General features: G+C 52.5%; 1 protein-coding gene across 3 annotated transcripts; it reads left to right on the top strand.

Moving 5' to 3' along the window:
* Positions 1-10,831: 10,831 nt before the first annotated feature.
* On the top strand, positions 10,832-75,319 carry ACTL8 (actin like 8). 3 transcript variants are annotated; one of them, XM_070601046.1, is made up of 3 exons: positions 10,832-11,061; positions 71,030-71,446; positions 73,679-75,319. In XM_070601046.1, the coding sequence occupies exons 2-3, from the start codon at positions 71,099-71,101 to the stop codon at positions 74,429-74,431; spliced, it is 1,101 nt and encodes a 366-aa protein (XP_070457147.1). In that variant the 5' UTR covers positions 10,832-11,061; positions 71,030-71,098; the 3' UTR covers positions 74,432-75,319. The 3 variants fall into 3 exon arrangements, with proteins under 3 accessions (XP_070457147.1, XP_070457150.1, XP_008536117.1); XM_070601049.1 differs by lacking the exon at positions 10,832-11,061 and adding an exon at positions 14,066-14,279 and having other exon boundaries at positions 73,679-74,960; XM_008537895.2 differs by lacking the exon at positions 10,832-11,061 and having other exon boundaries at positions 70,835-71,446; positions 73,679-74,961.
* Positions 75,320-131,334: the final 56,015 nt, after the last annotated feature.

Genomic DNA, 131,334 nt, shown 5'->3' with positions numbered 1-131,334 from the left:
CAACAACAATGGGAGACCCAACAAAGTGCCTGAGGTTGGGACAAGGGTCTGAGCTGTGAGGCAGGAGGATTAGGAGGTGCTGGATTTAAGTTAGACTTAAGGAAGGACTTCCCCTCCCGGAGGGCGGCTGTGGTCTTGCTCTCGTGGGTGATTGGTCAGAGCAGAGTAGACTCTCCTCCATGGGGACTGGGGGCAGGGGACGGATCCAATGGCCTCTGGATCCTCCGTGACCCAGGATTCTGTGATGTCCAGATCACCAACCTGTACATGTGTTAGAGGCTCCTGCCTCGGTGCTGGACGTGGGCTAGCTTTTCCTTCACAGTTATGTTTTTCTAGACCAGGCCTCCGCAAACTTTTGCTGTAAGGAGCCCAATAGTAAATGTTTTTCTTTTTGCAGGCCTTATGATTTCTGTCACAACTACTCGGCTCTCCGGCCCCGAGGACTAGAGGGGCCATAGACAACAGGTAAATGAGTGGGTACAGCTGTGTCCCAATAAAACTTTATTTATAAAAACAGGTGGCAGGCTGGAGTTGGCTCCCCTGCCATGATTTACTGACCCCTGTTCTAGACCTTCGGTTGTCAAGCTGAGCCTGGGCCAGTGGTTTCTGGATCTTGTCTGTGTTTTGAAACAACCCCATTTTGTTTTCCTGATTAGAAAAGTGATGTTTGCTTATAGTGAAAAATTAAAATAATATAGAAGGTGCAGATTGTTTGTAACTCTCCTCCTTCTCAAAGACAACCGCTGTTCATAGTTTAATGTCTGTATAGTGTTTGTCCTAACTCCGTATTCTTTTTAAAGGTCATCTTGCACAGATCACATTTACTGAGGCTATTATATTTTGAGTCCCAAGTTGACTCGGGTTGAAAAGAAAGCTGGAGATGGCCGCTGGGAAATCAAACCCAGGGAGATGGGAAATGAGTGTCGTGGACTTTTCTTTCTGGGAGGCTTCCCTCCCAGGGAGCTGCCTGGGGCCCTTGGCGATGATGTCTGCTGTGAGCCGTACTGATGGAGGAAGAGTGGGTGGATGGAGGAAGGGACGGGGGAAGCAGCTAGGCAGCTCCTCCTGGCCAGCAGGAGGTCAGAAGTCTCTAGGGAAAACTTGCCGAACCCTGCGGTGGACAGCCTGACACGTCCTGGGGGTGCTCTCTGCAGCGGGAAGAGGAATCCTGAGCCCCAGGGCCCTGCTCCTTGGCTGCCCCGAGGGTCTCTCCCAGCTTGGGGCACTGGGATGTGGGCTGACCTGCTCACTGCTGGAGGAGTTTCCAGAAAAAGCCTTGAATATGGTGGAAAAGTGCTGCTTGCTCTCTCCACCCTCCCCCTTGAGCAAAAATACATGAAAACAACAGATAAAAGAGGGTACAGAGAGGGAGAGAGAGAGAAGTTCAATCTCTAAAAGGCTCTGATGGTCCCACCACGGCTCCATGCTCCCAGAGGGTCAGGGAACAGGGAGCCTGACTCCCTTTGTGGGTCCTAACCCCATTTGTGTCCTGAAACAGGAGACAAAATCCCAAACACTGGCTTTTCTTCGCCCTCACTTCCACAGAGAAGAAAACATCCTTTCCCGACAGTGACAGGATCAAGAAGAAAGGAGAAGGGGCTGGCTCCGTGGCCGAGTGGTTAAGATCGCGTGCTCCGCTTCGGCAGCCCAGGGTTCACCAGTTTGGATCCTGGGCGTGGACCCAGCACTGCTCATCAGGCCATGCTGAGGTGGCGTCCCACACAGCACAACCAGAAAGACCCACAACTAAAATATACAACTGTGTGCCGGGGGGGTTTTAGAGAGAAGAAGAAGAAGAAAAAGAAGACGATTGGCAACAGATGTTAGTTCAGGTGCCAATCTAAAAAAAAAAAGAAAGAAGAAAGGAGGACAGCAAAATGCCCCCCAGGCCAGCTGTGCGTCTCCATATGGGAGGCCAGGAGGAGGAGGGGGTGCTGCCCCCTGCCAAGACCAGACCCATGCCCACCAATCCCCACTGCTGCCAGCACACACCTTGGCCCTCCCTCTCTCATTTCTGGTCCTCGGTATTCTAGGATCACGCCCAGGTGATCCGGGCACAGGGAAGGGCCCCGTGTGCCACGGTTTTCTGTGAGAGGCGGAACAGCCTAGTGGTTGTAAGAACGGGTTTGGGGATCATTCTGGTCTGGATTCAAGTCCTAGCTTTGTCACTTCCTCACCATTGGCAAGTTTTGCCCCTTTGGACCTCAGTTTTCTCATCTGTAAAATGGGTATAATATTAGCAGCCTAAAGATCACATGAGATGGTTCATGGGAAGTGGCTGCCTCCATGACAGCTGTGGGCGTCATCCTGGGTCATTCCTGTGATAAAATGTAAGTGGGGATGTCAGCTTCATCCTGTACTGAATCTCAGGCTGATGCGAGGGCTGGAGAGAACCCTGACTATGAATGGTCCCACTTCTTTTCCTCTAGAATCTTACAGTTCTCAGTGACCAAGTCGGACTGCAAGCTCCTTGGATAGGACCCTTGACTGGCTTGTTCACGGCTGTCTCTCTAATGCCCAGCCTCGCACCCAGTTGGTGCTCATGAGAGTAAATACACCAAGGGTGCCCAAAGGAGGGCTTTCTCCCATTGAGAGAGTACAAGGCAGAAAAGCTGAGCAGGGACCCCAAGCCCCCTGCTCCCCTCTGGCCTCTGGGCTTAGGCCCGGCTTCTTGGCTCTCTTTCCCCGGCAGCCCGAGAGCCGATGGCCCAGTTTTCCACACCACCATGTTATGCCATAAATTAATTTCAGGTTGACTGGATCCAATTTGGCTCCTGAGCTAAAATAAATAAGGAGGTGTAATTAAAAAACAATCACAACAATACAACAGAAGTTCAGCTATCACAGTTGATTTTTCACGGAAGCTGATGGTGGGCAAGCTGGAGCAGCCCTGCGTGGTTCTGGAAGCTGCGCCAGGCGGGGAGCCGGCCGGGCGGCCCCGCCTCCCAGAGCCTTTGCAGTTCCTGGAGGGGCACTGAGGCTGGGCATCTACTCCCGCCCGTCACGCATGCCCACCCCTAGGACAGAGCCTGCTTCCCTGTCAGCCAGGCTGACTCCTGACCCTGTGCGTCTTCTTCTGCAACGCTAAACCTCCAGTCAGTGTTCTGCGGCCTCGCCCTGCCCTCCTCTCTCTGTGAGCCACTGAGTTCCTCAGTCCCCAGGCCCCTATCCTGCAGCAAGCCTTCCCACCTGCCCTGTCACATCCCTTGGGGAACACAGAGCCCGCACGCAGTGTGGAGCTGGAAGGGGCCTTGAGGAGTGTGGGCTCCAGCCCCTCATGACAGCTAATGATCACAGCTGGCCATTGCTGCGCACCAACGATGTGCCCGCATCTCCTCCTTCCTTGTGACATGGTGGCGTAGGCACTGTTATGCCCCCATTTTTATGGATGGGAAAACTGGGGCTTAGAGAGGGAAAGCGCCCTGTCCAAGGATAACAGCTGGGAAGGGGTTAAGTTGGGTAAGACTGTGCTAAAGACCGTGTTGTGTAACAGTTGGGAATACAAGAACGGGTAAGGCAAAGCCCCTGGAAAGTGAACTTTTAAGGAGTTCACAATCAGAGCAGACCTTGAACCAGGCTATTTGGCTGGCTGAGCAGATGGATGGATGGAAGGATGGATGGAAGGATGGATGGATGGATGGATGGATGGATGGACGGATGGATGGAGGGGTGGATGGGTGGATGGATAGAAGGATGCATGGATGATTGGATAGATGGATGCACGGATGGATGGATGGATGGATGGACACAGAGATGGGACGATGGACAGAAAGCCAAATTTGGAGACAGAAAAAAACAGGGGATGAAGAGATATAGACAGTAGACCCCCAAAACAGTAGATCCTTTTGTCCTCGATTTGATCAGTGACAGTAAGCAAGTCTCATTGGCCCTGACATTAGTTTGCTGTGTGACCTCAGTGAGGCATTTAACCTCTCTGAGCATAGTGGTGCCATGTGTGAAATGAGGGCTTGGGTGCCACAGTCTTTAAATTCCCACGGGGCTCCAAGTTTCTCTGATTCTCTGTTTCTAAATCCACCGTTGTAAGATCCACATTCATACTGGAAAGCAGACGGAGTTGTGTGGGTGGTGGTGGAGGACGAAGTTTTAATTCTGACTTGCCAGAATTCTCTAACAGCAGTAATCAGAAGCTGGCAGCTGAGAGTTAGACACAGGTATCTTTTGTTTATGCTCATAAATATTACTTTTTTCTCAATTAGCAGCCAGCCTGGTTTAAGAACCAGGCTATTTTTCAATTTCCCTCGGAGAACTGAAAGGTCGGGCCACGTGGGCTCTCACGGCAGCACAGCGGTGAGGAGCCGAGCTTTGCTCCCGGACTCACGGGGCTCCAACCCCAGCGCTGACAGTCTCTGGGGGAAGTTACTTAACCCCTGTGGGCCTCAGTTTCCTTATCTGTAAAATGGGGATGATAATAGTACCTACCTCGTGGGGTCGTTATGAGGATTAAATAAATCAATCCGTGTAGAGGTTTAGAATAGTTCCTGGGAACACTGAGGCCTGTGTAAGTGTTGACTTCCGTTACTATTATTTTTTCCCTGCGTATGTTCGTCTGCTTAGGATGTTATAATGAAATACCGCAGACCGGGTGGTTTACAACAGAAACCTGTTTTCTCGCGGTTCTGGAGGCTGGAAGTCCAAGATCAAGACGTTGGCAGGGGTGGTTTCTCCTGGTCTCTTTTCCTGGTTTGCAGATGCCCCTTCTCGCTGTGTCCTCACATGGTCTGTCTTCAGTCATGAGCACCCCTGGTGTCTCTCTTCTTGTAAGGACACCAGTCCTATTAGATTAGGGCCCCACCCTTATGACCTCCTTTAATCTTCATAACCTCCTTCAAGGCCCGTCTCCAAGGACAGTCACCTGGGGTAGGGCTTCAGCATGTGATGGGAGAGCACAGTTCAGTCCCTAACGCCACGTGGGAGCTGTCAGCCCGAGGTGAGTAGCAGCTGCTCCCTCAGGATGTCTTTCCTGTTCACGACAGTCCCAGCCAGGTGACCACCCCTCATGGTTTGCCCAGGACAGACCGCTGTCCTAGGATGCCAGACTTTCAGTTTTAAAAGCAGGCAAACCAGGACAAGTGGGGCGTCCGGCCCTGATCATGGCCCCCTTCCTTCATTTATTTGACCTGCCCAGCCCCTGAGTTTTGACCTTGCCTTGGAGCGACCCCTGGACCCAGGAGGGCTGGTGGGAGACGGGAAAGATATGCTCCCTGTGCTTCGTGGCACGAGGCGAGCTTCCTGGCCGAGGGAGGGAGAGCACATCCGCCGGGGACTCTGCGAGAGCCGGGCTGCCGAGGGTTAAACCCACCTCGAGACAGACTCGCCAGCACACACCACGGGAGGGAGCCAGCGGAAGCCTTATCGTGATTAATGTTATTTCAGAGACTTAAATTTTTCTCCCTCTTTCCAAAATGTGTGTGCGCTGTGGTGCTCTGCGCTGTCTCTTGATTCTGAGTGTCCTTCCCCTGGAGTAATTTGGAACAAGGTCACCGTTCACCAGGAGGGCCTCTTCGCCTCTGGCCTATCCGCTGACAGCCCTGTGAGGCTGAGGGGCTGTGAGCAGCAGGAGGCAGACTGACGGAGGAGGCGACAGGACCAGGCCCGATGGAGGAGGCGACCGGACCAGGCCTGATGCTTTCAGGGCTGGGTCCTGGCTGGCTGCAACCTCACCTCACCCAGGGGCAGACAGACCCTCCAGCCGCTAGGGGAGGGGAAGAGGGTGAGGATTAAGACCTTTCTTCTGGCTCTGCTCCTCGTTGGCTGGGAAACTTCTCCAACTCTCAGTTTCCCCATCTGCAAAGTGGGGTCAAGAATGGTACCTCTGTTTCTGAACGGTTGTGCTGCTGAACAGTCGTGCTGGCTCTGGATTCTGAGAAGTCTGAGCAATCCTCAAACTCGGCCCTGCACACAGATGCCCTGGGGGAGGGGCGAGACGGACTCCGCCTCTCGAACGGGTGCTCAGGGGGTGGCCGTGCTGCTGGTCCCTGGGCCACGTTTTGAACGGCAAAAGTGGTGAAGATGAAATGGAGTGTAAGTTCTTGGCATCATAAGAAGCGCTCAAGTACCTATTACCTGTCATCGTCGCCATTTCGTCTTTATCATGGGCACTATCGTCATCATCTTCCTATCGCCTTCTTCACTGTGGCTGGATCATCATCAGATCTTGTCTACGCCTCCCTTCCTCCCGTTCTCCAGAAAAGGTAACCTAGACACAGAGATGGTTTGACACTCGCACCAGCCGATTGTGTACGGAAAGGAAGCTGCCAGGGGTTGAGGGCCGCTTGGTTGAGGTGGACAAGAGCCTGGCGGCCGGAAGTCAGGAGGGTGAGGTTCAGGTCCCACTCCTGTACCTGCTAATTAAGCCTTTGAACTTTCCAAATGGAAGGGCCCTTAAAGATTATCCAATCTAACTCCTTCCCCTGACATTTGGAGAAACTGAGGCCAGATAGAGGAGAAGATAGACAGTTAAAGGTATAGATGTTGGAGCTGGAATGCAGGACCCTGCATTCAAGTCTCTACTCTGTCATTTGCTGGTTGTGTGACCTTGGGCAAGTCACTTTATCTCTCTGAGACTCAGTTTCTTCATCTGTAAAATGGGTGTGATAGCCAGTTTCCAAGATGGCCTCCAATGAGCCCCACCTCCGGGTGTTTACTCCTTTGTCAATCTCCTCCCACAGGGTTCAACCGTGTGACCAATAGAATATGGCAGAAGTGATGGTACTCACTTCCGAGGCTAGGAGACTAGGTCACGCAAGATGCTGCAGCTTCTGTCTTGGCGTCTCTCTCTCCCTCTCTCTTCCTCTCTGTCTCTCTGATCCCTCACTCTGGGGGAAGCCAGCTGCTGTGTCCTGAGGCCACTCACGAAGCCCACGGAGAGGCCCCGTGTCAAGGAGCTGAGGACAAGCTTGGAAGTGAATTCTCCAGCCCCCGCTGAGCCTGCAGATGAGACGGCAGCCCCAGCCGGCGCCCTGACTGCAACCTTGTGGGAAACCCAGAGCCGTCCAGCGACGCCACTCCCGGATTCCTGACCCTCTGAAGCCACAGGAGATAGTCAATGTTTGTTGTCTTAAGCCGCTAGGTTTTGGGGTAATTTGGCACACAGGGGTGGATAAATAACACGTGGGGATAGTATCCGTCTTGTAGATTTTGTGAGGCTGAGAGCCATGGAAGCACTTTGCACAGCACGTGGTGCATGTTGAAGGCTGCGTGAAATGTACCAAGGCAGTGACAGCATAAATAATAAGATCACTGACAACTCCCAGGGTCACAGAGCAAGGGGGTGACAGCATTGAGGATCCTGTGGTTCCAGCTGCCCAGTTTTAGCCCTTTGTGCTTCTTAAACCTTCCTGACCTTGGTGGGCACTGAAGGCTTTGCCAAAAAGGAGACCACAGGGTCAGAGGGTGGAGGGGCAGAAGACGTGATAGTGGCGGTGACAGTCACTGGGCCTCGGGGATGGGGAGCAGCCACCGTGTGTGCTGGAGGTGGGGAGGGCTGAGGCACAGGATTGGGGTGTGCGTGTGCGTGTGTGCACGTATATATGCGCACATACATGCATATGTATGTGCACACACGTGTGCACACGTGCACGTGTGTTATGTGCGCGTATGCATGTGTATCTGTGCACATGTATGCATGCACGCACATGTTTATGCATTCCTGTATGTGTATATGGTGTCTGTGTGTGTAAATGTGTGTGTGTGTGCAGGTCAGCTCTGAAGACCCTTCAGCCCAAGATCAGTTGATTATCTGATTCACGGCTTGTTTCTGGGCCTGCTCTCTGTGGAAGGCTCGGAAAAACCATGGCAACCATGGCTAATTAATGAGCGGGGAGGGAGGAGGCCAGGAACCTGGGCATCTGTGAGGCCACAGAAAGAGAAGCTTGGGAGGAGTGTCTGCCACGTGGGTCTTCTTTGGTAGACAGATATCAGAGAGGGTCTGAGTGGGAGATAAGCCCCTGGACCTCCAGCCCCAACATTCCAGGAAGCACAGGGCTCTTTGGGCCCACCAGAAGGCTCCTTTGGGGTCACCTGCTCCAAGGTCCTGGACTGCTGACGTTAGATGCATTGTTCTTGGGAGGCTATCCATGGCTTCTACTAGGTTCCCAGATAGGTCTGTGACATGAACCGTGGAGACCTCCTGGATATTACTCATTGTAGAGACAAGAGAAATGGAGGCACAGAGAAGTTAAGGGACCTGCCTGAGGTCACACAGCAGGCTGTGGCAGAGTCAGGGCTGGAATCCAAGCCTCCTTGCTGAATACTGTCCCAGAGTGGGGCCTATGGTGGATGTTCCAGAACATGTGGGCCCAGAGGGGTCCTGTGCGTGTGGATCCCTTGGGCTGGTAGAGCCTCTGCCAGGAGAGCTGGCCCAGCTCTGCTCCCTGCCTGGACCAGACAGGCAGCCTGCTCACCCCTCATCTTCTCCACCCTTGCCTTTTCACAGGGAAGAGCTGGGGCAGAAAATTCTGAGGGAGCATAAGGTCTGCCAAGCGTGAGCCTGGCACCAGCCTGGCCACCTGGATGCCAGGTGGGTTGGAAATAGACCTGGTAAGGGGGGTCCCTGGGAGGCTGAGCTCTGGGAGCAGCTTGGCCACTGCCTCTCCTGGATCCTGCCAGACCTTCTGTTCCAGGGGTGTCTCCTCCTGCCAGATCTGGCCCGCCATGTGCCAGGAACACCTGGAAGAGATTTTCCTGGTAGATCCTGGGGACAGAAATGGGTTACAGGGGTCTCAGTCCTGTGTTCAATCACAAATGTCTATCAAGGAAAGGGAACCGGTGTGTGTCTGGAGCACCTGCTTGTGCAAGGCCCTGGGTGAGGGCCTGGTCCGTCCTTCGCTTCACTTCTCGTCATGGGATGCTACAGGAGTCCCCATTTTACAGATGAGGAAACTGAGACTTGGAACTCTAAATGACTCGCCCACGGTCATCCAACTTTGAACTGGTGGAGCTGAGATCTGAATCCAGGTCCGTCTGACTCCCAAACTATCCTTTTAGAGTCTCTGAAGCTCTCTCTGAGTGTCCTCGACACCCACTACCTCCAGGATCCGTCTGGATACTGGACGTATGGAGGGAAATGAGCCATGGGCCTTGCCCTCAAAGCACTCATAATTTCGCAAGTGTATCAACTATTGTGATTATGTTAACGCCGCCTAACAAAGAGCCCCCAACTCTCATGGCTTACATCTCATGGTTACAACTACAAGCTCCCAGAGGCTGGGTCAGCTGGGGTGGCTCTGCTTCAGGCTGTGGTTGGATCCGGGTCGGCTCACATGTCTCTCATTCTTGTACCAATGGCTACTCAGGGCCTGCTTTCACAGCTGGACAGAAATATGCTGCATCTCCTAAGGCTTCATCTTGGAAGTGGTGTGCTCTCCTGGCCAAGGCAAGTGACACGGCCAAGCCCTACATTGGTGGGGCGGGGAAATTTTCTTTGCCTTCTCTAGTGGGAGGCACTGCAAAATCATGACAAAAGCACAGATGTCTATCTCTAACCGGGAGGCCGGAAGAATAGGGAACAATAATCCAATCGTCCGTGGTGGGGAAGACAGACTTGAGATGATAATAGTGTAGTGCATTTCATCAAATCGAAAGAAGCCATCAGCTGTAAGACACACCATTAATTTATGTGCCACTAAGAAAGAAGGGCGGCTGCCAGCTGAAGAATGGCACCCTGCTTTTCAGCTCATCCTATTTGCATTTTATTCATAATGAAAGGGCTATTTGATGCTTAGACATGGAGGTGACAACAGGATGGACTGTTCTGACCAGCTTTGCTCTCGCTCAGGCAGTGGTGTCCGCATCACAATCGCCACTGCCCAAGGGGATCATGAGATGCCTTCAACGGTGGGACACATTCTGATCTTGGGGATGTTAAGATGTGAAAACCCATGTGGATCTTTTATGTGGATAAGCTCACTGGTACCCCATGACGACCCACGGGGACAATCTTATTATCCCCATTTCAGAGATGAGTCGAGCAAGGCTCACAGTGGGGGGAGCCGTTGTCTTGCCTATGACCCACAGTCAGCGAGGGGAAGAGCTGGGGTTGGGACCCAATATAGTTTGACCCCAGAGACAAAGCAGTTGAGAGTGTGGACATCGAGACAAACTGTATCTCAGTTTCCTCATCTGTAAAATGGGGATGATAGAAGCAACGACTGCATTGGTTGTATGAATTAGAGTTTTGAAGACAGTGTCAGGCACAGAGTGCTCAAGACATGCTGGTCACTCGGGTGGTACCTGGTACATTTTTCCTCTGAAGCTAACGCCAGCATAATAAGAGCTGTGCCTGGACTGAGAGCAGAGGGCTACAGCTCGGTGATTTGGGGAAACAGTCAGAAATTTAACGTGAGGAAAGCAAAATGAGTGTGTGACTCATGAATGTGTTTCTTTGCTCAAAAATATTTGTTTGCCTACTGTGTGCAGGTAGTACACAGAGACTAGGCTGGAAACAAAAAATTGGGGGGCTAATTTTTAAAAATCGAGGTATAATTTATCTACAATGAAATGCACAGATCTTAAATGTTCAGATTGAAGGGTTTTTGCAAATGTATACACCTGTATACACTGCCCAGTTCACAATAAAGAGGAACTTGCAGAATTTGCTGTTTGGTGTGTTCTTTCACTCAACATCATATCTCTAAGATTAAGTTGTGTATCAGTAGCTCCTTCTTTTTCATCGCTGAGTGATATTTCATTGTTTGCTGGTTATTGATGATTACATCTCAGCTCCCACTTCACCCTTCTTTGTCTGCTTCGTGGAAATGGAGCTGGGCCCTTTAAATTTCTGTCCCGGCCGGCTGGCGTGCCGCTCTCGGCCAGCAGAGGGCGCTGGGGGCCCGCCCCCCCCGGGGGCCCTTTCCTGCTCCGCGTGCTCCCAGGCGGCTGCACCCTCCAGGGCTCGGCTCCCGCGGCGCACGGCAGTCGGCGGCACCCCGCGGCCAGCAGCAGCTCCCCAGCACCCCCTTTCAGGCAGTCTGGCAATAGGGTGCCTCTTCTGACACCCCTCCCAGGAGCAGCTTTTGTGGCATCCTCCAGGGCTGATTTCTGGTAAGTTCCACGGGCTGGAGTCCTGGCCGGCTCCACCGTGTGGCCCCAGACCTGCTCTGGCACGCGTGAGCCGTGGGCCTGCCCTGTTCCGCGGGCTCTGGGGGTCAGCCCTGGAGCAGGGGGTGTGGGTATTGCTTTGGGGGTTCTGCCTCAGCCTTGGGGGGGCCATTCCTTGGGAACTTTATTCCAGCTTTAGGACAGGACCCTTCCTTGGGGGCCCTATCTCAGCCCTGGGTGGGAGCTCCTCCTTAGGGGGGAGGTCTGTCTTGGTCTCGGCGGGGGGTGGTCTCTTTTTTCAGGCTGTATGCTCTCTATCAGCCCCGGGGGCTCCTCCTTGGGGACTCTGTCTCACTTTGGGGAGATGCTTTCTCCCCACCTCAGCCTGATGTGGGGGGCTCCGTCTCAGTCCTGGGGTGGGGTCTCTTTCTCCGCTCTCTGGGTTGTGGCTGCTCCGTATAGCTGCGCCTTTTACGTTAGTTATAGTTGTCCTTATTCTCTGTTAGCCAATGCCTTGCTCATCCAATCCCCTATTATAAGCTAGTAATTCTTCATATGAAACTTCGCCAGTTAAAATATGTGTGGTTTCTTTTTTCTTGATTGGACCCAAACCATTGCAGCGTTGGTGTCAGGAGTGGTACCAGGAGGTGGGCCTGCTAAGCTGAGCCTTGTGGACTGGTTTCCTCAGCCTTGGGGCTTGCGCGTGGTGCCGAGCTCCTTGCCAGTGGGCAGTGGGGTGCTAGGAACCCAAGGCGTGTAGCGGCCCTGTGGTTCGTCAGGCCGTCACCTGTGGTGGATCGGGATGAAGTGCCACTGAGGCACGTCCCTCGGGAGCTGCAGTCACGCTGCGCTTGACTGTTATGGCGGTGATGATGTCCGTGAGGACCGTGGGGTGGGACGGATTCTGCTGAGGGCTCTTGAGCACTTACAGAGAGAAAACGACAAGTGCAGGTCCGTTAACTCTCACCTCAAGTCACGGTCTGAGGACCAGAGAGCGTCCACGACAGCCCTTACGGAAGCTCTTATTTCTTGCAGCCCCTGGGCTGATACTGCGGAGAATCAAACACATAATTGAATTGTGCTCATGGCTGAATTATAACCACAACTGAATTCACATCTCGACAGATTTCTCATGTGAAAATTAGGGCATTAATTGGGAAAGAAAGGGGTCCCGAGAGGTGGATTGGTGACTCTGTGGGACCCAGATGACACTGATGGCCTTAAACCCCAAGTGGCTCTGAGCCTCCCGTATCATGGTGATGGTTTAAACTCCAGTGTCTTCCTCTGTCTAAGACCCTGTGATAACCTCAGCGAGGGCGATGCTCGGAGAGGGGTTGCCCGTTCTCCTTAAGACTCACCACGACCACCCCTGTTGTCACTAGATGCTAAGGGTCAAATCTCAGCATGTTCCCTGGTGACAGGGACACACTAGGACCTATGAGGAAACACCAAAAGAATTGCAAGACTTTGCTAACATATCAGCAGAGACCGAGGGAATGTGGGGGAGTGGATTCCAAGGGTTTTAGAGCAAAGAGAGCAGCGTGTGGCACTGCAGTGGGCTGACTTCATTGCTGTGGGTGCACTTGCTGGAGAGTCTGGATTTGGTTGTTAGCATGTGCAGCTGGGGGTGGCTCTAACGACTTACCTGGCGGGTTGACTGAAATTTGGACTCAACAGTGGCCTGTGGTTAATGAGGCTGCAATGTCATGATGTGGAAGAGGGAATCCAAAAGCTTGGGGACAGGAATGTTGGGCTGGATGTGTTGTTACATGTCATCTGCACACCACTGTCCCCACCAGCTATGTTCCACGAGAAGGGGCAGAGGACGGCGGCAGGGAGAAAGCCACGAGTGCGGGGACCACCTCATCCTTGCAATGCTCTGTGGCTGCTCTTATTGTCAGGGGGCTGTGCCTGTAGAGGTCCCTCCAGGAGGATGGGCTCCTGACTTTGGTGGGGATCAGGGCATCCTGGGGGAGCAGAGACCAAGCGGCAGCACTGCCCTGCCGTGGTCAACGTGGGCGCACCTCCTGTGAGGCAGTAGAGATGTGCAAGTGACCAGAATACCTCGGTCTTGGGGACCTTTGGTGGCAGCTAGTGGATCACAGTGTCCCTGGGAATGAGACACACAGGCAGCCTACTAGGGGGTCGCTGGAGATATACGACATCAAAAGCTCTGGGTGTGGTAGCCAAAACCTGCCTTGAGCTCCTGCAATCCTGGGGAGGCCAGGCTCCCTGCAGGAAGGAGCCTGAGTCATTGCTGCAAGTACTTGCTGTAAATCTTCCTCCAAACCTCCCCCAAAGGGACGTGCGGCCGTTTATCAGAGAGATTGGGCCCCAAGGAAGAGGGAGCATCCGATGGGTCTGTGATCAGGCAGCAGCTCTGAGTAAACATGAATTCCTAGGGATCTACAGTGCCCCCCCGTAAGTCAGTGGGGGCTGCTGAAATCAGGTGGTAGAAAGAGTCTCAGCTTCCGTCTGACTCCCAGTGGGCCCGCTCAGTCCACGGACCCACCGTGAGGTTACCTTCCCTGTTCCTGAGTGAATAATTAGAATAAACACCCCTGGTAGTGAACCATTTTCTTCTCATTCCTTTCCATTTTTATTTCATATGCAAGTTTTTGGAAGTTAACTTTGCAAGTTAGTCTTCAGGGGACAGAATATTCTGTGGAACCGTGGCTGAAGTTGGGGAGTAATAAATGCAAGTCAGCAATGACTTGCGGGACTGCCGTTCATTTTATGCAAAGGATGAGGATGTCTCCGGAACGGATGAGAGCTGTGTCTTCTTAGGTGGAAATACAGAGTTGTGTTGTCATCCAGGAGTTCAGTTGTGTGCGAGGGGCTCGTGTGGCAGCTGAGTTGTCCAAGGGATGGAGTTTGCTGGTTATTGATGATTACGTCTCAGCTCCCACTTCACCCTTCTTTGTCTGCTCCATGAAAATGGAGCTGGGCCCTTTAAATTTCTGTCCCGGCTGGCTGGCGTGCTGCTCTCGGCCAGCAGAGGGCGCTGGGGGCCCGCCCCCCGAGGGCCCCTTCCTGCTCCATGTGCTCCCAGGCGGCTGCACCCTCCAGGGCTTGGCTCCTGCAGTGCACGGCAGTCGGCGGCACCCCGCGGCCAGCAGCAGCTCCCCAGCACCCCCTTTCAGGCAGTCTGGCAATAGGGTGGCTCTGCTGAGAGCCCTCCCAGGAGCAGCTTTTGTGGCATCCTCCAGGGCTGATTTCTGGTAAGTTCCACGGGCTGGAGTCCTGGCTGGCTCCACCGTGTGGCCCCAGACCTGCTCTGGCACGCGTGAGCCGTGGGCCTGCCCTGTTCAGGGGGTCTGGGGGGTCAGCCCTGGAGCGGGGGTGTGGGTATTGCTTTGGGGGTTCTGCCTCAGCTTTGGGGGGGCCATTCCTTGGGTGCTGTCTTGGCCTGGGGTGGGGGATGTCTCCTGGGGGGCTCCGTTCAGCCCAGGGTGGGGGGCCCTGTTCCTCAGGGGCTCCATGTCAGCCCCGGGGGGGCTCTTCCTCCGTGCTATTCTCTAGAGCTCTCTCTGCTTCCTCTAGCCAGCCCCTTGTTAATTCCATGTCCTGTTAGAGTTAATAATTCGTTATATGGAGCTTTCCCTGCTCCGATGACGGTGTGGCTTCTCCCTCCTCATTGGTTGCCAAGAGATTCGCGTTGTGCGTACAGATCAATTTCTTTGTCCATTTGTGTAGTGAGAGTGCTAATTTGGGGCTATGAATAGTCTGCTGTGCATATTCTCGGATGGACAGGCTTTTTGTGCAATGTTTCTCTCTCTCGGACTGGTACTTCGAGTGGGTTCCTTCATGACGGCCAGGCTGAGCGGCTTTGCCTCTGTCCAGTGGGTGCTGCGTGTTACTGGGAGTTTTGTGGGTTTGTTTTTGCTGCCGTGATGGGGTTTGACGTGGGTTTAGAAGGGTCCCCCGGCCTTGTGTGAGCGGGAGAGGGGACACCGGCTGTCAATTCCCCAGATGAAGCTGGCGGCTCAGCCTAGTGACTCGGGGCCTGTGACTTTGCTCTGTCATCTATTTGCGAATCTGTGAAATGGGAATGTTCACGTGCATCTGTAGGATTGTTGGCAGACTGAAGGGGATGAGGCCCACAGGGCAGTTGGCACGGGGCTGGCACGGAGAGGCGCACAGCAGATGGCAGCCAACGTTCTGTTATTATTGGGTGTTGAAGCCAGGACGTCCCAGTTTCTCCCTGGCCCCAGCCATCACGCGTCCAGAGACCAAGGCCTCCGGACCCAGAAAAGGCGGCACAGCTGTCTGTTGCTGCCCAGCGCCTGGCACTTTCCAACGCCTTCTTGTGGCTTCCCTCTGAGGAGTGGACCCTCAAGGTGGCCTGGGGGCCTGGGCTCTTTGCCTGGCCTCCTGACAGTCACCTCAGATGGCGCCCTGCCAGTCTGCGCCCCGAGCCACTGCACCCCGGCAAGTCAAACGGCCATGATTAGTCAAATAAAATTCCCATCTGTTGAGGAATTTACGAGAGTTATTACCGGCTATAAAAGTGATTGGAGGAGAAGGATGGATCCGAGGGCTAAGTGCCTCTAATTAGGTGCAGTAGTGACTTTTAAATAAGGTTGCAGATGTCCTTATCGGAGTGAGGCAGATCCCTACGCTGTCTGGGCCGGAGCGGGGTGGGCTGGTGGTGGTGGGTCCTCCACCGCGGGGGGAGGGAGTGGAGGGGCCGCTGTCTTCGAACCTTGGGGGTCATCGTGGGGTTTGGAAAGACGCTGGATGCAAAGGGCCGCGTGCAGGGCCTGGCACGCTCCAGGTGCTTAAAGACTGCATGTGTCTGCTTTCCCTCCTTCCTCCCCTGGGGACCGCGCCGGGCTCCTGGACAGAGGCCGCAGTCTCTCCGGCCAGCTTCTTGCTGTCACAGACTCTGTGTGAACAGTCCCTGTGACCTCGCCAGGCCTCTACAGCTGCATCTTTAAAGTGGGACAGATGATTACCAAGTGTCCGTCCCAAAGAAACAGTGGGAGGGGAGGTTTTGGGGAACGTGGACCCAACCTTGTTCTGCTATTAATATAGGGCTCTGCTCCAGCGCCCGACTCGTTTTACCCCCTCTGCTTCTGGGGACAGAGGTCCCCCATCTGGGACAGGAAGGTTTGGGGTGCTGAGGGGCTCATCTGGGGTCACCTGGACCCCACGTGCTCCTGCTTTCTTGGAGGGACGTGGCTTTGGCTTTAGAACTCCAACCCCTCCTTCACCGCACTGGAGATGCTGAGAACAAGACTGCACTTTGGGGGCACATTCGGGCTCCTGGTGGCTGGGGAGGGCCAGGGAGGTGGTCCTGGGGGAAGGGGTCAAACGTAGCTGAGTCCCCAGGCTGAGGGTGGAGGGCGTGACCCACCCCAGAGAGAGCCGCTCACAGGCTCTGAACCCTCAAGTGCGGGGCTTGGGCCTGAGGGTCTGAAGGCACAAGGTCTCCAAGGTCTCCCGACCGCTAGGCCAGGGGTCTTCTCACGGCCACTCTCTGTCCCTCCCCTGCCTCCCTTGCCCACCTACCCGCCAAGCACAAACCAACCCCCGCTCCCCTCGGGCCCCTTAAAACCACGGGCACATGCCCAGGCCCCCCCGGCCTGTCACATGCTCATTCCTTAGAATCGGCCATTGAAAAGCCCACACCTGTGGCCAGCAGCCACCGGGAGACAGTCGTCCCCAGGCCCCGGCTCACCTCCGGGCAGGTAATTGCCCCCTGGGTCCCTTTCCCTCTGCTGGGTGGTTTGGGTGTTACTGTTTAGCAGCGGTTTGCACTATGTCTGGGGTCCCCTGGTGCCTGACTCGAGAGCCAAGGGCGCTGGGGCTGGGGTGGGAGGGCAGGGCCTGGCCAAGCCGGGGGGCTGGGTTTGCAGCCGGGTTGTCTGAGGAGCTGAGCCCTCCGGCCTGGCTGTGCCTGGGTGGGGTGCGGGTGCTTCTCCCTGCGCCTCCCCAGTCTGTTAGTCCTCCCTGACGACTTGGTCCTCTGGGCTGATGGCAGGCGTGGAGGGGAGAATCCGGCCATGCCGGGCTCTCCGCTCTGCTGCTGGCTGTGTGACCTGGGCAGATCCCCTGACCTCAAGGGAACTCAGTTTCCCTCCCTGTGAGTGGGGATGACAAGGCTGCCTTGCAGGGGCCGGGCAACAAGGAAAGGAGAGCGTGTGTGTGAGGGACCCCCAGCCAGGAGCGGGTCTCTGATTTCTCATTCGCCTTTTCGGGGCAGGCCTGGAGGAGGGGCAGGGAGGTGCCTGCCTTGTCTTAAGCTGATGTCTCTGGGGACTGAGACCCATGGGAGGGGAGGCTTTTGGGGCTGGAGTGAGCTGAGTCTCTGGAATTCTCCCTGGCACCCTGTTGAGGATGAAAGGACCTGGAACGAGGCGGGCACCAGGGAAAGGCCGTGGTACCTGTGGGCTCGGGAAAACAGTGGGATTTTTGTCTTTGGGTGAGCTTCCGTTGAGCTGATGACTTCATTCCTGCCTGGGGTTCATGGTGTCCAGTGGGTGGGAGGTGGGGTGTGTGGGGCCTTGTTGGTGTAGCTCTGTGGTTGTCCAGGGCTGGGCCCGTGACACACGTGTGTGCGCTCACTTGTGTTTTCCCCACCTGCCCCCGACCTCTTTGACTTCAAGGTGGCAACACAGCATCGTCACTCCTGTTTTACAAATGAGGAAACAGATGAGGGGTTCGGCTGCGTGGAGAGATGGTACCGTGGGTTTCAGGCCTCTGAGCTGGGACTTCCTGTCACTGTAAGGAATTCAGCACTTGTTTATGGAACTTGCTGTACCAGGGGCAGGAGAAGCAAGGATGGCCGGAAGCCGGCCCTCGTGATGCCTCTGGTTGGGTCTCGAGACAGACGATGAGTGAGCAAACCCAGGCATAAAGATTCCAGATAATGGTCAGCGCTGTGACCTCTATGCCTGGATGTCATACAGGAAGCGTGGGGGGCTGGGAGGGGGTGCTTGGTGCTGTGGTCTTCAGAAAGGCTCCCCTGGGGAGATGACGTCCCTGTCATAGTATCTTTCGCATGTCCCTCCCCCACGGTGCTCCCAGCTCAAACTCGGGAAGGATGGGCTCCTGTGCACCTGGCCTCCCCCTGCCCAGGTGCTGGGAGCCCCAGGCCTGGAGCCCGGCACCTCTGAGCCCCCACTGGGGCCTCCCCCACCCTCCTTCCCCATCGCTGAACCACGGAAGAAGGACCCTGGCCCCTCCTTCTGCCGCGGCCAGGGCCCTTGCCTCCAGCCTGGGGAGAGAGTCTGGTGATTTCCCTCCCAAAAGGATGGCTTGGAGAGGCTTTTATAAGCTGCTGATTTCATTTTTCTCTTCCTAGGTCCTCACTAGCCAGAGCCCTTCCTTCTCTGTGAGGGGGATCCCCGGCCTCGGGCATGGGGAGGCTGGAGCAAAGTGTTCCTTAGTCTCTGCCCCGGATTCCCTCCACCCCCAAAGAACGGGAGGCTTGGAGCTGATGAGGTGTGTGGCGTTGGGGGCATCTGCCCTCAGGAAACCTGGGGCTCTGGTCTCACCAGCCGGGAGTGGGGACGGTGACCTCGCGGGGTTGTCACCAGGGCTGTGAGACAGTGATTCCTCCGATGCTCTCTATCATCATCGTCGTGATTTTATGATGTGTCCCAGACCCACACAGCCAAGGATGCAAACAGGGCCATACGGGGTGGCGCTGAGTGAGGTGCAGGGAGCCGGTGGCGGAGCTGTTGAAGGTGCTGGCCCCTTGATGTGGGCACGAGCCTCTGGCTGGCCCCCCCCTCGGGGTGCAGCTGTCTTTCCCTGAGAGTCTGGGTCCCCTGGCCCCATCGGCTTTGCAGTTCAACAGCGTCCCCTTCAACTCTGTGTTTCCCTTCTTGACCACAGGGAGGAATCAGAGCCCTTTCAGTAGGAGGCTGACAACAGCTGTTCTCTGACCAGTTCCCTGAGGGCGAGGACTGTCCTGAGCAAGCAGGTGACCACACAGGACCAGGACCGCGTCCCGCCCACAGAATGCTTCGGGGAGCTCTCCAGTGGAGTTCGATGTGGAAGCACAGAATGTGCTACTTCCCCGGGGGGTGGGGTGGGGAGCAGCAGGGAAGGCTTCCTGGAGGTGATTACATCTGGCGTCTTTCAACACAGACAGAGAGAAGCCAGGCAGACAGGGGGGTTGAAAGAAGGACAGGCCAGGAGGCAAGAGGGCCCCCTGGGCAGGGATGACCTGTGCTTTGTTTTGGCTGGAGGGTCAATTATGGGGCAGGGAATGGGGAGCACTAGGCAAAGGAGCCAGGTCACATGGGCCTTGAATGTCAGGCCAGGGGTCATGGGCTCAGGGAAGGTTTGAAGCAGGGGACCAGCCAGTTCAGGCTTGTCCTTTAGTTGCTTTTGTCTCTTTAGCCCAATAGTTTTTTACTGGCGACAGTTTTATCCTCCAGGGGACCTGTGGTTGTCATAACCGGGGCGAGGGGAGGGCTGGGGGATGGAGGGTGCTACTGGCATCCAGCGGACAGAGGCCAGGGATGCTCCGAGCATCCTACGGTGCACAGGCTGGGCTCCTAACAGAGACCGATCCGGCCCCAAGTGTCACTAGTGCCGAGGTGAGGCATCCTCCAGCTCCGGGCCTGGCACACCGCTGGCTCCTGGTGAAGGATCGGGGGTGATGCCAGGGGACGGCTGTGCGGTCACCCTGGAAGCTGGCAGTTTCCTTCCTCTTCGAACGTCGTTCCTTCCTCCTGCTCTGTTGGTGGGGACAGGAAAATTATGAGATTCCGACAGACCGGCTCCAGCCTGGGCATCCTGGCAGGGGGCAGGGCTGTGACCCCAGTGACCCGCTTCCTGGGGCTCCTCTGCAGACACCCATCCTGATGCTAACGTCCCATGCAGCCTCCTCCTTGTCTCCTCCACCTGCTGCTGGCAGCCCACCAGCCCCACTTGGTATGCAGGCCCAGGGTGGCCCGAGCTTGGGTTTTAATAGCTGAATGTTTCTTTAAAAAAATTCTGCTTGTCTGGAGGCCCTTATTCCTCCAACTCCACCCGCCCGGCTCCCTGGGGGAGTTCGCGCAGAAACTGGTGTGTTAATAGGCCGCAGAGGCTCTCTCCATGCCTCCCCACTTGGCCTCCTGCGGCGAGGGTGGTGGCCTCTCTGCTCGCTCGCTGCGCCCCTGCTCACAGCCCGAGAAGGGGCTTGACGTGGGTCCCTGCGTCCAGGCAGCGGGGGCTGGGGGACATCAAATGTCAGAATCTGCCTAGGAAAAGCTGCCTCATGGAGACTTTCTCAGCCGTGTTGGTGGCGTGAGCTGTGGCCACGCAGGACTGCCAAGCTCTGGTCCGTTCTGGGGTGTGGTCATTTAATTGTAACTTGTCTGGCCAGCCCCTGTCTGTGAGAGAAGTGCAGGGAGGCCCTCATGGCTGTTCCGAGGACAAACCCGCCTTCCTTACCCCAGCGTTCAAGGCCCCGGCGCCTGCTACTTCCTACCCCTCCCCTCTCCTTGTGAAATTCCCCAGGCACTTAACTCGCGTGCTCGAGGCACTGCGCTGGGCCCTGGCCTGCCTTATGGTATTCAGTCCTCACGACGACCTTCCATAGTCACGGGCAGGCTATTTGCCCCATTTTACAGATGGGGCGGCGGAAAGTTGGAGGGTCACTTGCCCCAGGTTGGGTGGTGTTGTGGGGCTTGGACCCAGCTTGGTGCCTATGGAGCCTGCCGCTTGGGGCCATCTTTCGTGCGTCAGTCCTGGCAGGTTTCCTGTTTCATCCCGTTGCTTCAGTTGGATGCAACGAAGAGCAGCCTTAATCTGTGGGGTCAAAGGGCACGACTGGCTTCCTGAGAGAGAACTTTCTAGCAATAGACCAGCCTGCCTCACGTTGTGATGGGATTTCTAGTGAGGTGGTGAGCATCCCATTGCTGGGAGTATTCAAGGAGGAGCCGATGACTATTGTTCAGGTGGAACAGAGGGGACCCTTCTCAGGTGTGAGGGGGCTGGACTGAAAGGTCTCTGCGCGGCCTTCGTGTCTGAGGAGCAAAATCCTCTGAGCCTTGAATTGTCCGAACCTTAGAGGGGATGGAGTCAATGCTCCCATTCTCAGGATGAGGAGCTGAGGCTCAGATGCAGGCATTTCTGTGCCCAGGCCGCCTGCCCCTCCCCTACCTTCCACTCGCCCAGGTGGCCAGGTACAGAGCAGGTCACCCTCGTGTCTTGCTTGGTGGCAGCACAGTGGACCATTGGTGACCTGAGGTGGGGGCAGGCGGTTTGATCTGGACAGATTAGTTCTCGGTCCACTCTGCTGAGCATTCCGCTGACACCTACTGTGCGCCAGGCCCTGGGCGCCGGGCTGAGGGGAGGTGACTTCTGCGCTCAGCGGCTTGTGGTTGAGTGTGCTGGATGGGTGGGTCTGCTTGTGGTTCCCGAGCATCAGAATGAAGTGTTGGCCTGTCCTCAGGACCGCAGAATCCGTCACCTGGGGCAGGGCCCCGGCATCTACATTTTGTCACACGCTCCCCAGGGGATCGCAGCTGAGGCCCTGATTCAGGAGCTGGGACACACAGCTCTCAGTGGGCAGCAGCTAGGGGCTCGGCTGCGGGGGAGATGGGAGGGTGCCACTGGGAACTAGAGTCGGTGGAGGGTCGGGGCTGACTGGAGGTGCTGGATGCTCCCCACCCCGTGGAGCGCAGCAGCAAGGGGCAGCCAGCTGGGGCTCTGGCGGGGGCGTGGCGGTGGGGGGTGGTGCTTTCCTTCTGCCCGGCTCCCTGGGGGCCAGGATTTTTATCTGCTCTGGTTCACTGCTGTCTCCCAGTGGCTGGGACGGGGCCTGGCAGCCAGGAGGGGCTCATACCTTTGTGGGGGTTAACTTCATAAGGCAGCACAGCCCCTCCTTGTCCCCAAACCACAAATCTGCTTAAGCGCTGGGGACCAGACCCCGTGCTGCGTGCTTTGAAGTGGGCACCATAGTTATACCCATCTGATGGAGAAAGAAGCTGAGGCTCGGGGAAGTGGGCTAACGTGCCCAAGGCCCCCTCCGCGGCCAGCTTCTCACCATCCCTTGGGTCTCAGCTGGGATTTGCCTCTTTGGAGGGGTCTGCCCTGAGCCCTGGGCCAATTCCACGGACATCCTCCTCCTCGCTTCCTTCGCGTGTATAAATGTCTCGTCTCCACTCCCCTGGGATGTCAGGTCTCTGAGGACACTGGCTGGCGCAGGGAGGGCAGGGCCAGCTGGTGACTTGACATCTGTGTTCCCAGCCACTAGGCTTCCTGCCGCTTGGCTTGGCAAGAGCCGTGAGTCCGTTAGATGACATTGGCGTCGTTTCCCAGGGACCCTGATGTAAGGTGGAGGTTCCCTGCGTTGCCCCCCACAACTCCAGGGAGTTAATTTCACCCCAGGTTTCGGATCAGCCGAAGTTCGCGCAGCCAGCCCTCCTGGAGTAATTACTGTAATTTCCCCTGCAGAGCCCTCTGCTCTCGGGTGATATTGTGAGCAAAATCTAAGATGCGGTGACACTCCCTGCCCTCATAATTGAGGCTTTGAAAGTGCTGCCGACGTCTCCAGAGGGAGCTGGGCTTGGTGGTGTGTGTTGGAGGCGTCGCTTTTGAACTCTGGCTTTTTGACTTTGTGGCTGCTCTGCAAATAGAATAATGACTAATGGGCGGGACGCGTCGATTCACAGTCCCCCCAAGGTTGTGTTCACATCCCTGGTCCAGTTTGGAGGCTCGTGGCAGCCCTGTGAGCGGGGAGCGGCGCTGGGCCCTGACTTATGGGGCGGAGAAGTTGTGCGTTCCCCAAAGTTGCACAGTGTGTGAGTGGCAGGACCTGGCTCAAACCCGGGTCTCCTGCCCCCACGTCACGTGTTCTCTGTCCCCATCCTTTCTGCTCAAATGTCCCATTAAAGAGGACCTCTGATGAGCCCTCTCATCAGAATGAAGAGCAATAACAGAAGCAAAATGATAACGTCGGGCACCGAGGGTTTCCCAGGCACCGGCCTCCTCGCCTTGTAGGGGGTGACGCGTTAGTCCCCCCAGCAGCCGGCCCTGGTGGGGCTGTTATGACCCCCAGTTTACAGAGGAGGGAACTGAAGCCCAGGGAGGGTGTGGTGACCCGAGGGCGGGGAGCCAGGATGTGACAGAGCTTGATGGGAACCTCGGCCGTCTCCCCAGCCCACACCTCTGACCATCCCGCCACGCACACTGTGCAGAAAGTCAGCATTTGTGGACATGCTGTGTTTTCCTTCGGAGAATTCCCTTGTTCACTTGTTCGTCCAGCCCTTGTTTACAGGCTCCTGTTACGTGCCAAGCATTGTTCTGGGTGGGGGGTATTTCGTCTTGGACAGAACCAAGTGCCCGCCCGTGTGCAGCTTCCATTCCAGCTGGGGGAGACAAACGCAAGAGACAAACGAGGCAGCTTTGGGTTGGGAAAGCGACGGAGAAAAACGCTTGGAAAGGGATACAGTGATGGGAGCGGGAGGACCGGAGTCCTCGGGGACGGGCTAGACAGACACCTGGGGGCAGCAAGACGCAAGCCTGTGGGGACATGGTGGGAGGAGGGTCCAGGCAGAGGGTGCAGCGTTGCAAAGGCCCTGATGTAGGACCGTGCAAGGCCCGGCAGGGACGGTGGTGGACGTGAGGCCAGGAGGAGGAGTCAGGAGATGCTGGCGGTGGTGGGGTTTGAGCAGAAGAATGAGGTGATCTGACTTCCGCTGTTGAGGACAGGCTGTGGGGGTGAGGCAGAGGCAGGGGACCACTGGGGGCTGTTGAGGTGGCGCAGGGGAGAGGTGACAGGGTGGCTCTAGGAGCCTCCTCTTCTCATCTCCCTTCTTCCCTCCCCTTGCCCGGCCGAGTTCTCCGCGTCCTTTCCTCGCGGCTGACACCTTCCCGCACTCCCGGTGGCATGAGTTCGGCTTCTTCTGTGCCCATGGCCCACGGGCGCTACTCTTTGGTGCCCGCTGGGCTGTTCGGTCCATTAGCCCCTTGGTGCATGGGAAGCCCTTTGCCCTTTAGATGGTGAATGAAGATCTGTGCACGCCGTGTTTATCCTACGTTGGCGTTCAATTCTTATTTTCGACATCTGCAGAAATACCTGTTTTATGTGTCATCTGCTCAATTGCATGTCCTTGTTGCCTTTGTTTATTTATTTTTTCAAACAAGAGGCACCCTCCCCCCGCCCCCGCCAGGGGTCTCGCCTCACTTGAATCCCGTTTGCTGACGCAGGGGAGGAGTTAAGCTGCTCAAGCGGTTGGCAGCTCGGCGTTTTCCCGGCTGCGTGATCATTTCGGCCTCTCTGGCTGTGCAGACGTGGTGCCCACGAGAGTCTCCGATGGGGCTGGGGGTCGGTGGGTTTCGCTCTGGGAGGTGGATGTGAGCGTGCGTGTGTCATGGGGTCTAGAGAAGCAGTCGGGGCTCTTTTTGGGCCAACAGCAGAAACAGGCTTCGGCCAACTTTGGCAGGAAAGGAATTGATCAGGAGGAAGGGGGTGGGGTCTGAGGTGCTGCTGAAGGACTGGCGTGGAAGGGCCGGGAAGGGCCTCTGGGATCCCACCAGGATGGGCGGCCCAGCCTGCTTTTAAGGATCTTGCAGGACTGGAATTCCATGTTCCGGGAGAGACGGGATCAGTAGACAAGGCTTCAGCCATTTGACCAGTCTTGGCTTGGGAGTGTTCAGGGCCTCTTGATCAACACTTCCAGAAAACTGCATTTTGGAGGGGAGATCAGTCCTGGAAAGGCATCTGGGGTTGCTGGTACCAAAAGCAGAGGGGTGGGTGCTTGGCGGATGCAAATACCTAGGGTCCCCTAAGAAGATCTCACAGACGTGTGCCCCCGTGTCCTGGATCTTCGAGATGCTCAGGACAGAGGGCACCACACGGCATGTGAAAGAACAGGACCAAATTCCTTCCGGGGTGAAGCAGCTGCGCTCAGAGCGGGCGGAGGCTCCCGGGTCTGGGGAGGTGGGGGAAGCTCTGGGTCGGCTGGGCCTTGAGGGCTGGGGGGCATTGAGGGCTGAAGGGCCTTGAACGGGAGGGAGAGGGTGGGGCCGGTGCTCTGAGTGAGGCTCCCTGCGTGGCCAGAGTCTCGGAGCCTGGGACGTGCCCGCTGGCTTTTGTCGGGGTGGAGACGGGCTAGTGATTCACGGGTGGGGTGCTGGGAATGTGGCTGGAGCTGCGGGCTGAGGATGAACTGAATGCTAGGCAGAGGAGCCGGGACTCGGGAGGTGGCTGTGTCTGGCTGGGGTGGAAGCAGAGTTTGGGGAGTAAGAGAACACATTGCTTCCGTGGAGGCAGCTGCTGTGTACCTACACTCTACTAAGTGCTTTGTTGTGGCCTTATTTAACCTTCACCGCAATCCTACCTGATACTGCTGCTATTACCCCTACTACACAGATATAGAGGGAGGGGCTCAGAGAGGTTAAGTGACTTGGCCAAGGTCACACAGCCAGCAAGTAGCACAGCAGGGATTTGAACCGAGGCCTGGCTGACATTCTCCACTTGTCTGCATTACAGAATCATCAGCTGTGAAGTTGGGGGCAGGCTGCTGACCTGTCCTGGGCTATTGTTGCCCCGATTCTTTTTCCTCCAGCCTTTTCTTCTTCCATATTCCTAGACATCATGGAGCATGGCTGTGGTAGGCAGGGGAGGCAGAAGTGCAGGGGTGTTGGATATGGTCCGAGGAGACTTTCTCCTTGTCCCCACGGAGCTTTTTCCCCGCCCTCCCTTCCCCCTGCCAAGAGCTGGAACAAAGCTGGTGGAATTGGAGTCAGCAGAAAAATCTAATTTTCCCCTTAGACACGTTTGTAGCTGACAGATATTAAGCCAGGCTCCAGACTGTCCTTCCAGACGGGTCCGAGCCGAGTCCTCCCCTGGACGCTGGGAGACCAGCTTGGTCCTGAATTCGCTGTTGTGTTTTAGGCAAGAAGTTTCTCCTCTATAGGCCTCAGTTTTTCTACCCATAAAACGGAGGGTGGTGGCATTTGAGGTGGAGTGTCACAAATTCACACGCCCACAGGGACCCACGGGAACCACAGAGGCGTGGGGTGGGCCAGGGGCAGGAGAGAAGAGGGTGTGAGGATGGAGGGGCCTGGCATGTGCCCCACCCACAGGGGCAGCCTCTGCTCTGGGCTCACCAGTTGCAGCTACATACGGCTGCTATTGCCAGATCTTTGGATTATTTCAAGAAAAGCCAGAAATCGGAATTACGCTCTAAAATATTTCAAATTTTCAATGTTAGCAATTTATTGAGAAATTTTTGGAAAAAAGTCGTGTAGGCCAATAAAAGTAGCTTCCTGGGCTGCAACTTGCCTGTGGGTCCCCAGCTTGCAATGCCTGGACTGGATTATTTGGGTTTCTTCCAGCCAGATGAAATATGGACACATTTAATATGCATATAAATAAAAATCAAGTATTTGCCTCCTAGAGATATTGATTTGTATTTATTGATGAGCCCACGGTTTATAATGTGCATCTAAGCTCAGAGTTAATAATGGGGGGGGAAAACTTTAGTGACAGATTAGGGGTCCACGTGCCTGCGCCTCTCCCTCTGGACTACTTCCACCCCTGACGTCTGTCTTTAATCCTTCATGCTGCAGACCTAGCCTCGCTTGGTTTCTACGGCAACAGAACGTGCTACCTTCTCCCCTCCGACACTATTCAGGGAGAGAAAAGTGGGGCTGGTGGCCTTGAGGTTTCTGGAACCTGGACAGTCCCAGGGACTTCCACTTTCCACCTCTGCAAGACTGTGGGCGGGATGGGTTTATTTGAAGCCAGTAGGCAACCCAAGAGCGAGAGTTATTTACTCTCGTAAATTTTTAGAGAACTCTGGCTAGAGCCGCTGACTTTATCACATCAGCTGCTGTTTGCTGTCTAGAGGGTGCTTGTGGATCGATTTCTTTAGTATCCAGAGAGCAGTGTGTTTATAGGCCCTTTTAATGGTGGGCTTGGGAAAGACCTAAAAGAGCCGATAGAGTTAGAAGAGGATCTGGGGGTCATAGTGGCCAATGAGCTGAGCGGGTGCTCTGGTCATTCCCACTATGCACAGTGAGGCCAAGAGGGCCTATACGCAGGAGAGGGAGGTGTCTACACTGGGGCTGTGGTGTGTGATGGCTGCCAGCCCTGGGCTCTGACCAGGAAAAATAGGGGAGTGGGTAAGACACAGACGTTGGAGTCAAATTGCCTGGGTTCAAATCCTAGCTCCATCACTGTGACGCCGTGGGACTTGGGCAATTTACTTCACACCTCTGAGCTTCTCCTTTCTCATCTGTAAAGTGAAGATTTCTGGTACCAGCCTCCTCGTCGGTTATCGTAAGGCTTGAGATATGATACACGGGAAATGTAGAGAATAGGAGTTGGCAAACTTCTTCTGTAAAGGACCAGAAAGGAAACATTTATGCTTTGCGGGCCGTATCGTTTCTGCCAAACTTCTCAACCCTGCTGTAGTATCTTCAGAGGGACCGTAGACAATATGGAAATGATGGACGTGGCTGTGTTCCAGTGAAGCTTTATTTATGGGCACTGGAATTTGCATTTCATATACTTTTCATGTGTCACGGAAGAGTCTTCTTTTTCTGATTTTTTTCAACCGTTTAAAAATGCGAAAACCACTCTTGGCTGGCGGGATAAAAACAGGCCGCGACCCGGAACTGGCCCCGGCCGTGGTTTGCTGACCCGGATGACGAAGGCCTGTTGCGTGTTCGTTGAATGTCAGTCCCTGCTGCGACCTCTGTCTTCATCCTTGTTCTCTTCATCCTAGGAGGGCGGATCGAGGGCGGTAAAAGGTTTGGCCCAGAAAGAGATGTCTTGGGCTGGGGAGGGAGGGTGGACAATAACCGCCATTAGGAAGGGAAGATGGGGCTTGTCCTGTTGTCCCAATAGGGGTGTCCTCTGGGACGGGTGGGCAGACTGACGGGGGGCTGGGTTTTTGGCTCCGAGGTCCCTAGCAGCTGGAGGTACCTAAAGTTGGACCAGATGCCCTGGGCGTAGCTCCTGTCACTAAGTACTCAAGTGGAGGCCCGATGCCCCTGACACGTGCTGCAGGGGAGGCTGGCTCGCTGGATGGACGGACGGACGCTGAGGTGCTGGGGTCCCAGCGGGGTTCCTGCCGCTCCAGCCAGGAGGGAGGGGCGGGGGGAGATTGCTGTTCCTCCACGGCCCCTTTTCCTAATTCACTGGCACCTTGCCCTCTTCCTTGCTTTTTGAATAATCCAGCGATGTGTCCAGGGCCAGCATGGCCCCATTTTAACAGGTGGGTGAGCTGGGGGCCAGAGGACCAGCTGGACACCCGGACAGACCTGCCGGTTGGGTGGGGAGGCGTGGCTTGGTGGAAACACGTGGACTGTGGTCCAGGCCCTGGGTCAGCTCCCAGCTCTGCTGCTTCCTACCTTTGTGATCCTGGGTAGAAAGGCCTCTTAACCTCTCTGATCCAGTTTCCCACCTGTGAAGTGGAGGTATAGGGTCTCCTTGGCGAAGGGCTTGTGAGGATGAGACGAGTCATTGCGTGTAGATGCCTAGCACGTACCTGGCACACAGTGGGTATTCAAACAGCGCTGATTCCCGGCCTCTGGCCTCAGGCCTGCTGGGGTGGCCTGGGCGGGTCAGGGAGGAGCCTCTCCTTCGGGACTTGGCAGTTTGCTGTAGTGGAGTCCTCCCCGGACCCCGTGGTGCCGGCGTCTTCAGGGGAGGGATGAGGGTTAGGAGGCAGAGTCTGGGCCGCCCACAGGCCTGGTCGATGGGGTTGGGGACCTTCTCCACCGAGATGCAGGGACATGACCGCCGGGCAGGTCAGGGAAGCCTGGGGTCCCGAGGGCGGCCTCCAGACGGCCAGGGAACCAGAAGTGGATTCTCCTCCCGCACATGTGGGGCCTGGGGAGGGACGCTGTTGGGAGGGTAACTGGCAGAACGGATTGGGGGGGGTTTGGCTGAGGCGAGGCCCAGGCCCCCAGGCAGCGGCGGGCGGCCCAGCCGTACCCCACCCTCAGCCCTCCTTCGTGTGCCGGCCCTCTGCGAGACGGACCTGCACGGGGCATCCCATACGTCCTCACAGCCATCCTATGGGGAGCAGGCAACATTTACCCACTTTATGGGCACCAAACTGAGGCTGCAAGCCCAGATCACCCGTCTGGGTCCCCAAAGGAGGAAGTGAGAGAGTCCGGACTCGGACCCGGGTCTGACAGCACATGCCTGCACCACCAGCCCAGCAGCCCCACTTATCGTCGCCTTTGGCTGGCACTGGAGTCCACGGTGCGTCGGGTGAGCCCCGGTAACGAGAGTGGCCAACACGTTCGGGTGGTTACTGCACCCCAGACACTGTTCTGAGTTAGTGTAAAAGGGTAAATACCCTCTTAACATTGATTAATTGTGTGATCCTCACAATCTCCCTATGAGCTGTTCCCATTTACAGATGAGGAAACCGAGGCACAGAGAGGTTGCACAACTTGCTTGAGGTCACAAAGCTAAACTGTAGAGCTGGGATTCCGCCCAGGAATTCTAACTCTGAAGGCTGTTCCCACGCAGCTCTCCTGCCTTGAGCTTGGCCTTGAAGTGCGTAGCCAGCATCGGGGACAGAGCAGGTGCTCAGTAAATGTGAAATTCCAAGACCAAGGGGCCGGTGGGCGTCTGTTAGGAGACTGGGTGGTCTGGGCCCCTCTGAACTTTACGTTCCCTTCTGTGTGACAGGGACCTGGTCCCCCACTGCACTGCACTTGCCTCACGGGGCGGTTTGTGCGTGCGAGGAACAGCCCCTTCTGCTGGAACACGACACACGTGTGCCTTAAAATCACCGTGTCGTGCAAAATCGCACAGTTAAAACCACAGAATTTATGGGAAAATGGGGCTGGGCACTTTGTCCGTCACACCTAAAGAAAAAGGGAGAATCTGCAGAAAAAAGACGATAGCCGAGTTTTATCCATGTTTAAGGTTAAGAAATACGTAAACACTAAAAGAAGTGTGACACTTCCTCTTGAAAAAGACCTGAAGATGGCTTGTGGGGGGTGTGTGCCCACTCTCCCTGCCGCCCACCGGCCAGTTCCCACGCCTGCCACCCGGTGTGCACGAGGGAGAGAATGAAAGAGATAAAGAGAGAAAAAGATGAGGATGGAGAGAGAAAATACAAAATAGGCCGAGGGGAAATAGAGGGCGGGGCGTGAGGCTGCCCTGGGAAGCAGTAGAAGGAATGTTATGGGTGGTCAGGTGGACAGACGTCAGCCCAGGTGTGGGTGGGTGGGGCCCAGTGTCTAGTGAGGCGTGTGCGTTTCGTGTTCGTCCCTGGCTTGGTTCAGCCTGTGCGGCTTTCCGTTAACCTCGTGTCTTTCCTCACAGAGATCTCGAATAAGCCAACACCATTTGCGGGATTCTCAGACTGTTGCCTGATATGTGGATTGCCTTGGAGCACATTTGCATTTTCAAAACAAGGGTTAGAGCAGAATGGACCGATCTTTGAGAAGTCAGCAGTTAGGAGTGGGAGGGTCTTTTCTAAACAGCAACTTCCTTCTAAGTGTCGCCTCGCCCCAGAAGATGGGCTTGTACCCCGCAGTTCGGGGCTGGGATGGCCTCTGGGACTGGAGTGAGCTTGGCCCTGCCCTAAAGTCTGTCCCCTCGCTGACCCCCAGCACACTAGGTCCCCTAGTAAACCCTGGGCCCACTGGTGCGTCCCCAGCTCTCTGGAGCCTCTGCCGTTGGCCAGTAATCCCAGTGCCCTGGAGCTACGGGGCCCAGGGGTCTGTCTGAGTCAGACCCAGCGGTCTAAGAGTCCGCCTTCCTTCGCAGCAGAGCCGGTGATGGGTCCTCCTGTGGGTAATGAGGTCTTGCGAGTGGCTCCTCCTTGGAGCAGAGGGACAAAAAAAAAAAAAAAAGGATTGCCCGGAATTTATTAGACTAATTACATTTTCCTGATGTGGTTGACCCCCGCTCACAGCGGTGGGCTTATCAAAGCCGCAATCGCACCAGCATTATTGGAGTTTTAATGAGTCAATTGGTTATTGTCCCTGCTGCGTCGGACACTGCGGACGTAATCCCCCGGAGCCCCTCGGGGAGGCAGGGAGCTCGAGTCCTTTGCTGGAATACTATTTACATTAATAATAAGGATTAGAGGCCTGTTTTATGTAGTTAGGAGAAGCGGAGAATTTCTTTGTTCAGGCTGCTTCCGGCCGCCCGCCGGGTGCCCGCCAGCTCCCCCTGAAGTCAGGAGAGCACTGGGCTGGAGTCAGGCGCTCACCGCTCACCATGCTTTGCTGTGTGAGCTTAGGCAAGCTGTTTCACCTCTCTGGTCCTTCCCTTGTAACATGAGAGGACATGAGTAATGACAGTGAAGTGAGAATGCACGAGGAGCACTTGCTGAGCACAAAGCACGTGTTAATAAATGCTGGCTGTTCCAGAAATAGCCAGAGAAAGACATAGCGGTAGCTAAGCCCCACCCCCACATATATATTTATTGTACTGCAGAGTCTAGCAGTTTTGCATCTGGAATGAGCCTTTCTAGAGTGCCAGGTTCTGTCGTAGTAACTTTGTGGAATGTAGGGGGCAGTCTCGCCTGGTGGAGAAGAGATGTGACTGCAAGAGCTCAGGTTTCTGCTATCCCATCAGCTGTGTGACTTTGGGTACCATTCTTGATCTCTCTGTGCCCGAGTTTCCCTGTCTGTATGATGTGGATAGCCAGAACCTCTCTCATAGGGTTTCGGAGAGGGTTAAATGAGATAATCCATGCGAGTGTGTAGGGCAGCGCTTGGCCCACGCTGAGTAGATGCTGGTTATTGTGAGGTTAACAGGATTTCTAAGCTCCCGTTTTCTACTTTATAAAAGTGAAGGAGACGATGCCACCTCCTTAGGGTCGTCGCGAGGATGTCGTGGGATGGTGTTCATGCGATGCCTGCGCATCGAGGGCAGTCAGAGGTGGTGGGCATCGCTGCTGTGGTCTTTCGGTTCCCACAGTGACCCTGGAAGTGGCTCTCCACTCTCTTGCCCGGACAAGGGCAGTCAGAAGTGCACACCGCAGACAGCATCCTGGGAACTAAAGCCCGGGGTTTTCTGAGGCCCAAATCGGGGTTCATTTGGCTGCTGTGGGGGCGGGGGGGGGGTTCTGCTTCCATGACCAGGGGCTCGGCAGCCTTCCAGATTGCTTCCTGCCTTTGGTCCTGGTCCTGCATTTTCCCCGTTTTGCTGGTGGGGGAAACTGTTCCGCCAGCTGAGCAGCTACCGTGCCCTTGCTTTCGGTCAGGCCGGCTGTCTTGGTTTATCACTGGCTCGCACGTCAGAGCTGGGGGTGGCCTGGGCTGTCTCCTCCACTGCTGGGTCCTCAGGGCCAGACACAGCGCCTGGCACACAGTAGGTGCTCAGTATGTATCAGAGCGACGCCCCTGCCCACGTGGCACTCAGACACAGCGCCTGGCACACAGTAGGTGCTCAGTAAGTATCAGAGCAATGCCCCTGCCCATGTGGCACTCAGACACAGCACCTGGCACACAGTAGGTGCTCAGTAAGTATCAGAGCGACGCCCCTGCCCACACGGCGCTCAGACACAGCGCCTGGCACACAGTAGGTGCTCAGTAAGTATCAGAGCAACTCCCCTGCCCATGTGGCACTCACAGTGTGTCAGGTGGTGATGAGTGTAATGGGGAAAATGAAGCAGGGAGGGGGACGGGGGTACTGAAGAGCATTATGGAGGCTTGCAATATTAACTCCCCAGGGGCCAAGGCGGGCCCGCGGAAAAGGTGCCGTCTGAGCAGAGACTCCAAGGCGGTAAAGGAGCGAGCAGGATGGCTGTCTGGGGGAAGGGCGTACCAGCAGAAGGAACAGCAAGTGCAAAGGCCCTGAGGTAGGCACATACCTGGAGTGTTTGACGAACAGAAGGGAGCTAGGGATCCTGGAATGGAGTGAGCAAGGGGGATCGAGGATGAGGGCAGAGTTCTCCCCGCTGTGACAACTGAGGGCACCAGGCTGCAGGCCTGGTGATCCCCAGGACAGCTGGAAGGAGACTGAGGAGCTTCTCAGAGAGGACTTGTCAGATCAGAGCAGAATTAAATCTGACTCTCTCAAAAGACAGAGAGGGAAACTGAGAATGGATGGGGCAGGGATTGGCCCAAGTTCACCCAGCAATCCAGGGCTGACATCAGGTCTTAGAGGCCATGTCCTGCTTTTCGAGGGACCTCTCGGCCTCTCCAGAGTGCTAGCTGGTTGTTGACAGCATAGAAGCCCCACCTTCCGCACCAGGGATGCTGTGTGTCCTGCATCTCTTGCTCAGCAGAGGGCCGCTGGAAATTCTTCATCCCGGGCCCAGGCATGTGCAGTGCCCACTTCTAAGCACGTCCTCATTCTTCTGCTCACGCTCCAGATAAACGCGTGCCCAGAGGTGTCAGGCAGCCCTCCTATCTGGGATCCTTGGCCAGTGACAGCAGGTGTGCGGAGCGGCTCTCATCTCATGTGCCAGCTGCGATAGGTGGCTGTCACTAACTGTGCTTCTGCTCAAAGGGAAGGAATCTGGTGATCGATTAGTGATGTCTGCCATGACATGAGGGGGCAGAGTGGTGGCCTGTGTGCTAGAATGTGCCACTTGAGGCCAGGGCCCTTTCCTCTAGCCTTTTCCTCCTTTGTCCTGCTGTGTGTCCTGGAAGCTGGCACTGCGGCTAGGGGTGCCCGTTGGCTGCTTCGAGGGCTGAGTGGCAGACAACTTAGTCCCAACTGATTTGGGGGAACAGCTGGGAATGGCTCCATCTTGAGACGTGTGTTTATCTAGGGCGTGTGGTCCCCAGCAATGAGCCATGCGGTGCCCCCAGGCTGAGGGGGCTGAAGCACCTCGGGGAGACTGGGGCAAGCAGGAGCGGTTTGTCCAGGCCCCAGGCCTTGGGAGTCTTCCAGCCTCGGTGCAAAGGGCTTGCTCTTTCCTCGGTGGAGTCTCGCTGGGCGGAGGGGCTGCAAGGCTGAAGCATTTCTTGGGTCGCACACCAGGATGTCTTTCAGGCTTCTAGGGGCTGGGGGTGGGGAGGAGCACAGGGCTGGGGTCTCCACCAGAGCCCCTGCAGGGGCCCAAGCTTAACTGTTCCCCTGAGACCCTGGACCAACCTTCCCTTCTTTCCTGTGTAAAAACTAGAACCGTTGCCCAGAGGCTGAAGGTGGGTCACTGGACGTGGCTGCTGATTCCGAGAAGGGCCAGTTTCTGGTGACACAGAAATCCCAAGGACCCTGGGATCTTAGGAAGTAGGGTAGTAAAAGAGAGAACAGTGTTCTTGGGACCCAGTCTGCGTTCTAGGCACAAAGCTGTGCCATGGATTTGCTGTGTGGCTTTAGGCAAGTTGCTTCCCCTTCTGTGCCTATCTTTCTTCTCTGTACAAGAAAGGGGGATGACTGGAGGCTAAGGGCCTTTTCTGCTCTAGCTGTGGAAATGGGCTGTCCTGGGCACAGCCCTGTGTCCGATTAGCCTCAGGTGGGTGTCTGAGGGTTGAAGCCCAGCAGTGGGTGTGTTACTGGTGTCCACCCTGCCAGACATGGATTGCATGCTCCTGTGCGTGTGGGAGGCGGCGGGTGGGCTACTGAAGAAGGGCCTGAGCTGAGTGGTCAATGTGCAGATAACAGGGGGACTGATGACACAGGCCTCTCCAGGGTCAGGGGCAGCTGGGCAGCGTTCTGGCAGGCCCTGTCTGCAGGCCCACTGCTCCCCAGGGCTGGAGTTGGTTGGAGGTGGGGTAGGCTCACGGAAAAGCCTCTGGCCACGTCCCCCTCGCTGGTGTTCCTTTCTCTGCCTCTCTAGCCCCCCGTTTCCCCGGGACACACCTGAGATTCCACCGTGCTGAATGATTCGCAGCCCCTGGGCATTTGCACCTGCTGACCCTTTGGATCACTTTCCTCCTTCTGCACCTTCTCGCTTCCTTCAGCACTCAGCTTGGGTGGACCTCTGTGCAAAGCTGTCTCTGCCCTCTGCCCTCTGCCTTGTGCCTGGCTGGAGTTAGAGGCCCTCCAAGACCCCCCACTTCCCACCTCCCTCGCCCATTAAATTCTTTGCCACGCTGTCTGGATTTGACTGCTGTCACTTTGTGAATGTGGGAAAGCCCCTTGTACCTTCTACCCAGATTCCTCACCGTCAGATCCTTAAAAGCAAATAGCACTTGTGTTACTCAGGCCAGGCCAGGCCAGGCTGCATTAACAAATGTGTCTTGAAATCTCAGTGGCTTCAAACAACCAAGCCCAGCTCTTGCTCATGTGAAGTCCGAGATGAGCTGCGTGACTCTCCAGGATGGATCCCTTCCAGGTTGTAACTCAGAGGTCCCGGGCGGATCTGTGGCTTCACCACCTCAACATGGGGCATCCATGGTCACCACTAAGGGCACAGTGTGTAGAGATGGCCCAGAGCCTCTTAAATGCCTCTGCCCAGAAGTGATCGCTTCTGCTCATGTTTCATAGTGCAGAACTAGTCTCAGGGCCCCACCCGGGGCTGGCAAGTTAGTCTTCCATGTGCCTGGGGAGGGTGACCACCAGGGACTCTGTCACAGTCCGTGAATCCAAAAAGGGTTAGAACCTCTGGTTTCCTGACTGGCAGTAGGCAAGAAGTGGCGTTAGCCTGGACAGACCTCGGGGTGCCTACCTTGTAACATCCCAGATGGGGGAGGGTGCTGGGGTCTTATCTAGACGGCCCCCCGAGTCTGCAGAGGGCCAGGAGAGGATCCCGGGTCTCCCATGGTCCAGGCGCTGCCCTTTCCTCCTGCTGTCCTGACACTGTGGCCTGGAGGCCCGCTGTCTAATCCTGCTGGGCGACGCAGGCAGGGGTGGGGGCGGCGTCGCTGTGAAATTATTTTAAGACCTTGGAAAGCAAATTAGAATTTCAAACCATCCAACCCTCTTGAAAGCAGACCGGGGGTGTGTTGGAAGTAATTTAATTTTTACTTTGTTTTATTAATAGGATGTGGGAGGGGAGGGGAGGGTGAGAGTTGTGGCCGAGGGTGCTGGCTTCAGAGCCTAGGTTGATGGAACCAGTACTGTGCCAAGAACTTGGGAGAAGCGTGGGGGCGGGGGGGCTCCCTGGGGCGGAAGGGTGAAGAGGCAGCCCCCGGGGGAGTGTCCAGGGAGCCCTGGCCTGCGTGTGCCGATTGGGGAGCTGCCGGCTTACGCCAAAGAGGTTCTAAGCTGGGCCCCCAGTCTGTCTGGGACTGGGGGCTGCGTCCGTTTCCCAGGGCCGCCATGACAAATCATCACAAATTTGGTGGCTGAAAACAACAGAAATGTATTCTCTGGAGGCCGGAAGTGTGAAATCAGCATCATGGCACTGAAATCAAGGCGTTGGCAGGGCCGTGCTCCCTCCGAAGGCTCTGGGGTGGGGGGGGGGAGGTTCTTCCTTGCTGTCTCCAGCCTCTGGCCGCTCCTGGTGGTCCTTGGCTCATGGCAGCGTCCACCCGGTCTCTGCCTCCGTCCTCACCTGGCCACCTCGCATGTCCCTGTCTCTCCTCCTCTTCTAAGAACACCAGGAACTTACAAGTCATTGGATTTAGGGCCCAGCCGAAATCCAGGATGATTTCATCTCAAGATCCTCGACTAATTACATCTGCAAACACCCTATTTCCAAATAAGGTCATATTCTGAGGTTCTGGGTGGACCTGAGTTTTGGGGGGACACTATTCAACCTACCACAGGGGCCATTCGTGGGTGGGCTTCAGAAGCGTGCAGGCCCCCTAAATCCATAGTAAAATTCAATGTGTGCGTTTCCCCCCAGAAAGACACATGCTTTCTTTGATTTGTCAGAGACCCCAAATGAGTTATCAGCACTCTTGCAGGACACATCTCGGGCAGGTGGGACTATTAAGACAGAGGACAGGTCACAGTAAACACAGATAGAAGGGAGAATCTGGAAAATGGGCCACCCGGGAAGCAGCCTGATGGAACAAAGAGGAGAAGGGCGGAAGGGTGTTCTGGGGGGTCTGGGACAGTGGGCCGCACCTCTTGGGGTCACAGGCATCTTTAAGAAGGTCAGTTTCTCGGATCCTTTCCTGGGAAAATGTACGTTATGAACACACACACCTTTGGGGTACAACATGTGGGACATGTGCCTCCCCCACCCCAAAGCCCATCCCTGGACCTCCGAGACTCCGGTTAGGACCCCTGCCAGAGGAGAGAGTGTTGGAAGCACAGGCGGGAGGAGGCAGCACGAAATGCTGCAGACGCTCTGGTCGGATTGGCAGATAGGAGGCCGGGGTCGGGGCTGCTGCGTCTGCTTCTGGTTTTGAGGATTACAGGAGATAATACAGGTGTAAGTCCTCCCCAGTCTTAAAAGCTAAATTACTTATTTCATCTGTTTTTGTTAAACTGTACGGAGCAATATCTGTTCACGATAGGGAAAAAAAGGTGGACGCGCAGATAAGCCAAGGAGGAAATCCTTTAATCTCATTACCCGCAGGTAGCCGCTTTGCTCTCTGACCTTGCGAACCTCTTTCTCCGTATTTTGTTTGACATGAAAGGGATGATAATATATGTAATAGGGAAGCTCGCATTTTAACCTGAAATATTGAATACCCTTTCAGGTGAAGAAACGTTCAGGAAGCATCTTTCCTGTCTGCGTAGAATCGGTTACCATCGTAACGCATCTTCTGTTTCTGGATGAATTGCCCTCTTCCCTTTCCTCCCTTCTAAGCAATTCTGTTGTGAACATCTTTGCAGCTTCTCTTGTCTGTCTGCTTCTGTAGGGGACGGATGTTGCAAACCCTAGGCCCTGAAGTGCTTTACTGATGCACCCATTTTAAAAACCTTTATTCGATGCTGGATCTGCATAGGGAGCGTGGGGGAGCCCAGGATGGAGGGTGAGGCACCGGCTTTTACGTTTCCCGTGATCCTTGCTGGTCCCTGTGCCAGATCGTGCCTGGAGGCTCTCTGTGAAGGTGGTGTTCATTGTCTAGAACATTCGTGACTCAGTGCTTGTGTCCTGGACTGAACTGGCTGGGGACAGAGGAAGAGGAGTCCTATTGCTGTGCCCTTTGGCTCTCTGTGGTTTCTGCAGCTCTGGTCCCCTGGCGTGTCCTAGAGGTGAGTTCTTCATCTCTCGTGGGGCTTAAGAGATCTAGAACTGCGTGGCCCTGCCACCAGAGCTGCTGTCTTCAGGCCTTTTCTGCAGACAAGTGCTCACTTCCATCCCAAGGAGAAGCTCTGTTTTCTGGGGGACGTGGCTCTCGGGCCCCAGCGGCCTGGAATTCTGGAATGAGAAAGAGCTCTTGGCCTGGGCTGGTACCATGGCGAGGTCTTGGCCACCTGGCTGCAAGCCTTAGAGCTGTTAATAACTTGGAGCTTGGGGTGTCTGGGGAGCGCCCATGTCGCCCCCTAGGTCTAAACAGGAGTCCGTCTTCCATCCCGCCTCTCGCTGTGCAGCCTGGTCAAGGTGCTCAGCCATTTCAGGCCTCAGTTGTCTCATCTCTGATGTGGGGAGATGGTCCCTCCCTAGCGTGCCTCGCAGGAGTGTTGGGAAGCTAGCTACATTGGCCCCTGTGGGTGGAGAAAAGGCACCCTATGCTTGGAAGAAGGATTTATAATGACCCATTTTCCCAGGAGTAATCACTATTCAGAAATCGAACTTTCCTTCTTTTTGTCCTCATTTTTTGGAGAGAAGCAGAGAACAATAGGGGAGAGATTCCGCACTTTCCCCTTGCCAGGACCTCTTCTGGATGCTGTACACGCATTCACCCACCTGCTCCTCATGGCGTCAGCTCTGCGCCTCTCCGCATCTTACAGGTGGAGGCGACTGCGGCCAGGCACGCAGCGTGGGGTGTTAAGGGCGTGGGCTGTGGAGTTAGAGACCTAGCACTGGCTACATGGAAGGAACACCTGTGCTTGGTGGGTCTGTCCACGCCGCTTCAGCACCAAGACCACGTGCTCACTCAGCGCCGGGCCCTGCGTGCTCAGCGTGTGCCGGCAAACCCGCAGAGAGCCGTTTTCACGGGTAGGGTTTCATCCTGCAGTGCGCCATTGATTCCTGGTGGGAGGGTGTGCACTGTGCCCTTCCGTCCCAGGGGATGGGAAGAGCGCCCGTGCGAGAGGCTGTTGCACCGAGAATTGAGAGCTTGAGTGTTCACTGCTCCCTCCGTCTCCTGCCTCCGTCCTGGTCCCTGGGGGTCTTAGGCATCAACCCCCTGCTGTGATGGGGACACTTGTAGGGTCCTTTGCCCTAACTCACAATGGCCCTAAACAGTTGATAGCTAGTCTCTATCTGCTATTCTTCCTCCTAATGCTCATTTCTTAGCGTTCTTGATATATTTTTCTCAGTGTACCCTTTTACTTCTTAACTTGATGAGTATATTAGTTTTCTTCTGCTGCGTAACAAATTACTACAGATTGAGAGGCAGTTTCTGTGGGCCGGGAGCCCCGGCACGGCTAGCCAGGTCTTCTGCTGGGATCTGTGAAGGTGGCTGCCCAGCTGCGGACTGGGCTGTGCTCTCATTTGGAGCTCGGTTGGGGAAGGATAGCTTCCAACCTCATTCAGGCTGCTGACAGAGTTCATTTCCTCGTGGCTGTGTGACCGAGGGCTCACGCTCTTTTCTGGCTGCTGGCCTCCCTCAGGGCGTGCAGGCCACCCTCAGCTCCTACAGGCTGCCCGCCGGCCTCTGCCGTACGGCCTCTGCATTGGCAGTTCGAGACACCGCACTTCGCTTCCTCCCGGCCAGCAGGAGAGCCCCTCTCTCGTCAGCCTGCTGAGACGGAGTCTAACGCAGTGAAACACAATCCCAGGAGTGACGGTCCATCACCGTCACAACTTTCTATTGGTTGGAAGCAAGCTGCAGGTCCCGCCCACATGCTGGGGGCCGTTATACAGAGATGGGGCTCACTGGGTCACCGTCGGTGACGGCTGCCACAATGAGTTTAATGAGCTTATTAAAACTGTGCAAAATAGAGTAATTAGCTCAAAGCACTTTCCTCAGAGTAAAGAATATGTAATCCTTTTTGGCTGTCAGATCTCTGTTGCTTTGTAGTTCTAGGTAAGGATGCTGGATAAATAAGGGCTTTAGCTTTTTATTTGGAATCTCTTTGTTTTTCTTGTCTGAATTGTGTGAAGTGAGAGGAAGAGTGAAGAAAACAGAGGATGACAGTGAGCACGAGGCCAAGAGGGATAAAGGAGGGAGGGGATCATGTACGCAGACTTTCTTAACACGCACGTGTAAACGTCTGTCTCTGGACAGTTTGATATAAATGCAGAAATGTTCTATTATACATTTTAGTGTAGCTTTCCTTTGTTTATTCCCTAACCCTCCTTGAGTGACGTCATCCCCCTTCCTCCCACTGTGAAACCATGTTAACGATCTAGTATAGATCTTTTCATGTTTCTCCATGTTCTTATGATCATATACAGGCACCCTCGGAGATACTGTGGGTTCTATTCCAGAACACCGCAATAAAGCAAATGTTGCCATAAAGCGAGTCACACGAATTTTTTGGTTTCCCAGTGCATATAAAAGTTGTGTTTACACTAAACTGTAGTCTATTAAGTGTGTAACAGCATTATGTCTGAAAAAGCAATGTACATGCCTTAAGTAAAAAGTCCTTTATTGGGGCCGGCTAGGTGGCGCAGCGGTTAAGTGCACACGTTCCGCTTCTCGATGGCCCAGGGTTTGCCGGTTCAGATCCCGGGTGCGGACATGGCACTGCTTGGTAAAAGCCATGCTGTGGTAGGCGTCCCACATATAAAGTAGAGGAAGATGGGTGTGGATGTTAGCCCAGGGCCAGTCTTCCTCAGCAAAAAGAGGAGGATTGGCAGCGGATGTTAGCTCAGGGCTAATCTTCCTCAAAAAAAAAAAAAAGTACTTTATTGCTAAAAAATGCTCACTATCATCTGAGTCATAGTCAGTGAGTTCTAGTCTTTTTGCTGGTGGAGGGCCCTGGGGAGCACAGTACAGCAAAGTGCAATAAAACGAGGTATTAATGTTTTGTGTTCCCAGATTGTCTCTCACTACACAGTGTCCTGTGGAAATCCTTCTACACTGATAGCTACAGTTCTAGTGCCTTCTTTTTAATGACTGTATAATATTCCAGAGCACAGATGCACTGTAATTTCACTGCTCCTCTATTGATTATCATTGATTTCCCATTTGTTACCATAATAAGCAGCCTGAAGGTACATCTCCGTGCACACACACATCCTTACGTATGTCCTTCGATTTTATTTCTCTGGAGTGTGATTCCAGAGGTTGAATTGCTGGGTCAAAAGGTTTGTGGACTTTTAATTTTAATAGCTGTTGCCATCTTGATTTCCCCAGAGGCTGCGCCATTTCACATTTACCCCGGGAATTTGAGAGTCGTCTTTTCCTTGTATCCCGCCGGCAAGAGCTGTTCCTGGTCTTGCTAGTTTTGACCAGATTGGGAAGTATGAGGTGATAGCTCATTGTTACTTTTAATTTGCGTTTTCCCGACTATCAGTGAGTCTGAGCGGCTCTTCCTCTGGCATTTGGCCGCGCTCGCCTGTGAATCGCCTCTGTGAATCCTTTGCTCATTTGTCCGTGGCGTCGTGTGTCCCCTGCTTGGCGACTTGGCAGCTCTGCGTGCCATAGGTACGAACCTTTTTTGGCCTTTGCAGAGCAGCTGCATTGCCAGAGATAACAAGTTGTCTGTTGACTGTGTTTACGGTTTCTTTTGCTGTGCAGAAGTTCTGAATTGTTCTATGGTTAAAAATACCTGTCTTTTTCTTCCGTGGTTTCTGGGTCTCCAGGGTTGGTTAAGAAGGCTTCCTCACCCACACGTGTTTGCTTTCTTTCCATGTCAACAGTTCAGTCCAACAAACATTTGCCAAGTGTATGATCAGTGCCAGGCCCCGAGCCACACACCAGAGACGTGGGATAAATAAGAAACGGTCCCACCTCAAGGAGCTCAGTGTCACATAGATGATTACAACAGTGTGACGGCGCACCGGTGACAGGTGGCAGGGTGGGCTGCTGCCTCAGCTCAGAGCCTCCTGGTCAGGGTACAGGGTGCAGGTGTGCCAAGGCCTGATGCCCTCAGCCCTCAGAGCAGACAGGTGGGGCCTGGGGTGGCCCAAGTCCCCAGGAAGGTCACGCCTGCCATGGGCAGCCTCATCCATTTATGCCATACAAGGACCGTTTCTCTGTTCCATGTTCTTAGCTGATGCTACAGGGATGCTGGCTGGGGTGGCCAAGGAGGGTGGGAGGGGGAATCCTGCGAACAGCAGGAGAGGTGACAGCAGGGCTTGTCCTACCTGAGGGGTCCTGATCTGGGCCATAGGAAGAGGTGGGAGGCCTGGGAGGGGTGCCACCATGCTGCCGAAGGTCAAAGGCAAAACAGAAAGGACCCAGAGCTGATGGCCACCGCCAGGGGACGTGAGCGGAGAGAGCTGGGCTGGGGACTCGGAAGCTTTGCTCCCTTCTGGCGCGTCTGTGTTGGAGGCGCAGGCCCTGTGTCTGCCAGCTGACCTCCTGGCCGGCCTCGGGCTGTCTCTGGGGCTACTGGCTGCTGTTTATCCATGGTCTCCAAAGTGGGCCATGTGGGGCGTGTGGGCCAGGAGAGTGGGAAAAGGACCACGGGGTGCAGGAGGCAGAATTAGGACGTCATGTCTATTTATGTCCTCATCTCCTCCTCTAAAGGTGTATTTTTGTGTATGTTTAATGATGTACATAAAATGAGGAAGGCAGTGCATGCTTATAATTACAAACAAATGCATGTAGGGACGTGTGCACAATCAGAAATTTGGAAACCATTGATCTTAGTGGGATGAGCTGTTTCAGCCACCCCCAGCCACCCCCGAGAGTGAGGGGACCCCCTGACATGGGGGGGGGGTGTTCCTGTGGGTGGGGGAGGCTGGCAGAGTGGTTGCCAGGAAGGAAATAGCTTCTCCCACACTTCTAGAAGGGCCGGCTCCGTCTCGTGTAGCCCCTTCTTATTTCAGTCTTTTCTTTTTCCTTTAGAAAATCTTTCATGATTTGTAGTTACTTTGTCTGTTTGAGATTTTGCGTATTTCCTTATTAGAACGTCAGCTTCCTGAGAGCAGGGGCTGAATGGTTCAGTCTTTGCGGGGAGGTGTCCTCAGCTCCTGGTGCAGCGCCTGGCACATAGTTGGTTCTCAGACCTAGCCACGGCATAAGGAATGGATGTGTTGAGCACATAGTAGGTGTTTTCCATGCCCCACAAAGGTAGACCTCACTATCTCCATTTTGTAGGTGAGAAACGTGGATCCAGGGAGGCTGAGTGACTGGCTGGAGGTCACACAGCTATTTGTGTAGGGGACGGGTAGGAGGGAACTCACATTTTCTAAGTGCCTGCTAAACATCGGGCTCTCCCTCTACCTCAGTACCACCTCATTGGTTGTGAAGAAGCCTGTTCACAGAAGAGTCAACTGAGGCTCAGAGACGGGGAGTCACTTGCCCAAGGCTACTCAGCTGGGAAATGGAAGAGCTGGGATTTGAACCCAGCTCTGTCTGGGTCCCAAGCACATTTTCTTTCCACCATCTTGACAGCAATTTCTTTCTTCTGGGTCAACTCAGGGGCCTGATGGTGGCTCTGAGGTCGGAAGGCGGCACAGATGGGCACAAACTGAATGGCGGGCACCCTGGCAGACAGCTCCCTGTGGGCAGATGGTGAAGGCGGCCAGCTGGATGGGGCCGCCCTGATGGTGGGCGCTGGTACCCTGGCCCCAGGCCCCAAAGCCTGGCTGATTTGCCTGCCTAATGAGGAGGCTGATGTTTTATGCATGGCGCCTGATTTTGCCCCGGCAGTCTCGCTATATTTAACACCATTAATCATTATTGTTGGCTCCCAGGGGGCTGGATCCCTGATTAGTGTCAGAAATACATCATACGAGGAAGAGGGAAAAAATAAGAGCTCGCCCCCAGCCTGCTTCCTCCTCACTGGAGGCGAGGTGCGTGCTCGTGGCACCTTCACTCCGCCATCTGGGAGGTCCGACGTGTGGCTTCCTTGGGTTGGATTCCTGCTCCTCCGTCGCCGGGCAGCAGCCAGGCCCTGCCGCCCCCACGGGCCCCGCCCGGCGCCTCAGTGCCCCCTCTCTGTTGCATGGGAGCACCGTGCAGCTCAGCCAAGCGAGGACAGCTGCCTCGGTCTGAGCTCAGGAGAGGGCGAACCGAGCACTTATTAGGCTCCTACTGTAGGCAGATGTCCCCGCCCAGTGCCTTATCTACCTGGTCCCCATCACCGTAACCCTCTCCTTCCTAGAGGACGTGGTTTTAACCCTTCTTGACAAATGGGGAAACGGAGGCTCAGGGTTGGGTTTCACAGGCCTGTGGCTGGTTTGATCAAATCTGTGGAACCACTTCCCCTTCTATAAAGAACTGCTTGAGCGGGCGTGAGCGCGTGGCTGTGCCAGACATCCGGAAGGGTTTTCTGGATGCGTCGGGCACAGGAAGGAGCCCAGTCTTTGTCACGATCAAATGTGAACCTAGCGGAGACCAGGGATGTGGGTAAAGCATTTATTTTCTGCTCCCTCAGCCCTCAGGTGGGCGGCTGGAAGTCCCTTCTCGTCCGTCTCCATTCCCCCTCCTGCTCCGCCCCCATGTCTGCCCCAGGACCCTGCTCTCCTGCCACCAGCTTTATGTTGACATCGGGGATGATGGCTCCTGTCTCATCCTGGGGTCCTAGGGGCTCCCTCCTGAGCCGAGTCTACCCTCCTGCCCCTTTATCCGCGTCGCCGGTTAACTGAGGAGTGTTACTGCTTCGTGGGTAAAAACAGGGAACCGTTTTTATTTTCCTACTTGTTGCCCTAACCAGAGTTAGTTCCTTCAGGTTCTGCTTTCTTGAGCCTTGATGTCCTCAAGCGGACTTCACTATCTTCTGGCCCTTTCCAGTTATTGAGACATAGTCTAGTCTGTCTTGAAATCTCGGATCTCACATCTCATCTAAAGCTCTCTGTCCCCTCCACCTGCAAGCTCCTTGGAAGGAGGGCAAAGAAAGGGGCTCGCTCTATTGGACGAGACAGGTTGTCGGGGCGAGGGGGGTGCACAGCACCTGCCTGGGATGGGGTCGGCTCCACGCACTCTGGTCGTCTCTGCTGCTCCGATGGCATCTCCTGGCGCCTGCTCTGTGATGACCCCCGTCTCTGCCTGCGTCACCTCTGCACGGTCGGGCCCTGCTCTCTGTAGGGCTGGCCTTCTGTGCACAACGGGTGTCGGGGGAGTCGGTGTGGGGGCTGGTTCTGCGGCCTCCTGGTAAATGCTGGCAGGGGACAAGAAGAGGCAGTCTGGCCCCAATTTTGAGTAGTTCCTGTAGAATCGGAGGGTACTCGCCTCTCTTTGTCTCTCATTTTGGCTTCAGCTGTAATGCCAGGGCACCAGGAGAAGACCCACCCACATTCTGTCATGTGCACATCTCTCTTGCCGACTTCTCACAACCACTCTGTTTGGTTTATGAGATTATTCCCACCACAGGTGAGGAAACAGAAGCTCAGAGAGGTACAGTGACTTGCCCAAGGCTGCTCAGAAGTGGACAGTGGGCGAGATTTGAACCCAGGTCTGGCTAACCTTAAGGCCCGTGGTGAAGAGCCTGGATTAGGGGTCTGACTTTCTGCACTAGAATCTCAGCTCTGCCCTTTCCTAGCTCTGTGACCTTGGGCACAGTTACTTAACTTCCTTTGCTTTGGTTTCCTCATCTTTAAAACGTGAATGACAATTAACAACAATACCCAGGGTTATTGGGAGGATTAAATACGTATTCTGCAACACTGACACCAGGACTGTTGCTGGCATCATCCATCAACTGCTCTGTCCCCCTCCGGCCCCACAGGAGAAAGAGCTTTCAGGCCTTGAAGCCTGGAAAATAGTTGTTGGGCAACCCACAGTCACCATGAGTTGATTGTGTTTCCCTTTTTGCTTTGGCTACTAGGAAGCTCAGTCAAATTGCTGTAGTTTATAGGCCTTCCTGGTTTCATCTTATTTTTTCTACTTTTTTCTTTGCTGTAATCTTTTCACTGCATTGTGTCTCATTTCCTACCACATGAAGTTGTAGAATATTTTCTAAATTCTTACATGAAGCTCTGGCTGTCACAAGCTGATGTTGCCATCAGAGGGGAGGTTGAGGGCGATGTAGAGATCCTGGAGAATTCTCTTTCAGACAGTGTCCAGTTCTTCCCCTCAGACAAAATCATCTTTTTTTTTTTTGAGGAAGATTAGCCCTGAGCTAACATCCGCTGCCAATCTTCCTCTTTTTGCTGAGGAAGACTGGCCCTGAGCTCACATCCGTGCCCATCTTCCTCTACTTTATATGTGGCACGCCTGCCACAACATGGTTTGCCAAGCGGTGCCATGTCTGCACCCGGGATCCGAACCAGCGAACCCCAGGCCGCCAAAGCGGAACGTGTGCACTTAACTGCTGCGCCACCGGGCTGGCGCCCAGAGAAAACCGTCTTTGAAAATTGATCTGTTCTTCTGGGAGTGGGTGGTTATTAGTCCTAGAAGTTCCCTCCAACGTCCCCTTTGCGTGTCGAGGCGGCAGGGCAATCTGTTGATAAAGTCTGCAGGAGGAGGATTACTTAGTAGGTCCCAGTATCAGTTTAAGAATAATGCAGAAAAACCCAAATAAGAGGCTTAAACCGTGGAGAAGGTTTCAGTCTCGTATTCAGATAGTTGAGCGGTGGGTCGGTTCCAACGTGTCAGGACGTGGTCTCTCTCTCTCTATTCCTGCTCTGTAAGGGCTTCCGATCTGCAAGTCACTCATGTTCTGGGGTGGTTCCCAGAGTTTGCCCTCGCATCTGCGCTCCAGCCCGCAGAAGGGGGGGCAAAGAAGGGCACGCTTCCCCATGCAGGACGCTCCCTGGAGGATGCAGACGGAGACGCGCCCCTCTGCCCCTCGGTGACCGGTTTCAGGACCACACGGAGCTTCAAGGGGGGCTGGGAGAGGGTCTTCACCGTGCAAAGCCGGGTTTCTCTGAGCCTCTTTCCTCAACCATAAACACTCTCCCCACCTTGCAGGGTTCCTGTGAGGATTAAATAAGAGTGTAGTAAAATATAACAGGTGTTCGCAAATGTAAATTCCCTTCTATTTTTAGTTTCCCCTTCCCTCCATTACTTGGGACTAAGAGGGAAGCTTCAGCTACACCAGGAAAGATTTAGGAGCAATAAAAAAAGAACACTCTTTGGGAGGGATGTTATAGCACAAGCGGAACGCCGGGTAACACATTCCCTTTGGCTCCGATCCGTGAGGCTGTAAAAGGGAAACTAAAAAGCAGGACGGGGGGGCGCGTCGATCGCTAGGGGTCAGATTGGTGTAGAAATGGAGTGTGGACGCGGTGACCTTGGAAGGACTTCACCTGCCCTTTGATTCCCCCAAATCGCTGTAATTGTCTCCCCCAGTGCATGCCATCATTACACAAGGCAGATTGGGTTGAATGTGGCTGTTTTCCAGCTCAAGATGAGCGCGGGCAATTCCAAGACTGTTTGCGCACCGAGCAAACCGGCATGGGGTGCGGCATGCTGCAGCATCTCATTCCCCTGGCACCCCTTCCTGCCAGGGCTGGCCCCCTGGGAACCCCTCTGGGGCCTGGAAAAGCTGAGCCAGTGAGTCAGGAGCCCAGCAGGCGGCCGGCTCTGCTCAGCGGAGGCTGCTGGGAATGATGCTCCCCCCCGGGGGTCTCACCGGGGTGGGGATGTTGAAGTCAGCAGTGCGGGGCCAGGTCCTGGGGTCCTCCAGCTGCCCTGACTGCTGAGCATGCCCAGACCGACTCCACTGGGTGCGGGTTGGTTTCCTGGAGGATGAAAGTGAAGAGGAGGAACAGGGGGTGTTTGGGTGGGCTTCAACTGGATGGAAGGAGGAGGGGGTGTGTGCGTAAAGACCCTGGCACAGGGGATGCTGCAACTTCCCGACCTCCAGGCTCACACAGCTACCACGTGGCCGGCCCAGGATTCCAGCCCCGGGTCCACGTGGCCTCACACCCAATGGTGTGTGTCTCCTCTCCTCTTCCGGCTGCGCCCTTCCTCGGCAGCTGGCACTCTGCTCTAATGATTTGGGTTGCACCGAGTAGGGAGTTGAGGTGGCAGCTTGTTGGAGGGACTATTAACCTGTGCTCCTAACTTAGCTCATTCACGTCCAAGCTGGGAATTTCCAGCACGATAGAGTTGGTGTGTCTTTGGTGCTCCGGCGGGAACCAGATCAGCCCCGAGGGCCGAGGTGGGTGGCAGAGTCCACTGTGGCCAGTGACTGGGTGCCCCTCTGCTCTGGCCTCTCCAGGGTGCAGCTGGTCGGGGGCCTTCCTGGGCAGCCCCGGGGCAGTATCCATCACTCCTGGACCCATGCCCGCCCCACCCCACCCCCCATAAGCTTATAGCCCAGTTGAGGAGCACCTGCTACTAAGAAGCCCTTGTTTCAGCAGAAAGAGCTCAGACTTCCCGCCAGGCCGGGGTGGAGAGCTGAATCTCTTCGGCCTCACTGGTGGTCGAGGGCGGGTTCCCCAACGTCTTGGAGCCTCATTTTCTGCCCCTCTACAGGCCGGATGGCAGCAGCCACTGGGAGATTTGATGTGATGCTGATAACGGGCCCAAGGCCTGCTGTGATGGGTGCCGGATACATAGTTAGGACCGCTGTCCCCCATGAGCCCGTGATGGCTTGGAGCTGCGTACCCCCTCTCTGAAGCACCATCCAGTGCTGAGCTGACCTAGTGCCATGCTGCCATTTTGTAAGCCATGTTCTGGGGACGTGAATGTCCTGGAAAGGAGGGGTCTGTAGCCAAACGTGTGTGAGAAATGCTGCATTAAATGGGGTTCTCAGGGTCTTCAGTGAGCCAGACAGCATGGTGGGTCTCTAAGGGGGACGGGGCGAGGTACGCAGCTTTTCTCAAACTTGCCCATCAGACCGTCCTCTCACCCTCCCCACGGAACACAGTGTAGTGCATGGTTGAGAGAACATTCTGGAAGCCTGCGGGCCTGGGCCATGGTTCTAGCAGTGTCCTCCGCTTACTGGCGGTGTAACCTCTCCAAACCTCGGTTCGCTCATCTGTAAAAGGGGGAGGGGAGTCCCAGCTTTCCGGGTGCTGCAAGCATAGACGAGGTGACGTAGACAAAGCTGTGGTGGGGGCCCAGGGGACGGTAGCCTTATCACCACCAGCAGGGGCGTGCGGGGCGGGGGGGCAAGAAGTCCGACGGCCCCGGGGAAGAGGAGGTGGGACCTGGAATAATTAAGAGCCCGGAATGCTATGGGATCGGAATGGGGAGAGGATGGAGGTGAGGGAGGGCGTCCCCTCTCCATCAAGGCTTTTTGTGCAGCCAAATCCTTGGGTAAATTCACAGGCCAAATCATCCCCACCACTTTGCTGTGAGGACGCCTGGGTTCTCTCCGAGGATCTCAGAGAATTAGCTAATTAGGCCGGTTCTGCCTAGAAGGCAGAGGTCCTATCAGTTTGTAACTGTGTGAAATGTGCAGTGTAACCAAGCAGCTTAACCAGCCCGGCCCTGCGTCTGTCTCTTCCTGAATTATGCAGTGACAGTGCTGTGGGGTGGAGCGCATGCCGTCACTTCACCCCACAAGCGCTGGCCACCTTCAAGGTGCCCAGAACCAGGGCGGAGTGGGGTGCCCCAAAGAGCTCACCGTCTAGTGGGGGAGCTGGGCAGCGAATGTGCAATTAGGACAGACGGCCAGGCGGGGTCTAGGAGGGCAGGGGACCCTATGATACAGGAGACAGGACCTGGACAGCATCTTGGACGGGGTGCTGGCTCTCAAGGAAGACTAGCAGCTTCCCTGGCAGGTGCTGAATGCAGGCAAGGACATTTTAGCCCGAGAGAGACACAGAGAGAGAGGGATAGAGAGATCTGAAAGGCCTGTAGAGTTTTCTTTTCTTTTTTTTTGGTGAGGAAGATTAGCCCTAAACTAATGTCCACCTCCAATCCTCCTCTTTTTGCTGAGGAAGATTGGCCCTGAGCTAACATCTGTGCCAGTCTTCCTCTATTTTTTGTATGTGGGATGCCACCACATCATGGTTTGATGAGCGGTGCTAGGTCCACGCCTGGCATCTGAATCTGCGAACCCTGGTTGCCGAAGCGGAGCATGTGAACTTAACCACTACGCCACCGGGCTGGCCCCAAGTTTTCTTGGGAGCTCTGGTTTTAAGGTTTGTTAGTCTAATTTGTGTCCTAATTTCTTCCAGGATGCTTGAGATTCACACAATTGCTTTGGATTCATTCCACACGTGCTTTTCAAACGCCAAAACTAGCTTTTCAAAATTCTTCTATTTTTGCTCCCCAGGTGAAGCAAGATCATGTCATTCTACCCTTTGAAGCTAGAGAGGGTCAAGGGCCTTCTCTGGCTTCACGTTTTACAAATCTTTCGTTCCCAGTCCCTGCCCCCAGATCCTCCCCACAGGAATACATGTGCTTGTTGTCTGTCCTGAGGTACGTGTGCATCCGTATAAAACATGTAGGCTTTTGTGTTAACGTGTCCCCAGTATTGTCCTATTGAACAGTTTGTTTTATTTTTTAATTGTTTCTACTCAACACTCTGTTTTAAAGATGTGTCTGTGTTGCTGGTACATCCGCTGACAAGCAAGCGTTCATGGATGCATCCTGGGCTCCGTCTCTCCTGAGTGGTACCCACATTAGTTGCATCCCCCATTCCTGCTCCACAAACAGTGCTGCAGGGGGCGTCCTTGTAAAGCCCCCTCGCAGGCTTGGCGAGGGAGTGTTTTTTCTCTGGGGTGTAGACGAGGAGTGTGAATGCCGAGTCACCAGGATGCACACATGGAATTCACCATGTTCCGCGGGACAACCTTCCAGAAGGTTCCGCTGGGCTCGCTCTCACCAGCAGGGCTGGGAGCTTCCTTTTCCCCACATCCTTGCCAGCATTTGTTGGTGATTTTCTGCTTTCGTTGATCTGATGTGTGTAAAACATCTTCCCACTTCACCCTGTGTGTTGCTGATCAACGTGTGGTTGAACACTCGATACACTTGCAGCCCATTTGGACGTCTGGATGTGAGTTGGCTCATCGTACACTTTGTCCATTTCCCCGTTTTTTAGTCTTTTTTTCTTGTTGGTTTCTAAGAGTTCCTTACTTATCACTTTTAGACATTGCCAGTATCTTGTCCCATTTTGATACGTTTCTATTAAACGTGCCTGTGCTTTCATTAAACAGAAATCTATCATTTTTATGTTGCTACATCTCTCCTTTTTTCCTCTTAGAAATTGTGCGTATGTGTGTATTTTCTGTCTTGGTTTTAGAAGTCCTTCCCATGCTGAGGCCAAAAACATTCTCCCACATTCCTTCCCTTAGCTTTGTAGCTTTACTTTTTAAATTGAGGACTTTAATCCATCTGGATTCTGGCCTGTGTTCTCTGGATGGCCAGCCCACGACTTTATTTTTCTCCATACTGTAGGTCAGTTCCACCCCCTGCTCCCCACCACCCGCATTCCATCCTTTCTCCTCCAGTTTCGTGAACCACCTTTATCACGATTCAACTTTCCACACACAGGAGCTTCTCTTCCGGGCTCTCTCCTCTGTTCTGCTGGCTCGTCTGTTTGTCTAGAAGCATCGTAGTTGGTTTTATTACTGTACCTCTGGGATGTCTCTTAAACCCTCGGAGGCCAGAGGCTTTGCTCTTCCTTTTCAAGATTGAGCAATTGGTGAGTCTTTTCTTCTTCCAGATAATTTTAGAATTAGCTGCTCACATTCCTTAAAAACCCCACTGTAGTTTTTATTGAAATTGCGTTAAAATTTCTTGATTACTTTGGGGAGTTAGCGTATTAACAATGTTAACATGACATTTAGGTTTCCTTTTTTTGGGTCATTTAATAACTTAAAACTTTTCCCCATACAAGTCTTGGCCATTTGGGTCAATGCTGAAATAGTTTCTGGTTTCAATTGATAATGTGAATGGTCGCTCGTTTTCTATGATGTTTCTAGTTGCTTATTGCCAGCGTAAAAGAATCCTGTTAATTTTTAAGTTGCCTGTTCTGAAGATGTTCAGATTCTGTTGGATGTTTTTTCTCTAAATCCTGACTTTTTATCTTAAATGTGAATGATGATAGTTTTCTCTCTCTCCTTCCCGTTATTTTGCATTTTCTTTCTTCGTGTCCTCCTGCGTGGGCCAGGACCTCGAGTGGATGTGGACTGGTGGCATCAAGTGGCGGGCTTCCCTGGCTTTATTCTCAGTCTTAAGAGGAATATGGCTAAGATTCTGAGCCAAGGATGGCACTTGCTGTTGAGTTTACATTGTAGCATTGATCCAGTTAAAGAAATTCTCTTCAATCCTTGTTTGAGGTTTTAAAAAGAAATAGATGTTAAATTTGACCAAGTGCTTTTGTAAATCTATTGAAATAATCCTTTCCTTCTGTGCTAAACCCTGCTCTGTCTAACAGTACTTGTAAAGCTCTATGTGCCAGACTGCGTTATAAATATTATCTTTCTTAATCCTTCTAACAACTCTATGAGCTGGGCACTATTCATTATTCCCTTCTTGGATGAGACAACATAGACACAGAAAGGCTAATTAACTTGCCCAAAGCCACACAGCTATTCAGGCCCACCTCTAGCATTTGCAGGACCAGGGGAAGAGTATAAATAGACACTCATATACCAATTATAAATATTTAAAGTAATAAAACAAGCTAACAAACTGTTAAATAAAATATATCTATCCTCCTGAGAAATATACTTTGATAAAAATCTCATCTACAAGATCCAAGATGACTAAATTTAATTATTATCGCACATTTTTGTATTCTCTTGATAAGTCTAAGATATCTCGAAGAGTAATAGTGTCATACATAATTCATAAATTATATATTCCATAAAGCTTACTTTTCTTGCCTCCAATTCAATAAAATAACGAAATTTTGTTATAATCGAGGCTTTCACATTATGTTCAAAGTATACAAAATTGAACTTTTATCCACTATAAATTTAAGTAAATGTAAAAAAAATAAAAAAGAATTTTCCATCTAAAATTTAAAATTCTCTGCCAGCACTGAAAGGCAAAATATAAATCGATAAAAATTCAATATTCTTCGGAGCTTAAACTTACTTGCCCTTTGAATATATACTTCTTGCATTCACTGGCCATGTAGTTCCCAATAAAACTAATTAGTATCATGCTTTTTGCCTTATTACATCAAGATCTAGTCACATACAAATGCGAGTCCTAACAAGTGTTCACAAAATGCCCCGAGCTGCCACGTACAGCTGCTGTGCACACTGCTCTGCTCCAGCTCATCCCTGAGTCCCTCGACCACCACCAACTGGAGCCGGAAGAGAAGCGAGGACACGGATGCCCCGCGCCTCTAGGAAACGGTACTTCCTTCTGTGGGAATCCATCGCGTGAGTGCTGAGAGGAAGATCCGACAAGCTGGTTCATTTGTCTTTTCTCTTATCAAAGTGCTTCTGCTGCTCAATTCTTCCTGTGCCTCCGAGCCGTGTCCTTCTGTCGTCCGCAGCGGCATGTCCAACAGACGCCCATGGCATCCGGACTCAGGTTGTCCCTTGTTTCTGTGACGCTGGGAGGGCGCAAAGCACTTCTGTGGGGCCTGGACGGTGTTAGGAGAGTGGATGTTGAGTTAGGGGATGGGTTGTGCTGGCGCTGAGTGAAGGACGTGTGTGTGTGTGTGTGTGTGTGTGTGTGTGTATGTACTTGTGGGGCCCACGGCAGGGTCCCCTCGTACCTGGGTCTGGGGACTTAGTCTAGGAAGGAGGGGAGGAGTTGCGATTTGAACGCAGGCTGCCTGACTCCGGTCCGCGCTCTCAGCCGTGACACCCTGCTGCCTCTCTGCCGGGCTGTATTTAATTAACTCCTACACTCAGTTAACTGATTCTTTTGGAGTTTTGAAAATTTGTTTATAGGTGAAGTGGGCCTCCAATTTCCTTTGCTTCTACTGTCCTTATTCAGTTGGGGAATTCTGATCATACCAGCCTCACAAAACGAGTTTGGTAACTTTCCTTTTTCCTATTTCCTATTAAGCTGGGGATAACCAATTTGCTAAAACTCGCCCATACGGTCCTTTGGGTGAGGGTGTCTTTGATTACTGTTTCAATTTATTTAATGGTTTAGTCTGCTCAACATTTTTGTTTCTTCTTTTACCAATGTTGAGGTTTTGCATTTTTCTGGAAACTTTCGTTGGTTTTCAAATTGGTGACCCGACTAGGGCAATGCGGAGGGAGAGGATGCAGTCATTGTGTCCGGCTTTCCCTTGGGTGGTGCCCGGCTGTCTCCTCTGGCTGCTGTTTCCCCACAGCCGGCTCAGCCACCATCCGTCTCCTAGCGGCTTCTCCTAGTTTTCAGCGTCAACGTCCATCTTCCTTCTATGGCGCCAGCAGGACGGGCTCGGGCGGCTTGCGTTGGCTGGGGAGCCGTAGTTCAGGGCTGGTGTTAGTTCTCGATCCTGTCGTGACTGTGTTTAGTTCTTACCTCATGTGGGAACTGCAAGTGACTGGGAGTGTGTGACGAGGTTCCGCGATGCCTCCAGGCCCCGTGGGCAAGAGTTCTTCCAACGGTTAGTGATGTCTGCTGAGGGCGCGGCGGGCCGTGTGTGCTGTACCCGCCGGTCCTGAATTAAGTCATTCCGCCCAGCTGAAGGCCCCCATGACTTTAAAGATCGAGAAAGTGAGAGAGAGAAACAATGAGAATATATGCTCAAAGCAAGAGTTTTTAAGCCAGCAAGAGTTGGGGTCAAATTCCAGCTTTACCAAATTCTAGCAATATATCATTGGGCAATTTATTTTTCTGAGCCTGTTTTCTTATCTGTAAATTGGGAAATTGGATATAATACTTACTTCATAAGGCACTTATTAAGCCTAAGTGAAATAATATACGTAGCGTAAGAATTCTGTGTCAGGAATGTAACCTACCCAAACTGGCTTAAAGAAGAACAAGGAGATTGATCGACACAAAGAACTGAAAACCCAGAGGTGGTCTGGCTTCAGGAGCAGTTTGATCCAGAAATTCATGATGTCGTGCCCTGGCACTGTTCCTCTGGGATGTTCTTGGCTCTGCCCTTCTCCATGGGCCTCCTATCCTCAGGCTGTAGCTGTGTCTTGGAAATGGCTGTGGCAGTTTCAGACCTGACATCCATGCACTAAACAAGAGAAAATGGTTCTTCTGTGGGGTCCTCCTGTGATAAGAGAAAGAAAGGTTCTTTCCTAGAAGCACTGAGTTAATGTCTCCTCATCTCGTCGGCTTAAAGTGGGTCACGTGTTTCTCCCTGAACCAGTCCCTGTGGTCGAAGGTTGGGATTAAGCCTGTTGGGATGCCCCCCTGAGCTGAGAGTTGAGCAAACCCCATCCAAGGCACAGGGGGAAATGGGGGAGGCAGGTCCAAAGCAGGATGTAGGTGCTGTTGACGGGGCAGGGTGACGCGAATACAGGGGAGGCAACAGGTGGCTGCCCCTGATGCTGCAGCCGCCTCCTAACTGGGCTTCCTGCTCCCACCTTTGCCCCATCGCCCATCCTCCTCCAACAGCCCGCACAATTCTCCTAACACACAGGCTGAGCAGGACAGGCTCCTCTCACCTCCACTCAGAAACCTTCAATGGCAACATCTTCCAGGGGCAGAAGCCGGAGTCGTTATAATTTCCTGACCAGGCCCTGGATGCTCTGTGCCCTGTGCTCCCCATTGCTGTCCCCTTCCGGACAACCACACTTCTGGTCACTCCGTTCCAGCCACTGGGTCCACGCCCACCTCGGGGCCTTTCCCACTCCCTTCCTCAGACATCTGCATGCTTTGTGCCCTTGCTTCTTCTGGGTCTCAGTCAAATGGCACCTCTTCAGAGAGGCCTTTTCTGATCAGCCCGACTAAATGAGGGACTGTCTTCCCCTATAATATCTACCCCTGTCCCTTGCTTTATTTTTCTTTATAGTCAACGTTTTAGAAAATGAATATGTTTTCTGCCTCCCTCCAGCACACACACCCACCAACAGTGGCTCCACTGTCTCCTTGCTCCATCTGCAGAGCCCAGCGCATGGCCTGGCGCACAGTAGGTGTTCGAGAAATGTTTGCCAAAGGTTGTAGCTCTAACACGCCACCTCCTCCTAAGGTCCCAGTGAGGCTCCCTCGCTCTCACTCGTCTGCCCGCCCTTGTCCTAGGGCCAGGACAGGAGGCCCCAGGGACCAGATGTCACCTGCCCCATGGCCTGTGATATGTGGCCTGGACACGGGTGTGTCCACTGTGGTCTTTGAGGGCAGCTGGTGAAAGGCATTGCTTCCCGTCCTTTCTCCTTTTCCTCCTCACGCGAGGCTGCCAGGATCTTATTAGCCCTGTTTACACGGCCGGGATGTCGAGCGATTAATTTTTAATGGCTTGGTTTATTGCATGTTTGAACGGTTTATTGAGTAATTCCCACATTTAAGTGATTAATTCCCCAGAGTTCAGAACGACTGGTTAGTTTTACATTAATCAGGGTTTCTGAATGCCAAGAGACAATCAATCAATGCTTCCTGCCAGGGAGACTGATGTTAAAGCACCTCGAGGTACCACGAGGTTAGGAAAGGGGGCAATTAAAACCCTGTCTGCCCCTCATGCCCATTTGATGTCTCTGTCTCTCTCTCTCTCTATTCTGCCCCCTGCTTCCTCGATAAAGGCGCTCCCTGAACCAGATGCTCCTGGGAAGGACCCACCCCACCCCTGCCCTTGGATGTCCTGCAAGGCGGTTCCACCCATGTGCCGGTGGGAGGGGCCTGCTCAGCTCCCCGCCCCAGGGAGGGGACTCTGGACCCAGTGAGGCCTCTTGCTTGGCCCCTGTCTTCTGTCCTCCCAGCTTGGTTCGTGGTTTCTAGGGATGCTGTGCCATGTCTCACCTAGGGATTAAATGTCTGGTTTCGCCTGGTAGCCAGACAAAGCTGGAGCGGGCCTCGGGTGGGCTCTCCCCACAGCGGGCATGGGGTGGGTGTTTGGGATGGGGGCCTTGCCTTTGGACCCCACCACAGAGCCCCTGTGTCCTGGTCAGCTTTGAGCAGGAAAGAAATGTGAGCTGCTTTTGCCTCTGTGTCCTGTGGCTGCTGTGACAAATGACCACAAATTCGTGCTTAAAACAACACAGACTTATTCTCTTATGGCTCTGGAGGTCAGAAGCTGAAATGAGTCTCAGGCTAAAGTAGGGGTGTCATCAGGGCTGGTTCCCTTTGGAGCCCTGGGGAAGAATCCGTCTTTTTGCCTTTTCCAGCTTCTAGAGGCCGCCCGCATTCCCTGGCTCGCGGCCCCTTCCTCCATCTTCAAAGGAGGCAGTGTTGTTGTATCTTCAGGTCTTTCTCTGACTCTGACCTCCTGCCTCTCTCTTCCACATTTAAAGGACCCTTGTGGTTGCGTCCAGCTCACCTGGACGATCCAGGATACTCTCCTCAACCCAGGGTCAGAGGATTCGTAACCTTAATTCCACCTGCAGCCTTAATTCCCCTTTGCCATGTAACCTGACGTGCTCACAGGTTCCGGGATTGGGATGCAGATGCCTTTGTGCTGTGCTGACTGCATCATCCATAGGATGAGAGGCAATGTCGCTGCCTGGTGGGAGGCACGGACTCTGGAGCCAAAGACTCTGGGTGCAAATCCTTGCCCTGACCCTCAACAGCTGTGGGAGCCTGAGTACATTTCCTAACTGTGCTCGTTTCCTAACATAGAAAACCGAGGCCCACGATAGTGCGTGCCCCCCAGAGTGTCTGTGCTGGTGCAACGAGGAGCAAATTGCCCAGCCTGGTGCTCGGATCATAGGAATTACGCTCAGTGTTCCCTAGCAGCAATAGAGAGCCGATATCTGTAAACTGGATAAAATCCTCATGAGGTCGTTTAGGATTCAGTGAGAAAGTTGATAAAAGTGCTGAGTGAAGAGCTCCTTGCAAAATGTTTACAACCACAAAGCAATTCGTAGGGGCCCCAGATGGAGCCTTGATAGACAAACCCTCAAGTGCCCCGCGTGTACAAACCCTGACGGGGAGCGACAGCCCCAGAAGGGAGAGAAGACCCCAGGCAGACCATTAGCAGGAGCAGATGGCAGGGAGGGGCTCCCCAGACTAACAAGAGCTGGCGTGGTATGGTTCTGCACCCCGTCTCCTCCAAATGATATTGCCAGTCCTTGGAGCATCCCTGAAAGGGAGTTATTCTCATCTGAAAACAAAGGCTTAGAGAAGTGATTGACCTAAGGCCACAGGGTTAATCCTGGTGGTGGTTTGGAGCGTGGGTTCTGGAAACCCACAGGCATGGATTCGGATCCTGATTGCCCTATAGATGGGGTGTCTTGGGGCCAATTCCTTCACTTCTCTAAACTTTGATCGCTCCATCCATAAACTGGACTTGGTACCACGCACTTGTTGTTGGGTGCTTGTGCAGATTAATGAGATGATAAGTGGAAAGCACCTTGCCCAGGACCTGGCACATGGTAAGCACTGAGCTAGTGTTCTGGTTTGCGGTGGTCCGTGGAAGAATGAGCTGTCTGCTGTTAGAAGCCTTCTGGAAGAAAGGTTTGATATGGATCTTAAAGAGCTGAGAGCTGTGGTGGGAGGACCTTCAGGCAGAGAAGAGATGTAGGAAAGGCACGTTTCTCAGCAGCAAATATCCGAGTGTGGCTTTAGCTTCAAGAGCATGGAGTGGGGGAAAGAGGTGAGGCCAACCAGGGGCCGCAGCCCCCTGCCTCTGCACGTCGAGCTGAGTTCAGACTTCATCTTGTTGGCAGTGGGAGCTGTCAAAGGGTTTTGAGCAGGAAAGTAACCAGAAACCTACAGAAGAAATGAGCATTGAGACATGGGAGTGGAGTCCATGTGGAACCATCCTGCCGCCAGCAAAGCAATGCATTTTTAAAAATTTATTCACTCGACACAAATTGATTTAACAAAAATATGCTGGTTATGTGATGGAAATATGGAAGCGAAAGACAAATAAAAACTTGTCCACCTTGGAGCCTTGATTCCATTGACGCTTACAGGGAGACAGACAACAAGCCAGAAAACACGCAACGTAATTATGCATTGGGATAAATGCTAGTAGAATGATAAAAGTAGTTGATGTGATATTGGTGGGAGCAGAGTGAGTAGTCAGGGAAGGCCCTGTGGGGGTGACCCTTGGGCTGGGGCCGGAATGACGAGAAGCAGTTGTTTCTAGAAGAGCTGCGACGGGTGTTCCAGACAGAAGGTAAAGCAAATGCAAGACCCCTAGCGAGGATGGAATAGGCTGTGGTCCAGGGGCAGAAAGAACAGGAAGAAGTCAGCGGGGCTGGAGGCCTGTGATCGAGCGGAAAGGGTAGAAGATGATGCTGGAGAAATAGACAAAAGCTTAATGTATAGAATCTAGATTTAACTGTGGTTTGTTCTGGTTTTATTCAACTTTATTTTCCTCTGGATTATTCCCATCAGCACAAAACCTTAACACACTATTTCTCATCTCAAGAAAAGCCCCCAAACATCCTTGGGCCCCCTATCTCACCACATCTGCTGTTGTATTTCTTTGCCTTCTTTTGTAGCAGAATGCATTGAAATTGTCTATACTCGCTGTCTCCAATTTCTCTCCTCCCATCCTTTCTTTTCCTAAAACCTTCCATTTTAAGAACTGTTCATACTTAGAGAAGGTGCCGAAATAGTTCAATGCACTCTTGAAAATCCATCAGCCATATGCAGTACTTGCTATCTTTTGGCCACATTTGCTTTGAGACTTTTTTCTGTATATACGCTGTTTTTTTTCCTTATCTCCTTGAAAGTAAATTGCATGACATTTTCCCTATAAATACTTCTTCGTATATCTCCTTAGCATCAAGGATAGTCTCTTTCAAAGCCACAACATAGTGATCAAATGCCAACATTTAACGTTGAAAATATAACCCATATTCAAATCTCACCAATAGTTCTCAAAATATTCTTTTTAAAAATGCACTTAAAAATTTGCATGCAGTAAGATTCACTCTTTTTGCTGTGGAGTTCTAAATTTTGGTGAATGCATGCAGGCATGCAACTACTACTACAGTCAAGATATCGTATGGTTCCATCACCACCCAAATTCTTCCATGCCCCTGTGTAGCCGACCCTTCCCGCAACCCCCAGCCCTTGGCAACCACTGGCCTGTTCTCTGTCCTTATAGTTTTGCCTTTTCCAGAATGTCGTATGAATGGAACCAGGCAGCGTTCAGATCTGACTTCTCTGAGTTAGCATACTGATTTCGGAAGTCATCCATGTGAGGAGTGTTTCAGCCGTCTGCTCTTTTTTACTGCTGAGTAGTATTCTATCGTATGGACGTACCACAGTTGGTCCATTCACCAGTTGAAGAACATTGAGGTTGTTTCCTGTTTTTAGTTATTTACATTGGTACACAGTGACTTTTATATTGGTGTGAAGGCTTTTGTGTGAGCATAAGTTTTTCTTTCTCTCATGCAGAGGGTTGCTGGGTTGAATGGTAAGTGTGCATTTAACTTTATGAGAAACTTCCAAGCTGGGTTCCTGATTGTGCCTTTTCGTATTCCCACCAGCAGCGTATGAGAGTTCCAGCTCTTCCACATCTTTGCCAGCTGTTGGGATTGTCCTTTTTTTTAATTTTTAATTTTAACCCTTCTAATACACATGTAGTAGTATCTCACTGTGGTTTCACTTTGCATTTCCCTAATGACTAATGATATTTACCATCTATTCTTGTGCTTATTTACCATCTATATAGGATGAAGTGTCCAAATCTTTAAAATGTTTTTCATATTATTGATTTTTTCCAATTATTTTATTGAAATCATAAAGGTTTATAACATTGTGTAATTTCGGGTGTACATTATTTATCAATTTCTGTATAGACTGCATCGTGCTCACTACCAGTAGTCTAATTTTTATCCATCGTCATATATATGTGCCCCTATACCCCTTTCACCTATGCCCCAACCCCCTACCCCTCTGGTAACCACTAATCTGTTCTCCTTATCCTTGTGTTTGTTTATCTTCCACATATGAGTGAAATAATGTAGTATTTGTCTTTCTCTGTCTGGCTTATTTCTCTTGACATCATGCCCTCAAGGTCCATCCATGTTGTTGCAAATAGGACAATTTTGTCTTGTTTATGGCTGAGTAGTATTCCATTGTGTTATTATATATATATATATATATATATATATACCACATCTTCTTTATCCATTCATCCGTCAATGGGCACTTGGGTTGCTTCCACGTCTTGGCTATCGTGAATAGTGCTGCAGTGAACATAGGGGTGCATGAGTCTCTTTGGATTGCTGATTTCAAGTTCTTTGGATGGATACCCAGTAGTGGGATGGCTGGATGGTATGGTGTTTCTATTTTTGTTTTTTTGAGGAGTCTCCATACTGTTTTCCACAGTGGCTGTACCAGTTTGTATTCCCATCAGCAGTGTGTGAGTGTTCCCTTTTCTTGACACCCTCTCCAACGTTTGTTACTTCCTGTCTTGTTAATTATAGCCATTCTGACAGGTGTAAGGTGATATTTCATTGTGGTTTTGATTTGCATTTCCCTAATAACTAGTGATATTGAACATCTTTTCATGTGTCTGTTGGCCATCTGTAATATCTTTGGAGAAATGTCTGTTCCTATCCTCTGCCCATTTTGGATTGGGTGGTTTGTTTTTTTGTTGTTGAGTTGTGTGAATTCTTTATATATATGGGAAATTAACCCCTTGTCAGATATATGATTTGCAAATATTTTCTCCTAGTTGGTGGGTTGTCTTTTTGTTTTGTTGTTATTGATTTTTGATAGTTCTTTATATATTCTAGATACAAGTTGTATATCAGAAATGTGAGGGGGCCGGCCCCGTGGCTGAGTGGTTAAGTTTGCGCATTCCACTTTGGTGGCCAGGGGTTTGTTGGTTCGGATCCAGGGTGCGGACCTATGCACTGCTCTTCAAGCCATGCTGTGGCGGCATCCCATGTAGAACTGGATGACCTACGACTATGTCCTGGGGCTTTGGGGAGAAAAGAAAAAGAAATGTGATTTGCAGATATTTTCTACCAGTCTGTGGCTTATCCTTTTTATTCCTATAATAGTGTGTTTCAAAGAGCAGAAGTTTTTAATTTTGATGAAGTCTAGTATATAAACTTTTCCTTTTATGGATTGTACTTTTGGTTTTGTGTCCAAGAACAGTTAGATGTTCTAAGATAAGGTCACAAAGATTTTCTTTTAGGGTTTCTTTTACAAGTCTTACAGTTTTTGGTTTTATAATTACGGTTTACATGATTCATTTTGAGTTAATTTTTTGTGTAAGAGGTGAAGAACGGGTTGAGGTTTTTTTTCCCCCACAGAGAGGTCAGATCTTTTCCAACCCCATTTGTTGAGCAGGCTATCTTCATCACTGAAATGTCCTTGCAGCTTGGTCAAAATCAATTGTCTGTATCTATCTGAGTCTGTTCCTGGACTTGATTCTTTTCCCCAGGTCTATGTGGCTGCCTTTCCACCGACACCATATTGTCTTGATTGCGGTAGGATTATATTGGGGTCTTGGAATCAGATTGTGTGAGTCTTCCAACTTTGTTCTTTTTTAAAATTGTTTTGGCTATTCTAATTCCTTTGCCTTCCTATATAAATTTTAGAATCATCTTATTGATAAGTAAAAAAACTCCTACTGGAATTTTCATTGTGATTAAATCTATAAATCAATTCTGAGAGAATTAACATCTTAATGATGTTGAATCTTCTAATCTATGCACATGGCATATCTACTTATGTAGGTTTTCTTTGATTTCTTTCATCAGTGTTTGTAGTTTTTAGCATATTTTATAACATATTTTGTTAAATTTATGCCAACGTATCTTGTGGTTTTTGTTGCTATTATGAATGGTACTGCTTTAAAAATTTCAATTTCCAACTATTTATTGCTAGTACATAAATATAATTGATTTTTAAAATATTGCACTTGTGTCATGTGAATTGCCCAAGCTCACTTATTAGTTCTAGGGTCTTTATTTTGTAGATTCTTTGAGATTTTCTATGTAGACAGTGATGTCTTCTGTAAATAGGGATCATTTTACTTCTTTCTTTCCAATTTCTATGCTCTTTATTTCTTTTTCTTGCCTTATTGTACTAGCTAAGACTTCCAGTTAATTGTTGAATACGAATATGAATGGCGAGAGTTGATCTCTTTACCTCGTTCCTGATGTTAGGGGGAAAGCTTTCAGACCTTCCTGATTATCTTATCTGTAGGTTTTTCGTAGATGCCCTTTATCGGGTTAAGGAAATTCCCTTCGGTTCCTAGTTGTTGAGAGTTTATATTAGGAATGCGTGTTGAATTTTATCCAGTGGTTTCATTTTTGCATTCGTTGAGATGGTCCTGTGGTTTTGCTTCTTTAGTCTGTTGGCAAGTTGAATTACATTGATCTTGAATGTTGAACCAGCCTCACATTTCTGGGATAAGCCCAATTAAGTTGATGTGTGTTATCCTTTTTATATATTGCTGGGTTTGCTAATATTTTACTGAGAAAGTTTTATCTATGTTCATGATCTATGTTTATTATCTACGTTCATGAGAGATTTGGGTTTGCAGTTTTCTTTTTTTTTTTTTGGTAATATCTTTGATTTTGATGTCTCACAAAATGCTGGACTCACAAAATGTGTTAGAACTTGTTCCGTCCTCTTCTGCTTTCTGGAAGAGATTGTGTACAATTAGTATCATTTCTTCCCTCAATGTTTGGTAGAATTTACCAGTGAAGGCTTTTAGGCCTGGAGTTTTCTTTATTGGAAGGGTTTTAACTAAAAATTCAGTCTCTTTAGTAGTTATAAGGCTGTTGAGGTTATGTATTTTTGAGTGAACTTAGATAGGTTATGTCTTTGAAGGAACTGCTGTTTTTAAACTTAGGTAGTTTATGTCCATTTCACCTAAGTTGTCAAATTGATAGGCACAAAGTTGATCATAATATTTCCTTGTTATTTTTTTCATGTCTGTTGATTCAAAGTAATGTCACTTCATTCCTGATATCAATCCTTGTGTTCTATCTCCTTTTTTCTTAGTCTGACTAGAGGGTTATCAATTTATTGATCTTTTCTAAGAACCAGCCTTTGGTTTTATTGATGTTTGTCTATTGGTTTCCTGTTTCTGGTTTCAATGATTTTGTTCTTTATTATTTCTACCTTCTGCTTTTTTTGGGTTTAATGAGTTCCTTTTCTAGTTTCTTAAGCATTGCTTTAGCTGTATCCCACAAACTTTGATAGATTGCATTTTTACTTTCTTTCAGTTCAAAATATCTTCTAATTTTTTCTTCGACCTGTGCACTATTTAGACTTGCACTGTTTAATTTCCAAATATTTGGAGATTTTCCGGATATCATTCTGCTTTTGGTTTCTAGTTTAATTTCTTTATGATCAGAGAACATGCTGTATATGATTTCTATATTTCTGATTTTGTTATTTTTGGCTTATAATGTGGCCTATTTTTGTGAGTGTTCCATGTGTTCTTGAAAAGAACGTGCATTCTGCTGTTTGACGAAGTGTTCTAAAAATGGCAGAAAATTGGCAAAGAGAGGGAATTTCTCAACAACCAGCTTGACTTATCTACTTTTTCTATCGATTATTGAAAAAGGAGTTGAAGTCTACAAGTTGAATGGTAGATTTTTCTATTTCTCTTTGCATGTCTTTCAGTTTTTGCTTAAAGAGCTTAAAGAGCTTGGAAGATGCGTTACACGTTTAGGATTCTTATGTCCTTTTGGTGAATTGACCCTCTTATCATTATGCAGTGTTGTCTCTCTTCCTGGTAATACTCCTTGTTCTGAAGTTTACTTTGTCTGATATTAAGACAGCTGCTCTGGCTTTCATTTAATTTATTTTTACACGGTATATCCTTTTCCATCCTTTTGCTTTTAACCAATCTTTATCCTTTTATTTAAAGTAGGTTTCTTGTAGCCTATGGTTAGCTCTTTTTGTGGTTCTTATTCCAGTCTGACATCTCTGCCTTTCGAGTGCTGTGTCTTGGGACATTTTATCTTAATGTAATTGTTGATATGGTTGGATACAGACCTACCATTTTAATCCGCACCCCCCCCGTTCTTTTGTTTCTCTCTTCCATCTTTCCCGCCATGTTTTAAATTATTTAAATATTTTTTAGTATTCCGTTTTAATTTATCTATTGGGTTTTTGGCTTTATCTCTTTGCATTACCTTTTTTATTGATTGCTCTTGGGATTACCATATACGTACCTAACCTTCAATGGTCTAATTAAATTAATATTTACGCTTCAAGTGACGTGTAGAACTTGTCACCCTGTCAGTTCCTTTACCTCTTATCTGTAGTAGTTGTGTGTTACATCTACATACACTGGAAACCCCATCAGACATTGTTATACTTTTTTGCTTTCAATGACCATACATATTTTAAGAGAATAAAAATAGCTTTTTCTAATGACCCAGAGATTTACCATTTCTGTTGCCCTTTCTTCATTCCTGAAGTTCCCGGTTCTGGTATCATTTCCCTTCAACCCGAAGAGCTTTCATTTGCATTTCTTTTAAAGAAGTTCTGCTGGTGATTAATTTTCTCAGTTTTCCTTCGTCTAAGAATGTCTAATTTTGTCTTCATTCCTGAAGGATGTTTTTGGTGGGTGGGTATAGAATTCTGGGTTGACTCGTCTTTTCTTTCAGCACATTAGAGATGATCCACGGTCTTCTGGCCCCCATGTTCTCTGATGAGAGATCTGTGGTCATTCTAATTGTTGTTTCCCTGTATATAATGTTTTTATTTTTCTCTAGATGCTTTCAAGACTGTTAAAAAATGTCTTTGGGGGGCCAGCCCCATGGCCAAGTGGTTGAATTCATGCGCTCTGCTTTGGCGGCCCGGGGTTTTGCCAGTTCGAATCCTGGGCTCGGACATGGCACTGCTCATCAAGCCATGCTGAGGCGGCATCCCACATGCCACAACTAGAAGGACCCACAACTAGAAGGACCCACAACTAAAAATACACAACTATGTACCAGGGGGCTTTGGGGAGAAAAAGGAAAAATTAAAAAAAATCTAAAAAAAAATGTCTTTGGTATTCAGCAATTGACTATGATGTGTTTGCGCATTTAAAAAAAAATATTCTCTTCGGGATGTCCTGAGCTTTCCAAATCTGTAGATTTATATCTTTCACCAAAATTGTTTTTTAGTTATTATTTCTTCAGATATTTTTACTGTGCCAATCTTTCTTCTCTCCATCTGGGTCTTAGTGATATGAATGTTAGACCTTTTTATATTGTCCTACAGGTCCCTGAGGCTCTTTTCGTTAAATTATTTTTTTTCCAGTTTTTCAGATTGGATAATTTCTACTGACATCTTAGCTTCTGTTACTTATTCCTCTGCCATCTCCATTCTGCTATTGAGCAGAATTAAAAAAAAAATTCAGATAGTGTATCTGTCTCTTCTCAAATTTCTATTTATGGTTTCTATTTCTGAAATTTCCCCATTCATTTCACATATATCTACCTTTAGGTCATGGGCATTGTTATATTAGCTGCTTTAACATCTTTGATAATTCCAGCATCTGGGTCATCTCAGGGCTGGCATCTTTATCTTTGCCCCATAGAATCAGTCACCTTTTCCTGATTATTTGTATGCTGAGTATTTTGGTTTCTATCCTGGATATTTTGATACCCTGGTGAAACTCTGCGTTGTGTTGAAATCCTTGGGAGAACATTGCTTTTTCTTTGTTATGTTCAACGTGCCGTCACACCTGCTGGGCCCACACTCTTATCTGTCTTTCTCTGCATGTGATGGTTCCAGTGTCAGCTCAGCTCGTGAGGCCTGTGCTGTGCTGCTTTGGGTCTGGCCCCCATGCACAGGTGAGCTGGGGCGTGAGCCATATTACACAGAGCTAGGGGAATCCTTTCTCTGCTCTCTTCTCTCCATCCTCTTTGACTTTCACAGGCCCTTTTCCTCACCTTGTGGCCAGGTTTTCTGTTAGTCGTGGCTGCCAGTCACCCGCTCCTGAAGCTCTGCTGGGCACCTGCCTCAGGTCGACGCTGCCAGAGAAAAGAGGAACACAGAACAAAGGAGAACCTCACTCCTGCGTGGGTTGCTTCTCTAAGTTTTGACTCTTCTCCTCAACCTGCCTGTTTTGCTTTTCAGAATCCTCAGGGAATTGCTTTTTGTATTTCCTCTGAAACTGTTAGTCATCTTCCGTGGGAGAGAGGGCCGTAGTGGGCTTACTCCGCCTTGATGGGTACCAGAAGCCTGCGTGAATGCTCTTTAGGGTACTTTTGTCCTGACCCAGGATTAGAAAACATGCATCGCGTGGGCGGCCATGTTTACTTTTGAGCATCCCTTAACCTTGTTGGGTTTGTACCTGCTGATGTTTCTGAGAACTGGGGCCAGTTGCGTAGACTCTCTTTCAGCCTCCCACCCCTCAGGCTTTTCTCTTCACTCCAATGAAACTCTGTTGCTGAGGCTGCTGATGACTCTGTGTTGCTAAATCCAATGGGTATTTCTTTGTCTTCATCTTAATTTCTCAGCACATTCGATTCCTCTCTCCTTGAAATACTTCCTCTGCTTGGCTTCTGAGACTCGACTCCCTCCGGTTGCCTCCTACCTCCCTGGCCCGCCCAAGATCTTCAGCACCCTTCCCCTTGCCCACTACATTCCCACTGTACTGGTCTCCTGGCTGTTCCTGGAACGCATCTAGCAGCTTCTTCCTCGGAGCCTTTGTACTTGCTGTTCCTTTGGTTTGGAATGCTTTTCCGTGTAATCACATGCCTTATTCCCTCACTCCATTCAGTTCTCTGCTGAAATGTCACCTGATAGAGAGGCCTTTTCTGATTGCCCCATTTAGAATAACACCGTGCCTCTGTGTCCCTTCTAATCCCTGTCCTTCTTGGTGGATTTTATTTTTCTTCATTGTGCAAGTCCCCCTGGCATGACACATTTGATCTGGTGCTTACTGACAGTCTCTCTGAGTAGAATGTGAGCTCTGGGAGGGCAGGAACTGTGTTAGTCTGGAATAGTTTTGGTGCGTAGTGGGTGCCCAGTAAGGATTTGTAGAGTAGACGACTCAGTGAAAATCTTTTGAATATGTAGAGTTTATCTTTATCCTTGGAGCCATCCACACTTTCTTCCTTCCCCATGGTCCAGGGGGATGGCCCCCTGCCTCGTACCCTAATGCTCCCCGGCCAGGTCATTGCACCACCCCCTCAGTGGACATCCTGATCGAGAACGACAGTGGACATCACCCTCCTACATCTTCCGTGATTCCAAGTGCCAGGGCCAGGGAGGCACGTACCAGTCACCCTGCTCTTGTGATGGGGCGGTCCAGGGCAGAGCTACTTCCCAGAAGGTCGTCTAGGCGCCTGGTTCTCCATCACTCTGGGTGATTCGGTGCAAGGACTCTGTCACTCATCCTGCCAGCAGATGAAAGAGGAGACTGGCGCCTCAGCTCCATCTCTCTCCTTTTTGCTCTACCCCATCTGATGCCAGAGCCAATGCAAGGCAGTGAAGCCTAATGACTGCCCCAAGGCTGGTGACAGTGGGGAACCACTGGCCAGGGCCAGGCGGTGGCTGCCGTGGCTGATGGTGACGGGGAGATGCAACTGCTTCCCAGAAACAAGCAGACCAGCTAGCTGGCAGAGTGACAGCCCCAGAATGTGGCCATCGAGCTGAGTGGCCTCCCTGCATGTCTCTCTTACACGAAACACCCACATGCCTTCTAGGCACCGAAGCTGCTGTTTGCGTGACGATTTGTATTCTGCAAGGTGATTTCATAAACCTTTCATACGTCTGCACACCCACTGGGTTTTTCCCTTAATTGTTTTTTACTTAGGGTAAAAGTCACTCTTTTTAGTGTAAAGTTGCAAGAGTTTTGACAAGTGCATACACTTAGGTACCCGTTTCCACATTCCAGATATAGCATAGTTCCATCATCACCCCCAAATTCTACTATGACCCTTTGTGGTCAACCCCTCTCTCCACCTCTGGCTGCCGGCAGCCGCTGTCTGTTTTCCATCCTTACAGTTTTGCCTTTTCCAGAGTGTCTTTTGCGTGCAGTTGTGCAGTGTCCTGCCTTTGAGTCTGGCTTCTTTCATTCAGCTTAATGCATTTGAGATTCCTTCATGGTATTGGGCGTTTCAGTTACTTGTTCCTTTTTATGGCTATTATTCCATTGAATGGAGATCTGTTTATTCATTCCTCAGATGAAGGATATTGAGGTTGTTTCTAGTTTTTGGTGATTATGAGTAAAGCTGTTATAAACGTATGCATGAAGGTTTTTGTGTGAACATAAGCTTTCATTTCCCTTGGGTAAATACCTAGGAGTGGAAATAACTAGGTTGTATGGTAGGTGTAGATTTAACTTTTTAAGAAGCTGCCAAACTGTTTTCCAACGTGGTTGTAACCTTTCACGTTGCCCAGTGATGTCTGAGGGTTCCAGTTCCTCCACCTCCATGTCAGCACTTGGCATAGTCAGCTTTTTGCTTTAGCCATTCTCGTAGGTGTGTAGTGGTATCTCCTTGTGGTTTTAATTTCCATTTTCCTAATTACTAATGATGTTGAACGTCTTTTCGTGTCTTTATTTGCCATCCATCATTCTGCTTTTGTGAAGTGTTTAAATCTTTTGCCGATTTTAAAAATTAGATTGTTTTTCTTATTATTGGATCTGTGAGTTCTTTATATTTTTTGGATAAAAGCTCTTTATCAGATGTATGATTTGTAAATATTTCTTCCCAGCCTATGGCTGTCTTTTTATTCTCTTAACAGTGCCTTTTGAAGAGCAAAAGTTCTCAAATTTAGCCACAACTAGAAGGGCCCACAACTAAAAATACACAACTGCGTGCTGAGGGGGATTTGGGGAGATTAAAAAAAAACGTTCTTAAATTTGGCAAAGTCCAGTTTATCAATTTGTTCTCTTATGGAATCAGGCTATTGATGTTATATCTAAGAAAACTTTACCTAAGGTCATGGGAATTTTCTCCTATGGTTTTTTAGAAAAGTTTTATGGTTTTAGGTTTTATGTGTAGGTCTATGATCCATGTTGAGTTAATTTTTTGTAAGGTGTGAGGTATGGATGAAGGTTCATATGTTTGCATAGGGACATCCAGTGTTTCCTATCATTTATTGTAGAGACTCGTCTTCCTCCATTTACTTGTTTGTGCACCTTGTCAAGGATCAGTTGACCTTTTAGTGCGGCTCTCTTTCTGGGCTCTCCATTCTGTCCCGTGCATCTATGGGATCTATGTGACTGTCCTTTCATCAATACCACGTTGTCTTGGCTACTGTAGTATAATAGTAAGTCTGGAAGTCAGGCAGTGGCCACAGCTACCTTTTCAGCATGGCATTAGTATTCCCCCCACTTTACAGATAAGGAAACTGACCCTCGTGGGTAGATGTCCTGCTACAGCCTCCCTTATATGATAAGTTAGCTGCTCAGCTCATACTCAAAACCCACGTCGTCTCAAGCCTAGCCTGGTGCTCAGAGTGTGGCCTTTGGAGTCTGGTTTGGGTTTAACTCTCAGCTCTGCTTTTATTAATATGTGGCCCCGGGCAAGGAAGTTTGCCCCCTTGTGCCTCAGTTTCCTTATCTCTAAAATGAGTGCAATGATGGTACCGGTCTTATAGATTAGGCTAAAGATTAAGTGAGTTCATATATCGGGTCAAACCATATGAAATTGCTGATATTTGATCATTTTTGACCGACACAAATGGCAGTTTTACATAGTTCAACCTAATATTCAAACGCTCCTTGTAGTACTAGATAGAGGGCAAGCACTCCAGAAATGCTGGCTACAGCTGTCATCATTGTCGTCGTTGTCGTTGCCATCATCGCTATTATTACTACTGCTCCTGGGCCTGCTGCTGCCGTACTCTGACTGGTGAGGGCAGTGGCCTGAGGCTGATGGTTTGTGTTCTGTGTGTCCTCAGTTCAGGCAGCCAACGTCCCCAAGTATTCCTGCGTGACAAGCTTCTTTCCGAGTCTGAAGAGTAATAGGGCCCAACCTCTGCTCTTGTGGAGTGGAAGTGCCCACCTGGTGTAACAGATGAGTGTGCAAAGGGCAACGGGAGGAGCTTGGTGGGCAGAAGGGGTTGGCAGGACTTCACAGATGCGTCCATTAGGTGGGCCCTGTAGGATGGTTGGGAGTTTGGGATGGGAGGAACATTCCATGGGCAACTGACAGCTTGTGCAAAGTCTTAGAAGGGGGGATAGATCGGCTTCAGGGGAGCCTGAGATCTGACTCTGGGCTGGAGAACGGGAAGCAGCCCATGGTGGCCGAGAATGGGTTCACAGCCCCATCCTTTCCCTCCATAGGTGGCCCTAGTCCCCCAAACATCCTTGAGGAGCCAAGTCCGGAAGACCTCTCCCACCTCTGCCTCTGCCATGGCCGCGAGAACCATCATCATCGACCACGGGTCCGGCTTTCTGAAGGCTGGCTTGTCGGGGTGGAACGAGCCCCAGATGGTCTTCCCGAGCGTTGTGAACTACATCCCGTGCAGAGAGAACCCCGGCCCTAGCTACGCCCGCAGGCGCGTGAGTCTAGGCATCGACATTTACCATCCTGACACCTTCAGCTACCCCGTCCAGCGTGGCCGCATCCTCAACTGGGAGGGCGTGGAGCACATCTGGTCCTTCGTCCTGGAGACACACAGACGGGAGCATGAGGACTCCTCTGTGATAGTCACAGAGTCCCCCCTGAGGGAGCCTGTGGACCGACAGAAAACCCTGGAGGTAAGGCCTTCTCGGGGCTGCCCTTACTGGGGAGTGGGGAACAGCCTGGCACTGTGTATTCAGACGTGGCTGGGCATCAGGAACTCTGCTTTCTAAATAATTTGCCCAGCACATGTTTACTGCGTACCTGGTGTGTGGCCCGCACAGTGCTAGGCGAGAGGGGGCTCGCAGAGGCTCCTCCTGCAGGTAGAGATGAGGCAGGTCAAATGCTCCGTGGAAAGGGTGCTGCTGGGGAACACCAGGCATTCATTCATGGGGTCCGCACATGTCCACAGGTCATATTCTGGCCCTCAGAGAGCTTACATTCTAGGGGAAGACTTGACCGTGTGTGAATAAGTTGACAGCTAAAAATCTAGAGAGTGGTCAGTTCTAAAAGCAAAATGAAATGGGGTGATAGCTGACTGGTGGGGGCAGAGGAAGCCCCTTTGAAGGGTGACGAGGGCTTCTCTAAGGAAGCGATTTCAGCCAGTGGGGCTGAAGCCCAGTGAACCAGGGAGGGTGGCAAGAGGGACACAGGAAGATGAGGCCGCAGGGGCGGGACCTCGCAGGCCTGGTCAACTGTGGGAAGCACGTGAATTTCACCCTGAATCAAGGGTTGGCAGACTACCGCCAGTGGCCAAATCTGGCCCTCCATCTGATTTTGTAAATCAAGTCTTAGTGGAACAGAGCCCCTCCCACTCCTTTCTGTCCTCTGTGGCCACTTTCACGCTGCGGTAGCAGAGTTGACTAGTTCCAACAGAGACTATATAGCATGTAAAGCCTAAAGTAGTTAGTATTATTTAGGTTTGCTGGATAAAACACATGATACCTAGTTAGATTTGAATTTCAGATCAACAGCAAGTAATGTTTTAGTATAAGTATGTCCCAAATATTGCATGGGACGTACTTACCGTAAAACATTATTTGTTGTTGATCGGAAAGTCGAATTTAACTGGGCATCCTCTATTTTCATTTGTTGAATCTGGCAATCCTGACTGTCTAGCCCTTTACAGAAAATGCTTGCCAATCCCTGCTTTAAGTGAGTAGAAAGCTCCTGGCGAGTTTTAAGTGGGGGAGTCATGTTTGATTTTCTATTTGAAAAGAGGGGCCTTGGCTTCTATTTGGGGAGGGGGTGGTGAGGGGACAATATTCTGAGCATGGGAATGAGGGAGCCCCCGCCACTGACGGAGAACGTGGGCGTGCCGGGGCCTGAAGGGGGAGGTGAGCGGCTGAGGGCTGCCCTGGGCTGGACTGTTGCTGCCTCTCTGCATCTGTAGTGTCAGAAACTTGGGGGTGCGACCAGAGCCGAGACTTGGGGAGGCGGCGGGGGTGCTCTGTAAAGATCTAGGGGTGATGGGCGTGGGGAACATCGGCCTAGACACTTTGCCCAACCCTGAATATCAGAATTCTAGTTTTAGCTTGATGTTTGAAAAGCTTTTATTTGTTGTTGTCATTTTTAAAGATTGGCACTTGAATTAACAACTGTTGCCCATCTTGTTTTTTTGGGTTTTTTTCTGCTTTTTCTCCCCAAATCCCTCTAGTACATAGCTGTATATTTTAGTTGTGGGTCCCTCTAGTTGTGGCATGTGGGACGCCACCTCAACGTGGCCTCACGAGTGGTGCCATGTCCACGCCCAGGATCTGAACCAGGGAAACCCTGGGCTGCCAAAGCAGAGTGCGTGAAGTTAACCACTTGGCCATGGGGCCAGCCCCCTGAGAGGTTTTATTTAAAAAAAAACTAAGGCTTCACATACCAGGAGGTGGGTGTATTTTTTCTTTTCTTTATACCCCAATTTTGGGATCCAGTGGTGAAGCTGCTGCACTTGTTTCTTATGTCTTATTCCTTCTTCTAAAGAAACGGTTCAGCCTGTGAACCTGCCCCTTGGCTGTGTAGTGTCCTGCCCTGCCCACCCCCCCTGCCCAGAGCCAGTGCCATTTCTTGCCACCTGATGGCTCTTCCCACCCCTACACTAAACTGGTCTTTGGAAAGGCCCAAATCAAACCAGCCCCTGAGGGCAAATCCGACTCTTTCTCAACCTCTAGAGCCCCTCCCTTATTCCCACCGCAAGAGCTCCAGGTGTCCTAGGACCAATGTCCTGGGGCAGCCCTCCAGTCCCTTGAGGACGGGTGTCTGTGCTGATTTCAATTTTGGGAGCTGAGCCCGTAGCATGGTCTTGGGGAAAACAGAAATAGATCAGGGCCCTTTGTTTGGAGAAAACACCCTGAGTGTGTCAGTCTTCTCCCTTCTTGCAGATTATGTTTGAGTTACTGGATGTCCGGTCCCTACTCCTGGCTGACCAGCTGGAGATGTCCCTGTATGCCTCTGGCCTCCTGACCGGCGTGGTGGTCGATTCTGGTTACGGCTTGACCCGCGTGCAGCCTTTCCATCTGGGCCGCCCCTTACGGCCCAGTGGTAAGACGCTGGAGTTCGCCGGCCAGGATCTCTCCGCCTATCTCTTCAAGAGCCTCTTTAAGGAAGATAGCAACCAACACAACCTGTTTCAGCTGGACACGGTCACCAACACTCAGATGAACAAGTGCTACGTGCCGCAGAATTTGGGGGAGGCGCTGGACTTTCGTCAGAGCCTGCCCAGTGGCTCAGATGAGACCAACACCTATCAGCTCCCGGATGGCACCCCTGTGGAGCTGACCCCCATGCAGCGGCTGGCTCCCGAGATGTTCTTCAGCCCCCAGGTGTTCGACCTGGAAGGGCCCAGCATCTCTCAGGCTGTGCTGGATTCCATCCAGACCTGCGAAGCCTATGTGCACCCACTGCTCATCTCCCATGTGGTGGCCTGTGGGGGCAACACCCTCTATCCGGGCTTCACCAACCGCCTGTACAAGGAGCTCATCGAAGATCATTTCTCCTCCACCAAGACCACAGTATGGGTGGGTTCCAACAGAAACTTTAGCGTCTGGTTAGGAGCGTCTGTTGTGGCTCATCTGTCTACTTACAAGTCCGAGTGGATGACCAAAGATGAGTATGATGAGAGTCTGAGGCAGTGACCTGCTGCCTGGCTCCTGGGACCCGGCTCCTGCTGGATAGGCTTGAGGGAATTAATTGCAGTGAAAAGGTCTGGGCAGGGGTGGGGTGAGCAGGCTTTGGAATTTTCAGGTCATGGAGGATTGTTTTAGGTTCTAGAGTTTTATCTTGTTTCAAGAGAGGGATCTAATCCATAGGTGGACAGGGTGTCGTCCCTGGAAGCCCTTCAGGGGACAGTTTTTCCGGGGATGGTCTGTCATTGGGATGGGAGTGGCCAGCTGCCATCTCTATGCCTAAAAGCCATTTGTTTGTCACTGGCATCTCCCTTGGGTTGTCCCGTTCTTCTTGGTTGAATAGGTTTTAACTGGGGCAAGAGAGAATTATTTTTGGATGGGGACAGACAGGGCAGGGAGGAGGAGAGTTGAAGTCTCTAGTCTCATGTGCTCTCGCTGGCCAGGGAGGAGCTGCGGTGGGTGAGTCTGGAGCGCTCTTCCCCGCTGTGGCCAGCGTCTTGTTTTATGTACGCAAATAAACAAAATTGTTTGGAACCATTGCTGCCTTCTGTGATGGATGGAGGTAGGGTGGGCAGTCCCTTGAGGAGACCTAGGGAGTGTAAGTATGCAGGACCCAGGGTGGGGCCAGGGCATCCTCTGAGGAATTCGGGGGCCTATGAGCAGTGGTCACTGCTGAGCAGAATGGATACGGGCCTCTTACAGTGCCACATTCTCTCCATTCATCAGATGTCCCAGTATTCTGTTAAAGTTTGAGTTCCTATTAGTGTAATATTTATTTGAGAAACATTTGAGAACCTACTATGTGCCAGGTACTGTGCTAGGTACTGGGGACTTTGAGGTGAAAAAGATATATGAGGCTTCCGAGGACATAGGCAATAAATAAGTAAATATATTTCAGACGAAGAAGAATGAAATGAATCAAGTATAACAAGGTCATATGATCTAGGGGGTGGAAGGATGCCTGCTTTCGATGGAGTGGACTGAGATGGAGACCTCTGGGGACTGTCAGTGACTGTGCCCCCTCCTTCCGTGGCACACTGTGAGGTTGCACTTCCCAGTCCCCCTGGCAGTTAGGTAGGGCCACATGACCGTACCATAGGTTCCAGCCTGTTCAGTGTGTGCCTGACCCTTAAAATAGCCCCATGAGCCTGTGGAATGCTGAGGATCATATGAAAGAATTGCAGAGCTGCGGATGGAAGGAGGTAAATGACGGGATGGAACAGAGCCCCTTCCCCAACCTGCGCTGCGCGGGGGCATGAGGAACAATCTACTATGTTTGGCCACTGGGATTTGGGGGTTGTTTGTTACAGCAGCTATTTTGCTTACTCTGACTAATACAGAGAAAGGAGCCATAACATACTATTTATTTAACAAATATTTTTTCTTGTAAGTGGCAGAAGTGGGGTTCAAATCTAGTCTGGGTTTTCCACCGCCATGTTGTATGGCTGCTTCTGAAAAGTCTCTTGGTTCCTGGTGTCAGCTAGAATTGAGTAACAAGTATGGTGGGTGGGGGATGGAAGCACAAGGAACCCCAATGTTTCAGGGGCAGGCAGAGGACTTTAGAGGCCAGAGTCCAGCTCACCTTGTCTTTGACACACGAACCATATTCTCTCAGCCACAAGGTAGCTAAAAGAGACAGGAGGCACGTGGGCACTGGGTGAGCTGACCCACAGCATCTGTCCTTTGGCAGAGGAGAGATTTGAACCTAGGTCCATCCATACTAAAGCACATGTTGTTACCCACAGTGCCAGACCACCTTCCTACTTTTCTGGACCCTGTTGGACTTCTTGGCCTGAGAGGTGAAGACGTGTGGTTTTTCCAAGCGTGAGTGAATGCTGTTTTTGGGTGGTAATCTGGTGTTGACATACTGATCGGTAGTCTTTGTGCTCCAGACTGGTTTATTTGTGTACTCCTGAGCCTTAAAAGGCGAGGAGGGGAACACAGAAGTGAGAATGAGGGAGAAGAGGGAGCTGGAGGAGAGATGGGCAAGGAGTCTTTTTTTCCCCTTATTTAGCCCTGGGCAACTGTCATCAGAACTCTTTTTCTCATTTTATTCCAAATGTAACATTTAACCTTTCTGTTCAAGCATCAAATCTGGCTGCCTGGTGTATAATTACGAACTTTTCTTCGCTTTCTCTCCCCCCTCCCCCATCCTGAAAGCTTTTAAAACTCCCTCACTGGGTACCGTCTCTCTCTTCTGACTCTCCAATTAAATTAAAAATAGCAGCTCCATGGGGCTGTGCAGGGCCATCAACCTAACGTGAAACTGCTGGCACACTAGGCCTGGCGGGGTGGTGAGTGGTGCCCAGAAGATGCCTGCCGGCTCTGGCATGGCCTGCAGCTGTTCAGAGCTGGGGAAGCTTAACCTCCGTGAGGGGTCTGGGGCTGCCTGCCAGGGGCAGCCAGGTGCAGAGGGGTGGGAGGCAGGGTCTTGGCAGCTGGGGTGGGTGTGCTGTGTGGGGCTGGAGGAGGGAACAAAGGGAATGGTCCCTAGGCGGACCATTTCCAGCTGTGAGGGTACAGTTCTGCCAGTTTCTGTTGCCAAGGCTGGGGCTTGGCACCCTTGTATTTGGGTTTGGGTGGGGTTTGGATGCCCAGGTTCCCTGAGATAACCCTGGTAGAAACTTTTGGTTCTGCTGATGCAGAAAACAAACTCAGCGTAACACTAGTACCCTCCTGGCTCTAGAAGAGACTTTCATCGCCTCTTCCACCCCTAGGTCCCCTTTCTGTAGAGAGGCATATGGTGAAATGGGCGAAGGCTTGGACTCTGAAGCCAGATTGTCTGGATTATCATCCTAGTTGTACTGCTTTCTGGCTCTCTTGCCTTGGAGGAAGTTACTTGAACTCCTGCTCCTCAGTTTCCCCATCTATAAAATGGGCCTAGTGAAGATGTCTACCTCAGGGTGGTTTTGATGATTACCATATGGCTTTTATGAGTTAATATATACAAAACACTTAGCAAGTGCCATAAATGTTAGCTATTATTACTTCTGTGCACACCAAGTCCTTAGGCAAAATCCTGGCTCTTCTATTTATTTTTACTTGCTCATAAGCAGGTAGGTGCTAGTGATGCAAAATGAATAAAACATGATAAAGTGCTCACTTACTTTCCAGGGGGAGGCTCTGCAGGGTAATTTCTTTCCTTGTCTGAGCGATGGAGCAGAGTCACATTCTGTATACAGAGGTACCACAGGCATGGAGAGTGACTGGCTACATACAGGGAGAGGTGGTCAACCCAGAGGAGACTTTCATAGGAAGCAGTGATGAGATGACTCTTGGCAGAGGAGCAGGACTTAGCACATTCTGTTCCTTTTGTTTGGAATGCTTATCCCTGATACTAGTCCCATAGCTGCCTTTGACAACTTGGTGTGGGGGGTGAAACAGATGGGGCATTCAGAATGGCTGGAGAATGAAGGCAGTAGGGAGTGGGGACAGATGAAGGTGGAGGTAGGTAGGGCCAGCTCTTAAAGGACATTGAGTGTCACACCAAGGAGTGGAGACTTCATCCTGAGGGTGATGGGGAGGCCTGTCAGAATTGAAAGCGGAGTCATGACATCACTTGAAAAATTGGAGCTCTGGAAATGGCTTGGAGAATGGTTCAGAGAGGGACCAGACCAGAGCAACAACATAAATCATGAAAACATGCATTCCATTAGACTCTGGGCTAAGTGTTCTGCATTTTCTGGGACCTTGCTCCTCTCCGATGCCTTAGAGGGGAATTTGGTATTGGTGATACTTTGGAGCTATGGTGAGTTTGAGGGACCAACACATTTTCCTTCCTATTGTCTGGCAGCTGTCTGACAGTTGTCAATTTTAGAGCACATTGGCCTGGAAGGTGGCAGGAGAGGCAGCCCAGGGTGAAGGACTTGGGGAGAGTAGTCTCCAAGGTGAGAGAGTGAGATGAATTCATGTTGAGTGCAAGATGTGCCCTGCCCCAGCTGGGAGTCTGTGCTTGGTTCCGTGAGCTCTCCACTTCAGGACTGCAAATCCCGGACAGCTCCCGGGCTTCTGCCTTCCTTCAACCTCATTCATGATGTCCTGTTCCAAGAAGCCAACTCCTGCTGATAAAGGAGGAACCATACCTGCCAGGAAAGAGCTCTGGTGTCTGAATCAGACACCAGGCTTGAATCTCCATTCCCCACTTGCATGCTGTGTTGCCTGGGGCAAAGAACTGCCCCTCTCTGGTTCTATTGCCTCATCTGTAAATTGGTGATAGTCATATCTACTTCACAAGGCTGATAGGGGGCTCCAAGTTGTTTACCTAGTCAATGAATATTTATTAGGCACCTACCCTGTGCTGAGCCCTTTTCTAGGCTCTGTTAAATTGAAGAATGTTTATAAAGTGGCTTAGCACAGTGCCTGGCACACATTAGGTGCTCAGGAAGGGTTAATTTTCTCCCTGAGACACTCATCAGCAATAAAAAGCCAGGATTAAAGACCCTAGGAGCAATCAACCACATATAGGTGTTACAAAGCATGGCCCCAACGCTCATGCACGCTGCCAGCAAAGATGCCTTTTCATCCTGTCCTTTTGATGAACTTTTCCGCTAAGGTGTTCGGATCTTGATATACAACTGCTCTCAGGGATCTTTGGCATTTTAAAGAGGCCCTAAAATCAGAGTGTGAGCTGGGTCTGACTCTGTTCTTTAATTAAGACAAAGTTCTCTGGACTTACCCAAATTCAGGCCACTTCTCCTGACCTGTTGTTCTGAGGCTCAACCTCCAGGAAGACAATGATGCTGAGGCCAGGAAAGATGACACTGGTGGGGTTGAAGACCCACACTCATTCGATGAGCCTTACTGAACCCCAGCTGGGAGCTTGGTGCTGCCCAGGACACAGAGGGCAGACCTGATTCCCACTGTCCAGGATCCAGTGAGGGGTGTACATGACCCAAGGGAGGTGGGGAGCAGGCCAGAGCCACCTCCTCTCTAACCCTGTGCTGTGGGGGTTACCATCTTCACCCAGCTCTCTGGGCCAGCAAGCCAGGCTCCTAGAGCGGGTGAGGGAGCCTGGCAGCACTGTTCCCACTGGAGACATTCGGCTGGGGGAGGGGGTTGGCCGTAATCCGTGTTTAATTTCTCCAGGGCCTCCATTATAAATTCCATAACTCTACCAGTCAAAACATGACTAATTCCTGGGACGGCAGCCCCCACCTGGGAGTAGAAAACCCTGTGCTGTTTTTGCTGCCTTTTATCACCACTAATAACAGCTTGGCAGTCGGAATTTAGCTGCCGTGGGTGGTTTTCTTATGCATGTGGGTTTTCCCCCCTCCCCCTACAGGGTCGCTATAGAATAAATGCTTGCTTGCTGGGCTGGTTTTCTACCAGCTTTGTAATATTCCCGACCTGAAAAGCTGTGGGTTTGGGGGAAGTTTGCAGAGAAGGGGCCATGGTATTGAGGGTTAATTGGGCCTTTGATGATTCTGACAAGGGCAGGACGCTGTGTGATTTATGGAGAGAAGAATGGGTTCGTTGAAACTAAATAGAGCCAAATTGCAGGTGTGATGTTTAACCTGCTGAAGGCAACGTGATTCAGGAGGCATTCCCTCACCCAGACAGTTTAACAGTTGTTGGGAGAGTGGGCTGTGCAGGTGGTGAACCTATGTGTGCCTCACTGCTTCACCCCTGCTGGTTGTACAGTTACTTAACCTTTCCGAGCCTCAGTTTCCTTATCTGTAGAATGGTACTGACAAGCCATCAGCCCTGCTTATACTACAGGGTTTTATGTGAGTATGCACTTCGCAAAGTGCCTGGCCCAAGGGAAGGAGGCCATCCAAGGTTGGGGGGAAATCCCCTGTGGTCCCATCATGTATATAACATCTTAGTCATTACATATTCATTAAAAATGTTCCCCGAGGGCCTTGCTAAGGTATTAGTTTGTTATCTTTGCAACAAGCAACCAACTCGGCTTTTATCTCTCTAAAAATAGTACCTGTTTCCAACCACCTGGCCATCTACCTGGAGTTCAGGTGTCTCGCTCCAGGTAGGCAGTGGTGGATCAGTGGAGCCTTTGCCACAGGCAGTCAGCGGGGAGCGTGTGGATGGAGTGGGTGGGTGTTGGGGGCTGGTCCTGCCTCAGAAGAGAAGAGTGGGACCGTGGAGCCAGGGGCCAACGGTGATGCGATGGTGAGAGGTGGGTCTGGCTGGTGAGCGTTGGGAGGGGCCCTCCAGTGAAGGAGCGCTGGGCAGGAGGGCATTGTAGAGGGCCAAAGGGGCAGTTACAGAGACCTGAGTTTCAGCCTTGGCTCTGTCACTTTCTAGCTATGGGGCCTCAGGCTGATTACACTTACTGTCTCTGAGCTTCAAACTCCTCATCTGTAAAACGGGAGTAATAATAGTGCCTATCTCATGGTGGATAGAGATTGGGTGAGCTCCTGTAAGCAGAATGCTTAGCACGGTGCCTGGCTCTTAGTAAATGTGCGATGAATGTTGGTTGCTATTGTTATTGTGATTGTGATTTTGATAATTATTATTAATCTTCTTTTCGGTTGGTCTACTGGGGGGATTGTTGGCATTATCAGCCACAGTTGCTGTTGTGGGGTTGTCGGCCATGCCAGAGGCTGTGAGTTTACTGCAGGAAGCAGCCCCTTGCCAGATGTAGATGGACGCCTCAGGAAGGCCTGAATACCCCGAGTTGCACAGCCCCTCTCAGGCCAGGCTCAGCAGGGCTGGCCTCTCCTCCAAGCTGCCCCCTCTCCGGCTCACACCTGCCCTGAGGCAGTTAACAGTTTTAATGTGAAAAGCCTCTTCTCTTCCAGCTTCTGGCAGATTAGAGTCAAAAGAGAGAATGTCAATGTCAGCCTCTTAGCAAAACTGTTGACCTGGTGGCCAAGACCTTGAAAGTCAGATTCACCTTGGATAACAGATAGCAATAAATAATCTTCCTGTTGTCTCTGACTTCAAAATATATCCAGAGACGGCCACTCCTCACCCACTCTCCGGCCTCCACTGCGGCCATCCTCTCTCACCTGGGTTCCTGCAAGGGACTCCTGCCTGCCCACATGCTTCCAGCTCTGCCCCTGGTGCAGTTTATTCTCAATGCACGTGTTGGCTGGGGCAAGCTTGTTGAAGGTGATGTCACAGCACGCTCTGCTTAAAAATGTCCCTCTGCTTAAAAGCCCTCCACTGGCTCCCATCTCACTCAGAGTAAAAGCTGAAGTTCCCACTGAGTCCTATGAGATCCTGCTTGGTGTGGCTCCTGCTACACTCTCACCTGCTCCTCCTTCTCCTCACTGCCCTCCAGCCCCCTGGCCTCCCCAGTGGTCTTCTGTCTTGCCAGCTGTGCCCTCGCTCAGGCCATTGTCCTTGCTGTTCCCCCTGCCTGGAGCACCTTCCTCAGACAGCTGCTGCCACGTTCTCTTGCTTCTTCCAGTGCTCAAATACGACCTCACTGGAGAGGACTTCTCTGACCTCCACACCCCACAGTCAGTAACCCTTCCCATGCCTCCCCTCTTTTCTCTCCTGGCTTTAATTTTTTAGAATATGTTTGTCTGTCCACTAGAATATAAGCTCCATGAAGGCAGAACTTAGCGTTTTGTTCACTTCCGTATCCCCAGTGCCTAGAATATTGCCAGCACATAGTACCTGCTCAATAAATGTTTGTTGAATGAGTGAACGATTGAGTCTTCCTTCCCTGAGAGCAGGTCTGTAATCTGCACAGAGGATGGGCAGCCAGCTCTTCCTTCTCTCCTGAGGACCGAGCAAAAGGACGAGGCTCCAACCTCCAGCAGGATGTATTTTGATTAGCTGCCTGCAGAGTTTTCTGGCATTGAGTTAAATATTGGCATGGTCTCGTGAGTGCATTTACTGAACTGACTATCTAGGAGGTTTGGAAGCCTCTCGCCTGCAGGAGTCTGTATTTTAGGCAGTTGCCTGGTAGAACTTTCTGCCGTGGGGAGATGGGTCTGATTCTGGACATAAGGAAGAAGCCCAGACAGGTGACAGGGTGCACTCAAGGTTACCTGCTTCTTAGTAGCAAGCAAGGTCCAAACCAGGCCATCTTATGAACAACCTTTGCTTCCGTTTGTTGAGTGCCTTCTGTGCCTCAGGCCCTGGAGATAGATGCACAGGTGAGTAGCTGCTGTCCATGAGGGGCTCGCTGTCTGCACCCTCCGTCTCACCACCTCATCTTCCCATCCCAAATCCCATCAGTTAAGGCTCTGTCAACCTTCCTCCTAAATGCTGGAATGTTCCAGGCACACCCTCCATCAAAATGCCCCCCGCTCACCTTCCCCCACCTCACTACCTCCATGCCTTCTGCTGGCCCGTCTTTCTCCCTTCCTCTTCAGTCTGCCTCAGAAGACCATCCATCACCCGCCCAGCTCAGTCTGTGCCCCCGGCCCTTGCATGCAACAAGCTGGGCCATCATCTTTATTTCTCAGATATTTTGGTGAGGCTGAATTTTATATCTCTCAACTCGACTGTAGCTGCTAGAGTCGAGGGAACTTAGCGTCTTGGGGCAACAGAAAAGCGGAGAGACCTGAGGCTGTGTTGTTGGGGGGAGGCCAGGTTCCAAGTCTGGTTCCCTGCAAGGCTCAGTGTTCTCATTTAGAAGTATGGATGCGAAAACACACCTCTTCATTATGGGGAGATAGAATGAGGCATAGCGTGTGAGGCTCCCATCACTGTGCCTGGCCCATTGTACATGTTTGGGGCAAAGCTGGTAGAGTGGTGGTTAAAGGTGTGCTCTCTGGAGCCAGAAGGCCTGGCTTCAAATCCTGACTCTGTTGCTCTTCCTTCTGTGACCTTGGATAAGTCACTTGACCTTCTTCTGCCTCATTGACAAACTGGAGTTAAGTCTGCCTGAGGGGTTGTGGGAGGCCATCAGTGAGAGCCTATGGGGAGCCCCCAGCACAGGTGCCTACTTGGAATAAACTTGTCATCTTGCTGTTATTATTGCTAGGAAAAAGATTGGAATGTTGTAGAAGGAAATAGGAGAGGCCAAGTTTCTCCCAGCTCCCTAATTTACAGGTGGGGAAACTGAGGCCCAGAGAGGCGGAGCAGAGACGACGTGTGTTGCTGACTCCCTGGCCGGCCCTCTCTCCTCAGTTCCACCGTCGCTGTGTCTCTTCCGCCCTCCCAGGGCGGGGGCACAGTGGGGGCTCCGTGACAGCATACTGCCTGCCCCAAGTGTGACACCTCTGAGGGGTGCTGGGGGACATGTAGCTGCCATGCTGTTCTGATCCCGCCTTGGGAGGTTCAGACACTTGTTCCGTGAAGCCCAGTTCTTTCCCCTCTAAATGAGAAAGAATGTCCTGGCTACGCCTTGTGCTACAATCACCCATAATCTGCAAACCTTGTAATTCTCCAAAAGAGAGAAGGGAAAAAAAAAAATGCCGACGCAGTCTGGCCGACTCCTGGGCCAAGATTTAGTGACGGGAGCTGTAGCGAGGTCTCGCATTACTGAGCCTTCATTACTTTTACAAAATATGTTCCGGTGGGTTCACCCGCAGCTATAAAGCACCGTCGTAAATAATTAAACTCCACTTGTCAAGACGGCCGAGAGTGGGTGGGAGAAACCGCGACACCGTGCAAAGAGCCCTGCGCTGGGAGACAGGAGTCCTGGGACCCATCCGGGGTGTCTGATCCCTGTGACCTTGACCCAGCAACTCCCTCTCTCCAGGCCTCGGTCTCCCAAATGCAGAAGAGGAAGTCGGCGCAGGTGGTCTCTGTTAGCTCTGTCGGTCGGTGGTGCTCAGCTCCAGTGAGGTTCATTTTGGGGAGGATGGGTCCAGGTCTCTTGATCTTCCTTCCTTCTATACATCCTTCCATTTACCCAAGTCCCAAGCCCTTGGAAAGATGGTCACGGAACAGGCAGCTTCAGCTCTTTAGAATCTTACAGCCCGGTAGAGAAAACCATCCAGGAAACTGATCACGACACTAAGGAAGCCCAGAGCTCCGTGGAAGACACAGCGGAGGGCCCAGGAAGGCTTCCCGGAGGAGGTGCTGCTGGGCCCAATCTTGGAAAAGGGAGGGCATTCAGGGCAGTGGGCATGGCCCGTGCAGAGGTGCAGAAGAGAGCCCAGGGGTTAGAAGCTGGCCGGCAGCTCTGCAAGGGACCAGAGGGTTGGTGGCTGATGGGAGTGGATCAGGGGGCCTTGAATGCCCAGCCGAGGAGTGGCCCTTTGTCTCATGGAGCTTCATGGTTCCGGGCCTCAACCTTGGCAAAGCCGGCTGGAGTTCAAGTGCATTTGCCCCTGGCCCAGCCCCGCTCTGCCGCTCAGGATTCTCTCCCGGGATTCGCCAGAACTCAGGGAGTGTGTTTGTCAGCTGGGGGCTGCCATAACCAAGTGCCGAGGCCAGGAGTGCTTAGACGGCGGACAGGACTTCTCTCTTGGTTCTGGATGCTGGAGGTCCAGGATCAGGCTCAGCGAGGTTGGTTTCTCTGAGGCCTCCCCTTGGCTGGCTGTGCCGGTGGCCCGTCTCTCTGTGTCCTCGCACAGTGTCTCCTCTGCGTGTGCCCCGGCATCTCTCTGTGGGTCCCCATCTCCTCTTCTGAGAAGGTCACCAGCGGGATTGGATCAGGGCCCACCCTGTGCCACCCGTTGACTCGTTCACCCCCACCTGCCGCTCCTTTGCCTGGCCTCATGGGATTCCACACCAGTCCTCCCTTCCTGTCCTGTGTCTCTAGCTGCTTCATGCTGAGGTCTCCTCGCCCCCCCAGGGATCCTCCCCAGTAGTCTCCTCCCTCTGTGGCCGACATCTGGTCCCTGGGAGACACTTTGCTGGACAAACACCTCCCCTCCCCCACATTGTCATCTTACCTTTTCCCGAGTGAGTCACGGATCACTGTTGTGTGCCCCATGGCCCCCGGACCAGGGGACGCACAGCTGGCTCTCCATGTGGTCTTGCTGAAGACCCCCCCCCCAACACTGAACCTGAGGGAAGGGCAAGCACCCCTCCCTCCTCTCTTGGTAGGGAGACTCTCAGAACCCCAACAGCTCTCCCCAAAATTCCCCTTCTCATCTCCAGCCCCTACTTGGCCCTCCCAACCTCTTTTAAGCTAGCAGTGTGTCATAAGCTAAGGGCTGCCAGACCTCCTTTGCAAATCTTGCTTGGGTGGTGTCAACCAGATCTCAGAATACAGGTGTGGTTGGCATCTCTTGTCTTAGGGCCTCATCCAAAACTGAGACTGAAATAGTTCCATTTTGACATCCGGTGACCCTCACACATACTTCAAGCTTCTTACCTCAGGACCTTTGCACATGCTGCTCCCTCCTCCTCTGCCTAAATGTCTTGTCTCCAGCTCCCTGCATGGTGGAGGCATCATCTAATGACCTCAGCTATTTCATCTGGTCATGCACTCCCCCTCCCCAGCCAGTCTCACTATCAAATCATCCTGCTCCTTTTCTCTCTATAGATACTTAACAAGACCTGAAGTGGTCTGTTTGCTTGTTTATTGTCTGTCTTCACCCCACACCCCCTCCCTCCACCAACCTTAGCACATGAGCTCCATGAGACCTGGTCTGTTCTGTTCACTGTCGCTCCAGGGTTGACAGTGGCGCCTGGCACAAAGCTGGTGTTCAATAAGAATGCATTGGTGACCTTCCCACTCCCTCTGGTGAATCAGGATGAGGGATCCCTGGCTTAGCCTGTAGGATTTGGTCAAGACGCTGGGACATCTCCAAGGGGCCAGGTAACAGGGACTGCAGAGCCCTGCCATCTGCCTGATGCGGGTGGCACAGGTGTGTGGCTGGAATGGCAGGAGCCAGGCTGTCCCGCTTCCCCTGGGTTCTCCCCTACACTGACGAGTCAGGAGCCGGAGCTCAGACACTCAGACCCCACGTGGGAACTTGAGGGCAGGGGAGGCGGGTGTGGATTTTGAAACAGGAAGAAGCAGAGGGCTGACTTGGTGGGCAGGCGCTGGTGGGATGCTGATGCCTCCCTGCCCGGGGGGAGCTCACGCAGGGTCGCTGAGACTGCCCAGGAGTGAAGGAGGCCCACTGTGGGCGGGGCTGGCTGGGGCCGGGGAGGAGCTTCACCCGGGAGAGAGCCAGCCGCCACAGCAGGCTGGACTATGGGAGGGCTGCCCAGACCAGGGGTGGGATGGCGGGGAGGCAGGGGGTGCAGACAGACCCCTGGGGCAGGTGGGAGGTCCGGCAGAGGAAGCCAGTCTGGCCGCAGAGGAGTCAGAGACCCTGGTCTCAGCTTCCCTTGGCTGGCTGGGCTTCAGCCACATGGAGGATAGTGGCCTTGTGACCTGGAACACACTCAATATCCAACCTGAAGTTCACAGACTTTTTCCTTTGTCCTAATCTTAATGAGAACAGAATTTAAATGAGGCCACTGGCCAGGTGGGGATGGGGCCGCTGTGCAGCTGTTTGCTGAGCATCTGCTATGTGCTAGGTGCTGTGCTAACCACCACCTTGCACGGAGGTGAGGCGGGTGTGGGCGTGGGTGCCTCCCTGGGGTGGCCTGCAGGCACTGCCCGGGCGAGCTGCAGCCCTGCTGAGCGCAGGCTTGGCCCCCACCTGAGACGGTTGGGGTGCCCTAGGGTCGGGGCTCCAGGAGCAACCCTCAGCCAGTAGGGTGGGGGCTGGTGGACGGAAGCCCAGCTTCCTCGGTGGTCCCTCGGGGGGACGGCTCTCAGCTGTGTTCCACACAGTCTCGCAGAGGGTCCTGGCAAAATGGGGCCTTGTTGCCACAGTGGCAACTGCTCATCGCTCACCCTTTATGGCCTCCCTTCCTGCCTTTGCTCACTGCCAGACTCCCTGGCTGTGCAACTGCTGTCCTGGGATCACCTCCTTCATAAATGTCTTGTACCCAAATCCTCGTCTGCTTGACGGGAACCCAAAATAGGAAAGGTGGTTGGGAGAATAGAAGATGGGGTGCGTTGTTTTTCTCATGGAGAAACACAAGTTCAGAGAGGTTAAGCAGCTCCCCTCATGTCACCCAGCCAGGAAGGAGGAGCCTGACTCAGAGCCCAGGTCTGTTTTGGCCCATGAGGCCCAGACGGGTACCACGGGGAGAGGAAAGAGGAGCTGGGTCTCTGGAGTCGAAGCCTTACTGGGGTCTTGTTTATAGGGCGGCAAAAGGCCCCTGAGGGTCATGCCCAACTTGGCTTCCAGAAGATTCTGCATGGGGCAGAATTTAGAAGAGACATGCTGACCTCAAATCTGAGGCTGGGGGATCCTGCAGGGCGGGGGCTGGGGGGTCACTGGCTTGCGTATTAAAGCGAGGAAAGTCGAAGGGATGGGTGTCTGGCCACGTCCAAGGGCAGTGGGCGCCGGCAGCTGTGGGGTCAGCGTGGGAGGGCCGCCCAGCAAGAGCCCTGCAGGTGGGGATGTGGAGTTAAAAACCCAGTTGGAGGGGAAGTGACTCTGCTCCAAGCCGGGCCCCAGCCCTCCCCAGCACAGATGGTGCAATTAGAACATTGGACAGATTCTCTGCAGAAGATGATGCCACTTGAGGAAAGGAAACGGCTCCGTGGGGGTCTTCTCTCTATTTTAAAAGCAGCCGACAGTGTGTAATTCCTTCAAGTAAATTGTATATTTAAGTGCTCGGGGTGGAGATGCAGCCGCGGCACTTGCTTCTATGTGGAAATTAGGAAGATGCTGGGCCCTTGTTTCTGGAGCGCCTGCTGGGGGCAGGAGGGAGGGGGTGAGGGCTCCGCCCAGGCTCCGAGAAGGTGGCGGCAGATGGCAGCCCCCGTTGTCTTCCAAGGCAGGATGGTGTCCACCCCTTGCCCTCCCCTGACGTGGCCGTGCCTGACCCCAAAGTCAAGGTCAGGGAGGAAGGCTCAAGGGTGTGTGTTTCACACCCTACCCCCCCCACCCCCGGGCAGGGGACGGTCTCCTCCCGGCTCAGGCCTCCCCTTACTGCCCTGCATCTGCAGGGAACAGCAGGATTGCCAAGTGTTTGTGGAACTCCAAGAGGGCAGGGGCCCCATCTGGCTTATTCATGAGGTATACAGCAGGTGCTCAGGAAATAATGAGTTGACTGAATACAGCAGGAGAAGAGGAGCAGCAAGGACTCACGGACTCAGGCGGAGATTCCAGCTGCGGGGCCTCTCTGGGACCTGCTCTGTGAAAGCTCTGGTCCCTGTTCCTTCGTTCCGTTGTGTGTGGAATGGAGGAATAACGCTTACCTGGGGGGTCATGAAAGAGATGCGCGCAGGTGGTGCCTGTGGACTGCTGGGCCAGCCCCTGGCACACAAGAGGTGTTCAGGAGAGTGGGCCCTGTGTCCCTCTATCGTCTCAGCCCTGCTTCCCCCATATGGCCTCTGGGTCAGGGAGGGGGGTGGGCCACATTCTGGGCCTTGGGGACCACGGGGTGGGGTCATTAGTTCTCCCTCTATGAACGGGTCCCTTTCCCTGCACCCTGCAGCCCCCAACTCCCACCCCAGGTCCAGACTCCGCCTGCAGCTGGAGGAGGCCCAGGCCCCACCTTCCTCACCTGCTGTCAGCTTTGACAAGGGGGGAGTCGGGCTTGTCTCAAGGGCAGGGATGGAGGTGAGAAGCTTGGAGACCTCCCCTCCCTTGTCCCTTTCAAGGGTGCAAATACGTCACTCTGTTCCCGAGCCTGAGATAGACGGGTGGGAGGAAAACTCCAGGGAAGCTAGTTGGCTGGCTGCTGTCACCTGTATGTGTGCGCGCGTGCTCGTGTGTGTGTGTGTGTGTGTCTGATGGTGCCCTTCTCTGGGCCTGTGTCTGACTCCGTGTCTCTCAGGGTGTCTGAGGACGTTTGTCCCTGTCTTCCTGTGTGCCCCCACCCCATGTCTGGACGTATGTGCGTGCACACGGAAGGGCTATTGGCTGCCTCAGAGGCGAGCCCTCGGCCCAGCACCTGTCTGCCTCCCTCCCTCCGAGCCCAGCCGGACCAACCCCCCTAGACAGTGGCTCTGTCGGCCTCCCCCAGATCAGGCAGCCCTGAGATGAGTGGCCCCGGATCCCCCAACCCGCCCTTCTCTGACTCCCTCCCTCAGCCCTCTCCTGGTCCTGAAATTAGGGCCCGCCTCACAGCCACCCTGGGCAGGCTGGGTCACGGTCGTGGGGTTGGGGGTGGTCTGTCTGGGAGGTAGGGGGCACCAGGAGGCTGGAACACCAGCTTACCTTGGTGCTCTTCCTCCCACTGTGGTCCCCGATGCCGAAAGGGCCCCCCAAAGGCCTTGGACAGTATGGAGCGATTTCCACCCGAGCCAGCACCCTGGCACATGTGATAAACGGGGAGCTGGTCTCGAGAGCCGGGGCAGCTGTCCTGGGTGGGTTGGGCAGCCCTGGGGTGGGTGCTGCCGTGACCGCCTCCCTATGGAATGCTCCAGGCTCCCGGATCTGTACCAGGGGACGCTGGACTCTCAGGGGAAATGCTGGGTGCTCCAGTCTGAGGAGGTGTGGGCACGTTTATGGCACCGGGAGGCCCACGTTCGAGTTCTGTCTCTGCCCCTGTGATCCTGATAAAGTCCCTTATTGGGTCTGGGCCTCAGTTTCTCAACCTGCACACTGGACTGGTTGGACCAGATGTGTCCTAAGGGCTCTTCAGATGAAGTGAAGATGGACCACAGAGCCATGTGTTAACCAGAGTTCTCGGAGGAAACAACCAATCGGATATGTACACACACACACGCACACACAGGTTTATTTGGAGGAATTGGCTCATATGGCTGTAGGAGCTGGCACATCTGATGTGTAGGGCAGGCCAGCAGGCCAGAAATTCAGGCGAGTTGATATTGCAGTCGAGTGTCTAAAGTCCACAGAGCAGACCAGCAGGCCGGGAACTCAGGCAAAAATTTCTATGTTGCATTCTCGAGCCAGAATTGCTTCTTCCGGAAACCTCAGCGGTTGCTCCTAGGCCTTCAACTGATTGAATGAGGCCCACCCACAGTGTGGAGGGTGATCTGCCTTCCTCAAATTGATTTAAATGTTGATCGCATCTCAAAAATACCATCACAGCAACACCCAGACCGGCATTTGACCAAACAGCTGGGCACCATAGCCTAGTCAAGCTGTCACATAGTATGAACCATCACAGACCAGGTGGCCCTTAGGTGATATGGACCGGGTTGGGAGCACCTGCTCTGGCCCCCGTGGCCCCTAGGACTCGCTATGTTCTGCCTCTCGGGCACTAAGCAGGTGATTAGGATCAAGCGCGGTGGTTTCCCCAGGAGTGTGGCAGCTCCACGACGTGGGGTTTGGTTTATCTCATTCGCTGCTCCTGGTGCACAGTGGGTGCTTGATAGACGCTTGTGGAATATCAGGTTTGGGGTTTTTTGTCTGTTTTATTCACTGCTAGAGCCATGTGAGGTTCTCAATAGATGTTTCTGGAATGAATGAATGATGGCTCCTGGGATGCCTTTGGAGTTGAGAGGTCCACACAGATTTCTGCCATTTTCTCCTTCCTTTACTCGGAGAAACTGGACTGAACCCCCAGCCTGAGTCTACAGCCCCTTTTCTGGTTGTCCTGGAGTGCCCTCCCCCCTCCTCCTCGGCCTAGTCAAGTCTGGCTGGTCCTCCGTGGTCAGCTCTGGCTCAGGAAGCCCCCACTCCCAGCCGGCCCTACACGCCCACCCCCCAGCCCGCTCCTCCCCGTCCTCTGGCTCCTGCCGCAGGTGGGCGGCCGTGGGAGGGACTAAAGGTTGGAATGACTGCTCCAGACTCGGCTTCGCGGGTAGACCAAGGGACCCAGAAAGGCCAAGTTAGAAGGGCCCTCGGAGGTCATCTAGTCCAAGCTCCTCATTTTCAGTACAGAGAGGCGGAGGCCCAGAGAGGGGAGCAGCCCATGAGCCACGAGTGCGGCAAATTCAGAATGAGCGAGGACTCGACACCTGACATTCCTGTCCATCCAGAAGCCCATTGATTGCACCTTCTGAAGACCTCTCAGCTCAGACTGCTCTCCTTCTTGGCCGCCTTGATCCTTGATCCTTGATCCTTGATCTCATCACCTCTGGCTGGAAGGCTGCGTGGCTTCCTAATGGCCTCCCGCCTCCTCTACCGCGGCCTCTGCACGTCAACAAGCCCATCAGGCCGAGCCTGGGCGCAGACTCCTGACTGTCTTCCCCGGCTGCCGCACCTCCAGTCTTCTCTCCGCACAGCTGCCAGCGTGACAGTTTAAAAATATAAATTAGATCATGACATTCCCCCGCTTAAAACCCTCCGGGGGCTCCCGTTGCAGTTAGAATAAAATCCGGCCCCCTGCGACAGGAGTTGGCAACCTTTCCTGTAAAAGACCAGGTAGTGAATATTTTCGGCTTTGTGGGCCATATGGTCTGTGTCGCAACTATGCCACGTGGCTGCTGCAGCGCAAAAGCGGCCGCAATTCTTAAACGAAGGGGCATAGGTGTGCTCCAAAAACACTTTACAAGAACAGGCGGCGGACTGAATTTAGCCCCAGGGCTGTAGTTTACTGACCCCTGACCTACACGGTCTCACATGACCCAGTCCTGGCCCTTTCTTCCACCTCACCCCCCACGATTCCCCTCCTTAGTGTCTCTGCCCAGGCCACTCTGTCCTTCTTTATGTCTCTCAAATACTCCAAGCTTATCCTCACCCCAGGACCTTTGCACTTGCTGTTCCCTCTGCCTTGATTACTCTCCCCCAGATCTTCATAAGACTGACCCCTTGTTGTAACACAGATCTCAGGGAAAATGTCGCCTCCTAAAAACACTTTTCTGACCAGGCTATCTAAAAAGCACTCCCCACTTAAGTCTTCTTTTACCATGTCCTGTTTTATTTTCTTCAGGACACTGGTACTTTTTAAATTTACTTATTCATTTATTTGTTTGTCCATCTGTCCATCAATCCATCCATCTACCCATCTCTCCATCCATTCATCTACCTGTCCATCCACCCACCATCCATCATCCATCCATCATCCATCTATCCATCCATCTATCCATCCATCCACTCATCTACCTGCTCCATCCATCCATCCATCCATCTATCCATCCATTCATTACCTGTCCATCCATCCATCCATCCATCCATCCATCCATCCATCCATCCATCTATCCATCCATCTACCTATCCATCCATCCATGCATCCATGCATCCATCTATCCATCTATCTATCTAACTCTTCCTTCCAGAATTTAAGCTCCATTAGGGCATCATTTTGTCTGTCTTGATCACTAACATGACCCCACCATCAAGAATTGTGGGAAGCCATGGACGCGGTACGTGCTCAGTAATGTGTGTTAACTGCCTGCCTAATTGATCTGCTTGTCCAAGGCCACAGAGAGGCTGCGTGGCCAGATCAGGACAGGCCTGCCCTGCCTTAGGGGCCTGTGTAGGGTGCCCCTCCAGAGATTTCTCCTGCCTCTGCTGCAGCAGCACCCTGTTTCTTTGCCAACCTCTGGACCACCTCGTCCTTCTCCAAAGTAGAGGAAACTTAAAGAATGAAGAAGTCACCACCTTTGGGACATGGGCACACTGCTGGTTGAGTCACGAAAGCTTCGTCCTGAGGACCAAAGTGATGCGGAAGCACTTGAAAATGAAGTGTCTCCCGAACAAGTGTTTAATTATCCCGTTAGAGGACAGTAACTGGGCATTAGGATTTTTAATAATTATTAATAGAGTATTAAACAATGAATTATCATGAACAATTAAAATTAATTACATTTCTTGGAGTTAATTAAATTATTCCTTTATCAGGACAAGTGGCTAAGCAGACATAAAAATTGTGACCCAGGCCTCCTGGAGTCTGCAGGAGCGGGTGTGGCAGGGCAACGCTGTCCCCTCTCCCGCTGCGGGTGGGGCTCAACCAAGAGGCCGGGGCCTCGGGAATCTTACAGTCCTCCCCAGAGGACGACGCACGGACACGGGAGGACCCAGACTGCCTGCTCAGGATCCTGCCTGAGTCCTCACCCCTCAGGCCCAGCTCTAGGCTGGTCCTCCTCTCTGCCTTCCTTTCCTTTAATTTCTTTTTTCCTTCCTCCCTCTTAAACCTGTCCTTCTCTCTTCAGTGTGGACCAGGCACGTCCTAGGCACTGGAAGCACAGGGATGAGTCAGTCAAAATTCCATCCCTCCAGGAGCTCATGGTCAAGGAGAGAGACCCAGCATCGCATTAATAACGGGTAAGAATTGGACAGCTGGGGTTCAACTTTGGACTCCCCCGCTTACCAGCTGTGTGACCTTGGGCTAATTGCTTACTTTCTCTGAGTTCCCTCATCCGTTACACAGTACCTACCTCATGGAGCAGTTGGGGGACCAAATGAGTGATTGCCTGTAAAGCACTTAGTATAGCGGTTAGACCATAGTAAGTGCTCAATAAACATTAGTTGATATCATCGTCATTATTGGCCATTTAATGGCTATGACAGTTGTAAGCAGAGGAAAGGCCTATTAATGTCGGAGCAGCTTTCCTGGAAATGAAATTCTTAGCTGAGTCTTTAAACATGGGTAGACCTTGGCTAGGTTGAGATGTGAGGGAAGAGCATTCCAGGCAGAAGGAACAGCATGTGCAAAGGCACAGAAGCACTTCACGGGCAGTGCCAGGAACTCAGGAGTTCTGTATTCCAGGAGGATTGCCTGCAAGTCGTAGAGTGGGGAAGGATGTGGCTCGAAGGGGTGTGGGAATCCGCCTCCAAAATAGTATCATGTGCTTGTATAGTCCCTCCCGCACTATTTTGGGGTTGGTCTGTGTGACCAACGGAACATGGCAGAAGTGACCGAGGCTAGGTCCTAAGAGGCACTGTGGCCTCTTCCTTCCTCTTGGGTCAGCTGCTTTGGGGGAACTCCGCTGCCGGGTGAAGCCGCCCTATGCAGAGGCCCATGTCTGGAGGAACTGAGGCCTCCCGGCAACAGGTGGCAGGGAGCTGAGGCTCCAGCCGACAGCCACGTGCCGAGCCACCTTAGAGGCACACATCCTCCAGCCCCGGGCGAGCCTGCCAATGGCTGCAGCCCCAGTGGACGTGCTGACCACAACTGCACAAGAGCCCGGGAGCTGGGCCCGCCCAGCTGGGCTGCTCTTGATGTCTCGTCCCACAGAACCTGGGGAGGTAACCAAGGTTTCTTGCTGTTTTAAGCCACTGCATTTTGGGGTGATTTGCTACACAGCAACGGATAACTAATACAGTGGCTAGCAGAACCCCGCCTGTGAAGGGTCTGGTGGGGAGCCCTCGGAGTGGGAGGTGCAGGCGGCTTTGCAGGTTAGGGAGATCACTCCAACTACAGCCGAGAGGATGGAGCGGGGAGTGGAAAAGAGCGCGTGGTTATTGCTCGTTTATTACGCTCCAGGTGGTTCCAAGTGCTTCACGTGTATGAACTCATTTAATCTTCTGAACAACACTAGGAGGCAGTACTATTATCATGCTAATTTTAAAGATGAGAAAATTGAGAAAGGTTGAAAAACATACCCGATATCCTACAACTAATAGGTCACGATGAAGCTGGGTTTGGAACCCAGGTCGTTTCTACGCCACTCTGTGATCCTGCCTCTCCTGAGGCCAGAAGGGCTGCTGATGCTGGAGAAGGAGGGGCAAGAACTCAGGCGGCGGGCCTGGGATGGAGAAGAGTCAGAATGGAGATGTTTAAGAATTGGACTTGACAGCACTGGGTCCCTGACCGGTTGGAAGGGTGAGGGAGAAAGAGACACTCACGGGTTTCTGCCTGTGTTCCCATCTTGGGCTTGGGGTTGAAGGTGGTTCCAGAACCTGAGAAGGGGAAACCAGAGGAGGGGCAGGTTCGGGGGCAAAGTGAGGAGGTCTTATGGGGATGTGTTGAGTTTGAGATCCTGGAGAGCATCAAGGGGGATGTGGGGCTGGAGCCCCAGGTGCTCTCCGTGCCCCACGGCCCCCAGGCTCACCTCCTTCCTAGTTCTTATCAGACTGTACAGTTATTCACACGCCCGGCTCCCTAGTATTCCATGAGTCTTAAATCTGTGTCATCTGCTGTCCCCCAGGCTGAGTATGTGGCTTGGCCCTCAGTGGTGCCCAGGGGACATTTGTGGAGGGTCTTGTGCTGCAGGCTGGTGGGTGTGATGGGGACCGTGATGAGCAGGTGGGAGCCCGGAGCCACATGGCATATCCAGGCGGCCAGCTCAGGAGTGTGGCTGGGACCCGCATCTTCACACGCTAAGCTGATCTTCCCAAACTGACGGCTGCCTGCTCCCTCCCCAGCCCAGCCCCACTGGATCAGGCCTCCTGGAGCAGATGGGGACAGGATGTCACCATCCTGTCTGTCACACTCAGCAGGCTGCCGGGGCCAGGGTCACCTGCACTCAGAACGAGGACCCGGTTCCCGCTGACACTGAGAGACTGTGGCCCCCTGGGCCCCGGGAGGGGCTGGAGGAAGGCCTCCCCCAGATGCAGCCTGGGCCCCTCTCTCCTTCACTCCGCGATGGCAGGGTGGAGCTCCTGCTTCTGCACTTGTCTTCCGTGTATCTCTGGAACCGCTTCTGCTGCTCCAGGCCCATGCCGGGATTGACACCATCTGGTTCCACATAGCAACTCCCCAGGACGATGGCCAGGTCCACGCGGGCAGCATCCTCTCATGTGCTCATGTGGGCCGGCAAAGACCCAAACCCTCCCATCCGTCTGAAGGGCTCCGTCGAGTGATCAGGTGCCAGGTCTTTGAGGGGCTCAGGTGAGCAGCCTGGACCTGGAGAATCTTCAAAAACCAGGAAGAGACCAAGGGAACTGTTTAGGGCAGAGGTGCTCCGTGGGGGGAGGCGGGCGGGCACGGGGAGAGGACTTTGGTCCCCAGGGGACATTTGGCGATGCCTGGAGACATTTTTGGTTGTCGTAACTGGAGGTGGGGGGATGCTACTGGCATTGGTGGGTAGAGGCCAGAGATGCCGCTGAACACCCTACAGCGCACAGGACGGCTCCACACTAGAGAAGGGTCTAGCCCCGAATTCACAGTGCCGAGCCTGAGGGACCCTGCTGTGGGGCCACAGCTCCCGGGGCGGGGGGTGCTGCTCTGCAAGGCCTGGGCACGTCACGCGGTTCTGAATGGACGTGTGCTGCCAAGTCCTGCTCTGGGGACAGGCCCTGGGCCTCGATCTGCCCTGATCTGTGGTGACAACTCAAACCTGGGAGAAGAGAGACAGCCTGCGAGCAGGGGTGGGCTCCATGAGGCCATCCCCACTCACCTGCCCCGTCTACCTGCGGCCTGGGGTAGAAGTTTTCAAACTGTGTTTCTGAGCTTCCCTGTGGGGCAAGAGGGAGGCTACGGGAGGCGCGGGGACCCGGGGCCTCTGCTCACCCCAGCAACTCTTTTTGTTATTTTCAAATTTAGGGTTGTGTATATAGTGCATATGAATTTTCAAAGCACATACTCCAATGTGCCAAAAATGGCAACTTTATTTTTCTCTCAGTGAACCGAATTTCTGTCTCAAGCTCCCTTTCTGCCCGAGGGCAGAAAATGTAATCTCAGACAATTCCGGGTAAACTCAGTCATTTCAGGTGTAAGCTCAGTTGATTCGGGACTGCCCTCCGCTCCTGACCCTCAGGGTGCCGTCGAAGTTCCAGGGGCACTGTGAAACTGGCAGGCCGATTCCGGGGCCTCGTCATCAGCATCTGTCCACGTGGGTGTCCACTGTGGTGGACCGTGTCCAGCCTGTGCTTGGTGGGGTCACTCCTCTGGAAAGGCGTTCACTGGGCATCCACATTCCTATCTGATCTCCAGGAATTCGGTTTGTGCCTCATCTCTGGCTCCAGAGGGAGATGATGGGGAGGATGGTTCCCGCCTCCTCTTCCTCCCCGCTCCTCCTCTCCCTTCTCCTCTCTTCTCCCTCTCCGCTGCTTTCGTCTTCCTCCCCTTCCTCCTCCCCTTTCCTTCCCCTCCTTGGTGGAATCTGGCAAATCTCTATGCTGTTCTGTGCAGAAGCCCAGAATTTAACCCCAATTCCCGAGGGGCAGCAACCTGCTCAAGCTGTGTTTGCAAAGCGCTTCGGGACTGTTTGTCTGGTTTCAGACATCTCAGGTGAGCTTTGTCGAGGGCAGAGCTCAGAGCTTTTGCATGACAGTCAATGTTTACCCAGGAGCTCTGCCCTCCGCCTCACCGATCGCCGTCCAGAGGCTTCGAGGAAGAGCCTGCCGTGCCTGAAATCACGCCGGGCCTGGCGGGGAAACCACGTCTGCCGGGCACACCTGGGGAGACATCTGCCTTTTCCCTGGTGCGCCCACTGGAGCTTGGAGAGGGACGGGCATTTGTCTAGGTCATTGGGCAGCAGAGGGACGGAGGTGGGCTTAGTGCTCCCAGTGGCTGGTGGAGGGATGGAGGGTGGGAGGGTGGCATTTGTGGACGGGAATGAAGACAGAATATTCCCCACGTCAAAACGATTGCCCCTTGAGGGCTGGGCCGCTGGCTGCAGGGCAGGACCTCCCCTTCTCCCCTGCCCCCTCCCACCGGAGGGAAAGCCTTACCCTGTGCCGTCATCTCTCCAGTCCACCCTGGGAGCCTACAGACATTGTTAATTCCATTTTACAGACAAAGAAACGGAATCTCATTGAGGCGATATGCCCACGTCCCATTGTAAATCAGTGACACAGATGGGAGTTTTAAAAATTGCTGCTGTTTTATTTTTAAATATATGCCCATTAAAACAATTTAAGCAACACTGAAGTATATAAAATAATATTAGAATTTCCCACCCTTCTTTCGTTTCCCGAGCCTCACATTGCCTCCCGCCGAAGATAACCAGTATCCTCCCATACCTGTCAATAGACACAAGGCATACACACGTAGGGAGGCCCTGGGAGGAAAAGGCTGCTGCCGTCTATGCTACTCCACCACGTTTTTCCCCTTAATGTATATTTTCTTAACAATATATTTTTTGCTTGAAAACACATTCTGTGCATCTCAGGTCAATAGAACAGATACAAGTTGTTTCTGTAGTTTTCCAGGAGCCAATTGCATGAATTCAACCAGCCCTCCTTCGGACGCACGTCCCAGCTGTTCCCAGGTTTCCACTCTCGTGATTCTGTGAGGGCCACTCCGGCAGGGACGGCCATTGGTGATGGTGCTTCCACCTCTGAGGACCGATTCTAGAAGTGGGGCTGAGGGTCCAGGGTTATAAACAGTTTATATTTCTGTAAGTCCCAGAGGCAGGATTTGAGTCCACACACATCTCACCTCAAAGCCCAAGAAGGACCCAGGTTAAAAGATGGCGGCATCACCCTGGACACCGTTCTCGAATCCGAGCCTCCTGCCCCGGCTGGCCCGGAGCGTCCTGCCCGGGGTGCACAGATGCACCATCCTAGCCGGGCCAGAGCCTCTGGTCGCGGGCTGCAGCCTTAACCAACCCCGCCACGGACATGGAGCCTCCGAAGCACGGCCTCATCCGGTCTCAGACGCAGCCTGTGAGGGCAAGGCCGGAAGGGTGATCGTTCCCATTTCGTGGATGGGGAAGCAGCTGAGCGGCGGGGGCAGGGCCGTGGCTGGGCTGGAGATGTTCAGGCCGAGAGCAGAGAGGGGAGTTGGTCCAGGCCATGCAGCTGGTCAGCTGGACCCGGGAGTAGAGCTCCAAGGCAGGGCTTCCGAGGCAGCTTTTGTGGGGTGAGGGGATTCCCTCTATGCTCCCTGTTGGGGGTGGAGCTGGAGGCAGGCAAAGCCCCAACCCTCTGCTCACGGCCTGGTCCAGGCGCAGGCTCCGCACAGCCGTGGAGGGAGGACCGGCCCACACAGGCGTGCAGTTCCCTTCTGCTCCAGCTGTCGGAGAGGCTGGGGCGGGCCGTGTGGACACCTGTTAGGGAGATGATGGATGTGCTGTTTGCCTGGAAGAGAAGGAACCACAGGGGGGCGCCCAGGGCAGGGACAGCACCGGCCATATGCTGGGAGGAGGAGCTGGTACCCAGCTGCCTGCTTCCTAAAGTAACCGACAGATGGAGGGCAGAGGAAGGCAGGGCAGGGCAGGGGCCGGGTGGGAGGGGAGAGCTAGAACTCCCAGTCTGGTGGGGGAGGCACAATTTCTGCCCTCAAGGAGCTACTAGTCTGATGGGGGAGGCACAGCTTTTGCTCCCAGTCTGATAAGAGAGATGCAGCTTCTACCCTCAAGGACCTCCCAGTCTAGTGAGGCGACTAGTGAGACAGTCCTGGCCCTTGGGGACCTCCCAGTCTTATGGAGAAGATGATAGAAAAATATTAGAAGCCTCAATGTAGTGTTCAGTCACTGAAAACCTTGCCTAAAAACACTGAAAGTGGCACGCACATCAAGGAGTGACGTGACGGGCAGTGTAGTTCCGTGGGAAGAACATGGGCTTGGGAGTCTCAGGGACTTGAGCGGAATTCATGCCCTACTACTGACAAGCTGTGTGACCTGGGGTATGTTACCTTGCCTCTCTGAGCCTATTTTTTCGCTAAATAGGGATATTCTTTAGGTGAGTTAGTACTCGTATGACCACAAGTACAGTGCTTGGCTGTGAGTGCCCAAATCATGGTGGCTACTCTGACTCATCTTATTTGGGCAGGTTTAAATCCTGGAGAGCTTCCTGGAGGAGGAGAGCCCTGAGGCTAGACTTTGAGGACTTGGCGCCTCCCCTCTGAGTTCCCCTGGAGGATCTCAGCTGCTGGCCTGTTCTCAGCCTTTGCGGGCCTCACTGTCTCACCTGCGCCTCAGCACGAGGACGGGTTGAAAGGTCTGATGAAGACAATCGAAGGTGGTGGACGACGCCCGCTGGAGGGTCCAGCTGCTCACGGGAAAGCCATCTGGTTTGAATGACCCCCGTGCTCCCCGTCATGAATGCCCCCCACAATGGCCACACCGGCTGCTCCCGTTCACCCTCCCAGGCCGCGGTCAACGCGGACAAACTGGATGCTGGCGTCAGACCAGGCTGGCGGAAGCTGGAGGTTAGCGGACACCACGGACGGGTGACGGGGCGGCAAACGGGACTGACGAGGGCAGGAGCGCGAGGCGGCTCCGGGGTCTCGGGATGCGGACCAGGAGGAGGCAAAGCTGCTGGGAGCTCCTTCTTTGCGGACGGTCTGCCACTTAAGGGCTGGACCCTGCCTGACTCGACTCCCTCGGCTGGCCTCTCCCGCCTTGCCCTCCAGGCTGCCTGACCCGAGTGACTCACCGTGCCCTCTCGTCTACTTAGACCCCCAGGCCCGTCATGCGGGGCTTGGGTCCCCAGGCGGAGCTGGTGGGCGCTGGTGATATGGGCGCAGGTGGAGCCGAATGGAAACCAATGGCAAGTCGGAGGGTCAGAGGCCCAAAGGCTGGTGCGGCAGGAGGGAAGTTTCAAGGGTGAGTGGGGCTGGGAGCTGGGAGGGTCACTAAGTGCACTGTCCTCTCGTTTTCATTTATTGAACAATTGTTGTGCCTCGGCCACTGGGCTAGTTAGGAAGATTATCACATCGAATCTTCCCAACCGCCCTATGAGTGGGTGTGGCTGTTATCCCCCACCCCGCACCTTACAGGCGAGAAAACGGAGGTTCAGAGAGGTTAAGTCACTTTCCCCAGGTCACACAGTTACTCTGCTATGGAGCAAGGAATCAGATGTAGGTCCAGAAAATTCGAAAGACAGTGTTCCAAGCAGGCCAGTCTTAGGGGGAAAATCCATGCGCAGGCTGGGGCCAAACCCTCCCAAGAACATTGATGACATTCAGGAGCCAGAGCTAAGATACGGAAGCGGGACTCCTCTCATTGGGCAGGGCTTGTCTGCATCGTCACCCCTTCCCAAAACCCAGAGATACGCCTCCATGATGGCTTGAAAATGCTGCTCTTTAGGTCCCAAGGAGCCGCCCCTCCCTGGTTAGGCCCATTCAAGTCCTCCCATCTTGGCCCCGTGCCTTGGAGTGCTCCAGACACGCCCAGCCCTGCCAGCTCAAAAGGGGTACTGGGGACACGTCTGATAATCTCAACCATCATCTAGGCATTGAGCCGACTCCAGGTCACTCCCCGCGAGGGTCCTCACCTTCTGGCCTCCCGATTCTCTCTCTTGGGCCCGACCTTGGCTTTTCCCTTTAGAGTGCACAGCTCTTGCCCTTGGCAGTGGGCTCCCTCTCCCACTTCTATCCAATCCTGGCCCCTCAGAACATGTGTCTTGCCCAACGTGGTACCAGAGTCCGTGCCTGGGCCCGCCAGCTCCTCATGCCTCCAGAGGCACCTGAGCCCTGGTCTGGAGAAGCCGGATGTCCGACTTTTTGAATTCCATGTTGATGGGAGCAGTTAAGGCAGTCATGGTGCGCCAGAGGAGGGAGCGAGATAGAAACAACGCAGCAGCCTGTTCCATCCAAACCCCTGCTCCCCGGACGGGGCTGCTCACAGATAAATGGGTGAAATGGCACGAAGGTGCGTAATGACACAGAGTTATTTCAAAGCGATTATCTGGGATAGCAGTAATCATGTCCAAGAACAGAGAAGGGCAAACCGGCTGCTCCCACTGCTCGACTGCAGCGAGCCTCTTGCCAAGAGAAGGCTGCCCTGTGGGGAAGGAGGTGGAGGGAGGGGCAGGGAGGCGGGCCGTGGGAGGAGGGGAGGTGGGGAAAGGGTCTGTATGGAGCCGAGCTCCTGAACAGGGGCTCAGAGGGCACTGCCCCGGGCTGAGCTCCTGGAGAAAGCTTAGCTGTCAGTTCCCTGTGTCACCCAGGAACCCCGGCTCTGGTTGGTTCTTGGACACGGTGTCAGGGTGCCTCTCTTTCCCCGTGGTCCTTGGGATGTGCATCTGTAGTGCCCATGGGCTGGAAGGAGCCCTTTCGCCCATCTCCCCTCATTTCCTCTCTCCCTTCCTTCTCTCATTGTTTCGTCATTATGCTAGCCACCTGCTCACACATCTGCTCACCCACCCGAATGCCTTACCATCCATCGACCCAAACACCTTTCCACTCTTTCACACTCCTACCCGCCTAACCACCCACTCCCCCATTCACACTGCCATCCACGTTCACTTTTCTGTCATCCACCTTCCCACGTTTTCAGTCTTCCCACTATCCACGTGTCTCCCCATTCACCCTTCCACATGCCACGTTAGTGCCCACCGTGCATCCAGTTCCACCTGTCTGCATTTTTACTGCCTGCTTTCCTACCCATCCACCCACCCGCCCTTCACTGTCCACTGCTCCACCTACCCACCCACCTACCAGCTCTCCCTTCACCCATCTCTCTTCTCTTCTCTTCTTTCTCCTCTTCTCTTCCCTTCCCTTCCCTCCTCTGCCCTCTCCTTCCCTTCCCTTCTCTTTTCTTCTCTTCTTTTCTCTTCCCTCCTCTCCTCCCCTTTCCTTCTCTTCTCTCTTTTTTGCATCTCTTCATTCACTCATTCTCTGTCCACCCACCAATAAGTACTATTCACTCGTCCATTCTCCCACTTCTCCATATTTGTGTTCACCCTTACACCCATCCACCTATCTTCTCATCCATTCTTCTACCCATCCACCCTTCCTCCTTACCACCCCTCTGTCTGCACATTCTTCCATCCACGTCAGTGTAAACCTTTAGCCTATTCAATCTCTCTGATGAGCCCCATCGTTTCCTGCTTCCGTGAGTTTGCTTATGGTCTCTACCACGCCGTTAGGGTCCTCCTCCTCAACTCTGCCTGTTGAAATCATACCCACTCTTCAAGGTTTATTCTGGGGTGTCTATTTCAGCCACGTGTAGCGTAGTGGACAATGTGTGCGTCTACAGCCAGAGAGACGAGTGTCGTAATTCTGACTTCGCCATCCACCGGCTGCTTGGCCTTGGGAAGGGAGCTCAGCCTCCTAAGTCCTCATCTTCCCATATCTAAAAGGGTTGATGATGCCTACTTTGTAAAGTAGTTAAAGCATTAAATACGGTTATCTGTAAGGCGCCCAGCAGCATGCATGGCAGCCAGGGGATACTCAACGAATGTTCGACTCCACTGAGGAGGAAATGCAAAATTAATTAAAGATCCTTCTAGACTCTCAAGGTGCGTGGACAGGATGGCTGGCCGGGACAGGCATGCCTCCTGAGGCTGACTTCTGCTTTTGTTCTCTGCTTTGCACCATCTCCACTGGAACCACTGATATACCCCCCAGAGGGACTAAAAGCAGAGACAAAGGGTGGGCGGCATGGACAGCAGGATGTGGTTAAATCAACTTCATCTTAGCAGGCGGCCGAGAACGAAACCACGGGCGTGATTCCAACTGCTCATTAGAGACAAGAGACCTGCTCTGACATGCATAACAATGACTCCAGAGGGCTGGGGTCTGATATCTCCCAAGGGAGCTGGATGTTCGCGGGAGAGCCCTTTAACTGAATCCTGTGGTCATGGAGGCCCCCTGCTGATATGAGCAGGTCAGCTGGATCCCAAAGGGAATGCGCGCTGGATTTCCCACCTCTCACAGGGAGGCTCAGAAACTCCAGAGCTGGTGCTGTTTTCTGAAGTGAGGTGTCATTTCTGAGTGAGGACGCTTTCTCTTGGTTATGCAGGGGTGCCGTGGAGGGTTGTAAAAACGTGCTCTTTGATTTGCAACTACATCCTAGGTTGTAAAGCAGCCTTAGAATGCTGGCAAATGTTTAATAACAATCTAATCAAAACAGGACCTGGTTTGTAGCATTTGCCAATTTCCGTGGTGTAAATGCTCCCGCCAAGGCTGATTCCAAGCCAGCAATGTGACATCACTGAACGTGGCGTTGGGAAGGAGACGGGCATAGGGCACCGTCCCGGGGTTGTCCCATCCTACAGACACAACAGATACAAACAACCTTAACAGCAGGAGTAGGAGTAAAACACAGTAAAATAATTACGAAGTGATGAGTTTTGAAGATTTATTGTCTTTGTTTCTCATGTAATTTATTTAACGGTTAGTTTACGGGCCATAATTTTAAGTAATGGCTGTGTTTAACAACTGGCTCACAAAATTCCTGAAAATTTAACAATTGGCTCTCATGGGCCATCGTGAGCCAGCTCTGCTCACTTGAGATCCAGTGAACTTGTTTTACCCCAGCATTCTCCATTTCGGGGGGGTGGAGAGACTAGAAGCTTCTGCATGCAGGAGTTTGGGGTGGAGAAAACCACTTTGGTTTTGAACTTGTGCGGGTCTTCTCTCCAGGGTGAGTGATCCACAGGGCTGGCCTGTGCCATGTTCATGAAGAACAGATGGGAAATGTAATTTTCTGCATCGTTCACCTGAGAGGCAGATGGTGGAACGGGCTTTGGACTCCACTAGACCCGGGTTCAAATTCAGGTCTTACCATTTGGTAGCAGTGTGACTTTGGGCGAGGTCCTCAACCTCTCAGAGCCTCTTCGGTAAATTAAATAATGTATTAATTCAACAAATATTTATTGAGCACCTACTGTATGCCTGGCCCTAGAAATAGAGCCGTGAACCATCAGACGAAAATCCTTCTGTGCGTATAGCTTATACTCTTCTGGACGAAGTTTCCAATTGCCTGCCATGCAGTAGGTATGTTGACTGTTATTGATTATTTATATGTTATTGATATTAGTTAGATTTATTATTTAGATATTGTTTCCTCCGCCCACAGAGGTTGAAGTGACAGTGGGATTCTGGTCTTTTTCAAAACAAGGACATATTGCTACCAAAAAGCACAATATATTCTCTTTCATAGAGGTTTGCCATCTGTAGCTTTTTAAAAATAGCAATGGACTCTCTGCCCTGATGTGGCGTGTCTTATCTGGATTTGACATCATCTGTTCGTTAATCATCCATCCATCCATCCATCCATCCACCCATTCATCCATGTGGGAGGAACACATCTCCAATTCCAGTATTTCCTTCCATGTGAAGGTGGCTCCATTAGTGTAATTCTTGGCCTCTCGCCATTCAGTCCCGGGGAGGCAGAGCGCTCTCTCCGATTGGTGAATTTGGCTCATGTACCCTTGGCCTTCCCCTCTTCTTCCCGCTTGGAGCTTGTTGACAGGGAGCAGGCATCGTTCCCTGATCCTCTGAGACCGTCACCGTCCAATATGGCAGCCACTCACCGCATGTGGCGTTAGCATTGGCAATGCGGCTGGTCCGAATTGAGAAGTGCTGTCAGTGTAAAAAGCACTGTGAAATTTGAAGACTTAGTATGAAAAAAAGAACATAAAATATCATATTAATAATTTTTATGTTGACGATGTGTTAAATTGATCGTGTTGGAGATATTGGGTTAAATAAAATACATTATTAAAATTAATTTTGCCTGTTTCTTTTTCTTAACATGTCTGCTAAAAAGTTTAAAATTATGTTTGTGGCTTGCATTATATTTTGGTTGGACAAAATATATGGGCAGAATATATGGACAAAATATGGGCTTTGCTCCTGTTGTGGGGGCTGGGAGGTGGGTGGCCTGCCCTCGCCCAGAGTTGTCCGTGACAAGGTGGGTTGGTCTGCCTAATTCTGGGGTTCATTGAGCTGGCCCATCTGGCTTTCACCGAGAGCTATGTTCTGTTCTCCAAATTAGCCTTTGTGCACACCAAGGGTGACATGTTGGCCTCCATCCGCAACTCCTTTGTCTGATTTCTCAATGCATTTAGAACTCGGGTGGAGAGGACGAGAACTATTTCTGGGTCTCGTTAAGGACCCCCTGCCATCCGTCCAAATAGTATGTACCAAGCACATCCTGTGTGCCTTGTCCCACGCTGGGGACCGAGCCTAAAACAGCCAAGCAATTCAGCATCGTGCCTGGCCTCAAAACCGGACTGAAACTTAAAATGCCTGTCATGCTGGAAAAATTCACAGGGACACATGGATCCCAAAGTGTGCGTTTATTTCAGGGAGGCTCCTGGATTTCTGGAAGGTCATCCACAGCCTTCTGAGGGTCCCAGAACTCCCGGTTAAAATCCCGCTTCAGTGCAGGGGTTGTCGACGTTGACGTATTGACGTTTGGGGTTGGATAATCCTTCTTCGTAGGGCTGTCCGGTGCGTTGTAGGATGTTGAGCAGCGGCCCCCGCTTGCTAGATGCCAGCAGCGTGCCCCTTGCCAGGTTGTGACAACCAAAAATGTCTCCAGACTTTGCCAAATGTCCCCTGAGGGGTAAACTCGCCCCAGCTGAGAACCATCGAGTGGGAGGGAGCGGCAGCTGCCTAGATTCAGGCACCAACGCCACGGGATCATCCTATTTATGAAAAGACTGTGGGCTCTGTGAGTACTAAGGCCATGTCTTTCTCGTCCTTGGGCCCCCCGTGCCTGGCCTGGTCCCCCCTTACCCCACCTGGCGCTGGGCACATGACGTTTCTGTTGACTGGGTGAATGCACCCCCCTTGGCATGCAAAGCTCTAGGTCCTAGGCCTGAATTCCCTTTCGGGCCCTGAGGGACGTGCCACCTTTAATTATCCTAAACTCAGACTGTGCTGCGATATCGTCCTCCCCTACCAGCTAGAGCTTCCAAGCAAGTGAGAAAAACTGTCTCTGAAGGAGCCTCAAACCAGCTGTTCCTGTAGGTCCTGCTGGCCTCTGCCTCCCTCTCCCGCTGCTGGACACACGTGGGCGGCGTGCAGACATCCTGCCCGGTGCCCCGTAGATCCATTCTCCCGGCCCCGTGGGCGTCTCTGTTGTCTTCAGTGCAGCCCAGGATCGGGCATTTTCCTGGCTCCAGAGAGCTCCTTGCCGGGTCCGCTGGGTCCCCGGAACCTGGCTGACTCGGGAGCGGAGCGAGAGCCGGCTACCTGTTGAATGAATCAAAGAAATCAGGCAACGAACAGAGCAAGGGTCTCGCTGTCAGACAGGGCTGGTTCACACTCCCCACTTCACACTTTCATCTGCTGTGTGATCGCCTGTACGTGACATTCCCTCTCTCAACCCCACTTCCTCATTTGGAAAGTGGGAGTGTGGGTTGATTATCTCTCAGAATCTTCCTGCACGGCTGTCGGAGGGTTATTTTTGTCATGACTGGCGTTGGCTCTTGCTTCGCTTTGTCCTGACTTTCCATCATATGGTGATTCGGGCAAAAATGACTCCAGTTCGCCCTCCTGTCTGCATTTTGAGGTTTTCATTCCAGGCTTCTTTTGCCTCCTGCGTCCTCTCACTTACAATTTCTAGGCTCAGCACATACCTGAGCGATGGTAGGTCTTTTGTAATTGAGCATTATCTTCACTTCTCCTCTCTATGCCTCAGTTTCCCCATATGCACAGTGGACATAATAAATAGTTCCCACCTAATCGAGTGGTAGCAGTCGCTGTGACTTCCTCCGTGCAGCACACGGAGGCGACAAGCCTTGACCACAGCTGCATAACAGCAAGTGGTAGAGCTGGCATGAACACCCGAGTATGGGGCCCAGGGCCGGGTTCCTGACCGTTTTGGGACCCGGCCTTCCAAGTCAGAGAGCTTTCTTTCCAAAGCTCCCAGGAGAGACTTGTTGTGGCTTTGCGTGGAGGGTGCATGTGTGTGCAAGACTGAAGGTGGGGCCACAGGTGGGGCCACAGGTGGGAGTGTGTAAGTGTGCACCTGCACGTGGAAGCTCGAGGGTCTGCACACACACGCCTGCAGTCACTCAACGAATGTTTCTTGAGCACCTAGGCTGTGTCAGGAGCCATAAGGGAACCAAAGGACTGCCTTTGTGATGTCACCATCTAGCAGTAGGAGACATTTTGTGATTATAGTAATATATGCACTGTAGAGCCTGTGAAAAGGTGAGAGGTACAATGGTGGGGGAGAATAGAGCAGAGTAAGGAAGATCAGGAATGAGGAAAAGGGAAGAACAAATTCTAAATAGGGAGGTCAGGGCAGCTCTAACCAAGGAGTATTTTAGCAAACACTGGAAGGAGGTGAGGGAGTTGACTGTTGTTATTTGGAAGAATAGTGTTCCAGGCAGAAGGAATTAGTCAGTGCAAAGGCCCTGAGGCAGGTATGTGCTTAGCGTGTTGAAAGAACAGCAAGGAGATCAGTGGGGCTGGAGTGGAATGAGCAGGAGTTTTAGAGGTCAGAGAAGGTCAGAGATGTACTGGGGGTGAGATTGTTCAGGGCTATGGGAGTCAGAGTAGGGACCTTGGGCCTTGACGCGGAATGAGGGTTCTGAGTAGAGAGAGCAGAGATGTGTGAGAGTCAGAGTAGTCCTTCAAGGGGCCCTATCTTGGGTGGAAGGAGCTCTAGGATCCTCACCAGTGATTTCCTATGGAGAGATCCAATGCAGAGGTGTGGGGGCCCTGTCGCCACCTTTCCAGGAAGCCCCAGAAGCATCTGGAACCCAGCACTCAGGCCCAGGGTTCTGCACGCCAGGGCGCAGCTGCCCAGCTTGAGTTCCCCGCACACGTCAGCTCTTCGAGACCGAGTTCTCCCTCCACCCCCCCCCCCCCACCCCCTGCCAGCCTGGAGTTTTTCATCTCATGCTTTGTCCCCTTGGGCAATTATTTATTATTTCCTTCTCCAAAGTGTTTCTGAGACACGGCTCTTATGAAAGATGCTACACTGAATAAAGTGGGACGGCATCATAATTCACCCTGGCTCCAACTGAAATATTTGAACGACAACACATTACTGTCCAATTTCGCTGCTCTCTGCTTCGAGGGAGACGCAGGAAGCCCCACTCAGGGCGCGCCGAGCTCTTTGCAGAATTGAATGAAACGGGTTTGGCGGCTGCGGTGCTGGATGGAGCACCAGGAGGAGCCACAGGATGGGGAAGAGCCGAAGAACACAGCTACGAGGGCCTTCTGGTCCGCTGCCCTGCCTCCCCCATCAGATCGAGAGGGCCTAAAAGGCAAGGATCTGGCTTTTCCTCCTTCTTGGTGTCTCTCCCACGGTGCCTGGTTCAGGATGCTAAGTGAGGTGTCGTGGAAGGATGCAGCTTCGGAGTCAGGCTGGCCTGGTTTAGATCCTAGCCCCACTTCTTGGGAGCTGCATAATCTTGGACCAGACATTGGAGCCTCAGTCTTTGTACCTTTGTAATGGGGATACAGATATCCACCAAAAACTTGGCTGTGAGGATCACCATGAGGTAATGTGTACTAGTTATCTATGGCTGTGTAACAAACGACTCCAAATTTAGCAGCTTAAAACAACAGACATTTGTATTTAACACAGTTTCGGGGGTGGGGCGTCTAGGGGCAGCTTAGGATTCTGGCCCAGGGTCTCTCTGGAGGTTTCTTTCAGTCAAGATGTCAGCTGGGCATGTAGTCATCTGAAGGCTTGCCTGGGGCTGGAGGACCTGCTTCTATGAGGGTGCACTCAAATGCAGTTCCAGGAGGCTCTGTCCTCGAGACGTGGACCCCTCTGTGACATGAAGTGGGCTCATGACAAGGCGGTGGGCAGCAAATGATCAAGAGAGCCACCAAGATGGAAGCCACAATGCCTTCCCCCCTCTGATGGTTTTATTAAATCTACAGAGCTGTGCAATCATCGCCACGACCCAGTTTTAGAACATTTCCATCATTCCCAGCAGTTACCTTGCGCCCGTTTACGGTTAATCCCTGTATCCTCTCTCAGCCCTGGGCAGCCACTATCCTGCTTTCTGTCCATATAAATTTGCCTTTTCTGGTCATTTCATATAAATGGAATCATAGAGTATGTAGTGTTTCCTGTCTGGATTCTTTCTTTCTTTCTTTTTTTCGGTTTGGCACCTGGGCTAACAACTGTTGCCAATCTTCTTTTTTTTTTTCCTGCTTTATCTCCCCAAACCCCCCTGTACACAGTTGTATATCTTAGTTGCGGGTCCTTCTAGTTGTTGGATTATTTCACTGAGCAAAATGTTTGAGGTCCATCCATGTTATCACAGGATCAAGAATTCATTTCTTTTTATTGCTGAGGCGCATTCTGTTGTATGCATACGGCACACTTTGTTTATGTGTTCACCAGTTGTTGGACATTTTGGGTTGTTCTCAGTTTTCGTCTGTGATGAATAAGGCAGCTGTGAACAGCGACTTCCGTCTTTGTGTGGACCCATGTTTTTACTTATCTGGGGTGGATTCCTAGGAGCGGAATTGCTGGGTCATTATAAATTTATGTTTATCTTTTATGAGAAACTGCCAAACTGTTTTCCAAGGTGGCCGCCCCACTTTAGATTCCCACCAGCAATACCCAAAGGTCCCAGTTCCTCTGCATCCTTGTCAATGCTTCGTGTTATCTGCCGTTTTGAAGAAACCCATCCCAGTGGATGTGTAGTGATATCTCATCATGGTTTTCATTTGCGTTTCTCTAATGACTGATTGTGTTGTGTATCTTCTCACGAGCTTGTTAATCATTCACAGATCTTCTTTGATGAAGTACCTATTCCAATCTTTTGCCATTGAGCTTTCTGTCTTATTGTTAGGTTATAAAAGTTCTTTACATGTTCTGAATACAAGTCTATAGTCCAATATATGATTTGTAAATATTTTCTCCCAGTCTGTGGTTTGTCTTTTTATTTTCTCAGTAGTGTCTTCTAAAGCATGAAAGTTTTTCATTGTAATGAAGTCCAACTTATCTGATCATATGCTTTTTACTGTCACATACAAGAACTCTTTGTCCAACTCAAGGTCATGAAGATTTTCTCCCATATTTTCTTCTAAAAGTTTTATAGTTTTAGTTCTTACATTTAGATCTATGATCCATCTTGAGTTAATTTTTGTGTATGGTGTAAGGTAAAAGTCTAAATTAATTTTTTTTACATGGGGACATCCAACTGTCCTAGCACCGATTGTTGAAAAGATTAGCATCTTGGAAGCTTTGTTGAAAATCAGTTGATCGTAAAGGTGAGGATTCATTTCTGGGCTCTCAGTTCTGCCCCATTGATCTATGTGTCTGTCCTTGTGCCAAGACCACAGTGTCTTGTTACTGTGGCTTTATAGTAAGTTTTCAAATTGGTTAGTGTAAGTCCTTCAACTCTGTTCTTTTTCAGAATTATTTTGGTTCTTCTACTTTCTTTGCATTTCCATGTAAATTTTGGGATGAATTTGTCAATTTCTCCAAAAAGGCCTGCTGGGATCGAGGTAGGGATGACAATGACTTTTTTTTTTTTTTGAGGAAGATTAGCCCTGAGCTAACATCTGTCAATCCTCATCTTTTTGTTGAGGAAGACTGGCCCTGAGCTAACATCCGTGACCATCTTCCTCTACTTTATATGTGGGATGCCTACCACAGCATGGCTGCCAAGTGGTACCATGTCCACGCCCAGGATCCAAACTGGTGAACCCCAGGCCACTGAAGCAGAGCGTGTGAACTTAACCGCTGTGCCACCGGGCCGGCTCCAACAATGACTTTTATAACCTCCTCTTGGAAATGTCATCCATTAATTGTGCCATGTTCTTTGGGTCAGACAGACCAGCCCTGGCACAGTGTGTGTGGGGGGACCAGACAAGGGCGTGAATCCCAGGAGGTGAGATCATTGGGGGCCATCCTGGAGCCTTACTAATGGACATGAACATTCACTGGAAATAGGGAGGGCATGGGCATTCAGGAAGGACTTTACCACTGACCCTCCAACCCCCCATCAACTTCCTCAAGTTCTTCTCTCATCTTTCTGATGATAAAGATGTACAAGTTGAGGTCCAGGGGGGTAGCGTGGGGCCCCCTGTCCTCTGTCCTCTCCCATCATACTTCCTACGAGAAACTCTAAAGGACTCTCAGGGGAAGCCTTGTTTCAGCAGTGGTGGTAGGACTCAGTGGGAGTCTTAATCAGTTGGGGTTCCATAAGTAACTTGCTACTGATAAATAATAAGGTACCAGCTATTGCCACAACGCGACGGCATAACAGATCATCGTTAACTCAGACAGGTCACAACTACAAGCTTTTCTCAAACTCACAGGCCTGCAGTTTTGATGACCTAGGATGGCTTGGTCCAATGGCTCTGTTTCTGCCTGCAGGTCAGGTGGGCTGGGCTCCAGGCTGCCCCACATCTGTCTCTGCTGGGGCTCGGGCAAGGGCAGCAGCTCTCAGGCTGGCTCCCCAGAGTGCAAGGGAGCGAACAGAAACACGCGATGCGATTGAGGCTTCGACCTGGAACGATCACACCACTGCTCCTGTCCACAACCCAGCAGCCAGATCAGGTCACATGGCCATGCCCAGATCCATGGCGGAGGAAATGCACTCTGCTCTTCCTGGCGGGTGGTTCTTCAAGAGCACATGACAAAGGGAGCGGATGTGCAATTTTAATAGGAAGGGGATGTGAAGGATTATGAATAATGTCTAATCCACCACAAGTACCAAGTGTATGAAGGATTTGCCTTAAAAAAAAGAAAGGTAGAGGGGATGCCAGGCTCTCCGTCACGGGCATGCTCAGCAGTCACTTGCACTGATGGACTTTCTGAGGAGGACAGAAAGGGGGGATTTCTAGCTCATGGACCCTTGGGGAGTCCCCTGGCCCTCCGTGCTCTTTCCTGAGATGCAGTTCACAGCTGTGCATGACACTTGTGCGCATCGTGTGCTCTGTGTGCCAGCTGGGGGACATATGATCATCATTCCTGCACTAAGTGACGAGCTCGATCAATCCTCATGGCAACCCTAGGAGGCGGACTGAACGATTATCCATTTCACAGACAGGAAGCCAAGACGCAGAGGGAGGAAATCACTTCAGATCACCCGGCTGGGATCAGACCTCCTGACTGCAAACGTGTGCGACCGCCCACTGGACTTTCCTGAGGTTCATGAAAGTTGATTTGAACTCGAGTCTAAGGACGGACTCGGTAACTTTGGAGCTGTCTAGCAATGGAACGGGGTCCTCCCCTCGATCAGGGAGAGTGAGCTCCCCACCTTTGGAGGCGTTGACACGGAAGCCAGAGGGTCATCTTTCAGGGAGGCTGCGCAGGAGTTTACAGGAGCTGGAGGCTGAACCAGTTCATACTGGGAATTCCTGCCAGCACGGAGCTCGGGGTCCCTCGGCCAGTTAATGCAGGGTCACAACTCAAATCCAGGTCTCCTGGCTTCCAGATTTTATAACCGTGGACCGCCACTTCTAAAGGCCCTTAGGGCTGATCCAGACCAACGTCCCCATTTTACAGAAATTAGGGGTAACCGAGGGCCAAAGAGGAAACCTCTAGACTTAGTGCCAGTGCTGGACTTGAACTCCGGTCTTCAGGGCGGCATCTGTCTCTCCTTTCAAGCCCTCGGCTCTCAGGGGGCTGGGAGCCTGCTGCCTGCCTGCCTGGGCCAGGAGGGAGTTAACAAGATAACTAAGTGACAGCCACACTCAGCCTCAGCGGTTTCTTGTTTAGAAATGCAAATGCCTTGCAGGGCCATGCTCGATGCTTCACGTTTTCACGCCACACAAATTACTCTTTTTTTCCCTCCCTCTAAGACTTGTCTGGGGTTGTTTGTACTACAAAAACCGGAGGGAACTGAGCCATTTGCTGCTAAATCTGGCCTCTGGGATGTGGCCTGCCTAGCAATGAGGGCCCTTGTGCACCCCCCTACCACTGGCTGAGATGGAGCACCGGCAGCAGACACAGCCTCCTGTCCTTTCTGTCTTCTTCCTGGGGGGCCAGAAGCGGGCGGGCGGGGCACAGTGGGCTCAGGAAGGGCACCGAGCAGGTGCCGTTTCCATCACACAGGTGGGAAGAGGGAGGCAGGGACTGTCACGTCCCAATTCTCTCTCACTTTGGGAGACTAAGGGCAGATCTTGTCTCCAACAGCTGGCGACTTGCCACTTTCCCTCTCTAAGTCTCACTAGTTTTATTTCTGTGCCATTGGCAAGTCACCCAATGATCACGGGCCGTGCTGCATGCTCTGCGGCAGCCCACTTGTGGTTTGTAAAGTCGTTTTGGTTATCAGCTTGATCCCCACAATGAGGGTCATGACCCCTATTTCACAAAAAAGGAAACGGAGGCTCAGAGGGTTGAAGGATTCTGTTGAACTATATGAAGCGATCATTTTGATATCACAAAAGGATTGTATATCAACTACCGTCCGCCCTCTGTATCCTCCAGTTCTGCAAGAGCAGATTCAACCACCCGTGCTCCAGAAGACCTACGATGGCTGCATCTGTACTGAACATGTACACGTTTTTTTTCCTTGTCATTATTTCCTAAACAATGCAGTGTAACAAGTCTTTACACAGCATTTACATCATATTAGGTATTATAAGCAATCTAGAGATGATTTAAAGTGTACGAGAGGGAGTGAGTCAGTTAGATGCAAATACTAAGCCATTTTACATAAGTGAATTATATCTGCAGATTTTGGTACCCGAGGAGGTCCTGGAACCCATCCTCTGTGAATACTGAGAGACGACGGTATTTCATGTGGTTCAACTTCATCATTTGCCCTAGGTCATATGACTTCCCTTTGTCCAATGACAAAAAGCCCATCTGCCATGTTTTAGTTTGACTCTCTTACTGGTGACTGACTTTTAGCTGAATCATTGGCTTCCATTTTGATGAGGCGCGTGAATATGTACAAGTCAGCCTGCATTTGCATAAGTCTCATTCTTCATGGTAGTCACCTAGGCTGAGCCAACATATATCTGTGGGTCCTTGAGTGTCACCGAGGCAGAAAACCTTACTTCAACTATCCCCTACTCAGCTGTATTAGGTATCTGTTGCTGCGTAACAAATGACCCCAAAACTTAGTGACTTCAAACAATAGCGGTTCAGCTTCTGTGAGTCAGGAATTCGGGAGCAGCCTGGCTGGGTGGTCCTAGCCCGGCATCTCTCGTGAAGTTGCAGTTAAGACTGTGGACAAGGCTGTAGTCAGTCATCTGATGGCTGGAGCGGTGCCGGGGGATCTGCTTCTAAGAGGGTTCACTCACACGGCTGTTGGCAGGAGGCCGCCATCCCCCACCACGTGGATCTCTTCACACGGCTGCTTGAGTCTCCTCAGGACATGGCGCCTGGCTTCCCAGAGCCAGTGACCCAAGAGAGAGAAGGGCGGAAACCACAGTGCCTTTATAACCTCCCCCTAAGTCACGCAAAGTCATTTTCTCCACATTTTGTACATTCGAAGCAAGTCACTAAGTACGGCTCACACTCAGGGGAAGACTATTAGGCTCTAGAGAAGGGAGGAAAGTTACAGAATGTTTGGACATATTTTAAAACCACCATATTCAGCCCTGGCCTAGATGCTGACAGGACACAGGGGTGGGAGAAACTTCCTGGGGTTCTTTCTGGAATTCTGTCCTTCCTGCTGTCCTCTCTGGAGTGCTGTCCTTAAGAATCAACGATTCTCTTTGGGGAACTATTCCTTCACTGAAGAGCAAAAGTCTCTTGATGCTTCTCTTACGTGCCTCTCCTACACGGGGACACAGCGGGCAACATCGTGTTCTCCAGGCTCTGGTCTCTGCTCTCCAGGTGGACCAGCACCCTTCTTCCTTGGAGATGACTGTGTTCGCTGACCGCATGGGGTGTGGGCTAGGCCATGGAGCTGTGGGGAGGGGAGGTTGTAGGGTGTCGTGTGACAGCACTGGACTGGGAAGAAACCCATCACGGACTGGGTTTCACTCCGATCTGTACAAATGGGCTGTGGGACTCTACTAAATACTCAGAACTCTCTGGGCAGGAATATTGGAAAATCCAGCCCAAACTGGCTTAAGCGGGCATGGGAGACTTAGTAGGTTATATAAGTGAAAAAAGATCAGGGCAGATGAGGCTTCAGGAGCTGCTTGAGGTGAGCACCCAATGACGTGGAGGTGGACGAGGCTAGCCACTCACTGAAGGTTTGGCTCCCGCTTTCTTAGTGCAGACTTGTTGCCAAGAAGAGTTCAAGCCAGAAACTACATTTCCCAGCCCCCCTTGCATTCAGCTGTGGCCATGTGACCAGCTCCTACCAATGGAATAGGGCAGAAATGGTATTTATCACTGCCAGACCAAGGAGCTTAAGAAACAGATATGCTCCCTCCACTCCAACTTCCCCCAAGGGCTGGGTGCGGGGAACTTGAAGGCACTAGAGAGGGTGTGGCACAAGGTAGAAGGATCCTGGATCCCGAATCACCAGCAAGACCCACATCAGACTGTTATGTGTCCAAGAAATGAATTTTTCTTGGGCTAAGCCACTGAGATTTTGGGGGTTTATTTGTTACAGCAGCTAGCATTACCTTAGCTAATACAGATATCATCAGGGCCTCCTCCTCCTCTCTCTCTGCTTTCTTCTCTGTTGGCTTCATTCTTAGGCTCCATGGGATGGTAATACATCTGCCAGCAACCCTAGACCTCCACTTCCTAGGTTCAAGGCAAGCAGAAAAGACTGTGTCCTGCCCTTTTGGTAGTTTGAACCGTCTCGGACCTTGCATCTCGTTGCTTGAACTTCTGAGCTTATCCCAGAATGAACGTCCAGGGGTTTGCAGAGCTTGGATTGGTCAGCCCAGCAGGCAGAAGTTGGGGGAGGGGCTGGATGCAGGGCATCTGTCCATCACCATGAACTTGGGGCATCTGTCCATCACCATGAACTTGGGGCATCTGTCCATCACCATGAACTTGGGCAGTGCTCAAGAGCTCCCTGGACTTCAGCGTCCTTTTCTCTTCAAAGAGGGTGCTGGACATGGAGGGCTATGGAGGGATTCTCAAGGTGGAATGAGCTTGGAGAGCTGCCCAGCCTTGAAATTTGTGACTTGGTGATGCTCGACTTTCCCTGCAGCTGAGACATCATGGAATTGGCTCACTTAGGCTCTGCGTTGACTCTCCCAGCCAAGCATTTTCTATCTCCTCCATCCTTTTGTTCTTCCTCACATCCACGCGGGGCACTTTCTGGAAGGACATCAATGTCTGAGCCCAAAGTACGCGGTTTTGAACATCCCTTGCTCAGTCTCTCCCGCTGCCAGCGGTCTGGTTGGTTCTGCTGCCATCCCCAATCTTTTGATCAGGGGGAATTGATCAGAGCCAGTTTCTCCTCCTCCGAGGCAGCGGTTTTCAAACCTCGAGGCGTTTTTATGTTCTCGCTGGCATTGCTGGTCCAGCCTCACCTAATGGGAACATGGTCCATGAGGCCCTTAGCGTGGCAGATAATGAGGTGGATGACTCTTTCAAACACCTCCTCCCAGAGGCCCTCCAGACTTCCCCAGTCCACGCGGAGCTCTCTGAACTCCTAGGCGACTTCTGCTTTGGCACCTAATTGTAGTTTGCCCTTTAAATGAATGGTTTCCCAGTCCTCCGTCTTGGGTAAATTTCTTCCAGACAAGAATACATTTTCTCCTTCTTTTGTGTTCTCCATGGGTCCTTGGGCAGAACGGAGCACAGAGTCAAGGAAATGAGACAAAATCAAGATGACGTTTATTTAACATGGACTAACTGTCAGCCACCCCACCGGGCGTGTTTGCACTGGAGCTCTCATTTGGTTCCCACCAACAGCCCTGTGGACTGGATCTTCAGCCACATAGTTTTATTTTACAAAGAAATTGACACTGAAGACAGACTGTGTCACATGCCCAAGGTCGCATAAAGAGTAAGAGATGGGATGAAGATTCAAATGCAGGGACAATGTCATTCATTCAGCATTTACTCAGTGTCTCCTATGAGCCACGCTCCAGGCCAGACTCCCGGGGGAAAGAGGGAGCTGGATGGGACCCTCTATAACTTATGTCAAGACCCCAGATCTCTGGAGTCAGGCTTCATGGGCTCAGATCCTGCCTTGACCATTTCTGAGCTGTGCCACCGTGGACGAGATGTTCCTTCTCTCTGGCCCCAGTGGTCTGTGTGTGGGGACACGGCAGGAGGTCCGGGGACTTTGTCTATCCTACTGTTCCATATTGCTTCATTTACCAATCCCTTACGTAGCACTTATTTAGCACTTACTGTATGCCTGAAGAGATTTTAACCACTTTACAAGTATTAACTCGTTTCATGCTCAGACAACTTTACAAGGTAAGCGCCATTATTGTCCTTATTTTACAAATGGGGAAACTGAGGCTCAGAGAGGCTAAGCGACTTGCATCAGACCTGGGATTCATACCCAGTCCTCCTGGTTCCAGAGTCTCGGCTCTTAGCCTCTGTGCTCGGCTGTCTGTTTATTTAATAAATAGTGGTTGAACTGAATTGAATTAAATCACCGGAATGATTCTTGCCAGGCCTGCTTGGGGCTGAGTTTTCATGAGTCCCCACAGGGCTGAGTCAACTGCATTCGTCTTTCCCTTGGACTCTGATTCAGGGAGTGAAGCCACGCTCCCAGGAGGGAGGCCCTGAGGAGGGTGCAAACAGCCCGGGCCGCATGGCCCCCGAGAGCTGCCCCGGAGCCCACCACGGAGGTCCAGGGGCTCCGCAGGACGATGTCTGCTCAGACCCGGGTTAGTGGTGCCAGGCGCCGCACCATGCCCTCTCTGTAGCCTGGACCCAGCACCCCCAGCACCTCCATTCTCCCCATCCTCCCAGAGTCAGCAAGGAAGGCGCTCCCACCTCGAGGCAGCCTGCGGGCTCTCGCTCGGCTGAGCACACTCCCAGGCTTTCCCTGCACAGAGCCATTTTCAAAGCAGTCTTGTTTGATCTTACGGGTCTCTTCCCCTCCACTTGACTGGCAGCGATCAGATGCGCCTTGACAAATCTCAGGATTACTGCACAGTCCCCGGCACGACTGACGCTGGCAGCAGAGGCAGCAGGAATCGAAATTGGCCAGCTGGCCGTGGCAGAGCTTGGGGACCGATCCAAAGGCGCCTTCTTCCCTCAAGGCCTTTTCTTTCCTTTGTGGCTCTGGCTGTTTGCGATTCAAAATGCCCTTTGAGGAGGACTCTGCTCCCCACGGAACTGGTGCCTGAGAAGAACACAGATCGAGTGCAGAACCTGGCTGTCCCACGACCTCCGTCACCAGGCCCTCTTTCTTCCTCTTTTAAATTCAGTGTGAAATATTTCCACACACAGAAAGGTGGAAAGAATAATATCAACCAAGCGCTGTTTACTAACCTCTGGGAGTCTAGCTCCCATTTCAAAAGCACAGATATGGGTGTGTGCTCAGAAGTGTGTACACCCGCCATCCCTCCACCCCAACAAAGGCAGCACCCATCCTGCAGCCAGACACCATTTCAGGGGGTTTCCATAGCCCTTACCTAATTCAAAAGAGGCAGGTTGGTATAAGTACCCCACCTTACAGATGAAGAAACTGAGGTTCAGAGAGGTGGGCTCTGACCTGCCTTGGGTCACACAGTCAGGAAGCGATGGTGCCAAGATGCAAAAACAAGATTTGTTCAAACAGCCTCTCCCCCTTCCTGCTCCCCACCAGGAGCCAAAGCAACCAAGACAAGGGACAGCTGTGTTGTCACTGTGTGTGCCGCTTGAGCGAGGGGATCTATCTGCTCTGTGTCCTCAGTGCCCAGCACCCGCTGGCTTTCGCTAAACACTTTTGTGACCTTGACTACGGGGAGGGGAGTTTGCTTGGGAGAGAAATCAGAATCGTCACTCTCGGGGTCCATCTCAGGGTCCTGGGGCTGCCGTACCAAAGTGCCACAAACTGAGTGGCTTAAAACACAGAAATGTATTCTCTTCCAGCTCTGGAGTCTAGAAGTCCCCAATCAAGGGGTCGGCAGGGCCATGCTCCCGCTGAAGGCTCTAGGGGACGAGCCTTTCTGGCTTCTCCTGGATTCTGGTGGTTGCTGGCACTTGGCCTTCTGTGGTTCGTAGATGCAGCATGCCAGTCTCTGCCTCTGCCATCACGTGGCAGCCTTGCCCCGTATCTGCTCTGTGTCTCTGCTAGTCTCCTCCTTATAGGAGCCAGTCATTGGATTTAGGGCACCTCCATCCAACATGACCTTATCTTAACTAACTACATCTGCAAAGACCCTATGAACAAATAAGGCCACATTCTGAGGTCCTGGGTGGACATGAAATTTAGGGGGACGTGTTGAACCCTGTACAGATTCTAACCCATCTCTTACCGGCCGTGTGTCCTTGGGAAAGCCACTTACCTTGTGGGAGCTGAAATGTCCCCATTTGAAAAAATAGGGCTGATAGGATCCACTCGTGTGGAAATTGTGAAACGAAGTGTGATAGTAGCACCACCACACCTGGCAAACTGCAGACACCAAACAGCAGCAATTTTTTTTATTACCATTATTTAACGAATGTGAGGTGAATGCAGAAGAATGATAAGGTTTATATTTAGAAGGTGATGAATTCCAATGGGGCCAACACAATCTATTTATTTATTTGCGGATCTGTAATTGCCGGGGTTTACGAGAGGACAGCAAATAATACCTTGCTCCCTGCCCAGGTTTGGAACCAACTGCGAAACAGGTGCCTGAGTCAGACGGGAGGTCAGACGTCATCCTGAAGGCTGACGACGTGGGCTGGAGGGCGTGGCTCGCCTTTAGCCAGCCTCCTACTGCGCCCACTCGCAGAGCCTGGCAGCTCCTGCGACTCCGGTCCGGTCCCACCCTTTTACCGAGGCCTCAGAGCACCCTCTGCAGGCAGGGTGGAGGAGGTGGGAGGAGCGTGTAGCGCATGCTCAGTGCCCGCCCCTAGACTCGCCAATCAGAGGGGTGGGGAGAGCGGGGGTGGGGGGAGCGGAGGATAAGAGGGGGAGGGGTTACCGACAGACTACAGGGAAGGACGTTCCCCCTCCAGTAATCCTGGCACTGCTACCTTCCAGCTGGGAGGCCTGTAGCAGGTGTCTTAGCCTCTCTGAGCCTCAGTTTTCCCATCTGCAGAATGGAGATTATGGGAGATCTTCCTTCTCAGGCCCGAGTGTGGATGAAATGATTTAATTCCTGCAGAGCACTTGGAACAGTGCCTGGCTCACAGCAAGAGCTTCCTTAGTATCGGCTTCTGCTTTTGTTGTCTTACTCATTCCTACTGCGCAAGGCTCAGGGTCAGTGGAAGGGCAAGGGAATCTAAACTTTACCCCGATGCTTCTGGAATCCAGTCTGATTCAGGGAGGGGGCCAGGCATAGTGATCCCCATGACCCCCTCGAGATTCTTGAGAAAAAGAAGCTCGTGGTGAGTGACGGGTTGTCGAGTGCCCTCTGAAATGAAGGGGTTCCTGGTGGTGGTGTGAAGCTTGAGCACTGTTGGCAGAGCCCCTCTCTCCCGTCTCCACGGCTCGAGGAATATTGAAGTAATGGGCAAGGGCTTTTCCTGGCATCTGAGCTGGGCTGTGAGTAGAGTCACAGGCAGGCAGGAGGCTGTGCCAAGGCCTGGACAGGCTTGTAGACATGGAGAAGACAACGCCAGGGGTTGTCGGGATGCTGGGCAGGAGGATGACATCACCTGGAGAGGACCCTCCCCATCTCTCTCCAGCCTGGTGGGGGAGGGAGAGGCAGAGGGAAGGCGAGAGCGCTGACTGGCTGGCTGGGAGGTTTTCTTTTCCTCTGGGAATCCATCACACTGCCCCAGCAGCTGGCTGCTGCCTGGAATTAACGCTTCTAGGGGTAAGTGCCTCGTGGGACAGCTGTGCAGAGCCAGATGTAGGCCCCCTCATAAATGCTTCTGCAGGTCAGCTGGCCTGGGGCTTTCCCTGAGCCCAGGAATGGGGTAGGGGTTGGGGAAGGCAGATGGCCCTGTCCCAAAGGTTGACAGCCTGGGGTGTGGTGGCTGTGGCTGCAGCTGGAGTCCACAGACTTTAGTGGCCCTCTGGTTGACCTCATAAGACATTCTGAAGTCAGTCAGAACCAGTCTTGCATTATGAGGAATATGGGATCATCTGGGCTCCAGGCTCTTTCCTGGATCTGGATAAGGGAGAAACAGCTTGACTTTGAATTCTTAGGCAAGTTACTGAATCTCTCTGTGCCTCCATCTCTTTATCCATACAGTGGTGATGAGGATGGAGTACCCTCCTCTTCACTGGGGATGTTATGAGGATTAGCAGAGAAAATCATGTGAATCTCTTAGCCCTGCCTAGCACACAGTAAGTGCTTAATGAATGCTTGCCATGACAAGAGCGATGGCAGGGGTGGTGGTGGTGATAGTGATAATGGCAGTGACGGTGATGGTGGTGGTGATGGTGATGGTGGTGATGGTGGTGGTGATGGTGATGATGGTGGTGATGGTGGTGGTGATGATGGTGATGATGGTGATGATGGTGGTGGTGATGGTGATGGTGATGATGGTGATGATGATGGTGCTGATGGTGGTGGTGGTGATGATGATGGTGGTGATGGTGGTGGTGGTGATGATGATGGTGGTGATGGTGGTGGTGGTGTGATGATGATGATGATGGTGGTGGTGGTGATGATGATGGTGGTGGTGGTGGTGATGATGATGGTGGTGATGGTGGTGGTGGTGGTGATGGTGGTGATGGTGGTGGTGGTGGTGATGATGATGATGGCGGTGACGGTGGTTGTGATGTAGTTCCATGCCTGGGACTGAGTGCTGGGGATGTGGAGACAAAAAAAGCAGTAAAGATGAACACATAATTGGTAATTACCACACTTTGTGTGACGAGGGCAATCACAGAGGAACACCAGACTGAAGTAGTCAAGTCTTTAAGAAAATATTATTTTCTTGAAATATTATTATTTAATGAATTAAGAAAATTCATTTTGCAAAATGAATCATTTGCCATATTCTTAAGGAAGGAAAAGGCATCGCATGAAGGGGAAACCCCATGGGCAATGGATGGGAAGCTTGAAACGGCAGGGTGTTCACTGTTGCTGGGGCGTGAAGCCTGGGCCAGGGCTGGGGAGGTGGGCAGGGCATTGAATGCCACGTCAAGGAGGTGGGCCTGGTTTTTACAATGATGAGGAGGTGCTGACAACACAACACAGTCGGATCAGAGGTGTCCAGAGACGTGGATGGGATCAGCTGGTGTGTGTGTGTGTGTGTGTGTGGTGGGCGGGAGGGTTAGATGGGCCACAGCCCCTTGAAGGATGGGCACTGTCCGAAGGTGAGTTGGGGAGCTGTTGTAAGACCCGGGACTGGGGAAACCAAGATGGTCGCTTAATCACCAAGTGTGCCTTTGGTTTCTGTTCTGTCCCCTGGCCCCGATGCTTGCTACAGAAAGGCTCCAGCACTCTCTGCAGTCTGACTTGTCCCAGGGCAGAGGCAGACTGTCCCTGAGCCAGGCCCCAGCTACACAGTGAAACTTGATTCACATCCACTCATTCACTGTCTATTCATGGAGCACCAGGCATTGGTCGATGCACTAAGGATGACAGTGGTGAACAGGGCAGAGAGTGCCTTGGCCCTCATGAGGCTTCTGTTCTAGTGGACATCCTCGTTTGACTGATCCCAACCCTGGCCACAGACTGACCCCCAACGTTGGTCCCAGACTGGGCCTGCAGCCTGATCCCCAGTAGAAGTCTGTCCAACGCAGGTCATTCATGGTTCTGCCTTCCACAAATTCCACGGGCTCCTCTACCGTTATTAGCCGGTGGGAGAGGAGCACATGAACCCTGGAAGGGGGACGAGAGGGTCTGGATGCCTCGATACAACCCACCCACGTGCTCTGCTGGAGAAACACCCGCCGTGTCTGTTTTAGCAGCTTTGAGCAAGAGTTGAACACAGTCACCTCTTGGTGATTGCTTGGCCCTTTGGCCGTCCCAGAGTGCCGAGGGCATGGCCCCACGTGCGTGTGCAGATGAGTGTTTGTCTTAGTGGAGGTGGGAAGGGGAGCCTTCCCGGGGATAGCAGGTCCTGAGCCGCATTCCCCTGGCTTGGTGTCTCCCCCTCTAGACAATACCCTCCTGGAGGGTAGGGGTTGGGTCTAACCACCGTGTGCCCAGTGCAGGACGTGGAATGTTCTAGGGCCTTTGCTACTGTGTGTTGAATGAATGAATGAACAAATGAACCAGTGGATGGATGAATGAGCCAGAGCGAGGCTCAGGGCGGTCAGCTGCTTCCACCCAATTCTTCCTCCTGGCTTGGAGCCGGCATCTCACCTCCTGGCTGGTTACTGAAGGGCCAGGTGGCAAACCCCGCAGAAATATAGTGTTATCTAAATGCTAAATAGTAGCAGTAACAGCCGAGACGGGCTCTATGAACAATGTGCGGGCTTATTGGCCATCTCCTGCCTCCTGTCCCCTTAGCTCTGGATGTGGCTGTAGAGGGCCTGTCAGGCCAGTTAGTGCTCACACTTTGTCAGGACCAGCCAGGATCTCTGGGGGCTGAGGCTGCACAGACCAGGGGCTGTTTGGGCTGCCGTCCTTGGAGGGGGGGCTGGGGGCGGTGTGAGGTGGGGAGCTAGGTGGCCAGCATCCTGTCCCGGGGTGCTGCTGCCAGCCCTTCTGTGACCCTGAAGATGACTGACATCCCACCCATCCTCAGGTTCCTCATTTGTAAATAAAAAGAATTTCATTAACGTCTCTGAAAGCCTGCTGGGTACCAGGCACCTTCCTTACATTGTTTCAGGTTCTCAGAACAAGCCTGGAATGTTCTCCATTTCAGGGCTCAGGAGAGGGGAAGAGACCCCCCAGCTAGTGACTGTTACAGACAGGATTTCGCCCAAGGCCGCCTGCCAGCCCAACCTCAGCCAGCTCTGAGAACACAAGGGCAGGGCTGGATCAGAGGTTTGCAAAATGTTTGTAGTGGAGGAAAGCTTTGTTCAAACTAAATCTTGCACAGAGACTCTCGGTGGGAAGCAGATAAAAGCGGAGTGGAGCTGATGGAAGCTGGGGATGGGGGGAAGTGGGCAGGGGGTCCTGGGCCCTTGCGACGATGCCTGTCTCTCCCACCCCGCAGCAGGTAGGGCTTCCTTGGGGTGAGCCCCACCCTGGGGGACACCACAGCGGCTATCGGGGTCACTCAGAGGGTCCTGATGACCTGAAAGTTCCTGAGCCCGTCCTCACCAGCTGGAGGGGATGCAGCCCCGCAGGGTCTCCTAGTGGGACCCCGAGCAGGCCGCTCTCCATGTCATGTCTCTCTGTGCCTAACCCAGGGCCTGGGGATCGTCCAGGCTGGGCCCCCTGCAGCCAGTTCCTCTAGAGGGGCCAGGCAGGGGCAGCTTGGCGTCACTACCTACCCTTTGACCCTCCAAGGGTAAAAACAGAGGGGATTGTGGGAGGATCCCGTTCTCCATCATCCCGTGGGCCTTGTCACCTGGAGTCGGTGTGGGGCTCTGGCAAAGGGTGTGTGGTGCGTGTGGCTGGGGATCCAGCCTGGGAGGTGCTCCCAACCCCCAGGCCTGGGGGGTTTCAGGATGTGGGTGAGGAGGTCCTTGGGCTGTCACGGGAGTCCATGTCACTTGGTCCTGGAGATGAGGGACAAATTCCAGAAAAGAGCCCAGGGGCTCAGTGAGGGGATGGGGGATCAGAGAAGGAGCTCAGTGAAGGGGTGGGGGACCAGAAAGGGGGCTCAGTGAGAGGGTGGGGGGGACCAGAGAAGGGGCTCAGTGAGGGGGTGGGGGACCAGAAAGGGGGCTCAGTGAGGGGGTGGGGGATCAGAGAAGGGGCTCAGTGAGGGGGTGGGGGACCAGAAAGGGGGCTCAGTGAGAGGGTGGGGGGGACCAGAGAAGGGGCTCAGTGAGGGGGTAGGGGGCAAGAAAGGGGCTCAGTGAGGCAGCCGGGGATCAGAGAAGGGGCTCAGTGAGGGGTGGGGGAATCTGAGAGGGGTGTAGCTTAGTTGGGGGGTGGGGCACTCAGTGAGGGGGACTCAGATTAACAGTCCCCCCCAGGGGCTCAGATTGCTCTGGGAAAGGTCATTTTGGAGGACGATTCAAATGCCCCCTAAAGTGGGGCTAGCAATTCTCCTTTCGGGGTTGGGTTTGTGGGGGGTCTCCATCCCAACTCCCTCCTCTGATAAACGCCCCGACCCCAGGTCCCACTCACACCTGCCCAGGACCTGGTAATCCTGGATGCTGGTCCCAACAATGCCCCTGCCTCAGTTTCCTCACCTGTTCATCGAAGGTGTGGGCAGAGAGGACCTCCAAGGGTCCCTGGGCTCGGAAATGCCGGAAGGCTGTGAGTGGAGGCCTGTGCCGCTTTCTCCCACCCGCCTCGGGCTCAGCAGCAAGGAGGCCGCGGAGCTGCCGGGATTTCACGCAGCCCCCGCCATCAGTCACTCTAGGTGGACTCTGAAAAGTCCATTTGGTTTATTAACACAAACACTCTTGGCATGAGCCCGGGGACTGCAAATTGGATGGGAGTTCACGGAAGTCATGGGAAGTGTTTATCACCTCCTGCTCCATGGCCTGTCGCTGCTCCTGGCAGCTGTGGGACCAGCCAGGGCTGGTCTTGGGGGAGGGGCGAATGAAATCACCTCCAGAAAACCGCTCATGCTTGGCTGCCGGCTGCTCTCTGCCCCGTGGACAGGGGCCTGCTGTTTGATGTCAGTTCTACAGCAGGCTGACCGATGCGTGACCTTGGGCAAGGTCCTTCTCCTGTCTGGGCCTCCGTGTCTGCATCTGTGAATGGGGGCATGAGGAACTCCAGAAACGGCGTGGACTTTGGGGTCCGGTCCTGCTCTGCTGGTGGCTGGCCAAGTGACCAGGAACAAACCCCCCTCCCCCACCACTCAGTCTCACTTCCCTCAACTGTAAAATGGGGATAGTGATTCATCTCTTTATTCATTAACCACGGAGATTCAAAGATAATAATGATAATGATAATATAGTGGCTAAGTAGATGCCGGCGCTTAGTATATTCTAAGCACTTTGTATATTAAGTAGTTTAATTCTCACAGCAACCCAATGAGACAGATACTGTCCATAGCCCCATTTTGCAGGTGGGGACCCTGAGGCACACCGTGGTCTCTGGGTTCTAATGAGGACGAGGGCCCTGGTGACATTGTGCCCTCACCACCGTGTGCATCTTGGACGGATGGCTCATGAGGCCTGTGGGCTGCAAAGCAGGAGACGTCGGTGCTATCTGGAGAGACTGGGAGAAGCTTGGGGAGAAGGGGGTAGCTGTGTTTTCATCTTGAGGTGGGTGGTCACCCGTGAGACAGAGGGGACCAGGGAGAGCACATTCTTTGGGAACAGCATGTGCAAGCATCCTGGGGCTGACTCAGCCCAGCATGTCCAGGAGCAGCAAGTAGTTTGATAGGAAGGGATCACGAGAGGAGACTGGGCATGTCTGTGATCAAACTAATGTCTCCGTCACAGAATGCCACAGGCTGGGGGCTCACACAACAGACATTTGCTCCTCTCCGTTCTGGTGGCTGGAAGTCTGAGATCAGGGTATCAGCCGATTGGGTTCCCCGTGAAAGCCGTCTCTCGGTTCGCAGACTGTTGCCTTCTTGCTGTGTCCTCATGTGGCCTGGAGAGACCTGGCGAGGTCTCTGGTGTCTCTTAGAAAGGCACTAATCCTATCACGGGGGTCCTACCCTCGTGACTCATCTGACCTGAATCAGCTCCCAAAGGCCCATCTCAAATACCACAGGGGGCTTAGGGCTTCAACATGTGGATTTTGGGGGCACACAATTCAGTCCACAGCACAACAGCTTTGAAGAATTTCTGAACAGATTCAAGGAAACCGGAATTGGCGCTCAATGCTCTTTCTTCTCACAGCTCCCAGGACGGTGGGGCCATCAGAGAAGGGCACGGAGGATGGAAAAGGTGCTTTGAGTGCTTCGGGAGGGCAAGTGGCAGAGGGGTTCTGCCCCCTGCGAGTGGCTGGGCCTCTGGGAGCCTTCCTGGGCAGAGAGGGGAGGGCAGCGCCCTCACCTGGAAGCGGAGGGTCCCATTAAGCGGGGTAGCCATTTGCTTTCATTAATTCCTTTTCTCGGTCCATTAATCTTGGCGGCAGTGTGTGCTGCTCCCGCCTGCTGGGCACTGGGAGAGGCGGGAGGTGACCTTGCTGTGCCCCGCCAGGCGAGTCCTCTCCGAGAGCCATGTCTTGGGCAGATGGTGAGGGTCCCTGGTGTCAGGAAGGAGGTGGACTTGGAATCAGGCTGGCTCCAGCCCTTTGGCAGTTTTCCGATGAGGAAACTGAGGCTTGGTTCCTGTGTTCTTAAAGTGACTGTTCAAGGTCATGCAGTGGCAGTGGTGGCGCAGGGCTGGTATCTAGGTCTCTGAGGCCCCTGAGCCAGGCCTGTTCCCTGCAGCAGGAATTCCTGCAAAGCCCGCTGCTCGTCAGCAGAGGCCGAGGGACCTGCTCCGTGCTCCTCTCTCCTTCCTTCTTCCTCCTCTCCACTCTTCCTCTCCGCCTCCTCCCATCCCCGACTGTCCCCTGCTCGTCGCTGTCCCCCCCTCCCAAGCCCCTGGACGGGAGGAAGCAGCCCCAGCGCCGAGGGCCTCAGCCTGGCCAGCCTTTGTCTGCGAGGATGAGCGAGTGAGCCAGCGGAGAATGTAGGTCAGGGAGATAAACTGGGCTTTGGGGGAGAGCCGGTGATCAAGGGAGGGGCCCTGGCGCCTGGCCGTGAGGGCTGCATCCTCCTGAATGCTCAGGAGCAGGAGCTGGAAACTCATCCCCACTCATGCTGGGAGTGGGCACTCTCCCTTCCAGAAGGGGCGAGGGAGGGGCGGGGCTTCGCTCTGAGGCTGCCTGCCCCGGCTTGAACATCTTCTCCATCCCTTTCCCCCCATCTGCCTCCTCCTCCCCCACCATCTCAACAGCACCGCTCAGCTCTGGCCCCCGAGCATCATGCTCAGGGACTCCACGAACGGAGTGGTCTCTCTACATCTGACCATGCCTGTCCCCTGCTCCGATCTGCTCTGTCAGCCCCCACTGCCTGTGGGACGTGAACTGGAAGGTCCCTCCCTTGGCAGACACGGCCCTCCCTCTGGGATGTGGACCCCACCCACCTCGGGCCACACCTCTCACCCCCTGCCCACGGGCATCCACGCTTCAGACTTGCTGGGCCAGGCCGTGCTCTCGTGCCCTGGAGCATCGACTCTGGAGCTAGGCTGCCCACGTTCAAAGCTCAGATCCCCACTTAGAAGCAATGTGATGGGCAGATCCCCACTTAGAAGCAGTGTGATGGGCACATCACTGACCCTACGTGCCTTTGCTTCCTAATTCATAAATTGGGGAGGAGAATAGTGCCCCTCTCATAGGTAAAGAGCTTAAACAGGGCCTAACAGAAAGCAGGTGCCGCATAAGGGCTAGTTATTGTGTTAGGATCCTTCTTTTCACCTCTGGGACGCTGACCTGGAGAACTCGGAAGGCAGAAACTCGTCTCACATCCATCTTTGACTTGGCTCCACTCGGCTCAGTGCTGGGCCTGCAGTAGATTTTCAGTACGTGCTGATGGAACACCTCAGTGAGTGGGGAAGGGTCTGCTCTCTGGGACCCCCAATCTGATGGGAGAGGACGTGGCCCCAGACCTTGGGATTTCCCAGTCCAATGAAGGAGACAGGCTGCAGTCATGTAAACATTTCAGTGGTTCCGGAGGGGCCACATCGAGACTGTTTCGGTGCCCACACTGCACCAGGCGATTCTAAATCAGGTGAGCCCACCTCCGTGTGTGGGGGCGAAAAAATGAATGAGGATTTCCTGGAGGAGGGGAGCTGTCCCAGTGCACAGCACACGCAGGTTTTGGGGGACACTCCCCTGCTTCTGCCCAATCTATCAATTGGCTCTGGTGTCCCCAGGGTCTGCCGTGACCCCTCTGTCCTTGAGTGGTCTCTGCTGGAGAGCAGGGAAAGGGAAGCGAAATAAAGTTCCCTGAGAACTTCCCAGCCTCCAGGGAGCCCACGTGGCTGCCATTTAAAGTTTGCTGATGCCCACCCCTTGCCTCCCAGGACCCTCTGTCCCAGCGCCATCCCACCACCCCAGTCGGCCTCAGCCCCCTTCAGCACCGCCCCCCTCAGAGTCCACATGACGTCCTGAGCGCCAGCATTCAGCCAGGAGCCCGCACACCTGCCGTCTCCGCGAATGCTCACGACAGCCCTCCCAGGGGGTGGTAGGAGCTCCTCAGATGGGAAACTGAGACCCAGGTGCTGTGACTTCCCCAAGGTCACACAGCTAGCCGGTGGCATACCGGGGACTGGAACAAAGAAAAAGGCCCTGCCTACGTCACCTCACCCGCCTGCATTGCTCAACTCCGGAGATGTCGTGGAGGGTTCCTTGCCTCAGTTTCTCCATCTGCCAACATTCTCCTCTTCTTCCTCTGCTCCCACTCTCCTCTCTGGGCTCTGAAGGTTAACCTGGGCCAGCTCCAGGAGCACTTGGGACAAGAGGTGTTATAAACAGCGTTTGTTGTGGCCATGTGCCAGCAGCCATCTTTGAGCTCGAGGGCACGGTCCTGGTGCCAGCTGTTTGCCAGCCTGGTCCGGGGTAACTGCTGACAGCTCAGCCTCCCCGAAGTTTGCTTATCTGGGCCATCTCCCAAAGGACGCTCTGTCCCATGAGCTCTTGTCCCCGCTCGTAGCAAGAGTCTCTCTGCCTGGTCTCCTTTTACAGCCTCTTCCTCCTCAACGAGGCTGAGTTGAGAGAGGATGTTGGTTAGCATCCCGGGCAGAGTGTGTGGCTCTTCTGGGTCTCAGCTTCCACAGCCAGAAACTGGAGCTCTGCTCCCCGTAACAGGCAGAATGGCGGCCCCCAAAGATAGCAGCGTCCTCCTGCCCGGAACCTGGAAATGTGACCTCATTTGGAAAAAAGGCTCTTAGTAGACGTGATTAAGTGAAGGATCTTGAGTTAAAAATAGAACTGCCAGATGATCCAGCAATTCCGCTTCTGGGAATTTATCTGAAGGAAATGAAAACACTAACTCGAAATTTATCTACACCCCCATGTTCCTTGCAGCATTATTTACAATGGCCGAGATCTGGAACAGCCTAAGTATCCATGGACAGATGAGTGGATAAAGAAGATGTGGTGTATGTATATATACATATAGATATACAGTGGAATATTATTCAGGTGTAAAAAGGAGAAAATATTTGCTACTTGTGACAACATGGGTGGACAGTGAGGGCATTATGCTAAGTGGAATACATCAGACAGAGAAAGACAAACACTGTGTGATCTCACTTAGATGTGGAATCTAAAAAAAACAACTCATGGATACAGAGAACAGACTGGTGGTTGCCAGAGGTCAGGGGGTGCTGAGTAAAAAGGTAGAAACTTCCAATGATAAGATAAATAAGCCCTGGGGATGCAAAGTACGGCCTGGGGACTATAGTTAACAATACTGTACTGTTTGTATGAAAGCTGCTAAGAGAGTAGATCTTAGAAGTTCTCATCACGACAAAAGAAAGTTGTAACCAGATGAGGTGATAAACATTAACCAAACTTATCGTGGTGATCATTTCACGATATATACAAATATTGAATCATTATGCGCACAGCTGAAACTAATATAATACTGTATGTTAATATCTCAGTTGAAAAAATGATTAAAAAGGAAAATAAGTTAAGGATCTTGGGATGGGGGCATTGTTTGGCTTATCTGAGTGGGCTTTAAATGCCATCGCAGTGTCCTTAGAAGGGACAGGTCGGGGAGACTCCACACACACAGAGGGGAGCCACGTGACGGCCAAGCAGAGATGGGCGGCGTTCAGCCA

Source organism: Equus przewalskii, chromosome 2 (genome assembly GCF_037783145.1).
Source record: "Equus przewalskii isolate Varuska chromosome 2, EquPr2, whole genome shotgun sequence".
In the NCBI taxonomy this organism is placed as follows: Eukaryota; Metazoa; Chordata; class Mammalia; order Perissodactyla; family Equidae; genus Equus; species Equus przewalskii.
The sequence above is the reverse complement of the archived record's forward strand: the minus strand, read 5'-3'. Positions and strand labels throughout refer to the sequence as shown.

Coding starts and splice junctions, on each gene's coding strand:
- ACTL8 (XM_070601046.1), top strand. CDS start 71,099: ATGGCCGCGAGAACCATCATCATCGACCACGGGTCCGGCTTTCTGAAG. Junction 71,447..73,678: donor ACCGACAGAAAACCCTGGAG/GTAAGGCCTTCT, acceptor CCCTTCTTGCAG/ATTATGTTTGAGTTACTGGA.